This window comes from Haliotis rufescens, unplaced genomic scaffold, assembly GCF_023055435.1.
Source record: "Haliotis rufescens isolate VD_foot unplaced genomic scaffold, xgHalRufe1.0.p SCAF_16, whole genome shotgun sequence".
NCBI lineage: Eukaryota > Metazoa > Mollusca > Gastropoda > Lepetellida > Haliotidae > Haliotis > Haliotis rufescens.
Window position 1 is genome coordinate 27,594,128 of NW_025963846.1, and position 144,179 is coordinate 27,738,306.

Genomic DNA, 144,179 nt, shown 5'->3' on the forward strand with positions numbered 1-144,179 from the left:
AACCCAGGTCATCTCGTTCAACGAACTATTCCTTCTGTTTATTATCGGAAGTCGTATGTTTCCACAATCCAAAAATCGTCCTCGGTAAATGACACTTCCAAATATAATACTTACAATTCTTTGTCGTAGATCATTTACTGGACGTCAGACAAATTAACCGACGATGGGTGCGATGACTTGCCTCAGAGGGCTGTTCTGAAATAGTAGCACATCTATGTGAGCAAGACCTCCGACCTGTCAGACAGCACTCTGTTGTGTTTTAGATCATGAGGCCATGCTGACATGCAGAGGTTGTATTATGACATACTGCTTAAGGCATAATGGTTTAACAGAAACCTGGTTTGGACATACGGCACCAGTTTCCGACGCCCAGTGTGATAATAAAAGGTTAGTTCATGTCGCATCATAAATATCACGAAATAGGGGCCATATTCACAATACAAATAGGTAGTGATAGATTTATGGAAATCAGAAATGTCCAAGATGCACAAGCGTTGAGCATAAGGTTTTGCTAAGGTATGCTTGGACCCCAAAAGAGATTAGGTCGTCGGTGTCCGTACACAACGTGTAGACAATTGGCATCTACCACCCCATAGCTGTTTCTGGAGGCACGCCTGATCGTTCTGTATGGAAACCATAGATACTACATGCAATTGATTAACTCGTGATGGTTTTTCACAACGGTCTGATCGACTTCCATATGTATGTCATGTGCGACATACTTGACCTCCATCGTATTTGGTTTCTGTGATATTTTCACAAATGTGAACAGATGTTAAGTTGAATTATATCAGTAAGTGCACTTAAATTGTACCGACTGGGGGACATCGCTATCCGTGGCATTGTAGATACGAAACGACAACGCCAGTGAATAACCAGTCTCGATTATCCGACGAAACGGATTCTAAAAGGCAAAATGGTGTAAAATATGTGAAGGGATCTTAGTGATGACATCAGATGTTCGGGAAAAGGGTAAACATGTCCTGTCTTATCGGTAGCACCCGCCACTGACGCAATTATTTACAAAAAGTATGTTGTTTTGCCTCACGCGCATCAGGGCTCCTGTCATGTCACGGTGATATGTGAACAAACCAGACAATCAAGTGATGGAAATCAATTAGGATGATATGCTGACTGATAAACAATTGGCACCATACACCTGTCACGTCCATCTAAATACAGGGGGCACGGGTGGCCGGCCCAGTCGTCTAGGGCGCCGCGATTCGCTGTGCAGAGTTGCGTCCCTTTGGCACGCCAGAAACCTATGATTGTGGGTTCGTATCCCGGTTCACCCCGATTATGTTTCTAGGTTTGTCAGCACCATATCCGTGCTCGTGGGTTTCACCGAAGTGGTAAACGTCTGAGACCTGCATCACTTCGGGCTTTCCTCCCACATTAAGCTGACACGCCGTGATTAAATTGGAATACTGTTAAAAGCAACTCACTCACTCACTCACTCATCTAGGTACACGCTCATTAGAGAGTGTCCCGGGCGCTTATTACGTCGAATACGTATATAAATAAAAATGTAAGTGCATTTAATGTGTACATTTCCTGCTTGATTCAGCTGTAGTGTGTTCGGTAAACAGCCAGCAAGAAACTACCTAGTTGCCCTTTTCCTTTTATTATCAACCTAAAAGTCAAAACGGTTTATGTAGAATGACAGTATAGACACGACCATGCCGGTCAGGTAGACACGTATCCGGTACAGATCTATCAATACGACATCGGGTCGGCATTGCACACCACCACCCAAAACTTACCAGCCAGACACAGGCGTAGATTGTTGTCAGTTTGTGTGATAGTGTAACACTGACATTTGGCGTAACGAACCTTCCACAAGATCATATCAGAACAGTGATGAGACGCCACGTGTATCTGCGATCTAGGTTCAGTGATTTCATATACATGACACTATAAATTCACCACAAAATGTCAACTGTTCGCCGAAAGCACTTGTATTTCTCAAAGTTCAACGTCTAAACTTGTAGACGCACGTAAGGTCGGGCACCTTTATACCCCGCACATGGTTGAGGTTGGTGAGTGAAAGAAGAATGTCTAACACGTTTGTCGAGATTTTGGGTCAACATGAAATGATTTCAAGTTGTAGCGAGGACCAATATCCACTCAAGTCAGTCTCGACAAACTATGGCAACCGCCTTGCACAGCCCTCACATGGAACCGTCTGGGAGACTTGTTTCTGATAACATCAACACATATATGCTGATGCGTTTGGAACCTTTCGTAGACTTGTCAAAACCCTTACCATATTCATAAGAAATTTCAGCAGTGTCTATTGTAGATTCCGACTATGTCGTGAGCACAATCAAAAAGTGGTGATACCAGGTTTTCGCGAAAAAGAGAGCGTACCCCACCGTTCGCCTGGAAAAAAACGGGAACATGTGGTACTAGTCAAAAATAGGGAACTGCATGATTTTTGTCATGAAATGCGTAACATTTTGAAATGTCCTCCACGTGTGTACCATAACACTTTTTGAAAGCTTTACTGAGGCCTTGAATGTTGTAACCTTGATCAAAAAACTTCTCAGCAGTTTGATGCCGCTTTTTGAAATCCTCGTAGAAAGAGCTTGCTCGGTTGTACCTCCACAGTTTTAAATGTATAGCCAATGTCAGGCTGTATGTGTGTGTAGCTGTATGTGCTGCATATAAGTAGCATCCATAGCCCATGTCAGCCTGTTTATGTATTTAGCTGTGTGTGCTGCATATCACTACCATCCCTGGCCCATGTCAGCCTTTGTGTATGAGTAGCTGTGTGTGATGCATATCACTAGTTTCCCTTACCCATGTCAGGTTGTATGTGTGAGTAGCTTTGTGTGCTGCATATCACTAGTTTCCCTTACCCATGTCAGCCTGTATGTGTGAGTAGCTGTATGTGCTGGATATCACTAGTTTCCCTTACCCATGTCAGCCTGTATGTGTGAGTAGCTGTATGTGCTGCATATCACAAGCATCCCTAGCCCATCTAATCCCTTTTGTGTGTGTATCTGTGTGTGCTGCATATCACTAGGTTCCCTTTCCCATGTCAGCCTGTATGTCTGAGAAGCCGTGTGTACTGCATACCACTAGTTTCCCTTACCCATGTCAAGCTGTATGTGTGAGTAGCTGTGTGTGCTGCATATCACTAGTTTCCCTTACCCATGTCAGCCTGTATGTCTGAGAGGCCGTGTGTACTGCATATCACTAGTTTCCCTTACCCATGTCAAGCTGTATGTGTGAGTAGATGTGTGTGCTGCATATCACTAGTTTTCCTTCCCCATGTCAAGCTGTGTCTGTGTGTAGCTGTGTGTCTGCTGCATATCACTAGTTTCCCTTCCCCATGTCAAGCTGTATCTGTGTGTAGCTGTGTGTGTGCTGCATATCACTAGTTTCCCTTCCCCATGTCAACCTGTATCTGTGTGTGCTGCATATCACTAGTTTCCCTTCCCCATGTCAACCTGTATCTGTGTGTGCTGCATATCACTAGTTTCCCTTACCTATGTCAGCCTGTATGTGTGAGATGCTGTGTGTGTACTGCATATCACTAGTTTCCCTTCCCCATGTCAACCTGTATCTGTGTGTAGCTGTGTGTGTGCTGCATATCACTAATTTCCCTTCCCCATGTCAACCTGTATCTGTGTGTGCTGCATATCACTAGTTTCCCTTACCCATGTCAGCCTGTATGTGTGAGTAGACGTGTGTGCTGCATATCACTAGTTTCCCTTCCCCATGTCAACCTGTATGTGTGTGTAGCTGTGTGTGTGCTGCATATCACTAGTTTCCCTTCCCCATGTCAACCTTTATCTGTGTGTAGTTGTGTGTGTGCTGCATATCACTAGTTTCTCTTCCCCATGTCAACCTGTATCTGTGTGTGCTGCATATCACTAGTTTCCCTTACCTATGTCAGCCTGTATGTGTGCGATGCTGTGTGTGTACTGCATATCACTAGTTTCCCTTCCCCATGTCAACCTGTATCTGTGTGTAGCTGTGTGTGTGCTGCATATCACTAGTTTCCCTTCCCCATGTCAACCTGTATCTGTGTGTGCTGCATATCACTAGTTTCCCTTATCTATATCAGCCTGTATGTGTGAGATGCTGTGTTTGCTGCATATCACTAGTTTCCCTTACCATTGTCAGCCTGTATGTCTGAGAGGCCATGTGTACTGCATATCACTAGCTTCCCTTACCCATGTCAAGCTGTATGTGTGAGTAGATGTGTGTGCTGCATATCACTAGTTTCCCTTCCCCATGTCAGCCTGTATCTGTGTGTAGCTGTGTGTGTGCTGCATATCACTAGTTTCCCTTACCCATGTCAGCCTGTATGTGTGAGATGCTGTGTGTGCTGCATATCACTAGTTTCCCTTACCCATGTCAGCCTGTATGTGTGAGTAGCTGTATGTGCTGGATATCACTAGTTTCCCGTACCCATGTCAGCCTGTATGTGTGAGTAGCTGTATGTGCTGCATATCACAAGCATCCCTAGCCCATCTAATCCCTTTTGTGTGTGTAGCTGTGTGTGCTGCATACCACTAGTTTCCCTTACCCATGTCAAGCTGTATGTGTGAGTAGATGTGTGTGCTGCATATCACTAGTTTCCCTTACCCATGTCAGCCTGTATGTGGGAGAAGCTGTGTGTGCTGCATATCACTAGTTTCCCTTACCCATGTCAGCCTGTATGTGTGAGTAGCTGTGTGTACTGCATATCACTAGTTTCCCTTACCCATGTCAGCCTGTATGTGTGAGAAGCTGTGTTTGCTGCATATCACTAGTTTCCCTTACCCATGTCAGCCTGTATGTCTGAGAGGCCGTGTGTACTGCATATCACTAGTTTCCCTTACCCATGTCAAGCTGTATGTGTGAGTAGATGTGTGTGCTGCATATCACTAGTTTCCCTTCCCCATGTCAACCTGTATCTGTGTGTAGCTGTGTGTGTGCTGCATATCACTAGTTTCCCTTTCCCATGTCAGCCTGTATCTGTGTGTAGCTGTGTGTGTGCTGCATATCACTAGTTTCCCTTCCCCATATCAACCTGTATCTGTGTGTGCTGCATATCACTAGTTTCCCTTCCCCATGTCAACCTGTATCTGTGTGTGCTGCATATCACTAGTTTCCCTTACCTATGTCAGCCTGTATGTGTGAGTAGCTGTATGTGCTGCATATCACAAGCATCCCTAGCCCATCTAATCCCTTTTGTGTGTGTAGCTGTGTGTGCTGCATACCACTAGTTTCCCTTAACCATGTCAAGCTGTATGTGTGAGTAGATGTGTGTGCTGCATATCACTAGTTTCCCTTACCCATGTCAAGCTGTATGTGTGAGTAGATGTGTGTGCTGCATATCACTAGTTTCCCTTACCCATGTCAGCCTGTATGTGGGAGAAGCTGTGTGTGCTGCATATCACTAGTTTCCCTTACCCATGTCAGCCTGTATGTGTGAGTAGCTGTGTGTACTGCATATCACTAGTTTCCCTTACCCATGTCAGCCTGTATGTGTGAGAAGCTGTGTTTGCTGCATATCACTAGTTTCCCTTACCCATGTCAGCCTGTATGTCTGAGAGGCCGTGTGTACTGCATATCACTAGTTTCCCTTCCCCATGTCAAGCTGTATGTGTGAGTAGATGTGTGTGCTGCATATCACTAGTTTCCCTTCCCCATGTCAACCTGTATCTGTGTGTAGCTGTGTGTGTGCTGCATATCACTAGTTTCCCTTTCCCATGTCAGCCTGTATCTGTGTGTAGCTGTGTGTGTGCTGCATATCACTAGTTTCCCTTCCCCATATCAACCTGTATCTGTGTGTGCTGCATATCACTAGTTTCCCTTCCCCATGTCAACCTGTATCTGTGTGTGCTGCATATCACTAGTTTCCCTTACCTATGTCAGCCTGTATGTGTGAGATGCTGTGTGTGTACTGCATATCACTAGTTTCCCTTCCCCATGTCAACCTGTATCTGTGTGTAGCTGTGTGTCTGCTGCATATCACTAGTTTCCCTTCACCATGACAACCTGTATCTGTGTGTGCTGCATATCACTAGTTTCCCTTATCTATATCAGCCTGTATGTGAGAGATGCTGTGTTTGCTGCATATCACTAGTTTCCCTTACCAATGTCAGCCTGTATGTCTGAGAGGCCGTGTGTACTGCATATCACTAGTTTCCCTTACCCATGTCAAGCTGTATGTGTGAGTAGATGTGTGTGCTGCATATCACTAGTTTCCCTTACCCATGTCAGCCTGTATGTGTGAGTAGCTGTGTGTGCTGCATATCACTAGCTTCCCTTATCTATGTCAGCCTGTATGTTTGAGAAGCCGTGTGTGTTGCATGTCACTAGTTTCCCTTACCCATGTCAGCCTGTATGTGTGAGTAGCTGTGTGTGCTGCATATCACGAGTTTCCCTTACCCATGTCAGCCTGTATGTGTGAGTAGCTGTATGTGCTGGATATCACTAGTTTCCCGTACCCATGTCAGCCTGTATGTGTGAGTAGCTGTATGTGCTGCATATCACAAGCATCCCTAACCCATCTAATCCCTTTTGTGTGTGTAGCTGTGTGTGCTGCATATCACTAGGTTCCCTTTCCCATGTCAGCCTGTATGTCTGAGAAGCCGTGTGTACTGCATACCACTAGTTTCTCTTACCCATGTCAAGCTGTATGTGTGAGTAGCTGTTTGTGCTGCATATTACTATTTTCCCTTACCCATGTCAGCCTGTATGTCTGAGAAGCCGTGTGTACTGCATATCACTAGTTTCCCTTACCCATGTCAAGCTGTATATGTGAGTAGCTGTGTGTGCTGCATATCACTAGTTTCCCTCACTCATGTCACCCTGTATGTGTGAATAGATGTGTGTGCTGCATATCACTAGTTTCCCTTACCCATGTCAGCCTGTATGTGTGAGATGCTTTGTGTGCTGCATATCACTAGTTTCTCTTACCAATGTCAGCCTGTATATGTGTGAGATACTGCGTGTGCTGCATATGACTAGTTTCCCTTACCTATGTCAGCCTGTATATCTGAGAAGCTGTGTGTGCTGCATACCACTAGTTTCCCTTACCTATGTCAGCCTGTATGTGTGAGATGCTGTGTTTGCTGCATATCACTAGTTTCCCTCACCCATGTCAGCCTGTATGTGTGAATAGATGTGTGTGCTGCATATAAATAGTTTCCCTTACCCATGTCAGCCTGTATATATGAGATGCTGTGTGTGCTGCATATCACTAGTTTCCCTTACCCATGTCAGCCTGTATGTGTGAGATGCTGTGTTTGCTGCATATCACTAGTTTCCCTTACCCATGTCAGCCTGTATGTCTGAGAAGCCGTGTGTACTGCATACCACTAGTTTCTCTTACCCATGTCAAGCTGTATGTGTGAGTAGCTGTGTGTGCTGCATATTACTATTTTCCCTTACCCATGTCAGCCTGTATGTCTGAGAAGCCGTGTGTACTGCATATCACTAGTTTCCCTTACCCATGTCAAACTGTATATGTGAGTAGCTGTGTGTGCTGCATATCACTAGTTTCCCTCACCCATGTCAGCCTGTATGTGTGAATAGATGTGTGTGCTGCATATAAATAGTTTCCCTTACCCATGTCAGCCTGTATGTGTGAGATGCTTTGTGTGCTGCATATCACTAGTTTCTCTTACCAATGTCAGCCTGTATATGTGTGAGATGCTGCGTGTGCTGCATATCACTAGTTTCCCTTACCTATGTCAGCCTGTATATCTGAGAAGCTGTGTGTGCTGCATATCACTACTTTCCCTTACCTATGTCAGCCTGTATGTGTGAGATGCTGTGTTTGCTGCATATCACTAGTTTCCCTCACCCATGTCAGCCTGTATGTGTGAATAGATGTGTGTGCTGCATATAAATAGTTTCCCTTACCCATGTCAGCCTGTATGTATGAGATGCTGTGTGTGCTGCATATCACTAGTTTCCCTTACCCATGTCAGCCTGTATGTGTGAGATGCTGTGTTTGCTGCATATCACTAGTTTCCCTTACCCATGTCAGCCTGTATGTCTGAGAGTCCGTGTGTACCGCATATCACTAGTTTCCCTTACCCATGTCAAGCTGTATGTGTGAGTAGATGTGTGTACTGCATATCACTAGTTTCCCTTTCCCATGTCAACCTTTATCTGTGTGTAGCTGTGTGTGTGCTGCATATCACTAGTTTCCCTTACCCATGTCAGCCTGTATGTGTGAGTAGCTGTATGTGTTGGATATCACTAGTTTCCCTTACCCATGTCAGCCTGTATGTGTAAGTAGCTGTAGGTGCTGCATATCACTAGTTTCCCTCACCAATGTCACTCTGCATGTCTGAGAAGCCGTGTGTACTGCATATCACTAGTTTCCCTTACCCATGTCAGCCTCTATGTGTGAGAAGTTGTGTGTACTGCATATCACTAGTTTCCCTTACCCATGTCAGCCTGTATGTCTGAGAAGCTGTGTGTGCTGCATATCACTAGTTTCCCTTACCGATGTCAGCCTGTATGTGTGTGTAGCTCTGAGTGCTGCATATAAATAGTTTCCCTTACCAATGTCAGCCTGTATGTCTAAGAGGCCATGTGTACTGCATATCACTAGTTTCCCTTACCCATGTCAAGCTGTATGTGTGAGTAGATGTGTGTGCTGCATATCACTAGTTTCCCTTACCCATGTCAAGTTGTATGTGTGAGTAGATGTGTGTGCTGCATATCACTAGTTTCCCTTACCCATGTCAGCCTGTATGTGTGAGAAGCTGTGTGTGCTGCATATCACTAGTTTCCCTTACCCATGTCAGCCTGTATGTGTGAGTAGCTGGGTGTACTGCATATCACTAGTTTCCCTTACCAATGTCAGCCTCTATGTCTGAGAGGCGGTGTGTACTGCATATCACTAGTTTCCCTTACCCATGACAAGCTGTATGTGTGAGTAGATGTTTGTGCTGCATATCACTAGTTTCCCTTACCCATGTCAAGCTGTATGTGTGAGTAGATGTGTGTGCTGCATATCACTAGTTTCCCTTACCCATTTCAGCCTGTATGTGTGAGAAGCTGTGTGTGCTGCATATCACTAGTTTCCTTTACCCATGTCAGCCTGTATGTGTGAGTAGCTGTATGTGCTGCATATCACAAGCATCCCTAGCCCATCTAATCCCTTTTCTGTGTGTAGCTGTGTGTGCTGCATATCACTAGGTTCCCTTTCCCATGTCAACCTGTATGTCTGAGAAGCCGTGTGTACTGCATACCACTAGTTTCCCTTCCCCATGTCAAGCTGTATGTGTGAGTAGATGTGTGTGCTGCATATCACTAGTTTCCCTTACCCATGTCAGCCTGTATGTCTGAGAGGCCGTGTGTACTGCATATCACTAGTTTCCCTTACCCATGTCAAGCTGTATGTGTGAGTAGATGTGTGTGCTGCATATCACTAGTTTCCCTTACCCATGTCAGCCTGTATGTGTGAGAAGCTGTGTGTGCTGCATATCACTAGTTTCCCTTACCCATGTCAGCCTGTATGTGTGAGTAGCTGTGTGTACTGCATATCACTAGTTTCCCTTACCAATGTCAGCCTCTATGTCTGAGAGGCGGTGTGTACTGCATATCACTAGTTTCCCTTACCCATGACAAGCTGTATGTGTGAGTAGATGTGTGTGCTGCATATCACTAGTTTCCCTTACCCATGTCAAGCTGTATGTGTGAGTAGATGTGTGTGCTGCATATCACTAGTTTCCCTTACCCATTTCAGCCTGTATGTGTGAGAAGCTGTGTGTGCTGCATATCACTAGTTTCCCTTACCCATTTCAGCCTGTATGTGTGAGAAGCTGTGTGTGCTGCATATCACTAGTTTCCCTTACCCATGTCAGCCTGTATGTGTGAGTAGCTGTATGTGCTGCATATCACAAGCATCCCTAGCCCATCTAATCCCTTTTCTGTGTGTAGCTGTGTGTGCTGCATATCACTAGGTTCCCTTTCCCATGTCAACCTGTATGTCTGAGAAGCCGTGTGTACTGTATACCACTAGTTTCCCTTCCCCATGTCAAGCTGTATGTGTAAGTAGACGTGTGTGCTGCATATCACTAGTTTCCCTTACCCATGTCAGCCTGTATGTCTGAGAGGCCGTGTGTACTGCATATCACTAGTTTCCCTTACCCATGTCAAGCTGTATGTGTGAGTAGATGTGTGTGCTGCATATCACTAGTTTCCCTTACCCATGTCAGCCTGTATGTCTGAGAAGCTGTTTGTGCTGCATATCACTAGTTTCCCTTACCGATGTTAGCCTGTATGTGTGTGTAGCTGTGTGTGCTGCATATAAATAGTTTCCCTTACCCATGTCAGCCTGTATGTGTGAGATGCTGTGTGTGCTGCATATCACTAGTTTCCTTTACCCATGTCAACCTGTATGTGTGATTAGCTGTGTGTACTGCATATCACTAGTTTCCCTTACCCATGTCAAGCTGTATGTGTGAGTAGATGTGTGTGCTGCATATCACTAGTTTCCCTTACCGATGTCAAGCTGTATGTGTGAGTAGATGTGTGTACTGCATATCACTAGTTTCCCTTACCCATGTCAAGCTGTATGTGTGAGTAGATGTGTGTGCTGCATATCACTAGTTTCCCTTACCGATGTCAAGCTGTATGTGTGAGTAGATGTGTGTGCTGCATATCACTAGTTTCCCTTACCAATGTCAGCCTCTATGCCTGAGAGGCGGTGTGTACTGCATATCACTAGTTTCCCTTACCCATGACAAGCTGTATGTGTGAGTAGATGTGTGTTCTGCATATCACTAGTTTCCCTTACCCATGTCAAGCTGTATGTGTGAGTAGATGTGTGTGCTGCATATCACTAGTTTCCCTTTCCCATGTCATCATGTATGTGTGAGTAGCTGTGTGTGCTTGATATCACTAGTTTCCCTTACCCATGTCAAGCTGTATGTGTGAGTAGATGTGTGTGCTGCATATCACTAGTTTCCCTTACCCATTTCAGCCTGTATGTGTGAGAAGCTGTTTGTGCTGCATATCACTAGTTTCCTTTACCCATGTCAGCCTGTATGTGTGAGTAGCTGTATGTGCTGCATATCACAAGCATCCCTAGCCCATCTAATCCCTTTTCTGTGTGTAGCTGTGTGTGCTGCATATCACTAGGTTCCCTTTCCCATGTCAACCTGTATGTCTGAGAAGCCGTGTGTACTGCATACCACTAGTTTCCCTTCCCCATGTCAAGCTGTATGTGTAAGTAGACGTGTGTGCTGCATATCACTAGTTTCCCTTACCCATGTCAGCCTGTATGTCTGAGAGGCCGTGTGTACTGCATATCACTAGTTTCCCTTACCCATGTCAAGCTGTATGTGTGAGTAGATGTGTGTGCTGCATATCACTAGTTTCCCTTACCCATGTCAGCCTGTATGTCTGAGAAGCTGTTTGTGCTGCACATCACTAGTTTCCCTTACCGATGTTAGCCTGTATGTGTGTGTAGCTGTGTGTGCTGCATATAAATAGTTTCCCTTACCCATGTCAGCCTGTATGTGTGAGATGCTGTGTGTGCTGCATATCACTAGTTTCCCTTACCAATGTCAGCCTCTATGTCTGAGTGGCGGTGTGTACTGCATATCACTAGTTTCCCTTACCCATGACAAGCTCTATGTGTGAGTAGATGTGTGTTCTGCATATCACTAGTTTCCCTTACCCATGTCAAGCTGTACGTGTGAGTAGATGTGTGTGCTGCATATCACTAGTTTCCCTTACCCATGTCAAGCTGTATGTGTGAGTAGATGTGTGTGCTGCATATCACTAGTTTCCCTTACCCATTTCAGCCTGTATGTGTGAGAAGCTGTGTGTGCTGCATATCACTAGTTTCCCCTACCCATTTCAGCCTGTATGTGTGAGAAGCTGTGTGTGCTGCATATCACTAGTTTCCCTTACCCATGTCAGCCTGTATGTGTGAGTAGCTGTATGTGCTGCATATCACAAGCATCCCTAGCCCATCTAATCCCTTTTCTGTGTGTAGCTGTGTGTGCTGCATATCACTAGGTTCCCTTTCCCATGTCAACCTGTATGTCTGAGAAGCCGTGTGTACTGTATACCACTAGTTTCCCTTCCCCATGTCAAGCTGTATGTGTAAGTAGACGTGTGTGCTGCATATCACTAGTTTCCCTTACCCATGTCAGCCTGTATGTCTGAGAGGCCGTGTGTACTGCATATCACTAGTTTCCCTTACCCATGTCAAGCTGTATGTGTGAGTAGATGTGTGTGCTGCATATCACTAGTTTCCCTTACCCATGTCAGCCTGTATGTCTGAGAAGCTGTTTGTGCTGCATATCACTAGTTTCCCTTACCGATGTTAGCCTGTATGTGTGTGTAGCTGTGTGTGTTGCATATAAATAGTTTCCCTTACCCATGTCAGCCTGTATGTGTGAGATGCTGTGTGTGCTGCATATCACTAGTTTCCTTTACCCATGTCAACCTGTATGTGTGATTAGCTGTGTGTACTGCATATCACTAGTTTCCCTTACCCATGTCAAGCTGTATGTGTGAGTAGATGTGTGTGCTGCATATCACTAGTTTCCCTTACCGATGTCAAGCTGTATGTGTGAGTAGATGTGTGTACTGCATATCACTAGTTTCCCTTACCCATGTCAAGCTGTATGTGTGAGTAGATGTGTGTGCTGCATATCACTAGTTTCCCTTACCGATGTCAAGCTGTATGTGTGAGTAGATGTGTGTGCTGCATATCACTAGTTTCCCTTACCAATGTCAGCCTCTATGTCTGAGAGGCGGTGTGTACTGCATATCACTAGTTTCCCTTACCCATGACAAGCTGTATGTGTAAGTAGATGTGTGTTCTGCATATCACTAGTTTCCCTTACCCATGTCAAGCTGTATGTGTGAGTAGATGTGTGTGCTGCATATCACTAGTTTCCCTTTCCCATGTCATCCTGTATGTGTGAGTAGCTGTGTGTGCTTGATATCACTAGTTTCCCTTACCCATGTCAAGCTGTATGTGTGAGTAGATGTGTGTGTTGCATATCACTAGTTTCCCTTACCCATTTCAGCCTGTATGTGTGAGAAGCTGTTTGTGCTGCATATCACTAGTTTCCTTTACCCATGTCAGCCTGTATGTGTGAGTAGCTGTATGTGCTGCATATCACAAGCATCCCTAGCCCATCTAATCCCTTTTCTGTGTGTAGCTGTGTGTGCTGCATATCACTAGGTTCCCTTTCCCATGTCAACCTGTATGTCTGAGAAGCCGTGTGTACTGCATACCACTAGTTTCCCTTCCCCATGTCAAGCTGTATGTGTAAGTAGACGTGTGTGCTGCATATCACTAGTTTCCCTTACCCATGTCAGCCTGTATGTCTGAGAGGCCGTGTGTACTGCATATCACTAGTTTCCCTTACCCATGTCAAGCTGTATGTGTGAGTAGATGTGTGTGCTGCATATCACTAGTTTCCCTTACCCATGTCAGCCTGTATGTCTGAGAAGCTGTTTGTGCTGCATATCACTAGTTTCCCTTACCGATGTTAGCCTGTATGTGTGTGTAGCTGTGTGTGCTGCATATAAATAGTTTCCCTTACCCATGTCAGCCTGTATGTGTGAGATGCTGTGTGTGCTGCATATCACTAGTTTCCCTTACCAATGTCAGCCTCATTGTCTGAGTGGCGGTGTGTACTGCATATCACTAGTTTCCCTTACCCATGACAAGCTCTATGTGTGAGTAGATGTGTGTTCTGCATATCACTAGTTTCCCTTACCCATGTCAAGCTGTACGTGTGAGTAGATGTGTGTGCTGCATATCACTAGTTTCCCTTACCCATTTCAGCCTGTATGTGTGAGAAGCTGTGTGTGCTGCATATCACTAGTTTCCCTTACCCATGTCAGCCTGTATGTGTGAGTAGCTGTATGTGCTGCATATCACAAGCATCCCTAGCCCATCTAATCCCTTTTCTGTGTGTAGCTGTGTGTGCTGCATATCACTAGGTTCCCTTTCCCATGTCAACCTGTATGTCTGAGAAGCCGTGTGTACTGTATACCACTAGTTTCCCTTCCCCATGTCAAGCTGTATGTGTAAGTAGACGTGTGTGCTGCATATCACTAGTTTCCCTTACCCATGTCAGCCTGTATGTCTGAGAGGCCGTGTGTACTGCATATCACTAGTTTCCCTTACCCATGTCAAGCTGTATGTGCGAGTAGATGTGTGTGCTGCATATCACTAGTTTCCCTTACCCATGTCAGCCTGTATGTCTGAGAAGCTGTTTGTGCTGCATATCACTAGTTTCCCTTACCGATGTTAGCCTGTATGTGTGTGTAGCTGTGCGTGCTGCATATAAATAGTTTCCCTTACCCATGTCAGCCTGTATGTGTGAGATGCTGTGTGTGCTGCATATCACTAGTTTCCTTTACCCATGTCAACCTGTATGTGTGATTAGCTGTGTGTACTGCATATCACTAGTTTCCCTTACCCATGTCAAGCTGTATGTGTGAGTAGATGTGTGTGCTGCATATCACTAGTTTCCCTTACCCATGTCAAGCTGTATGTGTGAGTAGATGTGTGTGCTGCATATCACTAGTTTCCCTTACCCATGTCAGCCTGTATGTGTGAGAAGCTGTGTGTGCTGCATATCACTAGTTTCCCTTACCAATGTCAGCCTCTATGTCTCAGAGGCGGTGTGTACTGCATATCACTAGTTTCCCTTACCCATGACAAGCTGTATGTGTGAGTAGATGTGTGTTCTGCATATCACTAGTTTCCCTTACCCATGTCAAGCTGTATGAGTGAGTAGATGTGTGTGCTGCATATCACTAGTTTCCCTTTCCCATGTCATCCTGTATGTGTGAGTAGCTGTGTGTGCTTGATATCACTAGTTTCCCTTACCCATGTCAAGCTGTATGTGTGAGTAGATGTGTGTGCTGCATATCACTAGTTTCCCTTACCCATTTCAGCCTGTATGTGTGAGAAGCTGTGTGTGCTGCATATCACTAGTTTCCCTTACCCATGTCAGCCTGTATGTGTGAGTAGCTGTATGTGCTGCATATCACAAGCATCCCTAGCCCATCTAATCCCTTTTCTGTGTGTAGCTGTGTGTGCTGCATATCACTAGGTTCCCTTTCCCATGTCAACCTGTATGTCTGAGAAGCCGTGTGTACTGCATACCACTAGTTTCCCTTCCCCATGTCAAGCTGTATGTGTAAGTAGACGTGTGTGCTGCATATCACTAGTTTCCCTTACCCATGTCAGCCTGTATGTCTGAGAGGCCGTGTGTACTGCATATCACTAGTTTCCCTTACCCATGTCAAGCTGTATGTGTGAGTAGATGTGTGTGCTGCATATCACTAGTTTCCCTTACCCATGTCAGCCTGTATGTCTGAGAAGCTGTTTGTGCTGCATATCACTAGTTTCCCTTACCGATGTTAGCCTGTATGTGTGAGATGCTGTGTGTGCTGCATATCACTAGTTTCCCTTACCAATGTCAGCCTCTATGTCTGAGAGGCGGTGTGTACTGCATATCACTAGTTTCCCTTACCCATGACAAGCTGTATGTGTGAGTAGATGTGTGTTCTGCATATCACTAGTTTCCCTTACCCATGTCAAGCTGTACGTGTGAGTAGATGTGTGTGCTGCATATCACTAGTTTCCCTTACCCATTTCAGCCTGTATGTGTGAGAAGCTGTGTATGCTGCATATCACTAGTTTCCCTTACCCATGTCAGCCTGTATGTGTGAGTAGCTGTATGTGCTGCATATCACAAGCATCCCTAGCCCATCTAATCCCTTTTCTGTGTGTAGCTGTGTGTGCTGCATATCACTAGGTTCCCTTTCCCATGTCAACCTGTATGTCTGAGAAGCCGTGTGTACTGCATACCACTAGTTTCCCTTCCCCATGTCAAGCTGTATGTGTAAGTAGCTGTGTGTGCTGCATATCACTAGTTTCCCTTACCCATGTCAGCCTGTATGTCTGAGAGGCCGTGTGTACTGCATATCACTAGTTTCCCTTACCCATGTCAAGCTGTATGTGTGAGTAGATGTGTGTGCTGCATATCACTAGTTTCCCTTACCCATGTCAAGCTGTATGTGTGAGTAGATGTGTGTGCTGCATATCACTAGTTTCCCTTACCCATGTCAGCCTGTATGTGTTAGAAGCTGTGTGTGCTGCATATCACTAGTTTCCCTTACCCATGTCAGCCTGTATGTGTGAGTAACTGTGTGTACTGCATATCACTAGTTTCCCTTACCAATGTCAGCCTGTATGTGTGAGTAGATGTGTGTGCTGCATATCACTAGTTTCCCTTACCAATGTCAGCCTGTATGTGTGAGTAGATGTGTGTGCTGCATATCACTAGTTTCCCTTCCCCATGTCAACCTGTATCTGTGTGTAGCTGTGTGTGTGCTGCATATCACTAGTTCCCCTTCCCCATGTCAACCTGTATCTGTGTGTGCTGCATATCACTAGTTTCCCTTCCCCATGTCAACCTGTATCTGTGTGTAGCTGTGTGTGTGCTGCATATCACTAGTTACCCTTCCCCATGTCAACCTGTATCTGTGTGTAGCTGTGTGTGTGCTGCATATCACTAGTTCCCCTTCCCCATGTCAACCTGTATCTGTGTGTGCTGCATATCACTAGTTTCCTTTCCCCATGTCAACCTGTATCTGTGTGTGCTGCATATCACTAGTTTCCCTTACCTATGTCATCCTGTATGTGTGAGATGCTGTGTGTGTACTGCATATCACTAGTTTCCTTTCCCCATGTCAACCTGTATGTGTGTGTAGCTATGTGTGTGCTGCATATCACTAGTTTCCCTTACCCATGTCAACCTGTATCTGTGTGTGCTGCATATCACTAGTTTCCCTTATCTATATCAGCCTGTATGTGTGAGATGCTGTGTTTGCTGCATATCACTAGGTTCCCTTACCCATGTTCAGCTGTATGTGTGAGTAGATGTGTGTGCTGCATATCACTAGTTTCCCTTACCCATGTCAGCCTGTATGTGTGAGTAGCTGTATGTGCTGCATATCACAAGCATCCCTAGCCCATCTAATCCCTTTTGTGTGTGTAGCTGTGTGTGCTGCATATCACTAGGTTCCCTTTCCCATGTCAGCCTGTATGTCTGAGAAGCCATGTGTACTGCATACCACTAGTTTCTCTTACCCATGTCAAGCTGTATGTGTGAGTAGCTGTGTGTGCTGCATATTACTATTTTCCCTTACCCATGTCAGCCTGTATGTCTGAGAAGCCGTGTGTACTGCATATCACTAGTTTCCCTTACCCATGTCAAGCTGTATATGTGAGTAGCTGTGTGTGCTGCATATCACTAGTTTCCCTCACCCATGTCAGCCTGTATGTGTGAATAGATGTGTGTACTGCATATAAATAGTTTCCCTTACCCATGTCAGCCTGTATGTGTGAGATGCTTTGTGTCCTGCATATCACTAGTTTCTCTTACCAATGTCAGCCTGTATATGTGTGAGATGCTGCGTGTGCTGCATATCACTAGTTTCCCTTACCTATGTCAGCCTGTATAACTGAGAAGCTGTGTGTGCTGCATATCACTAGTTTCCCTAACCTATGTCAGCCTGTATGTGTGAGATGCTGTGTTTCCTGCATATCACTAGTTTCCCTCACCCATGTCAGCCTGTATGTGTGAATAGATGTGTGTGCTGCATATAAATAGTTTCCCTTACCCATGTCAGCCTGTATGTGTGAGATCCTGTGTGTGCTGCATATCACTAGTTTCCCTTACCCATGTCAGCCTGTATGTGTGAGATGCTGTGTTTGCTGCATATCACTAGTTTCCCTTACCTATGTCAGCCTGTATGTCTGAGAGTCCGTGTGTACCGCATATCACTAGTTTCCCTTACCCATGTCAAGCTGTATGTGTGAATAGATGTGTGTACTGCATATCACTAGTTTCCCTTTCCCATGTCAACCTTTATCTGTGTGTAGCTGTGTGTGTGCTGCATATCACTAGTTTCCCTTACCCATGTCAGCCTGTATGTGTGAGTAGCTGTATGTGCTGGATATCACTAGTTTCCCTTACCCATGTCAGCCTGTATGTGTGAGTAGCTGTAGGTCCTGCATATCACTAGTTTCCCTCACCAATGTCACTCTGTATGTGTGAGTAGCCGTGTGTACTGCATATCACTAGTTTCCCTTACCCATGTCAGCCTCTATGTGTGAGAAGTTGTGTGTACTGCATATCACCAGTTTCCCTTACCCATGTCAGCCTGTATGTCTGAGAAGCTGTGTGTGCTGCATATCACTAGTTTCCCTTACCGATGTCAGCCTCTATGTTTGAGAAGTTGTGTGTACTGCATATCACCAGTTTCCCTTACCCATGTCAGCCTGTATGTCTGAGAAGCTGTGTGTGCTGCATATCACTACTTTCCCTTACCGATGTCAGCCTGTATGTGTGTGTAGCTGTGTGTGCTGCATATAAATAGTTTCCCTTACCAATGTCAGCCTGTATGTCTAAGAGGCCATGTGTACTGCATATCACTAGTTTCCCTTACCCATGTCAAGCTGTATGTGTGAGTAGATGTGTGTGCTGCATATCACTAGTTTCCCTTACCCATGTCAGCCTGTATGTCTGAGAAGCTGTGTGTGCTGCATATCACAAGCATCCCTAGCCCATCTAATCCCTTTTCTGTGTGTAGCTGTGTGTCCTGCATATCACTAGGTTCCCTTACCCATGTTAGCCTCTATGTTTGAGAAGTTGTGTGTACTGCATATCACTAGTTTCCCTTACCCATGTCAGCCTCTATGTTTGAGAAGTTGTGTGTACTGCATATCACCAGTTTCCCTTACCCATGTCAGCCTGTATGTCTGAGAAGCTGTGTGTGCTGCATATCACTAGTTTCCCTTACCGATGTCAGCCTGTATGTGTGTGTAGCTGTGTGTGCTGCATATAAATAGTTTCCCTTACCAATGTCAGCCTGTATGTCTAAGAGGCCATGTGTACTGCATATCACTAGTTTCCCTTACCCATGTCAAGCTGTATGTGTGAGTAGATGTGTGTGCTGCATATCACTAGTTTCCCTTACCCATGTCAGCCTGTATGTCTGAGAAGCTGTGTGTGCTGCATATCACAAGCATCCCTAGCCCATCTAATCCCTTTTCTGTGTGTAGCTGTGTGTCCTGCATATCACTAGGTTCCCTTTCCAATGTCAACCTGTATATCTGAGAAGCCGTGTGTACTGCATACCACTAGTTTCCCTTCCCCATGTCAAGCTGTATGTGTGAGTAGATGTGTGTGCTGCATATCACTAGTTTCCCTTACCCATGTCAGCCTGTATGTCTGAGAGGCCGTGTTTACTGCATATCACTAGTTTCCCTTACCCATGTCAAGCTGTATGTGTGAGTAGATGTGTGTGCTGCATATCACTAGTTTCCCTTACCCATGTCAGCCTGTATATCTGAGAAGCTGTGTGTGCTGCATGTCACTAGTTTCCCTTACCGATGTTAGCCTGTATGTGTGTGTAGCTGTGTGTGCTGCATATAAATAGTTTCCCTTACCCATGTCAGCCTGTATGTGTGAGATGCTGTGTGGGCTGCATATCACTAGTTTCCTTTACCCATGTCAGCCTGTATGTGTGAGTAGCTGTGTGTGCTGCATATCACTAGTTTATCTTACCAATGTCAGCCTGTATGTCTGAGAGGCCGTGTGTAATGCATATCACTAGTTTCCCTTACCCATGTCAAGCTCTATGTGTGAGTAGATGTGTGTGCTGCATATCACTAGTTTCCCTTACCCATGTCAAGCTGTATGTGTGAGTAGATGTGTGTGCTGCATATCACTAGTTTCCCTTACCCATGTCAAGCTGTATGTGTGAGTAGATGTGTGTGCTGCATATCACTAGTTTCCCTCCCCCATGTCAACCTGTTTCTGTGCGTAGCTGTGTGTTTGCTGCATATCACTAGTTACCCTTCCCCATGTCAACCTGTATCTGTGTGTAGGTGTGTGTGTGCTGCATATCACTAGTTTCCCTTCCCCATGTCAACCTGTATCTGTGTGTGCTGCATATCACTAGTTTCCCTTCCCCATGTCAACCTGTATCTGTGTGTGCTGCATATCACTAGTTTCCTTTCCCCATGTCAACCTGTATCTGTGTGTGTTGCATGTCACTAGTTTCCCTTACCTATGTCAGCCTGTATGTGTGAGATGCTGTGTGTGTACTGCATATCACTAGTTTCCCTTCCCCATGTCAACCTGTATGTGTGTGTAGCTGTGTGTGTGCTGCATATCACTAGTTTCCCTTACCCATGTCAACCTGTATCTGTGTGTGCTGCATATCACTAGTTTCCCTTATGTATATCAGCCTGTATGTGTGAGATGCTGTGTTTGCTGCATATCACTAGTTTCCCTTACCCTTGTCAGCCTGTATGTCTGAGAGGCCGTGTGTACTGCATATCACTTGTTTCCCTTACCCATGTCAAGCTGTATGTGTGAGTAGATGTGTGTGCTGCATATCACTAGTTTCCCTTACCCATGTCAGCCTGTATGTGTGAGTAGCTGTATGTGCTGCATATCACAAGCATCCCTAGCCCATCTAATCCCTTTTGTGTGTGTAGCTGTGTGTGCTGCATATCACTAGGTTCCCTTTTCCATGTCAGCCTGTATGTCTGAGAAGCCGTGTGTACTGCATACCACTAGTTTCTCTTACCCATGTCAAGCTGTATGTGTGAGTAGCTGTGTGTGCTGCATATTACTATTTTCCCTTACCCATGTCAGCCTGTATGTCTGAGAAGCCGTGTGTACTGCATATCACTAGTTTCCCTTACCCATGTCAAGCTGTATATGTGAGTAGCTGTGTGTGCTGCATATCACTAGTTTCCCTCACCCATGTCAGCCTGTATGTGTGAATAGATGTGTGTGCTGCATATAAATAGTTTCCCTTACCCATGTCAGCCTGTATGTGTAAGATGCTTTGTGTCCTGCATATCACTAGTTTCTCTTACCAATGTCAGCCTGTATATGTGTGAGATGCTGTGTGTGCTGCATATCACTAGTTTCCCTTACTTATGTCAGCCTGTATATCTGAGAAGCTGTGTGTGCTGCATATCACTAGTTTCCCTTACCTATGTCAGCCTGTATGTGTGAGATGCTGTGTGTGCTGCATATCACTAGTTTCCCTTACTTATGTCAGCCTGTATATCTGAGAAGCTGTGTGTGCTGCATATCACTAGTTTCCCTTACCTATGTCAGCCTGTATGTGTGAGATGCTGTGTGTGCTGCATATCACTAGTTTCCCTTACCCATGTCAGCCTGTATGTCTGAGAGTCCGTGTGTACCGCATATCACTAGTTTCCCTTACCCATGTCAAGCTGTATGTGTGAGTAGATGTGTGTACTGCATATCACTAGTTTCCCTTTCCCATGTCAACCTTTATCTGTGTGAAGCTGTGTGTGTGCTGCATATCACTAGTTTCCCTTTCCCATGTCAACCTTTATCTGTGTGTAGCTGTGTGTGTGCTGCATATCACTAGTTTCCCTTACCCATGTCAGCCTGTATGTGTGAGAAGTTGTGTGTACTGCATATCACTAGTTTCCCTTACCCATGTCAGCCTCTAAGTGTGAGAAGTTGTGTGTACTGCATATCACTAGTTTCCCTTACCCATGTCAGCCTGTATGTCTGAGAAGCTGTGTGTGCTGCATATCACTAGTTTCCCATACCGATGTCAGCCTGTATGTGTGTGTAGCTGTGTGTGCTGCATATAAATAGTTTCCCTTACCCATGTCAGCCTGTATGTCTAAGAGGCCATGTGTACTGCATATCACTAGTTTCCCTTACCCATGTCAAGCTGTATGTGTGAGTAGATGTGTGTGCTGCATATCACTAGTTTCCCTTACCCATGTCAAGCTGTATGTGTGAGTAGATGTGTGTGCTGCATATCACTAGTTTCCCTTACCCATGTCAGCCTGTATGTGTGAGAAGCTGTGTGTGCTGCATATCACTAGTTTCCCTTACCCATGTCAGCCTGTATGTGTGAGTAGCTGTGTGTACTGCATATCACTAGTTTCCCTTACCAATGTCAGCCTCTATGTCTGAGAGGCGGTGTGTACTGCATATCACTAGTTTCGCTTACCCATGTCAAGCTGTATGTGTGAGTAGATGTGTGTGCTGCATATCACTAGTTTCCCTTACCCATGTCAAGCTGTATGTGTGAGTAGATGTGTGTGCTGCATATCACTAGTTTCCCTTACCCATTTCAGCCTGTATGTGTGAGTAGCTGTGTGTGCTGCATATCACTAGTTTCCCTTACCCATGTCAGCCTGTATGTGTGAGTAGCTGTATGTGCTGCATATCACAAGCATCCCTAGCCCATCTAATCCCTTTTCTGTGTGTAGCTGTGTGTGCTGCATATCACTAGGTTCCCTTTCCCATGTCAACCTGTATGTCTGAGAAGCCGTGAGTACTGCATATCACTAGTTTCCCTTACCCATGTCAAGCTGTATGTGTGAGTAGATGTGTGTGCTGCATATCACTAGTTTCCCTTACCCATGTCAACCTGTATGTCTGAGAGGCCGTGTGTACTGCATATCACTAGTTTCCCTTACCCATGTCAAGCTGTATGTGTGAGTAGATGTGTGTGCTGCATATCACTAGTTTCCCTTCCCCATGTCAACCTGTATCTGTGTGTAGCTGTGTGTGTGCTGCATATCACTAGTTTCCCTTCCCCATGTCAACCTGTATCTGTGTGTGCTGCATATCACTAGTTTCCCTTCCCCATGTCAACCTGTATCTGTGTGTGCTGCATATCACTAGTTTCCCTTACCTATGTAAGCCTGTATGTGTGAGATATTGTGTGTGTACTGCATATCACTAGTTTCCCTTCCCCATGTCAACCTGTATCTGTGTGTAGCTGTGTGTGTGCTGCATATCACTAGTTTCTCTTCCCCATGTCAACCTGTATCTGTGTGTAGCTGTGTGTGTGCTACATATCACTAGTTTCCCTTCCCAATGTCAACCTGTATCTGTGTGTGCTGCATATCACTACTTTCCCTTCCCCATGTCAACCTGTATCTGTGTGTGCTGCATATCACTAGTTTCCCTTGTCTATATCAGCCTGTATGTGTGAGATGCTGTGTTTGCTGCGTATCACTAGTTTCCCTTACCATTGTTAGCCTGTATGTCTGAGAGGCCGTGTGTACTGCATATCACTACTTTCCCTTACCCATGTCAAGCTGTATGTTTGAGTGGATGTGTGTGCTGCATATCACTAGTTTCCCTTCCCCATGTCAGCCTGTATCTGTGTGTAGCTGAGTGTGTGCTGCATATCACTAGTTTCCCTTACCCATGTCAGCCTGTATGTGTGAGTAGCTGTGTGTGCTGCATATCACTAGCTTCCCTTATCTATGTCAGCCTGTATGTGTGAGAAGCTGTGTGTGTTGCATATCACTAGTTTCCCTTACCCATGTCAGCCTGTATCTGTGAGTAGCTGTGTGTACTGCATATGACTAGTTTCCCTTACCAATGTCAGCCTCTATGTCTGAGAGGCGGTGTGTACTGCATATCACTAGTTTCCCTTACCCATGTCAAGCTGTATGTGTGAGTAGATGTGTGTGCTGCATATCACTAGTTTCCCTTACCCATGTCAAGCTGTATGTGTGAGTAGATGTGTGTGCTGCATATCACTAGTTTCCCTTACCCATTTCAGCCTGTATGTGTGATAAGCTGTGTGTGCTGCATATCACTAGTTTCCCTTACCGATGTCAGCCTGTATGTGTGAGTAGCTGTATGTGCTGCATATCACAAGCATCCCTAGCCCATCTAATCCCTTTTCTGTGTGTAGCTGTGTGTGCTGCATATCACTAGGTTCCCTTTCCCATGTCAACCTGTATGTCTGAGAAGCCGTGTGTACTGCATACCACTAGTTTCCCTTACCCATGTCAGCCTGTATCTGTGAGTAGCTGTGTGTACTGCATATGACTAGTTTCCCTTACCAATGTCAGCCTCTATGTCTGAGAGGCGGTGTGTACTGCATATCACTAGTTTCCCTTACCCATGTCAAGCTGTATGTGTGAGTAGATGTGTGTGCTGCATATCACTAGTTTCCCTTACCCATGTCAGCCTGTATGTCTGAGAGGCCGTGTTTACTGCATATCACTAGTTTCCCTTACCCATGTCAAGCTGTATGTGTGAGTAGATGTGTGTGCTGCATATCACTTGTTTCCCTTCCTCATGTCAACCTGTATCTGTGTGTACCTGTGTGTGTGCTGCATATCACTAGTTTCCCTTCCCCATGTCAACCTGTATCTGTGTGTAGCTGTGTGTGTGCTGCATATCACTAGTTTCCCTTCCCCATGTCAACCTGTATCTGTGTGTGCTGCATATCACTAGTTTCCCTTCCCCATGTCAACCTGTATCTGTGTGTATCTGTGTGTGCTGCATATCACTAGTTTCCCTTATCTATATCAGCCTGTATGTGTGAGATGCTGTGTTTGCTGCATATCACTAGTTTCCCTTACCATTGTCAGCCTGTATGTCTGAGAGGCCGTGTGTACTGCATATCACTAGTTTCCCTTACCCATGTCAAGCTGTATGTGTGAGTGGATGTGTGTGCTGCATATCACTAGTTTCCCTTCCCCATGTCAGCCTGTATCTGTGTGTAGCTGAGTGTGTGCTGCATATCACTAGTTTCCCTTACCCATGTCAGCCTGTATTTGTGAGTAGCTGTGTGTGCTGCATATCACTAGCTTCCCTTATCTATGTCAGCCTGTATGTGTGAGAAGCTGTGTGTACTGCATACCACTAGTTTCTCTTACCCATGTCAAGCTGTATGTGTGAGTAGCTGTGTGTGCTGCATATTACTATTTTCCCTTACCCATAATAGCCTGTATGTCTGAGAAGCCGTGTGTACTGCATATCACTAGTTTCCCTTACCCATATCAAGCTGTATATGTGAGTAGCTGTGTGTGCTGCATATCACTAGTTTCCCTCACCCATGTCAGCCTGTATGTGTGAACAGATGTGTGTACTGCATATAAATAGTTTCCCTTACCCATGTCAGCCTGTATGTGTGAGATGCTTTGCGTGCTGCATATCACTAGTTTCCCTTCCCCATGTCAACCTGTATCTGTGTGTGCTGCATATCACTAGTTTCCCTTACCTATGTCAGCCTGTATGTGTGAGATGCTGTGTGTGTACTGCATATCACTAGTTTCGCTTCCCCATGTCAACCTGTATCTGTGTGTAGCTGTGTGTGTGCTGCATATCACTAGTTTCCCTTCCCCATGTCAACCTGTATCTGTGTGTGCTGCATATCACTATTTTCCCTTCCCCATGTCAACCTGTTTCTGTGTGTGCTGCATATCACTAGTTTCCCTTACCTATGTCAGCCTGTATGTGTGAGATGCTGTGTGTGTACTGCATATCACTAGTTTCCCTTCCCCATGTCAACCTGTATCTGTGTGTAGCTGTGTGTGTGCTGCATATAAATAGTTTCCCTTATCTAGATCAGCCTGTATGTGTGAGATGCTGTGTTTGCTGCATATCACTAGTTTCCCTTACCCATGTCAAGCTGTATGTGGGAATAGATGTGTGTGCTGCATATCACTAGTTTCCCTTCCCCATGTCAGCCTGTATCTGTGTGTAGCTGTGTGTGTGCTGCATATCACTAGTTTCCCTTACCCATGTCAGCCTGTATGTGTGAGTAGCTGTGTGTGCTGCATATCACTAGCTTCCCTTATCTATGTCAGCCTGTATGTGTGAGAAGCTGTGTGTGTTGCATATCACTAGTTTCCCTTACCCATGTCAGCCTGTATGTGTGAGTAGCTGTGTGTGCTGCATATCACTAGTTTCCCTTACCCATGTCAGCCTGTATCTGTGTGTAGCTGTGTGTGTGCTGCATATCACTAGTTTCCCTTACCTATGTCAGCCTGTATCTGTGAGTAGCTGTATGTGCTGCATATCACAAGCATCACTAGCCCATCTAATCCCTTTTGTATGTGTAGCTGTGTGTGCTGCATATCACTAGTTTCCCTTACCCATGTCAAGCTGTATGTGTGAGTAGCTGTGTGTGCTGCATATCACTAGTTTCCCTTACACATGTCAGCCTGTATGTGTGAGTAGCTATGTGTGCTGCATATAAATAGGTTCCCTTACCCATGTCAGCCTGTGTGTGTGAGATGCTGTGTATGCTGCATATCACTAGTTTCCCTTACCCATGTCAGCCTGTATGTGTGAGTAGCTGTGTGTGCTGTATATCACTAGTTTCTCTTACCCTTGGCAGCCTGTATATGTGTGAGATGCTGTGTGTGCTGCATATCACTAGTTCCCCTTATCTATATCAGCCTGTATGTGTGAGTAGCTGTGTTTGTTGCATATCACTAGTTTCCCTTACACATGTCAGCCTGTATGTGTGAGAAGCTGTGTGTGCTGCATATCACTAGTTTCCCTTACCTATGTCAGCCTGTATGTGTGAGAAGCTGTGTGTGCTGCATATCACTAGTTTCCCTTATCTATATCAGCCTGTATGGGTGAGTAGCTGTTTGTGCTGCATATCACTAGTTTCCCTTACCCATGTCAGCATGTATGTGTGAGAAGCTGTGTTTGCTGCATATCACTAGTTTCACTTACCCATGTCAGCCTGTATGTGTGAGATGCTTTGTGTGCTGCATATCACTAGTTTCTCTTACAAATGTCAGCCTGTATATGTGTGAGATTCTTTGTGTGCTGCATATCACTAGTTTCTCTTACCCATGTCAGCCTGTATGTCTGAGAGGCCGTGTGTACTGCATATCACTAGTTTCCCTTACCCATGTCAAGCTGTATGTGTGAGTAGATGTGTGTGCTGCATATCACTAGTTTCTCTTACCCATGTCAGCCTGTATGTTTGAGAAGCTGTGTGTGCTTCATATCACTAGTTTCCCTTATCTATGTCAGGCTGTATGTGCGAGTAGCTGTGTGTGCTGCATATCACTAGCTTCCCTTATCTATGTCAGCCTGTATGTCTGAGAAGCTGTGTGTGCTGCATATCAGTTGTTTCCCTTATCAGCCTCTCTGTGTGAGATGCTGTGTGTGCTGCTTATCACTAGTTTCCCTCACTCATGTCAGCCTGTATGTGTGACAAGCTGGGTGTGCTGCATATCACTTGTTTCCCTTACACATGTCAGCCTGTATGTGTGAGATGCTGTGTGTGCTGCATATCACTAGTTTCCCTTACCCATGTCAGCCTGTATCTGTGTGTAGCTGTGTGTGTGCTGCATATCACTAGTTTCCCTTACCTATATCAGCCTGTATGTGTGAGTAGCTGTATGTGCTGCATATCACAAGCATCCCAAGCCCATCTTATCCCTTTTGTATGTGTAGCTGTGTGTGCTGCATATCATTAGTTTCCCTTACCCACTAGCAGTTGTTTCCCTTATCAGCCTCTATGTGTGAGATGCTGTGTGCTGCATATCACTAGTTTCCCTCACTCATGTCAGCCTGTATCTGTGAGAAGCTGGGTGTGCTGCATATAAATAGTTTCCCTGACCCATGTCAGCCTGTATGTGTGAGATGCTGTGTGTGCTGCATATCACTAGTTTCTCTTACCAATGTCAGCCTGTATATGTGTGAGATGCTGTGTGTGCTGCATATCACTAGTTTCCCTTATCTATATCAGCCTGTATGTGTGAGTAGCTGTGTGTGCTGCATATCACTAGTTTCCCTTACACATGTCAGCCTGTATGTGTGAGAAGCTGTGTGTGCTGCATATCACTAGTTTCCCTTATCTATATCAGCCTGTATGGGTGAGAAGCTGTTTGTGCTGCATATCACTAGTTTCCCTTACCCATGTCAGCCTGTATGTGTGAGAAGCTGTATGTGCTGCATATCACTAGTTTCCCTTATCTATGTCAGGCTGTATGTGCGAGTAGCTGTGTGTGCTGCATATCACCAGCTTCCCTTATCTATGTCAGCCTGTATGTGTGAGAAGCTGTGTGTACTGCATATCAGTTGTTTCCCTTATCAGCCTCTATGTGTGAGATGCTGTGTGTGCTGCATATCACTAGTTTCCCTCACTCATGTCAGCCTGTATGTGTGAGAAGCTGTGTGTGCTGCATATCACTAGTTTCCCTTACCCATGTCAGCCTGTATGTGTGAGAAGCTGTATGTGCTGCATATCACTTGTGTCACTTACCCATGTCAGCCTGTATGTGTGTGTAGCTGTATGTGCTGGATATCACTAACATCCCTAGCCCATGTCAGCCAAAGGCTCGGCAAATACCGATTAACTAAGACTCGGTTGATATTTCCCATATTAAAAAAACACTCGTGATGAATCCTCTATTTATTTGAATAGAACAAACTACAATCAGAACAAAATGCATAATTATTGCTATACTTTCTGAGGCTGAGTGTTAAGATTCTAGTCGACTACAAGTTTGTTTAGCCGTGATATAACTGGAATACTGTTAAAAGCGGCGTTAAACCAACCTCACTCACTCACTCACAAGTTTGTTTAATTCAATTACATGACACATTTATTTTAAAAGACCTTTCATGCCGTTAATGCCACAGTACACATTTATAACATGACCATAAAACAGAAATGATTTATCGGCGCAGTCGCACTTTAATATCTACGTGAACGATTCTTTATTCCTAGTTTAGCTTTATTTTTTAGTGTTCCCTATTCAACTATTCAGATAAAAGAAACAGCTCACTGTGGAGGTTCACAGTTTCAAATCATATATCAAGTTACTGTGTAAGGGTGTCTGGATGTGTCATCGAAAGTTATATGGACTTCTTGGCGCAAATGCCTCAAACGTAAAACCCATGATTCTTAAATTGAACTTGAAAAAATATCATCATGATATCATGGGTTCAGCGACAAACTTTCTTCTCTCAAACTCTCGACCTGTGCATGGACGAGTAGCTACTCCGTTAGCCTGATTTATCCCACCAGTTAAGTAGCTTACTGCAAAACGTTTTCATTCACCCGTTATTACTCGAGAAGATAACTTATTTCAGCGATCAAGGCTTACCTTCTGCCCTATCGGAGTCGTTTTTTTGCAACCATGATTATGCCTTTACATCTACGACTTACGACTTTGTGGGTTCTGGTATAAGCCAAAGAACATAATTATATACCCTCACCAAATTGTCGCCACACAAACAAGACATCTCACCCTGATTTGTATATCGCGAGTTTTTGTCTCGTGGTCCAAGAACAATAACATATACTCTCACCAAAATGTTTCCACACACACACACGTCATCTCACCCCGATGTTCAGCGAGCCGAACACAATAGTGATAATTCCCACCTGTGGAGGGCGCCACAACTTCTCTGTGATGTAGTCAAAAGCTATTTCAAACTTGTAGCGGGCGACAAATCTAAAAAAGTCTTGCTTCAAGTAGCCTGCTATACCATTGAGATTTTTTAATCTGTATGCAACAGAGAAAGACTGGTTACAATTTAATAGTTGCAAAGTGTTTTGTTTTCATTCCAAACTGCATGTATCTTTCTAACAAAATCGATAGTATTGCTCAGTCAACATTGTGATAAAAATGAGTGCATTTAGGTCGAAAATGTGTGAATGTTGTTAATGTTATGAGCTATACATAGTGTGTGTGTGTGTGTGTGTGTGTGAGAGTGTGTGTGAATGAGTGTGTGTGAGTGTGAGTGTGTGTCTGTGTGAGTGTTTGTGTGTGAGTGTGTGTGTGTGAGAGAGAGTTTGTGAGAGTGTGTGAGTGTGTGTGTGAGAGAGTGTTTGTGTGTGTGAGTGTATGTGTGTAAGTGTGTGTGTGAGTGTGAGTGTGTGTGAGCGTGTGAGTGAGTGTGTGTGTGAGTGTGTGTGTGAGTGGGTATGTGGGTGTGTATGTGAGTGTGTGTGAGTGTGTCTGTGAGTGTGTGTGTGTGAGTGTATATGTGTGAGTGTGTGTGAGAGTGTGAGTGTGTGTGTGTGTATGTGTGAGTGTGTGTGAGAGTGTGTGAGAGAGTGTATGTGTATGTGAGTGTGTGTATGAGTGTGAATGTCTGTGTGTGAGCGTGTGTGTGAGTGCGTGTGTGAGTTTGTGTGAGTGAGTGTGTGTGTGATTTTGTGTGAGTGTGTGTGTGTGTGTGTGTGAGAGAGAGAGAGAGTGTGTGTGTGTGAGAGAGAGTGTGTGTGTGTGTGTGTGTGTGTGTGTGTGTGTGTGTGTGTGTGTGTGTGTGTGTGTGTGTGTGTGTGTGTGTGTGTGTGTGTGTTTGGGAAGTCCTTGTATTTCTGCAACGTACTGCTCCCTGTTGGATGGCGTGTTGCAGTCGCTGTGGACAAATATATAATTGGAGCTGGGGCACCGTCTGTCCTCATCAGAGGCGGTCGGGTAGCTTTGTGGTTAAAGCGTCCGCTCGTCACGCCGAAGACCCGGGTTCGATTCCCGACATGGGTACAATGTGTGAAGCCCATTTCTGGTGTCCCCCGCCGTGATATTGCTGGAATATTGCTTAAAGCGGCGTAAAACCAAACTCACTCACTCACTCTGTCCTCACCAAGTTTTTTCTGTCTGTGGGGACTAGGGGCCACGGGTGGGCCAGTCACCTAAAGTGCCGAGATTCGCTGTGCAGAGTTGCGTCCCTTGGGCACGCCAGAAACCTATGATTGTGGGTTCGAATCCCGGTTCGCCCCGATTATGTTTCTAGGTTTGTCAGGACCATACCCGTGCTCGTTGGTTTCACCGAAGTGGTAAACATCTGAGACCTGCATCAGTTCGGCCATCCTCCCACATTAAGCTGACACGCCGTGATACAACTGTCATACAGTTAAAAGTGGCGTTAAACCAAACTCACACACTCACTCACTGTTGGCACTAACTATTCTTTACTGCTCAGTGTCTTTTTGTTTGTCAGCCAGTGGGTGGTGAGCGGGTTGTCAGCTCTAGAGTGCTCCTGAAGGAAAACACCCAATCTTTGTTCATGCGAGACGCTTCGTGGATCAATGCCCATGTATCGCCATCACTCCGTGGAAAAGTGAGACCACTTGAAAGAAAGAATGAACCTTAAAATACGTACATCTGAAAATATAAATGGATGCTTGAAAGTCCCCCTAACAAAAGGTACAATAAATGACTGTCTATGTTCTGAAAGCGACAGGCATCACCTTCTGAAGCTAGACTTCTCTCTAAAGTGCATGTCAGTGTAATCCTCTATAACCTACAAAATCATTATCGATAATGGTCTAGTGTATGACTATTGAAATCATTACGCTTCAAGTAGGTAGACAGTTTTGGATAGTTTCTTTCACATGCCTACACGCATAGTTGCATGATCGACCGTTTGTCCGACTGGTAGATCGTAGTGTGAGGGTGACACAATTTCAGTATCACACAGAGCAGATAAACTGCAATGGAAGCGTCTCTCAGTAACTATCTTATCCAAAACAATCACAAACATTTAGCGTTCATATGTTGTCATAGCTACTTACCAGGTTGACTCCCTGATGCAGGAGTAGTGTCTTGTTTCTGGACACATCTCTGTTGCGACTCACAGGAGATGACATAACCAGGATTGTTTCCTAGCGACTTGCACCAAGTCAAGACTGGCAGGATGGCGTGACTCTCATCCACCTCATAACTGACGACTTGCTCTGCACAGTGAAAGAGTGAAAAAACATAGTTCACTCCAAACGGTCCGTCGGTCCGTTTGTGGGTGGATCGGTGGGTCGATGGGTCAGTGGGCCGACCGGTTGGTCGGCCGGTCAATCAATCGGTCGGACTTTCAATATTCAAGCCTGGACCAAACAAATCATGAATTGTAAGCATGTGCCCTGATGAACGACATGTTTCGATCCGTGTTTATTCTCACAAAAATGGAAGTATCCTGAGGACCAATTCTACCTCGGAATTACCGTTGAGACCATGTACCATGTTTGTCAAAAGCCCCTACTGCATCATGTGCATTGGAGCTTATGATGTCTGAACAGATGAGTGTCATTCACTCCCCATAACATACAGAACCAGTTCTATCAACTACTCTGTGCCATCCTGATTCGACGACTGAAGACGTTGTGATATAGTTGTACTTACATAGCCCATATCAACCATAGTGGGGTCTCGGTTTGAGATGGGTTTGGTATGACAAATGCCATGTTGCCATATAAAAACATATTATATTAACATCAGCAAAACAGCGGCAACAAAACAGCGGCAGCACAACAGCGGCAGCATAACTAGTATCAAACCTATTGATCTTAACGATTGTAACCACCCTGCATAAACACTCACTAGTAAATTTAGGTCAGGTCGCCTCGGCTGTTGACAGATTGAGTCATTACGTCACACTGCAATAGGACGATCTGAGCAGTCGGTCACGACACAGGTGAGTAACAATCCCACTAAATAGATTCAGACGGAGATTCGTCTACACTATATCTCGTGGGGTTTGGACAGAACTCAAGTACCTCTGAGACTACAATGAAACGTGCGTTTCTGTGACATGGCTGAGGGGACATTTTTCCCAATCTGGTAAGATCATTGCGTATATTTGCTTTCTAGACTCGTTATTTTACAAGCCAATGTCACCTGCCCACCCATTTATTCACGTGATATGGTACGTGATTTCAGAATCTTCAGCACCGCGGAGAGGCAAAGAACAAAAACTTCTGGATAGAGTAAGCGTAAGATATTTATACCAGCCCGCTGAACTAGAAGGAGGCCTACGTCGTGCAACCGATCCGATTTGGTCTCTTAAGACATATAACATTAGTCGATTGGTTATGAAAGAAGGAGAGCCTATTCTTTATTTTCTTAAAGATGGACCGGGCAGGCCATTTGTAGGAGAAGAGTTGCTCATAGTTCCCGACGATACAGTGATACCGCCCTAAATAACCATAAGCATAGGTAGTTACACCATCATTATCAATCCATCTCTTTGTATCTAAGGGGGATAATGATGTCTTGTTCATTCTTAATCCATATGTCCTATGATTGTAACTTCTTAAAGAGTTCATCTCGTGTTTGAACGTTCTATCGTTGAATAATGATTCTTTATACTGTTCGTGTTTGACATGCTTTTTTACCACATACTTCTTAACACCCTTAGCTTTTCTTATCTCTCCATTATCGGACTTCTTTATAGAATACATCTTAGGTCTTAATCCGACATACTCCGCTATAGGAGTCCCAGCACATTCATCCTTCATCTTACCTAATACCTTTTTATTTACTACGCTGTGGAGTGGATTATCTTTTGGGTAATCGCTTGTGTCGTACCTATCTATTTTTCCTGCCATACACATCCTCGGTTTGTATGTCCATCAACAAAGAATCTGTGTCGGTATATAACACCTCGCATCTATCGCCGTATTGCTTCTTAAGTTCGTTGTAATAACAGTCATACATTAAGTGTTTTGACAAGTCTAGAATATTCATACCGATGTACACTGGTCTGTTGAATTTTATATTACTCTTCTGCATATGCAACGCGGCTAAGTCGTTATCAAATATCTTGCTTCTGTTAAAAGCCGGACTGGCTATAAGTTTCCTAAGTCTTTCTTCGTCATTAGATCTGACTAATTTAACATTAACACGCTTCCTTAGATTCTCCATAGTTTTACCAAATACTGAGTTATTCATGAACTCATATAGATTTTTTTCGAAATCGCTGGTGGCTATCTTTCTTAAATCTGTGTTCATCCTTAGTTTCATACCTAACGATAGATATAACTGGAGATTTCTGTAGTGAACTATATATTTTGTCTTATCCATCAAATTTGGTACGAGTTTTTCTACGTTAGCTAACCTTCTATTACCCATTAAGGAGTGTTGATATCACTAATATCACAAATTGATAAGGTGGAAAAGCAAAATAATTTAGCTATAAATGTTTTCGGACATTCGTCTAAAGGAATTGTTGTTCACAGGATAAGCTCCGCTCCAGAACATACTCCCAGAATCAATTCATTTCTGATCGAAAAAGGGAGCACGGGTGGCCCAGTCGTCTAAGATGCCGCGATTCGCTGTGCAGAGTTGCGTCCCTTGGGCACGCCAGAAACCTATGATTGTGAGTTCGAATCCCGGTTCGCCCCGATTATGTTTCTAGGTTTGTCAGCACCATACCCGTGCTCGTGGGTTTCTCCGAAGTGGTAAACGTCTGAGACCTGCATCACTTCGGGCTTTCCTCCCACATTAAGCTGACACGCCGCGATATAACTGGAATACTGTTAAAAGCGGCGTTAAACCCAACTCACTCACTCACTCACTCTGATCGAAAAAGATGGAAAATATCATTATACGTGGATAAAGAGTTTAAACAGGCTATTATATGATCAAACTAAATATAAGGGAAAGAAATATTTCTGTGAAAGATGCCTGCATGGGTACAGCAGACAAGATCTATTGGAAGCGCATAAAGAATACTGTAGAGGTGTTGGACAGAATGCTATCAGGACAGCACATAGTGGTAGAGGTTGTTGTCTAGGTGCCTCGGGGCACCTAGCCTAACCCTAAGGGGTAAGACCTTTCTTTTCTCCTCTTTTCTCAATCTCTCTGGACCAGAACTTATATAGCCAAGGTCCCCTGACATTTAGTAAGTAATAAATATAAATGTAAACAGTAAATCATCAGTGACAATCTTGCACATCCTGTTCAGGATGGCAGACAGTCTATGTACACAAAAATTGGGATTAACAAATAGGATTAGCATCTTATAAATAACAGCAATTAAGTGTTTCAAAGCATATAGATATCATGGCTCCAGTGTAATTAGCCTTTGCAATCAAATGTTCTTCAGACAATGGATGTCGGAAATCAGTCGCTATGACAATACGTTGCGTTTACCAACATGTTACCGTCTGTAACTGGAGTAGTCATGCTTGTTATAGCATTATATGGGGGCTAACCTCTAATTGAACTTGTTGTTGTGAAATCCGGTTCGACGTTTTCTCTTCTCAAGTCTTATAAAACAACCATACAGCCGCTATAGCAACAACTCCTACTAGTGCCCAAGTTTTAATCGGATCAATATATGAATTATTATGCATTAGTTTCGATTTCCTCGCGAGTCCGCCAATTCTTCCAGCCGCGATTTTTGGGGTTTTTTTCCGCGTCACTCTGGACTGTTTTTGTATTTCCTCATTCACTATCTGTTGTGGTGCAATCGGGCTTATTTCCTCGTTCACTTGTGGTTGTGTTTCCGCAATCTGTTGAGTCTCCATTATTATTAAGTGGGGATGTATGTTTAAATTGACACTACCTAGACGTTATTTAAGCTGTGGTGAGTGGAGCTAAGAACATTCCGTATCTATGATAAAACTCACAGCTTACTGAGCTTAAAGCGTGTTTGATGAATGGGTATTTCTCGAGAGAATCGCATAAATACATGCGATGTTCTGCCGGGATAGGGAGAAACGTACTAGCTACGACTGTGTATAGTTGTAACATAGCCGACCCTATTGTTTTAGTCATGGTAGCTCACAGTCTAAGCTCGTAACGCGCGTACAGTTTTTTTAATTTCTTCATCGGTCATGTTATCAATGTTATCAATTCGGTCAAATATCAAAATATTGGGAACATTTTCCACCGGCTACCAAAGCGGCGAGTCTTTCTCTATGTTTATCTAAAGATGTATCTACATGTTGTTCTGGCTCATCTTTGAGCATTTGTTCAATGAGTTCGTCGCATTCCATAATGTAATACCTAAGCAGATATTTAAGTCTAACATAATAAAATATGACATATCCAATACAACCCATAATAATAAACTGTTGCGAAAGAATGAGGATTTCAAGCCACATTATTACATCATAATAATCGCTAATGTTCAATTTATCGTATTTTTGCTATATTTTTCCTATAATTTTGCCACATTTTCTATAATTTTGCCACATTTTTGCTTTAATTTTGCTTAGCAGTTGCTGTATTTACTATAATTTTGCTATATTTTGTTAAGCAATTGCATAAGCAGCTGGTTGATCGGTTTTTAATACGAGTCTACAATGCTTCGTTGAAGCTAACAATTTTCTGACTTAATCTCGTTCGAGCTTGGTATAAATAACATCATTTTCACATAAACCTTTCTCGAATGAATCTCGGTCTTTACAATGAAACAGGGCTACCCATTTGAACTGCTCTCTGAGATCTTTCAGGACAGAGAATTATTTTTGAGTAAGTGCCCAAACGCTATGTTGAGTATGCCGTCCGGAGAATGCTAAATATGAAAGCATATCTTTCTTTTTGGTTAGTTCTTTACTCGCGCTGCAGTCGTCTATTACAAAAAGGGTTGATTCTCCTTTGTATTTTTCGTGACATACTCGTTAACAGTCTTGTAAACGATCGCCCGGATCAACTTTGTGTACCCCATCGTCATTCATTACCAAATCTCTCGATAGGTATGTTATATTAACGCTTATAGTCGGGCACAGAATAATAATGTGGGCGAAAACGTCCCGATAATGACTTTGTAAAATATCTAGAATAAAAGCTGTTTTTCCACAACCCGTTTCCCCGCTTATGATAACGCAGTGCGGTTCTTTAGGTAAAAGATTATTAATAGATTGCTTGCAGGAATCTTCCATTCTGTATATTAAGTTGCGCATCCATTATCACGTACAAATATATGTTTAATGTACCAGCTGATTCCTGGAGCTTCGTTATCTGTATAGTGACACCCTCGCTAACATTTTCTATTCTCCTCCCACTAACGTGTAGTTGGTCATCGTCCGTTGTTCGCATGTTGAACCATAGCGCATACTTCGTGGTGAGGTATTCACCCATTGATACACTCCCATGAGACAGATCTTTCACGACCGCGTTAACTTCTGGGTTGCGTTTTATAGCAGGAAGTTTTTTTAATCTCATCCCACTGTTGATAGGCTAGCATTCCTTGACTATATAGTTGGTTAGGGACGCCCTTGGTAGTCAATTCTACTTTTGTAATCTTGGGATTGTAGGGGGGGGGAGGGGGGGGGGGGGGGGGGGGGGGGGTTCCTCGAACAACATTAAAATAGCCTTCAACGACCTCGTGGTGACGTTTTGATTGATATTCCACGTCGTATCTTTTTTTATCCTAGTGATCTTTCGGTGTCGAAGCACGCAATCGTACAAAATGGCTAAACTTCCTGTATACTGGTTACGAATTTGTCTGGATAATTCGGGATCTGTTATCATATCATACTCCAGCAAAATATTGTCAATGGAATAGCTAGCCGTTTCATCCCCAGTGACTTAGATTGCTCTACCGTAGTCATTAAAAGTGAGTTCGTATTCTAACCTATCGCCTAGGGATGCTTGATAAAAGGGCATGTGGGAATCAAGTAATTCAAAGTCGAGCGGAATATAGACTCAGTTACCTAATGCGTTGGCAACGGCCTGATCTTTTACAACGGTACTATCACCACTAGAAGCATCTACACGCAGTCTCAATGTGTTCCGATAACAAATACCTTGGTACTGTAAGTTTTCCCGCTCTTTATCCGTTCTCCAGAGATCCATGTAACAATAGTATACATCGCTATCATCGATACTCAAAACCTCATTACCACTAATTTTAATCGCGACTTTCTTAACGATAGCACGACCTATGTTCTGAGCGGGCTCCCTGTTAACGTCAGCAGAAGTCAAAATAATCGTAAATGCTAGTCGGACAGTTCCCGGAACTAACACATCATGTGCGCTGAGATTAGAAAAGCGAACCATAAGCGTTTGAATCTGATTAATTGTACTCGGGTTATTAGTTATAGTTACAGACTGACGAATTGCTTTGACCCCTAATGGATCTCGAAGTCTATGTTGTGGGTTTAACTTGCGTTCGTATTGCGAAGACATTGTTATATTGAAATTATGTAACCTTATGTTTAATATAAAAATGGATGATTTTAATAAAGATGATTTTGATAACCCTAGTACAATCGAAAAGGGTACTGATGAAACCAGCTTTGGTGGCATGAATCTTAACGATGAACTTTTACAATCAACCGTTAATGATTATTACGATACCTTTAAAGATGTTAGTCCTATTGCTCGTGACTATTCAAAGTTTGAATTAGATAGTAAAGGAATATTGCGACTGTGTGGTAAACCTGATATTGATCTTATGAATTCTCGTACTCGTAAGCCCCTAGCCTTGCCTACGATAGCCGCTAAACACGGTGTCAAGATTGTTCGTAATGAATTAGGTTTCGTAGACTACTCACGACAAGAAAAACTTTCCGCGAAGACTACTAAGGTTCTTCGGACTGTGCGTGATGAACTAGGTACCATAGATAATTTGGAAGAAAGCTCGAAGGTGGCCTCGGACGGACTCGGAGAAATCTTCGATAACTATTACAATAATTCCACGTTACAGGTACCATCCTCGGAGTTCAGTATTAGGGAATAACGAGGTCTTGACAACGCAATGCAAACAATGCCGGGAGAACTCATCAATAATATAGCCAAGCTATCCGAACTCGACAAGCATATAGCTTATGAGAAAACAAATTTGAACAGGCGGGTGATGAATTCAGTAGACGCCGCGTTGCAGAAAGATTGCGTAACTTAGAAGACGAAAAATAGACCCGTCTCGAGGCTGCTTCCAGTAATAGAAAGGCACTTCGTTCAAAATCAGTCGAATTCGAGAAACTATCGATCAAGTCCTCAACGATGACACTACACTGGCCGATAAAATTAAAACATTGTTCAGAGAACAGGGGATAACCATTGCTAGTATTTTAACCGCATTGGGATTTATTATATCGACTTTGACTCTCACGTTAACCAGTGGTGGTACAGGAGGTGGCACACCGCTTAGTGATAAAAACGGTATAAAAGAGTGGATAATAAAGCATTTAAAAGCATTAGGTTCAGTACTGAGAAAATTCGCTTGGAAAGCCGCGTCTGAACTTCCCGGTATAATGGGGAGTATTGTTTCCTGGCTCTTGAATTTATTAGCTAAGACCACCACTGGGCTTATTCAAAACTTGTTGGCACTGATCGTAGCAATTGCAGGGCTGTTGTACGTATCCGCTAAGAACTATTTAACCAAACCATGAGTAAACCTGCCGCAACTCCACCCACTACAAGCGCTGTTTTTTCATCGATATGTTGTTCATTTTTAGCCGCAACTTGCGGTGGCACTTGTGGTTGTGCTTTCAGTAGATATCTGTTTCGGTGACTGTGGCTTGACTATTCCCGTTTCGCCTGTGTTTGTTTGCGTTATTAATTCGGTGTTAATATCTGAATTTATACGTGGTTTTTGTTGATCGGTAGCAATAACAATTTTATTATTATAACCTATCACTTGACCGATCTTAAGTTCCATATTACTAGGAGACATGTATAGTCCCGGCGCATAAACGTAGTCTACGTTGGCTTGAGCGTAATGTAATACATCTTGATAACGCTTTATAGAAGATGGCATGTCAACTGGTGAATTAATAGCATCCTCCACGTTTGCAACAAACTGCTTTTGCGCATCTAGCGCCGTCCCGTGGACGTTCGTGTTTGCGATTGTGCACCAAGAATTACCCATACATAAGTTCTTATTGATTCATTAACTCTTACAACTCCTGAGTTAGTACAATTATTTTCTGTTTTATCATATATAAATTCATTCCAAGCATTTCCAGGTGGTTGCTCAACCTTTTGGATGGTGAAAGCAACACCACCCTTTTAGTTCATACGATCGTCTCTCCACTCGTTACTCGAGAGAGCAAGGCTTGGAAGAAGCCGACCCCTTTTCAGTAAATCATCGCTGACTTCTTTAACAGAGTGTGCACCAGCGTACGGAATACCTAGGCCATGGTTAACTCCACTAAGACGCCAATCTTTACTCGTGGAAACATTAAATTCCTGACAAATACGTTCGAATGCCCACCTATTGTACGGATTATTTAATGCATCCCATGCTCGATCCTGCGGTAATGGAGCACTAATTTCTTTAAGTATACATCTAAACTGATAGTACACGTAAAATGATAAAACAGACTAATTCAGTTCAAATCCTGGAGCATAAAGAGATACACTACATCCCGTTGTGGCACACCATATGGCAAAGTTTAACTGATTCTGCCAAAATTGCATCGGATTGTGAAACCAATCGTGCACCATTTTATCGCTAGTTGCCGTGAACCTGTATTTTTCAAAAATATCAGGGAATTCAACAAAAGAATTAGCACCAGAGGCACTTACTAAAATCGACTGATTAGTAACATAAGTTGATTTCATATTTAAGTTATGATATAGTATCATTGTACATTTAATATGTATGTTACACTCCCGGGAATAACAAATGGTCAGTCTATTGAACTGCTTATGAGTAGCTGTGTGTGCTGCATATCACTAGTTTCCCTTACCCATGTCAGCCTGTATGTGTGTGTCGCTGTATGTCCTGAATATCACTAGTTTCCCTTTCCCATGTCAGCCTGTATGTGTGAGTAGCTGTGTGTGCTGCATATCACTAGTTTCTCTTACCCATTTCAGCCTGTATGTGTAAGTAGGTATGTGTGCTGCATATCATTAACATCCCTAGCCCATGTCATCCAGTATGTGTGAGTAGCTGTGTGTGCTGTATATCACTAGTTTCTCTTACCCATGTCAGCCTGTATGTGTGAGTAGCTGTGTGTGCTGTATATCACTAGTTTCCCTTACCCATGTCAGCCTGTATGTGTGAGGAGCAGTGTGTGATGCATATCACTAGTTTCCCTTACCGATGTCAGCCTGTATGTGTCAGTAGCCGTGTCTCCTGCATATCAATAGTTGCTCTTACCCATGTCAGCCTGTATGGGTGAGGAGCTGTGTGTGCTGCAAATCACAAGTTTCACTTACCCATATCTGCCTGTATGTGTGAGGAGCTGTGTGTGCTGCATTCACTTGAGTTTCCCTTACCTATGTCAACCTGTATGTGTGAGTAGTTGAGTGTGCTGCATATCACGAGTTTCCCTAGCCCATGTCAGCCAGTATGTGTGAGTAGCTGTGTGTGCTGTATATCACTATTTTCGCTTACCTATGTCAGCCTGTATGTGTGAGGAGCAGTGTCTCATGCATATCACTAGTTTCCCTAACCGATGTCAGCCTGTATGTGCTGCATATCTCTTTTTTCTCTCACGCATGTCAACCTGTGTGTGTGAGTAGCTATGTGCGCTGCATATCACTAGTTTCCCTTACCCATGTCAGCCTGTATGTGTGAGGAGCTGTGTGTGCTGCATGTTAATATTCTTTTCCTATCCTATGTCAGCCTGTATGTATGAGAAGCTGTGTGTGCTGCATATCATAAGTTTCCCTCACCCATGTCAGCCTGTATGTCTTGGCAAGCTGTGTGTGCTGCATATCACGAGATACCCTTACCTATGTCAGCCTGTATTTGTGACGAGCTGTGTGTGCTGCACATCGCTAGTTTCTCTTACCCATGTCAGCCTGTATGTATGAGTATCTGTGATCGGTGCATATTAATAGCTTCCCTCACCCATGTCAGCCTGTTTCTGTTAGAAGCTGTGTGTGCTGCATATTACGAGTTTCCCTTACCCATGTCAGCCTGTATGTGTGAGTAGCTCTGATTGGTGCATATTAATAGCTTCCCTCACCCATGTAAACCTGTATGTGTGAGTAGCTGTAAGTGCTGCATATCACTAGTTTCCCTCACCAATGTCAGCCTGTATGTGTGAGAAGCTGTGTGAAGTGCATATCAATACTTTCTCTTACCTATGTCAGCCTGTATGTGTGAGGAGCTGTGTGTGCTGCATATCAGTAGTTTCCCTTACCCATTTAAGCATGTATGTGTGAGTAGATGTGTGTGCTGCATATCACTAGTTTCCCTTACCCATGGCAGCCTGTATGTGTGAGTAGCTGTGATTGGTGCATATCACTAGTTTCTCTCACCCATGTCAGCCTGTATGTGTGAGTAGCTGTGTGTGCTGCATATCACTAGTTTCCCTTACCTATGTCATCCTGTATGTGTTAGAAGCTGTGTGTGCTGCATATCACTAGTTTCCCTTACCCATGTCAGCCTGTATGTGTGAGTAGCTGTGATTGGTGCATATCACTAGTTTCTCTCACCCATGTCAGCCTGTATGTGTGAGTAGCTGTGTGTGCTGCATATCACTAGTTTCCCTTACCCATGTCAGCCTGTATGTGTTAGTAGCTGTGATAGGTGCATATTAATAGCTTCCCTCACCCATTTCAGCCTGTATGTCTGTGTAGCTGTGTGTGCTGCATATCACTAGTTTCTCTTACCTATGTCATCCTGTATGTGTTAGAAGCTGTGTGTGCTGCATATCACTAGTTTCCCTTACCCATGTCAGCCTGTATGTGTGAGATGCTGTGTTTGGTGCATATTAATAGCTTCCCTCACCCATTTCAGCCTGTATGTCTGTGTAGCTGTGTGTGCTGCATATCACTAGTTTCTCTTACCTATGTCATCCTGTATGTGTTAGAAGCTGTGTGTGCTGCATATCACTAGTTTCCCTTACCTATGTCAACCTGGACCTGTGAGCAGTTGAGAGGGCTGCATATTCCGAGTTTTCCTAGCCCATGGCAGCCAGTATGTGTGAGTAGCTGTGTTTGCTTCATATCACTAGTTTCTCTTACCCATGTCAGCCTGTATGTGTGAGTAGCTGTGTGTGCTGCATATCACTAGTTTCCCTCACCAATGTCAGCCTGTATGTGTGCGTTGCTGTGTGTGCTGCATATCACAAGTTTCTCTTACCCATGTCAGGCTGTATGTGTGAGAAGCTGTGTGTGCTGCATACCACTAGTTTCTCTTACCCATGTCAGGCTGTATGTGTGAGTAGGTATGTGTGCTACATATCACTAACATCCCTAGCCCATGTCAGCCAGCGTGTGTGAGTAGCTGTGTGTGCTGCACATCGCTAGTTTCCCTTTTCTATGTAATCCTGTATGTGTGAGAAGCTGTGTGTGCTGCATATCACGAGTTTCCCTTACCCATGTCAGCCTGTATGTGTGAGTAGCTGTGATCGGTGCATATTAATAGCTTCCCTTTCCCATGTCAGCCTGTATGTCTGTGTAGCTGTGTGTGCTGCATATCACTAGTTTCTCTTACCCATGTCAGCCTGTATGTGTGAGTAGCTGTGTGTGCTGCATATCACTAGTTTCTCTTACCCATGTCAGCCTGTATGTCTGTGAAGCTGTGTGTGCTGCATATCACTAGTTTCCCTTACCCATGGCAGCCAGTATGTGTAAGTAGCTGTGTGTGCTGCATATCACTACTTTCTCTCACCCATGTCAGCCTGGATGTCTGTGAAGCTGTGTGTGCTGCATGTCACTAGTTTCCCTTACCCATGGTAGCCAGTATGTGTGAGTAGCTGTGTGTGCTGCATATCACTAGTTTCTCTTACCCATGTCAGCCTGTATGTGTTAGTAGCTGTGTGTGCTGCATATGACTAGTTTCCCTTACCCATGTCAGCCTGTATGTGTGAGTAGCTATGTGCGCTGCATATCACTAGTTTCTCTTACCCATGTCAGCCTGTATGTGTGAGTAGCTGTGTGTGCTGTATATCACTAGTTTCACTTACCCATGTCAGCCTGTATCTGTGAGTAGTTGTGTGTGCTGCATATCACTACTTTCTCTTACCCATGTCAGCCTGTATGTGTGAGGAGCAGTGTGTGCAGCAAATCACTAATTTCCCTAACCTATGTCAGCCTGTATTTGAGGCATATCACTAGTTTCTCTTACCCATGTCAGCCTGTATGTGTGAGTAGCTGTATGTGCTGCATATCACTAGTTTCTCTTACCCATGTCAGCCTGTATGTGTGCGTAGCTGTATGTGCTGGATATCACTAACATCCCTAGCCTATGTCAGGCTGTATGTGTGTGTGGCTGTGTGTGCTGCATATCACTACTTTCTCTCACCCATGTCAGCCTGTATGTCTGTGAAGCTGTGTGTGCTGCATATCACTAGTTTCCCTTACCCATGGCAGCCAGTATGTGTGAGTAGCTGTGTGTGCTGCATATCACTAGTTTCTCTTACCCATGTCAGCCTGTATGTGTGAGTAGCTGTGTGTGCTGCATATGACTAGTTTCCCTTACCCATGTCAGCCTGTATGTGTGAGTAGCTATGTGCGCTGCATATCACTAGTTTCTCTTACCCATGTCAGCCTGTATGTGTGAGTAGCTGTGTGTGCTGTATATCACTAGTTTCACTTACCCATGTCAGCCTGTATGTGTGAGTAGCTGTGTGTGCTGCATATCACTAGTTTCTCTTACCCATGTCAGCCTGTATGTGTGAGTAGCTGTGTGTGCTGTATATCACTAGTTTCACTGACCCATGTCAGCGTGTATCTGTGAGTAGTTGTGTGTGCTGTATATCACTAGTTTCTCTTACCCATGTCAGCCTGTATGTGTGAGGAGCAGTGTGTGCAGCAAATCACTAATTTCCCTAACCTATGTCAGCCTGTATGTGAGGCATATCACTAGTTTCTCTTACCCATGTCAGCCTGTATGTGTGAGTAGCTGTATGTGCTGCATATCACTAGTTTCTCTTACCCATGTCAGCCTGTATGTGTGCGTAGCTGTATGTGCTGGATATCACTAACATCCCTAGCCTATGTCAGGCTGTATGTGTGTGTGGCTGTGTGTGCTGCATATCACTACTTTCTCTCACCCATGTCAGCCTGTATGTCTGTGAAGCTGTGTGTGCTGCATATCACTAGTTTCCCTTACCCATGGCAGCCAGTATGTGTGAGTAGCTGTGTGTGCTGCATATCACTAGTTTCTCTTACCCATGTCAGCCTGTATGTGTGAGTAGCTGTGTGTGCTGCATATGACTAGTTTCCCTTACCCATGTCAGCCTGTATGTGTGAGTAGCTATGTGCGCTGCATATCACTAGTTTCTCTTACCCATGTCAGCCTGTATGTGTGAGTAGCTGTATGTGCTGTATATCACTAGTTTCCCTTACCCATGTCAGCCTGTATGTGTGAGTAGCTGTGTGTGCTGCATATCACTAGTTTCTCTTACCCATGTCAGCCTGTATGTGTGAGTAGCTGTGTGTGCTGTATATCACTAGTTTCACTTACCCATGTCAGCCTGTATCTGTGAGTAGTTGTGTGTGCTGTATATCACTAGTTTCTCTTACCCATGTCAGCCTGTATGTGTGAGGAGCAGTGTGTGCAGCAAATCACTAGTTTCCCTAACCTATGTCAGCCTCTATGTGAGGCATATCACTAGTTTCTCTTACCCATGTCAGCCTGTATGTGTGAGTTGCTGTATGTGCTGCATATCACTAGTTTCTCTTACCCATGTCAGCCTGTATGTGTGCGTAGCTGTATGTGCTGGATATCACTAACATCCCTAGCCTATGTCAGGCTGTATGTGTGTGTGGCTGTGTGTGCTGCATATCACGAGCATCCCTAGCCTATGTCAGCCTGTATGTGTGTGAGTCGTTTTGTGTGCTGCATATCACTAACATACCTAGCCCATGTCGGCCTGTATGTGTGTGTGGCTGTGATTGCTGCATATCACTAGTTTCCCTTACCAATGGTTGATATATACACCTGGAACTTAATTAACCGCCAACGAACTAAATATGACACAGAATAATTATGAATACCGAAAATAAGCAAACAATGATTAGTTATTAGACAATATGGCCCTTTCCCCACACCATCACACTGACAATGCCACGATCAACGCGATTGCTGTTGCATGCACTGCACGTGAAGCACAATACCCTTGAATTTTCTGAAATCAAGTATGGATTTTTACCTTTGCACACCTTGAAAGGTACACATTTCTTGACATAGACTGTCTGATCGTTGTAAAACACCATCATGCCACGTCGTTGACTGTCAGAAGCATTAATATGGCAGGTTATTGGAATGAATAATGCAGGATTGTCTTTTAGGGAAATTGGACGGCATCTTGGACGTCACCATTCCGTAATTGCAAGATTAGTGCAAAAATACCGTGCAACAAATGAAGTTAAGGATAGACCACAGCCAGGTCAGCCTTGAAAGACATCCAGGGGGGAAGATGCAGCGTTATTACGGCTGGTTAGGCGACGTCCGTTTGACAACGCTACAGTTTAAAGATCGCAGTGGCTAGTTGGCCGAGCAATTTCAACCAGAACCGTCCGAATTCGTTTGAAGGCAGCGGGGTATGGAGCCAGAAGACCAATCAAACGTCCACTGTTAACACAGGAACACAGACGTTTGGCGTGGTCAACTCAACGTCAGAACTGGAACATTCGATCATGGAGGAGAGCTCATTTTTCGGATGAAAGCCGGTTCCTTTTGCACATGGTGGACGGGCGTACACGTGTCTGGAGGCATCCAAATACAGCCATGGCCGAACGCAACATCCTTGAAACCATTCCTTTTGGTGGTGGGTCCGTAATGGTGCGGGGTTGTGTATCTTTCTCATGTAAACTGGACTTGATCAGTGTGCATGGCACTCTTAACGGACCTCGATATCAGCATGATATCTTGGAGACGGCAGTTATTCCCCATTTTGATAAACATCCATTGGCCACAAGACCGATATTCATGGATGACAATGCCCGACCTCACAGATCACGTGCTGTCCGCGAATGTTTACGTCAGAATGCGATTGAGACATTTTCTCTGCCAGCACGAAGTCCTGATCTCAATCCCATAGAGCATCTTTGGGACATTTTAGGCCGTCAAATTCGAGAAAGAGACCCACCTGTCCAAAATTTACGTGAACTCGATGCTGCTTTGCATGAGGAGTGGGCTAGAATACCTCAACGTCAAGTTCAACGTTTGATTCAGGGAATGAGGAAGCGTTTGGCTGACGTTACTCGTGCACAAGGAGGACACACCAAATATTGACATAAACTGTGTTTTGGGCTTCTTTAGACATTGTTCCAGGATTCCACTGATTCAAATTTGAGGCAACCATTTCAGTAACCGCTGTGTGAAAAAAGTAATTTTCACTTTGTTTTTGGTGCAAATTATTTATTTTTCTAAAATGTGACCATTTGATAATAAAATTCATCAGTATGCTTCAAACTCATGTTTTCTCTGTGATTAGTGTCCCTTTTAAGCATTGAATATCACTAGACACACGTATGTAAAAGGAATTTTTTGTTAGGTTGCAACAAGGTTGACTCATTAATTGATATAAATATGGGTGGCGCTTAATTAAGTTCCAGGTGTATATAATACGAACAAACCCTAATCCTCTGAAAATGACAATATTGGGGCCGAAAGCAATTTCTGCCTCAATGTCTCAAATGCTTGCTGGCACTTATCATTCCAAACAAAAGTAGCCCTTTTGCGAGTAAGCCCAATCAATGGTGAGGCTATCTCTGAAAAGTTCTCTACAAAATGCCGATAGTAACCCACTAAACCTAAGAAACTGCGAATTTCAGTTTGGTTTTCTGGTTTTGGCAAGTTTTTTATCACCTCAGTTTTTTTCCTGGTTACACTGAACTCCATCTTGAGAGACTAAATGACCCAAAAAGGTAACTTGTGTTTGGAAAAGTAAACATTTCTTTGGTTTTAGCTTCAAATTCGCCCCTCTGAGCTTGGTAAACACTAACCTAAGATTTGTTAGGGCACTTTCAAAATCAGTTCCAAACACAATGACATCATCAAGATAGCAAAGACACTTTTCCATTTCAATAACCCCAAAACTTTGTTCATAAGTCTTTCAAACGTGGCAGGCGCATTTGTTAAGCCAAAGGGCATAACATTAAAATGAAATAAGCCTAGATGCGTTGTGAAGGCAGTTTTCATTTTGTCTTTTGGGTCCATTTTTACTTGCCAGTAGCCACTAGTCAAATCAAGCGTACTTAACCATTTATTCCCGCTAAGTGTGTCAAGTGTATCATCTATTCTGGACAAAGGGTACGCATCTTTCTGCGTGACCGCATTCAATTTTCTCAAATCTATGCAAAATCTACACGAGCCATCTTTTTTTCTAACCATACAAACCGGGGCTGACCAGGGACTGTCACTTGGTTCTATGATGCCCCGTTCCAGCATCTTGCCAACCTCTTCCTCAACTACGGTCTTTCTAGCTAAGGGAACTCAGTGAGGAGGTAATTTTGTTGGAGGAGCCTCTCCAGTTTTAATATCATGTGTGACAAGATCAGTTTGACCAATTGCACCATCCTGTCCAATAAATATATCCTCAAATTGACTAACTAAATTTGACAAGGACTGTTTCTGATCAGAGGTCAACTCAGCCAAACTACCATCCACCAGGGATTGTAAGTGAGGGGCAAGTTTGTGTCCATTGTCTGTGGACGTCTTCTCCTGTGCAACCTCAATGACTTTATCTACAGGACTCAGGGTTCCCATCACTGCAGATGGACCTATGTGTACAGACTTATCATTCTAATTCAATACCGACACAATGACCTTGTCCAGACATGGTTGCACTAAACCTTTGGCTACAAACAACCCTTGACCCTGCCAATGTCTATTTGGTTCAACTGCACTCTCCTCCAAGAGCAACGGAAACCTATCAACCTTACACTCCAGAATCATTTTGGACTGTGCGGGAACTTTTGCCTTCTCTATAAGCCTTATTCTAGCACAACCAGAGGATGTTTGTTTGAATAACCTGATTTTGCCTTTAGCTGTTTTCAAAATATCCCCGTTGTATTTCTCGAAAAAGTCCATACCGAAAAGGCCAGTTAGACCGTCAAGATCAGCCACAACAAAACGGTGTCCAAAACACAGACCATCAACCTCAAAATCAAATATGGCCTGACCCTTGACTTCCAACTGCTTACCATTTGCCGTAATCAGATTTATTTCACTTTCCACCAGCAGATCATGACAAAACCCAGTCTGGCAAATTCCTGACTGGACAAAAGAGAAATGGGAGAACCTGTATCAATAAGCATAGAACTTTGACCACCATTCAATGCAATATTTGCATAAAGGCACTTTTGATCCCCCTGAACATTACGTACATAGACAATTTCCTTAGTACGGCCTGGGGACCCCTCACTGTTACCACTAGGCAACTCAAAAACATCACTACTCTCAGCTAGGCCTTCAGGTTTCTGAACCTGACAAGACTGAGCTGAAGTGTCGGCCGTCACCTCAGCCCAAATTAGCTTCCCGACACAATGGTCGTACCCTTTTCAGCATTGTCCTTGTTTTTCTCCAATTTTGAACACTCCCTAGCAAAATGACCCACTTTTTTACAGTAGAAGCAAGCGCCCCTTCTAATTTCATCATTGGGTTTCAGCTTCAGCATAGTTTGCTTGAATGTTTCAAACTTTTGATCAATCAATTCGGTTATTGCCTCTAAAGTAAGCCCTTTGTTTGCTTGATCTTGGGTTTCTGTTTCTTCCAATTTGACAGCACAAATTTTACTACAGGTACCAAATGGCTTCTTGAACCTACTGTCCTCAGCTGCTTCATACTCCATCGCATAGGATATAGCCTGTTCTAGAGTCTGGGGATGACTAAAAGTTACCCTTTTTTTCATCTCGAGAATGTTTAGACCCGAAACATATTGATCTATAATTTGAAGCTCAAGGGAAGTATATGGGATTTCAGGATAAGCAAGCAAAGCTAATCTACGAAGCTGATACCCATAGTCAGAAGCCGAATCGTCCTTGCCCTGACGCCTATTTCGGAACTCGCAGCGATATGCTACACTCCTCTATTTTGGATTGAACCGTTGTGTCAGAACATTTTTGATTGCTACATAATTGCTCGGCTGACCATAAGTAAGATTACTAAGTAAAGCATGTGGTGTACCACGCAAACCCATTAACAATTGCTGAGCTTTTTCATACTCATTCCAACCATTCCATGCTACTTGCTCAAAATGAACAATATAATCCTGCCACTCTGTTTTTTTTCCATCAAACGTATCAGGTTGTTTTTCCCGTCTCTGAACCCTAGAACAAAAACTTTGTTCCCTAACCCTACTCTGATATCTGGAAGAATTTGCTGTTCCCACTGTGCTACCCATATGTACTGTACCTATTGGTGTCATTGATGATTTACCTTGCCCACCCTGTAGTTGCAATGACTCAAACCTAACAGATCTACTACTGTTACCACCTGGATTTGACAGCTGCTGGGAATCCACACCAGAATTTGGAAAGTCACATTCCCTGTACCGGTAGGACCAGCATGTACCTGCTCCAGGTCTCCCTCCCCAAGATCTATCAATAGTGGCTGGATAACCTGTTGTGAACCATGGTAAGGTGTTGAGGTATATGGCAACCTACTGACAGATGGTACATCATAATAAGCGTCCTCCATTACTGACGGTACTAATAAATCAGAGGGGCCAGACAAATTGTAAGCAGCTTCCATTTATTCTAACTTCTTATGTACCCTACCAAAAAAATAAACACTTCACATCTACAATCCGGGTCACGGCACCAAATGTAATAGGAACGGCTGTCACAAACAATGTCTCATGCTTTGCGTTGTGTTCGTCATTCTTAACATACAACCGACCTATTTCCCAGTTCTTTTAGGATGTAGAGGAGTGATTAGAAAAATAAATAAACAAAGTCAGAGTAACAAAATATATAGTTTATTCAATAAATCAAGGAAACTCAAATTATAAACCTAGCCCCCACCCTCAAAATCCTAAAATTACCCAACATGCTGTTTTGACCACTTTTCTACCTAGCCAGTTTGCCCTACATCACTCCCAAGATAATCCTGCATCCCTGCTATGCACTACACTTCCGTAAAATGTCACCCGTCCCGCCCACTATCTTACCGGTTTCCCAAAGAGTCTTAACTCTACCAAATTCCTCTCATATTTTATTAAAGAACATTTGGACATAGATCCCCACAGATCTACTGGGAACTAACTCCGTCACGGAGTTATGAGTGGTGCGGTCACCTCACCTGTATCGATCAACCAATAACGCAAGACAGTCTACCCCAGGTGTCAAGCCCCCTTATATTTGCCGCGCCAACCGACCTCTGACCTCTTCCCGTACTTACACTAGACGCGATTGGTCAACAATCCGCCCGTCACCCAATCAGAACGCTCCTATCAAACGCACTGACCGGAACTTGAAACCAAAATGCACCCACGTGCCGACCATGCGATAGGAACCCAGCTGGGAATAAACATTTCCCCCATTCCACGACCAATAGGTAAGATATAAAGAAATATAAAGGTGGTAAATTGACTACGAGTCACCGGGAGTACACGGCATAAGTTACGGTATTCTTTTTAATAAAACAGTAGTTAATATTTTCATTTTTGAAAATACGTTTCTGTCACATATGTGATAATATCTTAGTTCTACAGATTCACTCAAATTGTATTGAATAAAACATGTCAGTGTTATTTTGTATTTCCACCTAGCATTAAACTATTTTGTTATTTCTAACATGAATACTACATCCCCTATTGTATACTGCACTAACTGTATAGTGTTCATTGCTCACACACAACAAATCTAGTCAATATAGTGTGACCTATTTTCACGGTCGTCGCTATTTTACACACTTTTCGAGACAGTGTGTTAGCGTTAGTTTAGACTATCGCGCTTTTCAAGGGAGACAACTCAGCGCATGTGTCCAATTCGCGTCTTATATTGCAAGCTAATTAAACTCAGCCAGTTCGCGTGTTTTAAGACTGCTTATGACACTATGATAAAAGGACATGCCATCAATTTTCCGCTATTAATCAGCGCATATATCGTCAGTTGAGTGGTCATGTCGTTTATGTGTTTACGTTAGGCGTGGCGGACGTCATATGTTGTATTGAGACGGTAGTCATGCGATAAGTTTGTCTGACATTTATAGACAGAACCCAGCTACCGTAATGTTTTCGATATTACCGGCCATGTTCTTTGAACACTTTTCTTCCCATATCTGCATATTTTGTTTTCCCACATTGCGAGGCATTTGTAATTTTGTTTAAGTAAAATAGGCGTCATTATTATTTTAGAAATCAAATGGTTGCTCGTTTTGCAAAGAATAGTTGATTTTATCTTGATCTGCTTCACAGTTCTGATTTTTTCCCATTTGTGTAAATTTTTCAAAGTTGTGATTTAGAAAGTTTTAATCAGACATCACATAGCATCTTGTACCGACAGTTAATAATATGAGCAATATAATGTATCTTTATACCCAGTAAACATCTCGTCATGGCCTAATGTAATTTTAAAACCTCAGAATGTTAGAAAATAAGTAGGTTTATAAGTACAAAATATTGCTTCTAATTGATTCATATTTTGAATATTACTTCAGATTAATATTATAATGTTCCACATGATAATTATATTGAGACTTTTATCCTAGGTTATGTATTATTAAACACTGGTTATAGGCCTATCTATTTTGTTTCAATTTGAAAGAGTTTCTTCAAGTGACTTATTATGGGACACTTCAAAGAAAGACTGCATTAAAACATCAAACAGAAAATAGGTTATTAGTATTGAAATAGGTTACTAGTAGTTTACAATATTCAGCTTAGGCAAACTCTTTTTTCTTAATTTCTAAATTAACAGTCAAATATGACCAATTCTATTAATATTTCTGATCAGATGTTATTGTATTCTTCATTCTTCACAAAGTATATGACACTTTAGATGTACATAACATTTGTATGGCAGCACATTATGTCTTCAATGTAATTTCATTACGACATAAATACATCATTGTCATTCTGTTAACTGTTTGAATGCCTATCAGATATGCCCCTAAAGGCCATTACTACAAACATTGCATAACTCTGGCATCATACCCAAACTCCTTTCAATATTTTATTAAGGTCTCAACATTGTTATAAAAAAGTCTATGTACCCCCATGCTTTCTGAACATCTACCATCTGTTTCACTTTGTGCCTCATCATGAAATAGGGTAATGCTAATGTTATAACCTGAAGTTACTGTTCAAATCTGGCAGAAAAAAGTCTTTATGTGAATCACTGTCAAATAGTCAAAAGAAGGGAACATGATAGACTGCCACACACAGTTTTAGAATATAGCAAAAGAAGAAAAAAATATATTTTTCACACTGTCATTAAAATATGCAAGCATCTGGATATCCACGACTTTATATCTATGCCAGGCTCAACTCAGTAAGTGACATCTCTTAAAATAAAACACTCAAGATAATAATTGGACGTACTTGTTTTGAACACCTCTGGAATGATACATCAAATCCTCAACATGGAAATATACTACTCAGTTACCATATGTTTAAAAAGACATCTTGTCCCTGAACTTTACTTGCAAAGCATTATATATGTCCATAAATCTCAGGAAATATCTCCCCAGACTATGTGTGGAAGCCTCACTCTACACGTGGAGACAGGTCGGCACAATGCAACCCCCATCCATGAGAGCTCAGAACTTGTTATTTGTGTAAAAAAAAAGAGGAAAAAGAAGTTCATTTCCTTTCTGAGTGTAATTTTTAGAAAGACCTAAGATACAGTATTAATTTATCTTGTTACAATTCTACAATGCCTAACCCACATTTTTTTATTAAACTGTTGTCTGAAAATAATCCTAAGTGCATGAAATTATTTCAAATGTATTACTTCTATAATAAGAAACATGTTTTTAAGACGACAATTATTCATGTGATACTTGCATTGTTTATTGTTCTACATCATTTTATGACGATTATATCATTGTGAATAGTTTTTTACTGTGCAAAATGTCTTCAATAAGTAGTATCTCATCAGCCAAAATATGGCACGATGTTAAACATGTTTTACTTTGCTTTGAAAATCTTTACCTTCGCATTTAACTTGTCACACTTTTATAAACTATATGTCTGTCTGTCCTATTAGTTGGCCATATGAATGATGGGATTTTAAAGTAAACTGCTTGGGATATGGTAAGATAATATTTCCAATTTCTTCAAATTATATCTATTTTCAAAATATCATGAATATACATTATGTAAACTCTCAGATACAAATCCACAATTTGTAACAAAAAGAGCAAATGTCATCACAAACTAACTTCATTTTCAACAGTTGTCTTTTAGCATGTTTAGCACATTGTAGATCTTGAAATTAATACATCTCCAAATTAATACGACTGCTGACCCCTAACCTTACATACTTACTTACTAAAATTGGGAATTTAATGTGCACTTTCCAACATATGCGTATTTCGTGCAGGGGCCTGCCAGGCCATTTAGTGATTGGTTGAAAAGGGTATGTCCGAAAAGGTGAGGTAACCTAGGGTGCTTTTTTAGGGTTGCTGACTGAATTTGGAGAACAAATTTGGAATATTGAAATATGCCATACAAAAAGGGTGGGGGTTGGGACTAAATGGAGTTTTGTGATTTTGTGTGTTTTTATAGGTTTAGAATTTTAGTATTTATGGACAGCTTGTTTGTTGTACTTTTTTAGATGCGTCAGAGTTGGCCTGTTTTGATTAGATAGATGCCAAGTGCTTTGAAAGTTTGTAAGTCATTTAGGGGGTTTAGTAGCATTGCTAGTGTCATTTGATTGTTGCAGTTTAGTATGGATTGGAGTGTTCTGTGTTGCTGGTAATGTGTGCAATATAATATAACATGTTCAGGAGTTTCTTTTTAGTTGCAGTGGGGGCATTTACCAGTTTCGGGTTTTTTAATTTGATGTAGGTGGGAGTTAACTTAGTGTGGCCTGTTTGTAGTTTAGTTATTACTCTGTCCATGTTTTTGGTTTTATGATGGATTTTTGTTTGTTTGAGTGACTTTTGTAGCAGGTGTTTTAGTTTGCAGTCAGATTTCTTATGGTTATTTTGCCACTTTTGGAAGATTTTCTCCTTTGTGATACTTTTAATTTTTGGATATTGGTAGGTTGATGCTTACTTTTAATTTTAGTGCTGATTTTGCTGCTTTGTCTGTGTGTTCATTGCCAAGATTGTTGGCCCTTTTAATCATCTGTTATATTAGTTATGGGCGTTTTTTTTTTGTTTTTATTTTTATGACCTGGAGCCCACTTAATGAGTCTGAAAGGATTAGGGTTTTTCGGTGTCTATTTATTTGATCGCTGTGCAGAGCTGTTATTATCCCCGTTAATTTGGCTGTGATAATTGATTGATTATTTGGGAGCCTATAGGATTTTATTTATTTTTTTGGTTTGTCGATATGGATGCCGAATCCTGTGCTTTTTGAGCCCGGGTCAGAGGACCGATCTGTGTAAATGTGGCACCAATTTGGCCATTTTCATGAATGTATGCTAGTGTGGTTGGGTTTGAAGGTGTTATTTGGTGCTGTGTCTAGTTTTAAATTATTTAGGTTGTGTGTATTTAGGTAATTTATTATGCGATTAGAGATAGGTGTTAATTGAGGGGTTTTGCGAGCTAGAGGTTGGAGTCTTGGGCTTATGTTGGTTTTAAGTATTTGTTGGATTTGTGGGTTTTGTTGGGTTGAAGCCCAGTAATTTATTGTTGGGTGTTCTCGGCGTAGATCCAGGGGTATTTCGCCTGTTAGTGCCTGCAGCGATATGCGTGGCATGTTATTATTTTTAGTGCTCAATATTGAATTGAGTTTAGTTTATCGCCTAATGAGGAGTTTAAGGTGTTGTGTATTTGGCATCCATAGTCTATTTTTGATCTAATTAGTGATTTGTAAAGTGATAGTAGGGTCTCCTTGGAGGCCCCCCAGTTGGAGCCTGTCAGGCAGCGTAGTGTGTTCAGGTCTTTAGTGCATCTATTTGTTAGGTTTTTAATGTGAGCACCCGAGGTGAGTTGTTCATCACAGATTAGTCCAAGAAATTTGGCTTCTTTTTGGAATTGTATGGGTTTTTTGTTTGATTGTAGTTTGGGGGTATTTGCACGCATATTTCTGTGTTTGAATGCTATCCGTGTAGTTTATTCAGCATTTAGTGAGGAGCCCCATTTATTTGCCCATATTTGAATTTTACTTAATGCATTCTGCAGTATAATTTTAGCCATATTTATGCTTCTGTTGCGGATCCAGGGGGCTCCATCATCCACGTATTTGGAATTTTGAATTTTATTGGGTATTTCCTTGAATAGGTCATTAATCATAATGTTGAAGAGTGTTTGGCTTAGAATGCTACCTTGGGGTGTCACATTTTCTAAGGGACACTGGTCGGATAGCGTTTGGTTGACACCCACGGTTATTTTGCAAGTAATTAGGAAGTCTTGGATATCGTTTATTATTTGGCCTTTGATTCCTGCTTTTTTTAGTTTTTGTATTAGCCCGTTATGCCATACCATATTGAAAGCTTTAGAGAAGTTTAGAAATATGCCTACTGTGTATTGTCGGTTTAGTTGACCCGTTTTGATGTCTCGTTCTAATCAGTCGAGGTTGTCTTAGGTTGAACGGCCTGGCGTGAATCCACTTTGATGCTGGTTTTTTATATTGTTTTGGTCTAGATACTGTTGGAGTCTTATTTTTGACAATTGCCTCCATGATTTTACATAAGTTTAAGGTTAGGGAGATTAGTCTGTAAGAGTTTGCCTCGTTTGCCGGTTTGTTCGGCTTTGGTATTGGGATGACCAATGCCTCTTTCCATGAAGTCGGAACCTGACCGTTTTGGTAGATGAGATTGTATAGTTTTAGTAGTGATTCCAGAAGGTTTTTGGGTAGCTGTTTAATTTTTGGGTATGAGGTTAGGTCTAGTCCTGGGGCTGTTCCTATTTTTCTATTATTAAGTTCCTGGAGTAGTTCCTCTAGTGTATATTGTTGGTTAATTTATAGGTTATCATCTAAGGGTAATTTGGAGAGTTTATTTTGATTTTTCAATTGTTTTTGGAATTTCCTGGGGAAGTTACTATTACTACTAATGGCTGAGAAGTGGTTTGCTAGGTTATTTGCTTCTTGTTTAGGGTTTGTTGAGTTATTTATGTTGTGTGTTTTTTGGTTCCTTTAATGCCTTGGATTGCGTGTATTTTGTGCTTGCGTCTGTGTGATGGTATATTTCTTCACAGATTTTTTTCCAGTTTTTGGCTTTTGCCATTTTGACGAGGCTTTGTACTTGATGGTTTAATTGATGGGCTCTCTTTAGATGTGTGTAGTCTCGTTTAGCTTTATTAAATGTGCTTTTCTTTTTTTTTCTAGTTTTTCTAAAAAAATTCAGTCCACCAGGGTACCGTTGTTTTGCCTGTTATTGGTGTTATCAAGGGGATAGGTTTTTTTCAATGTTGATTATGCATTCTGTTAAGTTTTGGCTGTATTGTTCGGGGTCTTTATTTTTGAGATCTGATGGGTTGATCTGTTTGCATAGTGCTTTGAATTGAGCACTGAGTGTGCCTTGTTGTAATTGAATTTTGGTTCTTGGGGTTCATTTGGGGTTTGGATATATATGTTTCCTATGGTTCTGTGCATTGGAAAGTGGCCGCTACCGAGTGGCTTCTCATGCACTTCCCACAAAGTGCTTTGGGCGAGATCAGGGGTACAGATTGTTAGGTCTGTAGCCCACATATTTGGGAACTTAACCAAATCTGTCTGTACTGCCAGTTGATACAGAGATAGGTTGTACTTATTAGTGTTGTATGTTGCATCCAGTAAAACAGCACTGCCATACGTTTCAAGCATTGTCCTTTGCCACTGTTTGACAAGTAAGAAGGTGTTACCCGAGGTGTCGCTAAAATGGCAAGATACCTTTATACACAAATATCTTTACAAATGTCAATTTAACAAAGGCTGCATGTCATTGTATCCCAATTGCCTGAATCGATGCTCAGGATGTCAGTCACTGGATTGTCTGGTCTAGACTCGATTTTTAAAGGGATGAAACAACAAATGTTTAGATAAACAAACTTCAATATACCAAACACAGTGAAGAAAGAAATATGCTTGCAGCACTGGTCTATAATAGTTACTCTACCAAAGTACTCCTTGCATTGTGGCCAGAGGTGAATCAGGTCGTTGTTCCTTGCAAGTTAGTCAGTGTATGGAATTATTGGTTGCGGTTATAGTATCAGGAAGCTAATATTATTCTCAAAAAGGTCATTATCAATATGATTTAGCTGAAAGTGAACGTAGATGCTTGGCATTACAAGTAAAAATGGATGGATGAATCATATTGTTTACTGTTAAATCTTTATCAAATGTATTAAAAAAAGGTGCATCTATCCACGTTATCATATGTGGGTCACATGTGACATGACTTTATATGTTTTGTATGTCTTCAATTTTAACATAACGAATATTGGGGGCACAAGTGGCCCAGTCGTCTAAGGCGCCGTGATTCGCAGTTCTGCGTTGCCTCCCTTGGGCACACCATAAACCTATGATTGTAGGTTCGAGTCCGGTTCGCCCCGATTATGTTTTTAGTTTTGTCAGCACCATATCCTTGCTCTGGATTTCACCGAAGTGGTAAACATCTGAGACCTCCATCACTTCGGGCTTTCCTCCCACATTAAGCTGACACACCGTGATATAACTCGAATACTGTTATACCTAAAGCAGCGTTAAACCCAATTCACTCACTCATAACGATTATTCCATTCATGGGGAATAATTCTTAGATTATAGAAATGAATAGAACCAGTTGTCCCAATAAAAGATCGGTGTACTGTTAGCTTATCTTCACTGTCATAAAGATAAAATGACTATACATCCATGGATGTATCATTCAGTACAGACGTGGAGCAGGGCTAATCAGCCCCTTGCGGCTGTTTGTTTATAGTAAGAGGCTTGTGCCATGGGGAGTGGACATCGGCATGTCTGATGACCATGAGCTCGTAACTGCTGATAAGATGCTGACAGTTTTATTACTAAACAAGGATGGGAGCACCCCTGGCGAAATGAGTAGGAGTAAGTGATCATTATTCTAGCATGAAGTGACACCCTACATTGGCATAAATCAGATGTGAGGAAGCCTCACAACCGAGGCGGGATTTTTGTGTGACAAGCCAACGCTTCAACCATTCTACCTCACCACAACTGCCCCATATGAATACACGAGTGAGTGGTGAATATTGTTTATCGCTGACATCACAAGTTCCATGTATTATAAACAGTTTTAATCCTTATTTGTTTAAAATGCAAAACAGCACATGAATTTGAATTGAAACATTTGTTGAGCGAACGTGCATGTTTGTTGAATCGTCATTCATGTAGTAGAGTAGAGGTTATGTGATCATTCATATCGTAGTATTGAAAAAATATGGTTTAATTATAAAACACTACGGTGAGATGAACAAATGGTACTCCTACAGCTGTTGGTCATGTTCTACAACTGTCTCCAATGTACTGTTAAAATTAAATATTGGTGAACAATTTCTCGTTGATATCAAACCACATTGGGTAAATCGTCAGTCAACTTCTCATATACTAATCTAGAAACCTCTGCAGTCATATTTACATTAATGTTTACGCAGCAGTTAACGACATAACCTGTTGTTTCGTTCAGCTGTGTGAATGAGGTTTAAATCCTTCTTGGTTGGACTGAACTGCCGATTCGTTGAATTTGGTTCTGACGGCATAAACTCCTTCATAAATTCCTCTACCCTTGCTCCAAGTTTTCTGGGTCGCGTTTCACCAGTTTCCACGATTTCATGTTCTTTGTTTATCACAATTTTGTCAACCCTGTTTGTGCCACCGCTCTCTTGCAAAGTATTATTGTCTATAATAAACGGTCGATCGCGAAACATCCAAAAATGAAGAGTTGTAAGGGGAGGCCCAAACTACCTGGAATCGCTTATAGGTTTCATGTGCATAAGTATGCTGTAACCTTACTTAGACGTGAATGGGACAAAACAATTCTTCATACAGAGAAATATGGAAAGCTAATGTTGAATGTGTTTACCTACATAAATACTGCGGACTGCTGAACGTTGATATAAAATAACCATGCAAAAAATGAAGGTTACTTTTAAGGACATTAAGAAACTTAAATGTACATCGATCGCACATCGCAAAAGAAATAGTTCATGTTTGATACGCATTTCTTAGAAGTTGACGGGTGAAAAAGTAGACAAAAATGTTTTATGCATGGATACAACCTCTTTATTATACTGTAAAAACGACGTTTCGGTATAGATTCTTATACCGTTGTCAAGCAACACTGACTAATGAACATGGTGCATATATGGTAGGTGAAGGATTACTAGTAACAACAATTATAATACATGAGAGCGACTAACATGAGTAGATTGACATTTACTTTTACGAGAGAAAGAGAGAAAAATATTTTATTCAGGTGTCTAGCGTTTATACATTTTAAAACAATCATAAAAACGTATCACACTCTGATACGACGTTCGGTCAGCTAGGGCCAGTTAGACACCAGTTACCGTCAAACGGTCAATACAATGTAATAATAAAACCACTTACAGTGCTAAAATAATACAAATACCCTGTGTTAAAAGAGAGAGTAAATGCAGGGAGTCCTAGCTACACAAAAAGCAATAGTGAATATTATTTATTATAGAGTCTACGTTTAAACATATTGTTAATCAGTGCGGCTACAGGGGTTGACAAATCCTCGCACTGTATTAGACATTTCATTCGGTCTGTAGGTGACTAAGATCTGAAATGTGTGTATCACATCCAAATTTTGCAAAAATGCTAGGTTATGTTCTGTCAGAGTAATATTACAAACATAGTGTGAAAAGCTCAGTGTAGACTTAAACAGTCGGTTTGTCCGTAACTTATTACCATTAATTTGCCCCCAGAGCTTTCTGAGCCATGTTTCCTTATCAATGCAGATTAAGTCTATACGTATTCAAAACAAAAAAGGGTAAAACATGATCTATACAGTCATGAAAGCGGTAACTATAAAACATTAAACATGTTTATAACTGTGCAGTCCCAAGACTTTGGGAATTAAAATGGCCACCTTTGTACTAATTTAGTGAGCCTACTTTCTTCATAAGAACAGAGGAGGGATTACGGTAATGAAAAATATTTGTTTTTTACTTTTGATCGCCATTTCTTACACCAGCTGGCAATACAGTTAAACATCAACTGGAGTGACATTTCATCCGTTACTAATAGAGCAACATCATCGGCATACAGTAAAAGACTTATCATGGTGTTAAAAGTATCTACACCACATTACCTCTTGTACCAAGTCATTAATGAAAACCGAAAATAGTGTCGTCAACAAAACGCAGCCCTGTTTCACAGCACTAAGTACAGCGAAACTGTCTGTCATTTTGCCATTTCACAAAAACCTGCGAGCGATTATTTTCATATAATGATTTAACCCCCAAAAGACCTTCCCGTTTACTCCCAATTTGAATAGCTTGTAGCAAAGAGAATCGCGATTCACTTAATTGTAAACTTTCATTGCATCGATATAACACACACGTTTGGTAATTCACGGATATTTTTTTTTAAAATAGAAAAGAGGGTGTAAATATCATCCGTTGTACTTCTCTTACGCCGAAAGCCGTTTTGTTCCTCTGCTAATAAATGATTAGATTCTAGCCATTTAGAAAAAGCGTGTATTCAAAATATCAGCGTAAATTTTGCAAGGTATTGATAACAAAGAAATTCCACGATAACCTAACGGATCATGAGGATCAGTATCTGATTCTTTTATTGTATAGATTAAACTGTATCGTGTTACAACCCTTAATGTAAATTAAATATTTTACATTAAGGGCTGTGGGTTCACTCTTGTTACAACTCTTAAATGTAAAAAGTTTTACATTAAGGGTTGAAGTGACAGATAATATTTTTTACATTAAGGGTTATCACTATGAAATAATACTTATCGAACATTCATGAAACTTCGCAGATTTAATTGATCGTTACTTTGTCTAGATGGCTTTATAAAATACGATCTGTAGAGTATTTCATGTCAGTTAGGTACCGACCATTGGATCTTCTGAGGGAGCTGACATAAGTTCACCGAGGAACTTCGTACCAAGTGAGCTGTAAATGCTATCTTTCGACATATTTAATGAATAAATCTTATTGGATTGTGAATAGATTTCACATGACGGATGACGCACTCCGTACGAAGACGGATGGCAATACGTCACATAAGCCTTTCGGACATCTTGCATGTGTGGATAAAAATTAAACTAACTAGAACTTTTCTATCTGGAATTAAAAACCGCAGATGGATGATAATGTTAACATGAGTATCCAAACGTCCCTCTGCAATCATATTGGACGACATAATCGCAACCTCCGTTTTTTAAAGATTATACGAAATAGGGTAGAGTATTTAAAGGAGCAATCAGAGACCTCAATACGGAGTCTCATAACATGTCAATATACGAAATTTGAACGAAATCGGACAATTTCTAAATTTCAACCAATCAGTTTATAAAAAAAACTGAAACAAAAAGGGACTAAGCATACACCTTTTTATTTCCCTGAGGCTAAATTGACCTTCGACCTTGACCGCAGCACCCGCTTCTGATCCACAGCTGACGCTGTTCCACTTGAGTCGCGATCTGCGACTGGAGCTGACACTTGATGCTCTTCGACTTCCAGAGTAGTAGATGGCATGTCCTAAATAACAAACCTGCCGTTCTTATAATAGCCCCTGTCGCTTATTACGAATAATTACAAGAAACCAAGCAAAAACAATGAAGTAACAATTTTAGTAGAATTTGCTAAAATGTATTGAGATGATTTTCTAGCTTTTATTCAATGTTATAATAAGCATTTTGCTGTTTACTGTATCAGCTGGAAAGTGTTACCTTTACAGTACAAATAACACCGCCGTATCCAGCTTTATTTATTTTATTTCATTTCATCCGAATCCCCTGTTGTAATTTTCTCCAAATATATATAACATTTTGACGATTCTGCCATATCATAAGTCGCTCATGATTTTATCATTCTCTAATTGATAACATATGTCTATAACTGTCATACGTTTGTGTGACGAGATACCTAAATCGAATGCTATCCAATTGTTTCTAGGTTCGGATACAAATCATTTTTCAGGACCTAGTGGAAAAATATATGCACCTGAAATATTCATGAACCGACTTTGTTATTCTTTACAATCCAACATGTGGATTGCAGTATCACCTTTTCATATGGAAAGCACAGCGTCTCTCTGACACGCAGTTTTGCGCCACAGTCCAGTTTTGGTGTCTTTGACAGTCGCTCCCTGGTTCTTTTCCTGGCATACTGGTGTTCAGCTGGTGGTTCTTCCTGGAATAATATGTTGTAACAGAAACATAGCCATCCGTTATACACTACAAATCTGTGTTTAGACCGTAAACACATACAAGCCATGTTTTGATCTAAATATGCTTAGAAACGTGTTTAAATCTTAAACGGAATAACATTTGGTCTGGGGTCTAAACACACAGAATGCGCTATCGTCTCACAAAATAAACACCACTTAAACACAACATCCCAAAAATGTAAACATGTTTCTTATTTAAGCATGTTTAACATGTAAACTTGTTTACGTCAGAGTGCATATCATTGCTTGTCGTAAAATGCGACTAATGAGATCGGGTGGTCAGGTTCGCTGACTTGGTCGATGCATATCATGGATCCCAATTGCGGGGGAAATTTCAATATACGAAATCGGACAATTTCTAAACTTCAACCAATCAGTTTATTAAAATAAACTGAAACAAAAAGGGACTAAGCATGCACTCTTTTATTTCCCTGAGGCTGAGTTTACCTTCGACCTTGACCGCAGCACCCGCTTCTGATCCACAGCTGACGCTGTTCCACTTGAGTCGCGATCTGCGACTGGAGCCGACACTTGATGCTCTTCGACTTCCAGAGTAGTAGATGGCATGTCCTAAATAACAAACCTGCCGTTCTTATAATAGCCCCTCTTGTTCTCAGATCTGAGCAAAGTCAGTTTCTCACGCTGTCGCTTATTACGAATAATTACAAGAAACCAAGCAAAACAATGAGAAATTTGAAAATAGCAAAAAGTACCCTAAATTGCAAATCAAACTTTGTTAATAAGAATCTTTTACAATTAGGGGCGATATGTACGATAATAACCCTTAATGTAAAATTATATTTATTTTTTACATTAAGGGTCGCGGGGTGTTACTCTTAATGGAAAAGTTTTTAACATTTAGAGTTAACACGTACCCCCTTAACGTAATTGTTTCTACATTAAGAGTAATTTTAACATTCAGGGTTGTAACAGTGCCGCCAAACTTCAGGACAAACATTATTATCAAAACAAAACATAAAAATGCGTAATAGTATATTTAGATTAGAAAAGACATTGCCTAACAACGATACAGTAACTTTTCGATACCTTACATTCGTATCCTGTCAGTGATACCTGGGTTTCTAATTATGGGTGGATAACACAACATAAAATGACATTTTACTATACCTTGGCAGTGGGGTGTTCTAAATGGTCTTCAGGTCTCGGAAATGAAACAATAAAGCGTCGTTCAAACTGATACTCGGTCAGCCTTCCCTCAACCAATGCTTTATTTATACCAGCTGCGTATTTCCGTCTTTTCCTTCTGTCACCTTTTTCGGCCTGTATATAATAAAGACATTAAAAAAATGATGATATATATGTTAGAAGTGGTATTCTAATACGATTCACTATTTTGACTTGTGCCTTTTGTTCCCGTGATTTTCCATGTAAACAAATGACTTGCCTTTGCATAATTATGTCTGTGACGGATGCCACAGGTAGGGCGTTGCGCTCACCTTTTCGCGAACACTTCATATCATGATTTAGTCTCTTTGATAATGATTCTTAGACATATGCTTATGATATAGTTCGAATCGTACAATTGACTCTGATGTAAGTAGATTTTTCTAAAAGGTATTGAGATGATTTTCTAGCTTTTATTCAATGTTATAATAAGCATTTTGTTGTTTACTGTATCAGCTGGAAAGTGTTACCTTTACAGTACAAACAACACCGCCGTAACCAACTGCTTTTATTTCATCCGAATCCCCTGTTGTAATTTTCTCCAAATATATATAACATTTTGACGATTCTGTCATATCATAGTCGCTCATGATTTTATCATTCTCTAATTGATAACATATGACTATAACTGTCATACGTTTGTGTGACGAGATACCTAAATCGAATGCTATCCAATCGTTTCTAGGTTCGGATACAAATCATTTTTCAGGACCTAGTGGAAAAATATATGCACCTGAAACATTCATGAACCGACTTTGTTATTCTTTACAATACAACATGTGGATTGCAGTATCACCTTTTCATATGGAAAGCACAGCGTCTCTCTGACATGCAGTTTTGCGCCACAGTCCAGTTTTGGTGTCTTGGACAGTCGCTCCCTGGTTCTTTTCCTGGCATACTGGTGTTCAGCTGGTGGTTCTTCCTGGAATAATATGTTGTAACAGAAACATAGCCATCCGTTATACACTACAAATCTGTGTTTAGACCGTAAACACATACAAGCCATGTTTTGATCTAAATATGCTTAGGAACGTGTTTAAATCTTAAACGGAATAACATTTGGTCTGGGGTCTAAACACACAGAATGCGCTATCGTCTCACAAAATAAACACCACTTGAACACAACATCCCAAAAATGTAAACATGTTTCTTATTTAAGCATGTTTAAAATGTAAACTTGTTTACGTCAAAGTGCATATCATTGCTTGTCGTAAAAGGCGACTAACGGGATCGGGTGGTCAGGCTCGCTGACTTGGTTGACGCATGTCATCGATCCCAATTGCGTGGATCGATGCTCATGATATTAATCACTGCATTGTCTGGTTCAGACTCGATTATTTACAGACCGCCGTCATATAGCTGAAATATTGCTGAGTGTGGCGTTAAACAACAAACCAACCAACCAAGCAAGCATACCATTGTGTTTTATCCTAATAATCTAAATTTGTTTAAATAAAGTACATATCATTTGGCAATAAGTCGAATATGGATAATATGCCTTGAAATTAGATGTGCAAATCAGATTCACAGGCACTTGTATAACATATATACCATTAGAATTTACAACGGACTTGGTCCAATATTACCAAAATAATGTTCAAATAAATCAAGCCAAGATAATGGTGAGATAAAGAGATAAGCTAAGATAAAAATTGACATTTGATCTCCGTAGCACATGTGGTAGCTTGACGGACTACAAGTCAAGAGGCTGCAGGTAAGGGTTCCTATATATTAAATAAAGTGTTGTGTTATGTGTTGTTGCTGTGTGACTAATTGTACACAGAAGCTAAGAACGTATGTCTTATTACAACGATAGATTCCAATCTTTTCAAAGTTACCACCCAAATTTCTGTATCCTCAATCAACGCTAAAAACCTACAGAAAGCGTCCCTTTTCAAAGATACCGAAAGTGAAACTAACGGATCTTACTGATCAAACAAAAACGTCTTTGTTGAGTATGACGTTAAAGTAACTTGAGGGGAAAATATTCAACAATACTGGTAAAATAAATAGTATTCCCGGTATTTTGTGTAAAATAATATTTTTGCCATTCAAAATGTGACACAAAGTTCAACAAGTAGTACCTATTCTCCCTATCTCATGACCGTCATGATTATTTGCACAAACATTTCTATATTTGAACATATCCCGTAGACCAAAAGGTCCCTTATACCTTGTCATATAAGTCCCTTCACAAATTTCTGTATGCTTTTGCTTACTTAACACAAATGATCAATTCATATTTATAAATGGACAAAAAAAATAAAATGATTTGTACCATACTATCAACAAGTTGATTGTACCGAACTTCCAACGATGTCAATGCTTTTATGCTACACAATGTTACAAAATATGACAGCAAAACTATGATGTCTATAGAATATGTGTTTTAGGCCACGATAAAGTATTTATTAGATAATCACCTACGTCTGTCCGACAATCAAACACCTCACCTGACTCCATTGTTTTGACCCCCGGTAACTACCGACAAAGAAGATTGTTTTCTTTCTTTAGTGAAATACACCACAATGCTAGCCCTTTTAAACATCTAGGCTTCAGCTGAATCAGGTCCACCTGTACTGTTTGTTAACATTCATTTCAGAATTTACTCTAGTGTAGAATATTTTAGATATTGTTACATATGTTACTTTTTATATTCTGTATTACAGATTTATCTAAGAGGCAAATGTGTATTGGTAATGATATTGTAATAATACGTTGTAACCCATAGTAATTTTACACCCATCTCCTAATGGAAAAGCTGTTTTATAAAATTTAAAAAAAGCGACTTTATTGAAATTTTAACTCTCAGATATATTTTATTCCTTCACAAAATCTTCTCTATAATAACTTTACACCAGTAATACATGGGCTTGTATACATCGGCATCGACTCTGCTTTCTTTAGTGTATACATTCCCATACCTTTGTATCAGTAGTCTTTGTTCTATCAGGCTGGTTGAGTATGATATTACGACAACGAAACTACATTTATTCATTTTATGTAGTTTGTATTAGTTGAAAGTATGTTAAGTCGCGCAGGTAAGCTATTACTCCCATCCGTTGCACCATTTTATGCACACCTTTGATTTACAGAGATATGGTTATTACCTTGTTCTGTTCTTTGCGCCCTTTTCCGTATTTACAATCCCATGTCTGCGATGATACAACGATATACAGGGAATCATCTTTTGGCTTCAGACTTTGATTCCTGCCATTCAGCAGAATCCGCGGTTTATCTGTCGCCGTCGGGATATCTGTATGGGCAATGAGAAAGGAATTATTTAAAACTAAAGTTATAAGATCGTATGTTCATTATACGTGTGAACATGAGACGAACATGTGCCTAGAACATGAAAAAACGCTAAATGCCTTCTTTACATATTATTCAGAGACCAACTGTGTTGTAATCGCGAAACTAACTGATACTCACATAATAAATACTTCTCTACTCACAGTTTTTGTTGAAGTGCTTCTTAGTTGTTTGTTTTCTTGAAGCTGTATCCTGTAACATTACAAAAGCTGGCTTTAGCAAGCGCGACACTTTTGTTGTTCTTAAACTCCTTGGTATATTGGAACCTGCAAAAAATATTTTTCATATTTGATTTGAATGTTTTTCATCCGTATGATCAGCGATGCAGGAACGATTATACGGTGTATATTCATCAAATTGATGTTTATCATTGCCAGCTGCATTAGAAAATGGTGTTTACTATGATCAGATAAACAGTTTAATTCGTTACATTTCATCATTGAAGTTAGAAATCTACAAAAATTCTTTGTTATATTTTATTGTATTTTTATCTATTTGTTTTGATATTCGTTATAACTTTGATTTTGATGTAAAACAATCATTCAACGTTATTATCACAGCTTAGTTATAATTTATATATCCCGCTCTCCATTTGAATTCACTTATATTTAAATGTCTATTAGTTTAACTATGGTGGAATTATATTAAATATCTTATACAACTGTATACAAATCTATCTGTCTGTCTGTCTCTCTCTGTGTGTGTGTGTGTGTGTGTGTGTGTGTGTGTGTGTGTGTGTGTGTGTGTGTGTATGTGTGTATGTGTGTGTTGTTGTATTTTCTTATTACTCGTATATAATTCCTATGCACTGTGCTTTTATTATGCACTATTATTATTCAAATATTACAATATAATGGAATGTATGTTTGAGAAGGCCTCGTAAGTGTGTCACTTGTGCCTAATCCATTTGATTTTCCGCAATAAAATATGTTTATAATAACAAAATCTAAAGTTGAATTAACTTACTCGTATTCCATCTTCAAATAATAGTGTAGTGATCAGCTAAAACGCATGTGGTCCTCGATGAAAGTGTCAGATGAAAATGACCTGCTGGGTAAACCCGTCACCTGCTGGTCACTGTCTAGATTTGTCATCCTTCATGCGATATAATAAGGGGGATAGTGTGGCCCCTGACATGAATTTGTTGAAAGGTTCTCGCAATAGCTCATTGGCCAAGTGCCCCGGCAGGCATCACATTGCATAACGGTTAGTTCAAGCTACACACGTCTGTTCATCCTGGAAAAGTGCCAACGCTTAGCCTCTGAAAATATATAATTTTATTAGAAACAAACAAGTACATTCAAATTGAAAAAGACCCCGATTGAGATTGGAGAAATAAAATATATCAATAAAGCAGACAATTGCTGTCGCATTTTCAGGTTCGAGTAATTAACTGATCATGGACTGCGTGGTCGATAGGCGGTGTTGATTCAACACGTCTTCTGTCTATGAGGTATCAGGTGTAAATAGCCCTGGACAATATGGGGTCATTTTCTCCCCAAATTGTGGCCACTTTCTCTACAGTTTAGGCCATTGCCTCCAAATTGGTTGGGGCATGGGGCCATTTTTTCCTGCAACCAGTTACAAGGACTATAATTGCTAACAACAAAGTTACGCGGTGTGTAAGCATCTATCATACGTTAATTCTCTTTCTTTGGTGCACTTCGTATTGTCATATATATATATGTATATTAACATTTAGTCCAAGAAATGAAGCTATTGTATATATAAATATACATCTGCAACAAATGAAGACGAATCCAAATAGTGACCTAAACAATGTTTCAATTCAGGAGCTGAGGCAATTGAGACTTTCCAAATCTTCCTAGACCGTATATTATCGTGATAAACAAGAATTACCTCACAAAATCTGACATAAGGATAAAAGCGTTGTTAATAAATTCAGTGACCAACCCGCCCTTTATTTTTTTCAAACGTCTCCATGGCTGTGACTGTTCATTCTCCATACCGCCGGGGCCGAGGCCACGTTTGGGTATCCAGCATGTCAAGCAAACGAATTAGTTTTTCTGTTTGTTTTTTTCAACAGCACCGAATGTTGTTATGTATTTTATTTCATAAGAAAGTAGGCCTTCGGCCCAAATTTACAGTATATATTTGGTCCAATACTGAACAATAAAAACGTTGTGTTGTGTTGTGGCATGATACATGTACATGGCATGGCTTTTAACTACCTTTACATGAGGTGAAGAGATCGATTAATTGCATTAAAACAGTGTTGAATGAATAACATGTATGTTTGGTACACATCTTTCTCGTAACGTACTGTATTTGGAACAAATCAATGCAAAATGGAATATTGATATTTCATTACAGCAAATCCTTTCATATCTTGGAATATTATCTCAGTGTCCCTTTATTATGCAGATGTAGACACGTTGAAAACAAATGCCTTCAGATGAGAATACAACCGCTTTATTTATATGCTGCCTGTGCTATACTAACCCAAACATTTTGGGCATTTTTTTCAAGAGGGCATGTGCTCGTAAACTCATATTCTCTTCGAAAAACCTTAAAATGAAAAGACCGACTTTTCATAGTCATCTAAATTATTATATTAGGTTATATTATTTTCTTCATACTAAAAACGAGTACATTAAAGGTAAACTTGATTCTGACGTACCACGTGAGAAAAGTTAAGGGCGGATTGGATAAGAATTGTATTCTCACCACACTCTATGTTTGTGAAGTGATACATTTCATTGAGATAATATACCGTGACAAGTCAACAAATTGTTAATTGCTTCCAGCTGACTATTTTCAGATGAATACCATCAACCCGGGCTCTGCGGAAAGTGTCACGACGCATGGTATGACATCTTCCGACACTGAGGGGGTATTAGCGCACAACTGTCACGTGTTGTGGCGAGAGAGCTGGCATCCTTTATCAGTTTCTCAATAAATGCAGTGTGATAAGATCGTATCAGTAGACAGTGCACATACCCACGAACATATGATATTTTCTTCTCCCTAGGATTCGCCATGGGTGTCCGTTGCCTCCTCTCAGTTTTGCTCGTCTTCCTCCTCGTGTAGAATTTGGTCAATAAACACGATGTCATCAGAACACATAATCTGACCCACGGTTTAGCAGTAGCTTGCTGCTAATTTTTCAAGGGGCCGATCTGTGGAAGGGCGCGTGTATTTGTGGCGGGGGGGGGGGGGGGGGGGGGGGTCCAGCAAGTCCAGTTTCTTCTGTGTGTTTTTTTTCTCAACAGCTCTGATTAAATATAAAGTTACAACTTTGTATGATCACAGTAAAAATGTGTTTATATCTAAATCCTAAATGGTTAGGGTTTCAACATTTGTAGGATTGTGTTTAACATGCTAAACGTGTTTCGAGTCTGAATGTGGGAAAACTCGAAGTAATCAGTTACACTTCCATTGTTTTGCAAGTACATGTGAATCTGATTGGCACATCTAATTTCAATATATATTCCACATCATATTTACATTTTACTTGATGCCCAATGATAGGCACTTCATTTAAACATGTTTAGATTATTAGGATAATACACAATGGTTTGCATTTTATCGTTAACATGTTTAAAGGTTAAACCAAATGTGTATTCCGCTTCGGATTTCAACACATTCTAATTTTCATTCTAAACTCATTTTACAGTGTAAGTACCATGATATCTAATCTGAAATTAACCATTCTCATGTGTGGTTATGAAATACGTGGACCAATAACTGTATGACATGTACAAGGCAACAACGGGAAGTTTCCTCAGAGGTCAAAAATACATTTACATGAATACATGATATAAAAAAATATTTTCACTGTAGGCATTTATTCACGTTGGCCCATAATATAGTAATTTTAGAGACCGATAGAGTAGGATGTGCACACCCTTTTCGCGAATTTTCGTGATCCACTCATATAACTTCAAGGGATTTGGAGCTGAACCTTACATTTCAAGTTATATTCCCCGCTGTGGCAGTAGAGCCCTTCCTCTGTTTCCATGCGGAGTATAAACATGTGGCGTATAGCCCCACTACACGTATAAACAGGCCTGCACTGCAATAAGCCACAGTGGCACGTCAAGAAGTAGCATGTTTTAATGGTCATGTCCCATTAGTCAACTGCCCATTTGTCATACTCCCAATAGTTATACAGCAAACGAGGGATCAGTTAAAACAACAATAGGCATATACCCTTTCGTCAAAATGGATTAGTCCACTAATTAGAAAGCTTGGGATTAGTTTATTATCTAACATAATTATCTATACTGAGTATGACACAGTCTTTTGTAATGAAAACATAAACGAATGTTATTAAAGTAATATACATTGAAGTTATTTGAACATAATACAGGACAGTCTTTGATAATCAAAACATTCAAATTAAAGTTATTTAAATAAATACCTATAATGTTTAAGTTACAAGTACAGGATTCATCTCAAACTATTTACTGTTCATTACTGAGTTAAATTGAGTTTACTCAATTTAGTGAAAAAACACAAACTAGTACATAGAAGTGTCCTGTACCGGCATAGACAACACACCATACCAGCACTCCCACTGGTAAGAGGTGATGTGGAACTTGAGGGAAAGTGGACTGAGACAGCTGACGGCCAACCATACCTGTTGTTTGCTGACGGTGATGGCGAAGAAAAGATGTTAGTCTTTTCCTCTTTGGATCAGCTGACTATTTTGCAGTCAGCAGATAACTTCTACATGGATGGTACATTTTCATCATGCCCAGCCCTGTGGAACCAACTCTTCATTATCCATGCCAGAAGAGGTTCCAAGACCTACCCCTTGGTGTTTGCTCTTCTTCCCGATCGCCAGACAACAAATCAATGTTAACTGTCATATGATACGGCTCAATTTGTAATATCTTTAAACCCTGAAATAAACTGAATTTACCTAATGGTTTAAACGTGTAATATATGAATGTTTACCGGACCATATGAATACTTGTTTTTGGAAGGACGACAACGCACAACGCGACACTGTCTCCACTAGGATTCCATAATTGTGACATTATGTAACTGCTACCATGACACTATTATCTATTATTACAGTCATACATGCGGCTGACCAGGAGGCCCTTGACTCGGATGTGCACAGTAAGTAAAATAAAATGTCGCTAGTGTATATTTCTTATGTTTATCAATAACCTGGTAAATACGATTCATGTCAAATTTAACATTCACTGATAGAACTCTTTGATCATGCGTGCTGAAGAGAATAGCTTTTATAAAAAAACATACATGATTGCTACAAAAGTTACTTTTATAATAATTTACGCTAATTTGTTTATTTCGTGAAATTTGAGCTTATAATGTATATAATGTTTAATCATAACGTGATTTGAACTCTGCCGAAACGATACAGATTTTTACTAAATTCATTAACGTATGTATATGATTTACCTCTTTCCACTAAACCTTTCAGCTATTTTGATGTTATTGATTGAAAAAAAATTGTGAAAAAAATAATGTCATGAAAACATTTTCAACAATTATTTTGTAAATTTCAGATGATTCACCAGTCAAGAAATTCAAGGTACAGACACATGAAGGAAAAGTTTCAACCTAGCGCGGGTAAACGGCGGGAGTAACCACGACTCTAGAGGTAACCTGTTTTCTCTCTTTAAAAGTCACACATAATTAGATACATATGAAAACAGTACAAATTTGAAATTACGATGTACATAACATATGCCATTTAATGTACAGGTTCATATGTCACAATGTTGACATGGTCTCTGGGATAATGAAGCCTTGATTTCTTTAGATCTGTATGCGTACAATATTGAATGTTCCCCTTTTTATTTGTAGATAGACCCAGTACATCCGTCCAAGTTATAAAACGAATCGTGATGGGCATATGTAGACCGCAAGACAAAATAGGTAATTGTGTTTTATATATCATACATACATACATACATACATACATACATACATACATACATACATACATACATATTTATGAGTATTTATTTATTTATTGTTGTGTTTATATACATATCTTCAAGTATACGATCGACCGAAGAGACACATAGTTGTTTAATAATACATATAATTACACATTTCAGTAATTCCTACAAAGAAAGACACAAGAAACATAATTTGAAGGACTCGGGTAAATATAAAAGTTACACAAAGTTCACCAAATCTACCTAAAACCATTACTAATTCCATGAGTAGATTCTTTTAGGTTCCATATATTTTCCGTTATTCCCTGTCTTATCATTTGTAATATTTGTATACTGTAAATATTGAAGTTAACGCGAGCGTGAATTAAATGCGAAAAATGCGAGTTATATATTTTTTCTGAATATCAGGTGATGGTTTTCCATCATTATACAAACCGCCACTAACCGAGTCATACTTCTCTTGGAGACGGAAGAATCACTTCTAGAAGGAGCAGTTGAACATTTGCTTCATACCACATATGCTTCCTTTTCGTAAAACCCGAGGCAAAACTATTTCCTCAAGTATTTTATGTTGCAATTATGTGTCTAAAAAGACATCCTAGTATTATTTTGATGCAACTTATTTGCAGATTTATCTGTCGGTACCATGCAGTTAAGTGACGTTTTCATAGCCTAATATCATATACATGTATTTTCCCTTAATCCACAGCGCCAACAGTCCCACCCGGTATAGACAGGGGTACAATGTGCCATGAAGGTAAGAGTAACTTGTCAAAAGTAGCATTCGAATAAGTAACGTCTTCAGTTGCATTACGAATGGAAAGCAATATATTTCACCTGGATCTCAGTATTAATTTCTGATACTTCAGTGGAAGTATTTGTTCATATTAACGTTTTATTTCCGACAACTGAACCTTGCTCTTGGAAGAAATTGTGTTGATTAACCTTTAGTGTCGGCACATTTAACTACTATGAATACAAATTGTTTGTTTAAGAAACAAATTTTCCTGTGTTTTTAGCAGTATCCTCGTGTGTTTAAATGTTAAACAAGTTCAGATACGTGTGTTCATCGCTTGATATATTGCCTTTTAATCCTCCAGTTCCAAGCCAGATACAAACACCTTCCCATTCAGGAAGAGAGGTCGGACGACAATGGAAAGAAAGGTGAGGAAACCAGTGATAATAAATGGCATGGTGTACTTTTCCAGTCATGTTATATTCAACACCAGGGTCTTGCGCTTGAATGTTAATAATGCGTTCCTTATTTTTATTAACATCCCTAGATATGTTTTTTTTTATGAGTAATCGACTTTCCGTGCTTATAAGTATTTTATATTTCAGGTCAAAGAATGGTGCTTGGGGACTCGCTATGCAGGGGGATTGCGGGCGATATACCCAACTGCTCAGTAATAAGCAAACCAGGAGCTAACCTGAAGCGAATGCAAAAAATAATAACCAATTTAAATGTAAAGACTTATCACTCTATTGTGTTACATGTAGGGACAAATGACATTTCTTCCTTTAATCCACATCGATTTCTCTCTGAATATATGACACTAATTAAATACTTAAAATCGATGAACCCTGATGCCGTTATAATGTGTTGTGACATTATTCCACGCATCAGGGATTTCAGCACAACACAGAGGGTTGTAATCCATGCGAACAATATCATAAGGCATGTGTGCACTGTTCTCAGATGTAAAAATGTGCGAACATCCAAAAGATTTTTATATTTGGGAACAAGTGGACCAAGGCACTATCTATATTGTTCGGACGGATTACACCTGAATGATAAAGGAAAGTATCAGCTGAAAAGGTCATTTGCCCAAGCCCTATCACATGCCCATCAGTAAAGATTTGCTTTTGTCCTAGTCATCCCATTTAGAACTGTTTAAAAGAATGAATATATTCACTAGTTTATAAGAAATTTGAAAAATAGTTTTCTGCTGATATTTCCATTTATTTCTTTATTTATTTTAGCTTATGTCGTAATTTATAGGATTTTTATGCTTTTCAAAATATGGTCAGAATAACACTCTTATAGTCCCTACCTACATTTATTTAATGCTTATGGTAACAATCTTGTTCGTAGTAAATTGAGCTCTGTATTCTGATGAACTTAGACACTATTTATTCTCGCAGTTATTGTAGTATGTGTCTTTGCAATTCTTAGTTACTGTTTTCTGATTAATTGTAACCAATAGTCATGCCCGGTAAAGTGAATGTTGTGATAACTAATTTCCCTTCCCTTCTCAGGACATTTTAGACCTATCCATATTATGTTGTTTTGGATTGTACTATGCATAAACCAAAAAGTATAACATTTAAAAATCGTGTAGAAATCATTGCAGACCTTACGCAGCAAATTGTTATGTGAACTGTAACGTATGTTATATTTGGGATTACACTGTCTTATTAAAGTACACATTCTGATACTTTTTAGGGTCCCCATGTCATTTGTCCCTACTTGCACTTTCGTTATGTGAAATGTCCAGTAATACTGATTTAAAAATAATAAACTTTCCTCTTATTTTAGTTAGTTTCCATATTCCAATGCTAAAAAGTATTTGATTATACATTTCTGTTTTTCTTCCAACTTTTCCGATATAAACAAACGATCTAATCTTTCATTTTGGACTAGTTTATCTCCATGAATACTAGTAACTTCTTCTTGTCATATTGGTGTATCGCCAATCACGTATCTATTAAACGATGTTGTTCATATTCCCTTTTTGTTTTATTTACTTTTTTTGTGGTTAAAGCTGATTCATCTGCAGCATTCATCTCGCCACACAAGCATAAGTAATCTGTCTCAAACCGAGAAAGATTATTGAAAAAGCATAGACTATCTGAATTTGGACCATATGGGAAAATCAAAGAGAGCGATATATGTAAACAAAAAGTAGAAACATTAAAAGCCATAACAAATCGTTAAAAATCAGTCTGCGATAGCCTCGAAAGGTAGATACTTATACAGGGCAGGGAAGTCCGTTCACACTTTAGTGTCCAGAAGTTCTATATGACTTAATACTATATATGTTAAACATTTCTTACTTTAAATGTGATGACGAACGCGAAATCCCCAATAAAGCTCACCAAAGACAATTTGTTTGGATTCTTTGAAGGCTAATTCTAGATATTGTGACGGTTTGAATACGAAAAACCGTGTTTGGAAAACAGGGACGGAAGGATGCTAAACCTTGGAATTATGTCACTTTCTATTTTCTTAGAACTATTAAGATGTCCATCTACACCTTTGTTGCAGAAAGTACCCTTCTGTCTCGCCTAAATTTATTGCTAAAAAGATTTGAAAAATCGTCTCCAAACGTCTGTTGATGTCGGCCAATTTGGTCTCGAAAAGTAGGTATGTCTCGAAAAGTAGGTTGGTAATATTTATATAGAGCGTGGGCGCTTTGGAAAACAGGTGTTTTACCGTGGTATATTGTCACTTTCTATCTTTTTTAGAACTATTAAGATGTCCATTTACACACTTATTGACGACAGTACCCTTCTGTCTCGTCTAAATTCATTGTTAAAAAGCTTTGTAAAATCGTCTTCAAACGTCTGTTGATGGCGGCAATGTTTGTCTCCAAAAGTAGGTTGGTGATATTTATATAGGGCATGGAGGGTTTGGTAAATAGGAACGGAAAGGTGCCACACCGAGGTATATTGTCACTTTCTATTTTTGTTTTAATTATTAAGATGTCCATCTTCACTTTTGTCGCAGAAAGTATCTTTCTAGCCTGTCTAAATTCATTATTAAAAATCGTTGAAAAATGGTCTCCAAAAGTCTGTTGGTGATGTTTATAGAAGGCGGCCATTATGGTCTCGAAAAGTGGGTTGGTGATATTTATATAGGGCACGGAGGGTTTGGAAAACAGGAACGGAAAGGTGCTAAACTGGGGTATATTGTCACTCTCTTTTTTTTATAGAATTATTAAGATGTCCGCCTACACTTTTGTCGCAGAAAGTATCTTTCTAGCTTGTCTAACTTAATTTTTAAAAATCGTTCAAAAATGGTCTCCAAAAGTCTGTTGTTGATATTTATAGAAGGCGGCCATTATGGTCTAGAAAAGTAGGTTGGTGATATTTATATAGGGCGTGGAGGGTTTGGAAAACAGGAACGGAAAGGTGCTAAACTGGGGTATATTGTCACTTTCTTTTTTTATAGAATTATTAAGATGTCCGTCTACACTTTTGTCGCAGAAAGTATCTTTCTAGCTTGTCTAACTTAATTTTTAAAAATCGTTGAAAAATGGTCTCCAAAAGTCTGTTGGGGATGTTTATAGAAGGCGGCCATTATGGTCTAGAAAAGTAGGTTGGTGATATTTATATAGGGCGTGGAGGGTTTGGAAAACAGGAACGGAAAGGTGCTAAACCGGGGTATCTTGTCACTTTCAAGTTTTTTATAGAGTTATTAAGATGTCCATCTACACTTTTATCGCCGAAATTACCCTTCTGTCTCGTCTAAATTCATTGTTAAAAAGCTTTGAAAAATCGTCTCCAAACATGGGGGCAGCCATGTTTGTCTCTAAATGTAGGTTGGTCTCGAAAAGCAGGTTGATGATATTTATATAGGGCGTGGGCGCTTTGGAAAACAGGTGTTTTACCGTGGTATATTGTTCCTTTCTATCTTTTTTAGAACTATTAAGATGTCCATTTACACTTTTATCGACGAAATTACCCTTCTGTCTCGTCTAAATTCATTGTTAAAAAGCTTTGAAAAATCGTCTCCAAACATGGGGGCGGCCATGTTTGTCTCGAAAAGTAGGTTGGTGATATTTATATAGAGCGTGGGCGCTTTGGAAAACAGGTGTTTTACCGTGGTATATTGTCACTTTCTATCTTTTTTAAAACTATTAAGATGTCCATCTACACTTTTATCGCCGAAATTACCCTTCTGTCTCGTCTAAATTCATTGTTAAAAAGCTTTGAAAAATCGTCTCCAAACGTGGGGGCGGCCATGTTTGTCTCGAAAAGTAGGTTGGTGATATTTATATAGAGCGTGGGCGCTTTGGAAAACAGGTGTTTTACCGTGGTATATTGTCACTTTCTATCTTTTTTAGAACTATTAAGATGTCCATCTACTCTTTTATCGCCGAAATTACCCTTCTGTCTCGTCTAAATTCATTGTTAAAAAGCTTTGAAAAATCGTCTCAAAACGTGGGGGCGGCCATGTTTGTCTCCAAACGTGGGGGCGGCCATATTTGTCTCGAAAAGTATGTATGTCTCGAAAAGTAGGTTGGTGATATTGATATAGAGCGTGGGCGCTTTGGAAAACAGGTGTTTTACCGTGGTATATTGTCACTTTCTATCTTTTTTAGAACTATTAAGATGTCCATCTACGCTTTTATCGCCGAAATTACCCTTCTGTCTCGTCTAAATTCATTGTTAAAAAGCTTTGAAAAATCGTCTCCAAACGTGGGGGCGGTCATGTTTGTCTCGAAAAGTAGGTTGGTGATATTTATATAGAGCGTGGGCGCTTTGGAAAACAGGTGTTTTACCGTGGTATATTGTCACTTTCTATCTTTTTTAGAACTATTAAGATGTCCATCTACACTTTTATCGCCGAAATTACCCTTCTGTCTCGTCTAAATTCATTGTTAAAAAGCTTTGAAAAATCGTCTCCAAACGTGGGGGCGGCCATGTTTGTCTCGAAAAGTAGGTTGTTGATATTTATATAGAGCGTGGGCGCTTTGGAAAACAGGTGTTTTACCGTGGTATATTGTCACTTTCTATCTTTTTTAGAACTATTAAGATGTCCATCTACACTTTTATCGCCGAAATTACCCTTCTGTCTCGTCTAAATTCATTGTTAAAAAGCTTTGAAAAATCGTCTCCAAACGTGGGGGCGGCCATGTTTGTCTTGAAAAGTAGGTTGGTGATATTTATATAGAGCGTGGGCGCTTTGGAAAACAGGTGTTTTACCGTGGTATATTGTCACTTTCTATCTTTTTTAGAACTATTAAGATGTCCATCTACACTTTTATCGCCGAAATTACCCTTCTGTCTCGTCTAAATTCATTGTTAAAAAGCTTTGAAAAATCGTCTCCAAACGTGGGTGCGGCCATGTTTGTCTCCAAACGTGGGGGCGGCCATGTTTGTCTCGAAAAGTAGGTATGTCTCGAAAAGTAGGTTGGTGATATTTATATAGAGCGTGGGCGCTTTGGAAAACAGGTGTTTTACCGTGGTATATTGTTACTTTCTATCTTTTTTAGAACTATTAAGATGTCCATCTACACTTTTGTCGACGACAGTACCCTTCTCTCTCGTCTAAATTCATTGCTAAAACGCTTTAAAAATCGTCTCCAAACGTCTGTTGATGGCGGCCATGTTTGTCTCGAAAAGTATGTATGTCTCGAAAAGTAGGTTAGTGATATTTATATAGGGCGTGGGTGCTTTGGAAAACAGGTGTTTAAACGTGGTATATTGTCACTTTCTATCTTTTTTAGAACTATTAAGATGTCCATTTACACTTTTATCGAGGAAAGTACCCTTCTGTCTCGTCTAAATTCATTGTTAAAAAGCTTTGAAAAATCGTCTCCGAACGTCTTTTGATGACGGCCATTTTGGTCTCGAAATGTAGGTATGTCTCGAAAAGTAGATTGGTGATATTTATATAGAGTGTGGGCGCTTTGGAAAACAGGTGTTAAACCGTGGTATATTGTCACTTTCTATCATTTTTAGAACTATTAAGATGTCGGACTACTTAAAAGGTATATGAACCTTTTGACCTGTGACCTCTTCAGCTGTGTTTCTGCGATCTGTTCCAGGATCAAAAACTGTTTTTTCAGCTCTAATCTACCATTTTTCAGCCATCTGTGACTCTTAAGGTAGTTGTCCGATTTCTCTCAATGTTCGATGCCTTTGTGGGTTATATACAGACTCAAAGGTCTGAAGATTTAAGCCTAATAGTTATAAATTAATTAATTATAACTGATTTAACGTGTTGTTGACAAATAGTCCAGGGAATGCATGATATTTTGGTGTCTTTGATTTAAGTCCTAGGTCACATGGGATGGCAGCTATGTTAGATTCATGATTGAAAGTATGTTTGGAAGTAGAATTCTCATGCAGTCTAGAGTGTCTGAATGCATAATTAACGACATTTAAAGCACGGAGTCGTGAGCCTCGGAGCTGGAGGATTGTTGGAGGGTATGGTCGGTGTGTTATTGCTAATGACCACAACGATCACGAAACGCGTTGTCGGAATTTGTTTCATCATATTTCCACAATTGGAATATTACTCTACGACATAATTTATTCTTTGATGGCCTTATTCAGCCTTATTAGATGGTTTGAAGTGGTATGAAAATGGCATCTGAAAGCCTGACTATTTAAATAGTGTCACATACAGACCCTGACAAAAGAATATACGAACATGTGGAAAATTAGCTCCTTTCTATTATGTATATATAAATAACAATTTAGTAAAATACATATTTTATATATTTTATTATAACAGCATATAATGGCCAATACGTATATGTCGTGGGCGAATGGGTGGCCACGGGTGGCCCAGTCGTCTTAGGCGCCGGGATTCGCTGTGCAGAGTAGCGCCCCTTGGGCACGCCAGAAACCTATGATTGTGGGTTCGACTCCTCGATTATGTTTCTAGTTTTGTTAGCACCATACCCGTGCTCGTGGGTTTCACCGAAGTGGTAAACGTCTGAGACCTGCATCACTTCGCGATTTCCTCCAACATTAAGCTGACATTACAAGCGGCGTTAAACCCAACTCACTCACCGTGGGTGAACTGACACTGTAAGATGACATGGTGTTCATTGAATACATTGTCACCCTTCAATGAGGACTAGTCGGAGAGAGAATGGTGGTACACATGTATGGCATATTGGGAAATGAAATTGTAGAGACGTCCACTGTGGGTAAGATAAGAGGTGTAACCACGGTAATCTTATAAGATTACAATTTGTACCAGGAAATACTTAAAAAACAATTGCCTCGACTTCTACACACAAAATAATGATTAAAGGACGTGTTGGATGTAGTGAAAATATTGCGTTGAAAGAAAGTCGGACCCTCCTATTAGATTTTTTTTTTCTATAAAGCAGGGTGAAAATGTGTACGATGAAAATAAATTTCATTTTATTGGTTGTTAATGCTTTTGGGAATTTTTTTTAACTTATCCTGCATTACTCCGTATTGCATTTACTGCTGTCTTTGACAGAGAGACGAACTGTGTGAGATCCAGCTGCTGAAGAAAGTTGTTTCCATCTGTCCAGGAAGCAGCGCCCCCTCCCACACAGTCGGCACGTGACCCGGAAGACATGACGTCATGTCAAAACTCATAACTGCTTTGTCAACCACATGGATCGGACGTGAACTGTATCCCTCAGTGGAATTATTAAAGCTTTCTTGGTCCTGACTTTCTTTCGTTTTCTACGACAAAAGTCTGCTGTATTACCTTTGCCTTCATTATATTGTTAATTGGTAACGTTTCTCGCTCGGGTTGTGACTCTCGTCACGGTTTTTCCGAGCGTATTGTTGTTTCCCGCCATTTTGGTTTACCGCCATTTTTTCCCGCCCTGTTGCGATTCACTACGTGTCCACGTACTTTCGTGTTTTGTGTCTTGAATTCGCTCTATGGTTGGAGTTTTACATTAAGTTTAATGATTGTTTTTGGCGTGTTTGAAGCGTAATTGTTTGCTCTTATTAACTTTGTAACAAGAATAAGTTATGTTGAGTTACATTATGTTTCACGTTGTGTGTTTACACATCGTTATGTTTTTTGCTTCAATTCCAGTATGTCTCGCTGCTCTCGCTGCCGCGGGAATAAATCTGGACGGGACCCCCACCCCTGCTGCCTGGACTGTACAACCCCGTGTACCCTCACAGAGCGTTGCAGTTATTGTAGTCCCCTGTCGCCAGTCTCCTTCACCGCCTACCTAAGAGTGTCTCGGAAACGATTCACCCAGCGTGTGCGTCGACTCTCCAACATGCCATCCAACGTAGAGTCTGCCTCCCATGGCACGACTTCCGACCGTACACGGTCTCCTACACCACCCTTACCGTCGTCTGCTTCGACATCATCGTCTGCAGCATCGCCCGTTTCGGGTTTCCTGTCACCTCTACCATCTACGACGACAACTCCGGCGCCTCCGATGTACCCGGCGCCTCCGGCGCCTCTTGGTCCGGCGCCTCCGATGTACCCGTAGCCTCCGATGTATCCGGCGCCTCTTGGTCCGGCGCCTCCGATGTATCCGGCGCCTCTTGGTCCGGCGCCTCTGATGTACCTGGCGCCTCTTGGTCCGGCGCCTCTGATGTATCCGACGCCTCTTGGTCCGGCGCCTCTTGGTCCGGCGCCTCCGATGTATCCGGCGCCTCTTGGTCCGGCGCCTCTGATGTCTTCGATGTATACGGCGCCTCTGACTACTTCGGCGCCTTTGACTTGTGCTGCGCCTCCTACTTATGGACATGCCCTTCCGTCATCGTTCATGGATCAATCTTGGATGCAAGCTTGGATGCAGTCATTGTTTGCGCAAGCTCAACCCACCTCAGCGGCGCCGACGGTGCCTCCTGCGACGCCGGCGACGCTGACGGCCCCGACTACTGTTACTTCGATTCCTGCGGCCCCCTCCACATCGGGTACTTCTCGGTCTCGAACATTGTACACCTCGTCGCCTCCGACTGTTTCTCGGCACTCGTCCAAGTCTGCTCGTTCCCGTCGTCGCTCTAGTAGTCCCTCTCGTAGTCGCTCACCCGTACATAGACGACGACGTCGTTCCTCCTCCTCGGAAGGATCTTTTCGCCCCAATTATGACCCTCCATCTCCCGAGATTGATACACACTTGGGCCTTTCACAGGTTGCTGATTGGTTGGCGGACCGTCTGGCCTCTGTCGCTCCCTCCCCGGGCTCCGATGTGGATAAAAAGTTGACGATCTGGTCTAATCCGACGTCTCTACCACCCGACCCAATGCTCACTGACCTGGTTACGGCGTTGGACGAGGACTTCGCTAAGTTGTCCCTCACGCCGTCGTTCAAGGCTCCACGTTTCCGGCGGGAAGATTTCCCCGTCCACTCCTTCGACGTGGCCGATGGTGCACATATCCTTGACGAGTACTTACATCGAATGACCGGGTCTTCCCAGTCCGTCACCATACGTATGCCGGACTCCCGACTCGCTTTCGTGGAAACAGAACTGCGCCGTACTTTGAAGCCACTATCTACACTTGCCTCATCTGCCAGAGCCATTGACCAGGATCTCGCTGAATCCAATCCTAACAGGATCGACCACTTGCGCACGGTTATGACATTCCAACTTCGCCAGATTGATCACATGCGCAATCACCTGAGAGCTGCACTTGCGGAGATCACCACTACTCGACGGTTGGGTTACTTGACTTCCACGGACTGGGATTCCGAATTCAAGCGTTCCTTACTACGACAACCTTGGTCGGGTCCTACCCTTTTTAATGGTGCTATCTCCGCTACCCACACCCGAGTCTCCAGCTTCGCCAGGGATGAAACTGCTCTCAGAGCCTTGAAGCATGTAACACCAATCAGCGGCCAAGTCCTCCAAAGGCAACTATAAACCACGCCGTTCCTCCCTCAAGGTCGTCTCCAAACATACCTCGCCCTTTCGTGGGACAGGGCGTGGTCGTGGTAGAGCCCGTGGCACTTACCAACCCCGAAGGGATCGTCGCCCCGGCAAGGGTGCCGATTCCACCTCAAAGCGTTGACCGGCGGGACCTCAACGACTGGGACCTCCCACCCCCAGCCGTTCCGGTCACCGACACACCTGTGGGTGGGAGACTAGGCCGGTTTTGGAGAAACTGGTCCATACTGGAGGACCCGTTCGTCACCGACGTCCTCCGTCAGGGGTACCGGCTCCCATTGTCTGCGCTGCCTCCTCTGACGTCTACTCCGTCAACAGCCGCTTATTCACCCCACCAGCTTCGGCCCCTTTACGACAGCATCGTTTCCCTACTCCAGAAGGAGGCCATAGAGATCGTACACGACCCGGCTCGACACCCAGGATTTTACTCTCCGGTGTTTCTGGTGCCCAAGAAGGGGACCACCAGCTGGCGCATGATACACAATCTCTCCACTTTCAACCGGCACTACCTGGAACGTCCTCCCTACTTCCGAATGACGACGTTGCGCCTGCTCAGGACGAGAATCTCAGCTGGCAAATCCCTGATCAGCCTCGACATCCAGGACGCCTATCTTCATGTACCCATCCACCCCAACGACCGGCGCTTCCTCAGGTTCTTTTTCAATGGTACCCATTACCAGTGGGCGGTCCTACCATTTGGAATTTCAACGGCCCCGTGGCTTTTCACACGGATCACCCGCCCGGTCGCCGCCTACCTACACCTGAGGAACATCAACTTCGATCCATACATCGACGATTGTCTCCTCAACAATCGGGACTCGGCGTTGCTACTGCGTCACAGGGATTTTACCCTGCGGCTCTTCAATCAGTTGGGTTGGATCGTCAATCAGACCAAGTCGGAGCTGACCCCATCGTTCCGTCTGCAGTTTATCGGGGGCCTGTTTCTCACGGATCAGGACCTCCTTCAAGTCCCCAGAGACAGGTGGTTGAAAATCCTCGCTCATCTCTTCCCTGCCCTTCAACAGGCTCGAACTCTCCGCCAATGGCAGGTTCTATTGGGTCTCCTCACGTCGGCTCAAGACCTGACTGCCAGAGGTCGCCTCCAACTCCGTCCAATTCAACGGTTTCTCGCACCCTTTATCCGGCAGCAGGATCCGGAGTCCCTCATCGTCCTCCCGGTCCACCTCCACCCCTTCCTCCGATGGTGGACGGTGGAATCGAACGTCTGCGGCGGCGTCTCCTTGACCGCGCTACAGCCCTCCCTTCATCGACGCATCCAAACAGGGTTGGGGGGCTCATCTGGGGACTCAAACAGTTGCAGGGCTGTGGTCCGGAGATCGACTCCACTGGCACAGCAACAACCTCGAACTCGAAGCTCTCATACTGGCCGTCTCCCACTGGCAGAGCATTCTCCGTCACGCCCAGTTGACCATCTCCACGGACAACATCACCGTGGTGTGGTGTCTGAGGAATCAGGGTACTCTCCACTCTCAGTCCCTGCTCAACCAGACCTTCCGATTCTTCGACCTGGTGGACCGCTTAGACTTGCAATTCCTTGTTAAGCACATTCCAGGTTGCAAGAATGTTCTGGCAGACGCTCTGTCCAGGCCGGACAAGGTGGCTCCCACCGAATGGCGACTCCACCCAGAGATCTTCACAGTCCTTTGTCAAACGATCGCCACTCCAAACATCAATCTGTTCGCCACGTCTCAGAACTGCCAGCTGCCGACTTACATCTCGCCGGTCCCGGATCCGGCCGCTGTAGCAGTCGACGCCTTCAGTGTTCCCTGGGAGGGATTAAGCGCGTACGCTTTTCCGCCTCCGGTTCTCCTTCCCAGGGTTCTTCAAAAGATCCAGGCCACTTGACACTTGACACTGATTTTGGTCGCGCCTTGGTGGCCGGCCAGAAGTTGGTTTGTCGACCTCCGAAACGTCGCCAGAGACAACCCTCTAGAACTGCCAGCGTGGTCCAACCTTCTGCTCCACCCACACAGTCGGTTGCCCCACCCAAGTCCCGCTCGGTTTCATCTGCACGCCTGGCACATCTGCAAAAAGCCCTAGGAGCCAAGGGCTATTCGACTAGAGCAGCCAAGGCTATTGCTTTCGCCCATCGTCCATCTACACGGGGACTATATGATGATAAATGGTCCTCGTTCCAGGCGTTCTGCTCTGACAAGCATCAGGATCCGATGACGGCATCCCCGCAGTTCCTGGCTGAGTTTCTTCTGTACTTGCGCAGCACGCGTCGATTAAAAGGCTCTACCATCTCCACGTACCTGGTCGCCATTAACTCCGTCCTTGCCATCCCGGACGACCGGAGAATGACGAAAATTCCCGAACTCCAGGCTATGCTGCGCTCGTTTCGTCTCGACGACCAGAAAGCCAAGTTCAGACCGCCTGCGTGGGATCTGAATGTGGTCTTAAAGGCTCTTCGGGAGGCTCCACACTCCACACGTCTTCCTTTTACGACTTAACGAAGAAGACGGTGTTTCTACTGGCCTTGGCTACGGCCGCCCGGGTTAGTGAGCTCCACGCCCTCGACGTCTCTCGGGTCAGGTTCGAACGCGGGACTCATGGAGCAGTTCATCTTGGGCTGTGCTGGGACTTCATCGCAAAGAATCAACTCCCCGGACAGCCTGATAGATCCTTCACCATCCCTCCACTTTCGTCGATTGTGGGTGCCGACGACGTGGAGGAGCTTTTATTATGCCCAGTTAGGGCCCTGAAGGTTTTCCTGCGACGATCTAAAGCCTGCCGTAAGTCTAGGAAACGCCTTTTCCTACCGGTCTCCCCTTCGTCGCTGTCGGAGGTCAGCCGGAATACTATCTCCCTGTGGCTCCGGGCGGTCATCCTTCAAGATTATAAAGTCGCCGGATTGGACCCCCCCAAGGCTAACAACCCCCACGAGATTCGGGCGGTCGCTCTACCATGGCTCTGCACAGTAACTGTTCCCTCAAATCTATCATGGAAGGCTGTTTTTGGCGTTCCGACACCGTTTTCGCCAACCACTACCTCCGTGATGTAGCCTTGGAAGATGTCGCTGGCGTTCATAGCTTTGGTCCCCTGGTGGTAGCTCAACAGGTCACCAACCCCCGACGCCACTGATTCTCCGTTACCCTGAGCGGGGCCCGTCGAACTCTCTGGTGTTTATCACCACAGATTAGAGGGCTCTACTGCGTTCCGCATTCGCTCTTAGGTCAGTGCTAGTTTTGGCATTCCCGCCTCATACTATTTCTGTCACCTATTTCGGGTTCCCTCTTTTGCATCGACTCTCGTTTCCTTTGACAGGAATGGTCGCTGGTGTTCCGGTCATCTCTTGTCCATGCGGTGCGATTTCATCGGACCTTTGTCGAGGGTTTTCTTCTGGCTCACATCTGAAGGTATGCCCACCGGCCGTGCCGTCTGATAAAGATGCAATACGGAGTAATGCAGGATAAGTTAAAAAATTTAGTAAAATCTAAATATTTTTTACATTTGTATACTTATCCTGCATTACGAAGTCTAAGTGCCCCCCTGCGCTCCGCTTCCTCCCCACGAAGTTTCCGATGTTATGTTAAAGCAGTTATGAGTTTTGACATGACGTCATGTCTTCCGGGTCACGTGCCGACTGTGTGGGAGGGGGCGCTGCTTCCTGGACAGATGGAAACAACTTTCTTCAGCAGCTGGATCTCACACAGTTCGTCTCTCTGTCAAAGACAGCAGTAAATGCAATACGGAGTAATGCAGGATAAGTATACAAATGTAAAAAATATTTAGATTTTACTAATATTGTACTATCTTAAATAAGAATGAAATAACAAAAACGTCCTAAATATGCAACTTGACATAAAATTGCGAAACAATAAACATACTTCTAGCCTCTAAATATACACATTAAAATTCTGACATAGATATTCCTCACCACACTAATTGGGAACAAGGAGAATTCCTAGACACGCCAAAATCGAAGACAAAATTCAGGGAACTCGTAGACAAAAGACATATGGTAGGGAAATATACTCACTTATTGATTTATTACATACAGATATTGAATTATGATGTGGCAAATGTATTTCAAAATAGTAAGTTTTAAAAGACAATAAATATTATTGCTATCATCTTGTCCCTCTCTGCTTGGATATACATGTATGTACCTATTTACAAAGGATGCTGCTAATGCTTTCAAAACAAAAGTACGGTAATCCCCTACTCACCACTTACCGGATTATTAATTTATTTACAAAGCGGCCTTACCATATCTTTTATTTAACACTTTTAAAATTAAAAAAAACAACAACATGCAAACGAAACACTCAGAAACATAAACGAGACCGGTATGCCGATAAGTGATAATAATAATATTGCTAAGATTACTTATCATCATTCGATCAAATTCACTCCCGGTTTGTCTTCGAGGTGGCGGTGTCTACGAATTCACCGCATCAATGTATTATAAAATTTCTTGTTTGCCAGGCGACAGAGCGATAACAGCGCACATGTATCAGCCGAACGCACATAGAATAACAGTCAAACTGAGTTGTACGCGAGATACGAAGAGCTATACCACTCGATAAAAGCGGTACGCTTCCGCGGTCTCGAAAAGTGTGTAAAATAGCGACGACCTATTTTCACGCGGGGATTCCCCTCCACAACTCGCTATCTCATTCGGGCGTTTCCTGGGACGTCATCGTGCACCACCGGTGAAGTGATGTGGTTCTGTCAGTTAGTATTCATCAGTTGTATATTGTTTACATGTTGTGCATAAAGCGTACCGGGACAGTGATGTCGATTTTCTCCTTTATTCCCCCAAGAGCTAATTCCCCGTCAACATGCGCGTTGACACTTCATTCATCCCTGTCCGCCCAACTGCGAATGTTTCAGAAATAATCCTACAATCGTGCAGCATACCCGTGCTCGTGAATTTCACCAAAGTGGGTTATGTCGGAGACCTGAATCACTTCTGGCCTTGTTTCCACATTAAGCTGACACGTGATATAACTGGTAAATACTATTAAAGGCGGCGTTATATCTAACTCACTCACTCAGTCAGTTATTCAAATATGACTCAAATATCGTGAACAGCCTGCTTAACAATCAAAATGGATGCTGTTGAAGCCAAAACTTTAGCATACAGATGGACCTGGAGTATGTCTTTCGGAGTCAGATGTGGTCATAGGTAGAATACACAAACTTAAAAAGAGGAAAAAGTAATTTGAATAAACTCATTAGATCACAGCCAGGCGTCCCACGTGACAGATGTGTCGTTCTTTCCATCGACAAGGCCTCCGATAACATCACCGTTATGTGCCAGCATTAATTATGTGATCAAAGAACTTGTTATGCGACCTCTTTGACCTTTGGAAAATTAACAAACTTCACGAACGTGCAGTAGCCAGAAGCTACCCGTGGAGCTATGAGGACAACGCAAGGGAAGGATGCCCCTTCCTATGGCACTATAAATGGGCGGGCACCAGGTTTAAGCGTGGCAGGGAGAGCCTTGAAGTCGATCCCATGACCAGATCACGAATACCAGAAATCCTGCTGCTAGTTCAGTCTACAAAGCATTTGCCAGTAAGTTCCCATTCCATTCTCCCAAAGAAGAAGGTATCAGCTTGTTTGGCATCTGTTATATGGCTGTGTATTTTATTGTTTCACACTGATTGTAATTGTTTTACATTGTTTCTGTTGAGATTCGTTAGACGCTCAATGCATTGTGGACAGTGATCAGTCGTCAGAACGTTACTATTTTAGATGCTCGTGTGTTAATTTCCGGTCCAGTTCACCGCAGACGTTGATCGTATGTTATAGAAACATGTTGAATGTTCCAGTGCCGCTGGTTTTTGAGGGCACTGTGTAGAAATTTCCAGAAGCTTGTTAGGTTGTGTATATATTGGGACAATAGCGTGTTTAGATCTCTCTCACGCATTTTATCACATTGGAACCAGCTTTCATGTGCGGATCACTCATCATTCCTGATTCCCCACCTAGCTCATCTCGGAAGCTTAACCACTGTCGCCGCTGGTTGCATATGGATTATTATCACTGACTTTTGCTGTATTTCTGTATATGATACTGACCACTGCTGTCATATATATTACAATTGAATATTGTACTACCTTTCCATTGTTTACTGTGATCGTTATAGCTGTGCAGCAATTTGTGTTGATTTGTAAACCTAGTTAGTTTCGCAATACAATTGTTAATTTTATACCATTTGTCGTTTGTTTGTTGGTTTCACACTAAGTTCTTTACGTACATATTTCCACGTCCGAAGTGGTAAACGTCTGAGACCTACATCACTTCTGGCTTTCCTCCCACATCAAGCTTACACGCTACGATATAACTGGATTACTGTTAAAAGCGGCGTTAAACCCAACTCACTCACTCACTCACTCACTCACTATTTCTAGGTTAATATATTGTTACAATTTTGGAATCGACACGTAACACGTGTAATCAAACACGCACCAGACACAACATTTCCCATGATAATCTAGCTCTGTTTGAAGCTGATCCAGAAAGGTATTTTGCTACGATTTGTGACTTTGTATAAAACATGGGTCACCAGTCAAAACAGTTGAAGCAACTACCCAAGGCGCCGAAGTCTGTCCCATCAGCTGGAAGTGTTATGGCCTCCGTGTTATTTGACGCTGACGGTGTCATCATAGTGGACAATCTTCAAAAAGGCCAAACAAGACACGGAACATTGGGGCGAATACGAGATAAAGTTAAAACTAATAGGAAGCGGAGGAAAGGTGTGATCTTCCATCAAGACAATTCGCCAGTGATCAACACATTTCCCTCCATGGCTACTATAGTCAACTGTGGATGTGAAGATCTTCAATATCCCCCTTATTCTCCTGCGTCTGTTTTTTTTTTTTTAGACGATTTTAGTTAAGATTAATCTTAACAAGTAACTTTCAAAGATAAATATATCTTAATTTTACCATAAGCTACATTTTCGGAACTACCACACGTAGCATATTGATTAGATCTTTGACACTTATCGTTACTCTGTCAAAGAACTGTTGTTTTGTAGATTTAAACAGAGGACTGTTTCCCAAAGACATAACTGGGATTTTCCCGCATCTCAACTTCTGGTGTTTCAGTACAATATATGAAACAGAGTTAAATTCGCCCTAATGCTGTCAACACATGTTTATGTGCCTCAGAAATACCATTCAGTGTGTCATTATACGACACTGACCGAATTTAGGCTTTGTTTATAAACAGCCGTCAACTGCAAATGCACTGCAGTAAATGTTACATGATACTTAATGGCTACTGTACTACTATACTGTGGCTACTCTTCAGGACCAGTTTAAGTTAAATATTCAGCGAAACATTTTGTTCTGCAAATCAGAGCGGCAATTCCGATGCATATAAAACATATGTACAACTTTCTTATTATGACATGTTATGTTTCGTTCTAGGTGCTGTAAACAAGACTGTAAAAAGAAGACTATGGACGAAAAGCACGGGAACACAAAGGACAAGTCAAGGCCACGAATAACTGCAAATGTAGATCATGGTATGTACCAAAGGCTGTTAGCATCTCCTAGAAATCTTTGTCCAGTTTCTATATCTGTATCAGTAAGATACAAAAATCAGGAGGACATGAAATAGTGAATCAAATAAATACTAGTATTAGCGATATTCATAAGAAATATCTGCTTTTGTGGATATGCCATCGTGGCATCGATATGACATCGTGTAATGTCCAAAATAAAAGTGTTCACTATGACGTAATTCCTTCTATGTGAGGCTCAGAACTTATCAAACAGCCCTCGTATTACATATTAACGAACAGCATGATTTACACAGCCGGGTCATGTGCATCTTTTCAAGGCAAGAAAGTTAACTGACTATAAAAGTCCATTTTCAACCCTTGCCGAATAGGCTGGTATTATGGAGTAACATTTTGGCTGGACTAACGAGTCTAGGCATAGTCCAATCAAAATCGCGCAACGAAATCAAAACCCGGTTCGTAAACTGTCGTGCAGATTTCGGTCGATTGCAGGATTTGCTAGGCATTTGCAAAATATTTTAAGGTTAATCGCTCTTGTTTTATTGAACACACTTTATAGTGACACCAGACCGCCTCCTTGGTCTTGGGGCAGAGCTTCCGCCCCGGCCAGAGGAAGGTCCAGAGTTCGATCCCCAGCCGCGCCATACCAAAAGACATTCAAAGATGGTACCTGTTGTTACCCTGTCTGGTGCTAAATAAAACAAGAACTGGTCGGTCGGCTCGGAGTCAGTATACTGTGTCTGAGTGGGATATTTATGTTAAACGCAGTATGGTATCTCAGTGGCCATGGGCTAGCGCTATAAATCGGCATCAGTCCGGACTAGTACACGCTGCCACACACACACACGTGAATGCACGTCGCTATATAAGTGCAATAATCTAGAACGCGACGTTAAACCCCATTTCACCTCACCTAATGGTTTATTCATGACATTTGCCTAATGCTTACATGTGTCAGGAGATGTTTTGGAGGGATCAATTCTATCTCCGCCCGTTGCCTTCGGTGGGTATAGCTAGGATTAAATGTAAAAATGATCCAACTGTAAGGCACAGAACACAGGATATGAACTTCTACTCGTATTCCGGCCATCAGCGAAACTGTGGGGAACAACAGTCTTAATATTTTTTGGAGAACGAATATTCACTGTTTCAAGACATTGTGCGCAAGTTTCCCTTTTTAATGGACATCAAATGAACAATGAGTTTATTAGTATTTTGCAAAAGCGTTCCATTCCAAGCATGTATACCGAGAAAAATATAGGCTGCTTACAGAATGGTTCAGCTCCACAAACGAGTGTTTTACTTTGCTCAGCGCTGTCTACACTTCTCTGGTCAACATCAACATTGGCCGAACTGATGGCCTTTTGTTGACAAGGATGATTCACGTATGCTGGCGGCGTTGTATTACATGAAATATGTCGTCAAGCCGTTTTCCTTTTGTTATACAAGTTGAAACAGTAAATGTACTAACGTTATAAAAGTATCGATGCTCACGATGTCAAACACTGGATTGTCTGGTCCAAACTCGATTATTTACAGATCATTTGCAAGTGATGGAATCGGATTGGTCCATAGGTGAGGCTTAGAAGGGACATAACGCACAATAACCACTGGTGGCGCTACGATCGAGCCCAGGAATACCGGCCTAGTGTGGCAAGGATGGAAACTGGACTTTTTATAGTCAGTTAACTCTCTTGCCTCGGGAAGATGGATCATGTGCAACCCATATATTCCTTCATATATTTTTCTTGTTTTGTTAACGATCAGCATCTTGATGTGATTTCAAACTAAATATGTTAAGGCTTAATCACTCTTGTTTTATTGAACACACGTTTTGTTGACCGCCTCCGTGATGTAGTGGTAGCGCGTCCGCTCAGAAAGCGGAAGGTCCGGGGTTTGATCCCCGGCCACGTCATACAAAAAGCCGTTAAAAGATGGTACTTGTTGCCCTGTCTGGTGCTCTGAATTAAGGGGCTGGTCGGCTCGGAGTCAGTGTACTGTGTCTGAGAGGGGTATTCATGTTAAACTGTGGTATGGTATCTCAGTGAGCTAGCACTTAAAATCGGCATCAGTCCGGACTAGTACAAGAACACACACACACACACACACACACACACACACACATACACACACACAAACACACACACACACACACATGCACGTCGCTATATAAGTGCAAAAATCTTGAATGCGACTTAAATCCCATATTGACACTGAAATGGCCATGTGTTTATTCATGACATTTGCCTAATGCAATTCATCTTACTCTTGCAGGAAGGATACCATCTCCGTTCATTGCCACAGGTGGGTATAGATAGGATTAAATGTAAATATGTCCAATTGTAAGGCACAGAACACAGAATAGGAACTTCTACTCGTGTTCCGGCCATCAGCGAAACTGTGAGGAACGACAGTCTTAATATTTTTTGGAGAACAAATATTCACTGTTTCAAGACATTGTGCGCAAGTTTCCCTTTTTAATGGACATCAAATGAACAATGAGTTTATTAGTATTTTGCAAAAGCGTTCCATTCCAAGCATGTATACCGAGAAAAATATAGGCTGCTTACAGAATGGTTCAGCTCCACAAACGAGTGTTTTACTTTGCTCAGCGCTGTCTACACTTCTCTGGTCAACATCAACATTGGCCGAACTGATGGCCTTTTGTTGACAAGGATGATTCACGTATGCTGACGGCGTTGTATTACATGAAATATGTCGTCAAACCGTTTTCCTTTTGTTATACAAGTTGAAACAGTAAATGTACTAACGTTATAAAAGTATCGATGCTCACGATGTCAAACACTGGATTGTCTGGTCCAGACTCGATTATTTACAGATCATTTGCAAGTGATTGAATCGGATTGGTCCATAGGAGAGGCTTAGAAGGGACATAACGCACAATAACCACTGGTGGCGCTACGATCGAGCCCAGGAATACCGGCCTAGTGTGGCAAGGATGGAAACTGGACTTTTTATAGTCAGTTAACTCTCTTGCCTCGGGAAGATGGATCATGTGCAACCCATATATTCCTTCATATATTTTTCTTGTTTTGTTAACGATCAGCATCTTGATGTGATTTCAAACTAAATATGTTAAGGCTTAATCACTCTTGTTTTATTGAACACACGTTTTGTTGACCGCCTCCGTGATGTAGTGGTAGCGCGTCCGCTCAGAAAGCGGAAGGTCCGGGGTTTGATCCCCGGCCACGTCATACCAAAAGACGTTAAAAAATGGTACTTCTTATTGCCCTGTCTGGTGCTCGGCATTAAGGGTCTGGTCGGCACCGAGTCAGTGTACTGTGTCTGAGTGGGGTATTCATGTTAAACTGTGGCATGGTATCTCAGTGAGCTAGCACTTAAAATCGGCATCAGTCCGGACTAGTACAAGAACACACACACACACACACACACACACACACACACACACACACACACACACACACACACACACACACACACATACACATGCACGTCGCTATATAAGTGCAAAAATCTTGAATGCTACGTTAAATCCCATATTGACACTGAAATGGCCATGTGTTTATTCATGACATTTGCCTAATGCAATTCATCTTACTCTTGCAGGATCGAAAGGATCTCAGCCCCTTGCCTTAGGTGGGTATAGATAGGATTAAATGTACATATCTCCAATTGTAAGGCACAGAACACAGGATATGAACTTCTACTCGTGTTCCGGCCATCAGCGTAACTGTGAAGAACGACCGTCTTCATATTTTTTGGAGAACGAATATTTCACTGTTTCAAGACATTGTGAGCAAGTTTCCCTTTTTAATGGACATCAAATGAACAATGAGTTTATTAGTATTTTGCAAACGCGTTCCATTCCAAGCATGTATACCGAGAAAAATATAGGCTGCTTACAGAATGGTTCTGTTCCACAAAAGAGTGTTTTACTTTGCTCAGCGCTGTCTACATTTCTCTGGTCCACATCAACATTGGCCGAACTGATGGCCTTTTGTTGACAAGGATGATTCACGTATGCTGACGGCGTTGTATTACATGAAATATGTCGTCAAACCGTTTTCCTTTTGTTATACAAGTTGAAACAGTAAATGTACTAACGTTATACAAGTATCGATGCTCACGATGTCAATCTCTAGATTGTCTGGTCCAGACTCGATTATTTACAGACCGTCATCATATAATTGGAATATTGCTGAGTGTGCCGTTACACAACAAACAAACAAACAAACAAACAACACGTAATACAAGTGTCTGTGAATCGAGAACAACCCAAATTTCGCCAAGAATACTCAAGCAAGCGTCGGTCCCGTCTCCACTTTGCCAGAAAACCACGGCCTTTCAATACTGATTCTACAGTAAGGTCACTATTGCACAAAAGTTGTATACGTGTTGTTGCGTTGTCCAGTGTTAGTATGTGAGCTACATGGATGTCGCGTTGAAACCCTAGACGAACTGTACAGAGGACAAGGTGTTGGATCAGATTTTAGAATTCTAAATGATCCTTGTCACCTTTAAAACCAATGTTGTACCCCCATCACACCAAAGTAGTTCTCAATACGTTCGTGAAAATGTTGTCGAACGGGCCCCACCTGTGTATGAACATAGTGGACGTAGTAGAAACTATTGATAGTATTTTTACGAACTTTATGGACAGGCTCGGACGGGGAGGGTGCTAAAGATTTTATCCCGTCCATCCCGTCCTGCAATTAGTCGGGTTGACAACGTACTTAAAACGAGAAAGACGTATTACCAACGGAATTGCCGTACTTCGAACCTAGTAGGGACGTGTGACGACGTGGTGCAGTGGGACATGAATTTCAGTACGTCTGCACACCGACCGGGGCCGTTTGTTACTCGTTCATCCCATTCGGTGACAGACCCAATTTGACCGAATTACGTTCTTAGTCAATCCTTATTCCGTGCAAATATTTTTCAAACCAAATATAAAATTCTGACGGCAAGGGTTGAAACTGGACTTTTATAGTCAGTTAACTGTCTTGCCTCGGGAAGATGGGCCATATGCAACCCACACATTCCTCCATATATTTTTCTTGTTTTGTTTACGATCAGTATCTTGATGTGATTTCAAACTAAATATGTTAAGGCTTAATCGCTCTTGTTCTATTGAACACACGTTTTATTGACCGCCTCCACGATCTAGTGGTAGCTCGTCCGCTCAGAAAGGGGAAGGTCCAGGGTTGGATCCCGGCCGCGTCATACCAAAAGACGTTAAAAGATGATACTTGTTGTTGCCCTGTCTGGTGCTCGGCATTGAGGGGCTGCTCGGCTCGGAGTCAGTATACTGTGTCTGAGTGGGGTAATCATGTTAAACTGCGGCATGGTATCTCAGTGGGTTAGCACTATAAATCAGCATCAGTCCGGAGTAGTACAAGCAGACACACACACACACACACACACACACACACACACACACACATGCACGTCGCTATATAAGTGCACAAATCTGGAATGCGACTTTAAATCCAATTTCACCTCACCTTATATTGACACCGAAATGACCACATGTTTATTCATGACATTTGAATAATGGAAATCATCTTACTCTTGCAGGACATGTTCAGCAGGGATTTATACCACCTCCGCCCCCTGCTTTAGGTGGGTATAGATAGGATTAAATGTAAATATGTCCAACTGTAAGGCACAAAACACAGAATAGGAACTTCTACTCGTGTTCCGGCCATCAGCAAAACTGTGGGGAACGACCGTCTTAATTTTTTTGGAAAAAGAATATTCACTGTTTCTAGACATTGTGCGCATGTTTCCCTTTTCATTGGACATCAAATGAACAATGAGTGTATTAGTATTTTGCAAACGCGTTCCATTCCAAGCATGTATACCGAAAAATATAGGCTGCTTACAGAATGGTTCTGTTCCACAAAAGAGTGTTTTACTTTGCTCAGCGCTGTCTACACTTCTCTGGTCAACATCAATATTGGCCGAACTGATGGCCTTTTGTTGACAAGGATGATTCACGTATGCTGACGGCGTTGTATTACATAAAATATGTCGTCAAACCGTTTTCCTTTTGTTATACAAGTTGAAACAGTAAATGTACTAACGTTATACAAGTATCGATGCTCACGATGTTAATCTCTGGATTGTCTGGTCCAGACTCGATTATTTACAGACCGTCGTCATATAGCTGGAATATTGCTTAGTGTGGCGTTACACAACAAACAAACAAACAACATGTAATTCAAGTTTCTATGAATCGAGAACAACCAAAATTTCACCAAGAATACTCAAGCAAGCGACGGTCCCGTCTCCACTTTGCCAGAAAACCACGGCCTTTCAGTACTGATTCTACAGTAAGGTCACTATTGCACAAAAGTTGTATACGTGTTGTTGCGTTGTCCAGTGTTAGTATGTGAGCGACATGGATGTCGCGTTGAAACCCTAGACGAACTGTACAGAGGACAAGTTGTTGGCTCAGATTTTAGAATTCTTAATGATCCTTGTCACCTTTAAAACCAATGTTATACCCCCATCACACCAAAGTAGTTCTCAATACGTTCGTGAAAATGTTGTCGAACGGGCCCCACCTGTGTATGAACAAAGTGGACGTAGTAGAAACTATTGATAGTCTTTTTACGAACTTTATGGACAGGCTCGGACGGGGAGGGTGCTAAAGATTTTATCCCGTCCATCCCGTCCTGCAATTAGTCGGATTGACAACGTACTTAAAACGAGAAAGACGTATTACCAACGGAATTGCCGTACTTCGAACCTACTAGGGACGTGTGACGACGTGGTGCAGTAGGACATAAATTTCAGTACGTCTGCACACCGACTGGGGCCGTTTGTTACTCGTTCATCCCATTCGGTGACAGACCCAATTTGACCGAATTGCGTTCTTAGTCAATCCTTATTCCGTGCAAATATTTTTCAAACCAAATATAAAATTCTGACGGCAAGGGTTGAAACTGGACTTTTATAGTCAGTTAACTGTCTTGCCTCGGGAAGATGGGCCATATGCAACCCACACATTCCTCCATATATTTTTCTTGTTTTGTTTACGATCAGTATCTTGATGTGATTTCAAACTAAATATGATAAGGCTTAATCGCTCTTGTTCTATTGAACACACGTTTTATTGACCGCCTCCACGATCTAGTGGTAGCTCGTCCGCTCAGAAAGGGGAAGGTCCGGGGTTGGATCCCCGGCCGCGTCATACCAAAAGACGTTAAAAGATGATACTTGTTGTTGCCCTGTCTGGTGCTCGGCATTGAGGGGCTGGTCGGCTCAGAGTCAGTATACTGTGTCTGAGTGGGGTAATCATGTTAAACTGCGGCATGGTATCTCAGTGGGTTAGCACTATAAATCAGCATCAGTCCGGAGTAGTACGAGCAGACAAGCAGACACACACACACACACACACACACACACACACACACACGCACGCGCACGCACGCGCACACACACACACACACACACACACACACACACACACACACATGCACGTCGCTATATAAGTGCACAAATCTGGAATGCGACTTTAAATCCAATTTCACCTCACCTTATATTGACACCGAAATGACCACATGTTTATTCATGACATTTGAATAATGGAAATCATCTTACTCTTGCAGGACATGTTCAGCAGGGATTTATACCACCTCCGCCCCCTGCTTTAGGTGGGTATAGATAGGATTAAATGTAAATATGTCCAACTGTAAGGCACAAAACACAGAATAGGAACTTTTACTCGTGTTCCGGCCATCAGCGAAACTGTGGGGAACGACCGTCTTAATATTTTTGGAAAAAGAATATTCACTGTTTCTAGACATTGTGCGCATGTTTCCCTTTTATTGGACATCAAATGAACAATGAGTGTATTAGTATTTTGCAAACGCGTTCCATTCCAAGCATGTTTTCCTAGAAAAATATAGGCTGCTTACAGAATGGTTCAGCTCCACAAAAGAGTGTTTTACTTTGCTCAGCGCTGTCTACACTTCTCTGGTCAACATCAACATTGGCCGAACTGATGGCCTTTTGTTGACAAGGATGATTCACGTATGCTGACGGCGTTGTATTACATGAAATATGTCGTCAAACCGTTTTCCTTTTGTTATACAAGTTGAAACAGTAAATGTACTAACGTTATAAAAGTATCGATGCTCACGATGTCAAACACTGGATTGTCTGGTCCAGACTCGATTATTTACAGACCGTCGTCATATAGCTGGAATATTGCTGAGTGTGGCGTTACACAACAAACAAACAACACGTAATACAAGTGTCTGTGAATCGAGAACAACCCAAATTTCACCAAGAATACTCAAGCAAGCGTCGGCCCCGTCTCCACTTTGCCAGAAAACCACGGCCTTTCAATACTGGTTCTACAGTAAGGTCACTATTGCATAAAACTTGTATACGTGTTGTTGCGTTGTCCAGTGTAAGTATGTGAGCTACATGGATGTCGCGTTGAAACCCTAGACGAACTGTACAGAGGACAAGTTGTTGGCTCAGATTTTAGAATTCTAAATGATCCTTGTCACCTTTAAAACCAATGTTATACCCCCATAACACCAAACTAGTTTTCAAAACGTTCGTGAAAATGTCTTCGAACGGGCTCCAACTGTGTATGAACGTAGTGGACGTAGTAGAAACTATTGATAGTCTTTTTACGAACTTTATGGACGGGCTCGGACGGGGAGGGTGCTCTAGAACTTTGAGTCTGCCCAAGATTTTATCCCGTCCATTCCGTCTTGCAATTAGTCGGATTGAAAACGTACTTAAAACGAGAAAGACGTATTACCAACAGAATTGGCGTACTTCGAACCTACTAGGGACTTGTTGCGACGTGGTGCAGTAGGACATAAATTTCAGTACGTGTGCACACCGACCGGGTCCGTTTGTTACTCGTTCATCCCGTTCGGTGACAGACGCAATTCACTACATTACGTTATTAGTCAATCCTTATTGCGTGCAAATACTTTTCTAACCAAATATAAAATTCTGAAGCTGCTTGCAACACGTTTCTACATGGTTCTAAACTTTCTTAGTAGGTTCTCATAAAATTCTCCTAGTTTTGAGTATGTTTATGCAGTTTTCACGCAGTTCTTTCTACAACCACCCCGTCTGAAGTACGATAGGACAAGCTAGGTTACACATACAGCTAGGGTTTCAGGTTCATCAGATGAGCTTGCGATTTCGGGCAGTGCGCATCGTTTCCTGACCGTGAAGATTTTCAAGATTTGTGCCCAGAAACATGGATAACTTTGCATACATTAAACATTGAATGTTGGTTTTATCCAATTTATCCTGAAAGCAGAGGAAGAGTACAAGGAGATGGTAGAGGAAGAAAGAAGGAGACAAGTAAGAAACTGTTGGGTGAGGAAGTGGCTGAAACCTGAGAGGAGAAAAGGTGTGGGACATTATCATCAGCTGATGGAGGAGCTCCCTCTGGATGATCAAGGGTCCTTCTACAACTTCTTGAGAATTACCCCACCCATGTTTGACGAACTTCTTGAACGAATCACCCCCTTCATTAAAATAAACAAGACACCAACTACAGAAAGGCTCTGGAACCCGGTATGAAGCTTGCCATCACACTGCGTCATCTGGCAATAGGAGATTCCTATGCCACCTTGCAATATGAATTGAAGGAAGCCCAAAAACGCAATATGCTTGTTGGTGAAACATGTCTGTGAAGCCTTGGTGATGGTGTTTAAGAATGAAGTCATCACATGCCCTGTTGACAGAGGAACTTGGGAAGAAGTTGCTGAGGATTTCCGCATGCGCTGGAATCTCCCACATGCCTGTGGTGCCCTCGATGGGAAACATGTTGCCATCAGAAAGCCTCCCAGACTGGAACCATGTACCACAACTACAAAGGCTTCTTTTCAGTCGTAATAATGGCCCTGATAGATGCTGATAACAAATTTATGTGGATAGATGTTGGTCTTTTGGAAGCCAGTCTGTTTAGCAAATGACTCCATTCATCTTCCCGAGGCAAGAGAGTTAACTGATTATAAAAGTCCAGTTTCCACCCTTGCCGAACTAGACTGATATTATGGAGTTACATTTTGGCTGGACGAAAAAGTCTAAGCATAGTCCAATCAAAATCGCGCACCGAAATCGAAATCTGGTTCGTAAGTTTTGTAATCAACGTGCTCATATGATTTGAAGCACTTCGCGATGTAAGGCCCGTTTTATCGCAATATAGATTTTGATTGTCGATCAGATCGTTTTGTCTGGGCGCCGTCATTTTGTTTGAAGCAAATGCAAGTGATACGAGAGGTGGAATCTTATTGGTCGATGGGAGAGTTATAGAGAGACATAACTCATAACAGCCACTGGTGGCGCTACGAGCCCAGGAATTCCAGCCTTGTTCGGCAAGGGTGGAAACTGGACTTTTAAAGTCAGTTAACTCTTGCCTCGGGAAGATGGACTACGTTGGACTCCCTCTGAACCTTCACCTTGGCCATATTCAGGCCGTCACCTGACTACAGAACAAATGATTGCATTTCTGGAGCCAGACGTGTGGTTGAAAATGCACTCTGACCCAGAGATGGAGAGTCCTCTTGTAAACAATGCAGCTGTTGCCAGGGACTGTACAGACCATTTTTTAAGCTTATGTGTGCCGTACCCGAACCCAAGCCATTCAAAACATCCAAGGGGATGCTGAAGATGCTGCACACATCCTCATCCCTGGTGCCTGGAGACAAGGTGCCAACCTGCCAGACTGCCACTTCCCACAGGGAGGAAACAGGAACACTGTTTTAGCCAAGAGACAAAGGGACTATTTAAGAGCAAATTTCAACAGCCCAGCAGGATGGGTGCCATGGCAGGACAGGATGATTGAACTATGAGAGCCATGATTGTCACACTGTTTGATGTTGAATTTTAGCTTATGGCTTTTTAACATTCTAATGTCTATTGGTAAAAAAATGTTCTGTTACCATCATTTCAAAATGTACATGAGATGTCAAGCTGTGGTGTAATGAAAGTTTTCTATATGAAACGTTGTTGTCTTAGTTGATTTAATCGCGTTTTCTACAATATACATGGCATTGTATCTAGACACATGCACAAAAGTTAAGCGCTACCCACCATATTTGTGAGCTGTAACTTTTGGCACTTAATGATGACTATTATAACGAGATGTACCATTGTCATAAGCCGTATATGTAAACCTCATGTGATGCAAAAGTTGTCCCAAAGCAAGTTTATCTTGTGTTCCAAAAGAATATGAGCAGAAAGGAATTTTACCGAAGACCAGAAATTGAAGGATTAGAAAACATTGAAAAGCTTTTTTTGTCATGTAACTGTCATGATATCAGCGGAACATTTCAGGTGTCACATAGACACCCTAGGGAGTGCAGAGTCTATTGCCAGGAAGTCAGGAACGTCAGTAACGTGTGTATGATCCACGGACATTGACCACAGCTTCAACCCTACGCCTTATACTCATTACAAGTCGTTGAATGCTTCTCTGAGGCAAACGGATCCATTCTTCATGAAGTGCGGCTTCAAGTCCAGCGAGATTTTGAACTCGGGGATCACGATGTCTGATTTTCCGGCCAAGAATGTCCGAGAGATGCTCAATTGGATTAATATCCGGACTACAGGCCGGCCAAGGAAGAGTGGCAATAGCTTCTTGACGCAAATAAGCCAAAACTGCCCAAGATCTGTGTGGTCTAGCATTGTCGTCCATGTAAACAGGTGTTGTCTGAAAGGGATGGTTGTCAAAATGAGGGACTACCACTGCACGAAGAACGGCATCTTGGTATTGTTGACCATTCAGGTTTCCACGAATTGTCACCAGTTGAAGTTTGCAGCCGAAGGAAACACAACCCATATCATGACAGACCCCCCGCCACTTGCTAAGGTCTTCTGGATGTTCCTTGGTGTAAAAACGAGTGTTACGTTGCCTCCAAACACGTATGACCATATGTAGCAGCATTTGACACTCGTCAGACCTATGGATCCTTCTCCAATTGGCCAAGTTCCATCGACTACGGGCACGACACCATATCAGACGATTCCGCATGTGCCTCTCAGTCAGTTGAGGACGTTTTACTGGTCTTCTGGGTTTATAACCAGCCGCTCTGAGGCGACGCCTTACGGTCATCGTCGAGAGTCTCTGATTGGTAATCCACTGCAGTCTTAAATCTGTTGAAGTGGCAAATGGATTTCGTCTGACTATCCTGAAAAGACGTCTATCCCCTCTGTTAGAGGTATTTCTTGGCCTACCTGACCTATGCCTGTCATTGACATCGTTGGTTTGACCATGTTTGACAATCAAACGAGTGATAACACTGTGATGACGACCCATTCGTCTTGCAATGGCCCTGCATGACATGCCAGCATTTTTCATGCCTATCACTTGCCATCTTTCAGCGTTCGTTAACTTTCTCCTCACCGTGCTGATTTTCAACCTCTATTGGAAGGGGTATCTCACACAGGAGCAAAATACAACCACGTGTCTGAAACTTCAATTTCACTATTTATAGGGTAGGGGAACTGCAGCAACACGTAAAGCACGCTTCCTTGTGGTATCTGGACAAATTTGGGTTCAAGAAACTATGGAAGCCTAATTCACCCTAATCATCATCATATTTCGTATTTCTGATTCCCACACGTGAAATCAAGAGACTATGAATATGGTGGCGCTTAACTTTTGTGCATGTGTATTTCTATGCACTGTCTTTCTGAATCGACTTCTCTTTGAAGGCATGATGTGTACAGCTCGGAGCCCTGAACTTGAACGAAGACTGGCTCTAACGCGCTCGGTATCCATAGGAGTCGGGCCAGGACGGGCCACCACGCGAATACACACGCACTAGGCACGTTTGAGATGAGGACGTGGTGCGAACGAGTTGGTCAGGTTAAGAATTAGTTTGAACTGGCTTGGACGCATTGTGAACGAGGTAGAACAAGGTTGAACTGGTTAAGAACGAGTTGAGAACGGCTACGGATGTGCTCGAACTGCTTCGAAACGTTGTCGCATGCGGTGCACTTTTACACGATCTGAACTGGATACATACGGACTGCAGACTGGCCATGAACGAGATAGACGTATTGAGGACTGCTTTTGAACGAACGCGCATCGTATTTTACGCCAAACTACGCGTTCTACAGTGATCACAGCCCGTTCTAGTATTTTGTTTAGAACGGGGTAGAACAACTTTGGTGTGATGGTAGCATAACCATCAAGTGTTTGGTCTTGTTAGGATTTTAGCTCGCTGTCACTCGTCTGCATATTGTTTCATGTATTATTTCATAATCACTCAATGTACGCCTTTTCCGTAGTCACAGTCGCTTGTCAGTGTTCATTTTATTCTGAATTGCTTACTGCCGCTAAATTGTGGTTTGTGTTAACAGATGTGTCTTGCAATAATATACAAATAGTTCTCTCGCGGGCAATACATTGTTTTATGTATCTTAACCTCGCAGCCATAAACCGTTTAAAACGTGTTTAAACGAACTTTGAGTTCAACTTATCGTTACTTGGTAAGAAATATATCACTTGTATGAACAGCATGTAAGTATGTTCTGCGTCCATTGTAGGTATCCCGAGACCGAGACCGGAAGCGCCGGACGCTCCAAGACCGAGACCGGAAGAGCCGGACGCTCCAAGACCGAAATCTCCGAAAAATGTGAAAGCATGAGATGAGATACACCTTACTTTCTGCTTCACGCCTCGGATCGCCACCTCATCGGAACTGAAGGGCTTTGTGGCAACTGTATAACTGTTAGATTTACAAATGTAATACCCCCTGTGGATTTAGATCAAGGCAGTTGTATGTTAGTACTGATTAGTTTACTGCCAGCTTTGCTAACTTGTGACTATTCGCCCGTTGGACGTGTCTCACGCTGTGTGAGTTCAATTTGTATCTGCTTACTCAAAGCCTTCATGCTTTATGAATTCTTAAACAGACAGACATATATTTTATTTAGTAATTTTGGCACCAAGGCCCAAAGTACAATGCAGTTTGCATATCAACATTTGTCATGATGTACATTAATAGATTTTAAAGTTACACTTTTTTTATTATAAAGGCTTGTTTTCAAACTACATCAACAGCATGGATGATATCATGACTTCCTCATATTTACCGTTAACTGACGGTCTTTAAAAATACCCTGCTACAAGGGGGGAAATGTACGAGTATATTTTTCACATATAAGTAAAACATGGTTTTCATCCTCTTCGCCTCCTTGTAAACAATTTGTACAAAAAGAATACAATATCACCGTCTGTGAACCTGCGTCATATACTCAACTCCAAAAGAAACGAGATGTTCGATGGGTGATATCATTAAACAGAAATTATGTAAAATTATAAAATAACTACACTTTTAAAAAGACGACGTTACCTTTTATTTTACATGGTAACATTTCCCAACACGCGACTTGTGATAATTGCACGCACGTCTCTGGACAACAGATAAAACGTGTAACACTCCTTATTACCAGAAGGTTTGAGAAGATTGAAATTGATTCATCGGACACCTTGTTATCTGGTCTCAAACATTAGCTGTTGGTTTTGTAGTTTGATTTTAAGTTTGACATAAAAACACCCTGTCCCATCTAACTCTGGACAACTGGAAGTTGTTTGATCAAGGTTACAACATTCCAGGCCTCAGTAAAGCTTTCAACAAGTTTTATGGTAGACATGTTGAGGACATTTCCAAATTTAACGCATCAGTGACAAAATGATGTCAGATGCAGTTACCTCTTTGACATGTACCATATGTTTTTTTAAGGTGAACAATTGACTTGCCTTTGGATGTGTGTGTTACGGGTGGCACCGGTGGGGAAGGATACACTCACGCTTTCGCAAACACCGGGTATCATCACTTTTGAAAGTGATTCATATAGTCGAAAGGGTTTTGTCGCTTTATTTACTGAAGCTGGATGGAACATGCCACGAGTTGGCAGACACATTGATGTCCATCATTCAACAACTTACATGACCAACAGTGCAGATTATCGTCCACTAAGTGACCGACAGCGTGTGACGCTCGATAGAGAAGATCAGTTGATGGTGACGTCACATCTACGCGATAGAATCCCACGTGCAACCACAGCTCCTCAAATGACTTCTGAGACTCAACAGACCAATCAGCCAAACCCGTTTCTGAATGTGATTCATTTAGACTATGTTTTCAAATGTTGCCAATTTTGACTTGTTTCTGTTAAAAAAATCATTTTTATAGCATGTAACTTTCACCGCTTCAAATTCGCGTTTCTGTTGAAGTTGAGTGTACATTTACATTAACATTGTGTAAGGAAATTCCCAATTTACAATAAGCTCTGATTTAACTTTTATCTTTAAACTAATTAAAATATATTTCAGTTCATAAGAATCGTTTTACTTGGCAGTCATTGCTGAGATGAAGTGATAGAGAAATCAAGGGCAGGTATTTCTAGTTCGCGAGAACCACAAGGCTAGGCCCAGGGGTTGGTGTAGCTTCACCGAAATGCGTGCCCTGGAGATACAGAGGATGGCAACTGTCCGGATTTAGAGCTCAATTTGTGGGTTCTTTCCATGCTCTCTGATTCATTGCGTCAGAATTAAAATGAAGTGTACATAAAATCTCTTACACACCTTTCACTGTCAGCCCTCGTTTCGCCGCGCCTACCGTGAAGACCATGGAAATTAAGATTAAACCGCCGAATCTGGGCCTCCATGTTATTTTAGATTGAAGAGTTTCACTTCCTCCTCTAATTCTGTTAACCTGCGATTGTAGTCAAACGTAAACGTCTCGAGCTTGTCATTGAGCGATGTGATCTGAGCCTGAATCGATTTTAGCGTTATAGAGATCAGAGAGGGTGATGGGTGGACTGTCCGAGTTATCTGTCACAACACACTGGCCAGATACATTTTGAGGGATGTTCAGGTCTGAATACTATCTCCCGATATTGTAGCTGATGTAGGTGGTCCAGGATTAGGACTCTATATTGCCCGCGTTTAGCATCAAAGTTAATGACTGTAAAACTAAGCAGGGACTTGGACCGCGAACCGCCAGGGAGATGTACACCGCCACACACTGAACGGGGTCGCCTGCTACGAACGGAGAAACACCCAAGTTTTTTTCCCTCCACGGATATATATCAATATACATACGAAAGTCTGGATTCTTAGCAGCAGGTTATCGGTGAAATTTCTGTCACAATCCTCTACTATTAGCCTCACACAGCAAATTCAGCAGAGAGCAAAAAAACAGCCGCCATAAGGTAATCAGGTGACTCACTTAAATCCTAAAACTTCAGTTGGTGTATCTTTGTCAATGCGCCTTAATGCAATCGGAGTGTCTATAATTTATATAATCATTTTTCGACTTCTCACGTGTGTTTACCCCAGCATGTTCGCTATTCATGCCTTTTGGGCAACTACGAATCGCTTTCTCGCGTTACTGTACAAGGCCGAAGTGTGTGTGTGTATGTGTGGAGGGGGGGGGGGGGGGGTTGCAAATATTCGTACAAGTGTCACTTGTCCCCAACTTGTATTTTCATGATTCAAATAAAACTGCTTTTCAAAAACAAAAAAAAACCAGGCCCCTCGGCTGGCTATGGCACTGCTGTAGCGTTGGCAACGTTATCGTAATGACAGCCATTATGGAATTCGATATGAACATGCACATACAGATAGAAAGTTGCCCGCTCGGAGACCCTGCTGTGACCTTGAACCTGTGATTAATCCGATAAATTGTGTGTTTATGATCCCTGTAATAGTATCATTGAAAAGGTATCACGTCCGATTTGAAACATGGCCGCTTTGGCATCCATCTTGATGTCAACCATTTTGTATTGGAATATATACAGTAACTAAAGTGTTTGTTAAGAAATGCAGCTTTTTCTTCATCTCACACGTCGGTGGAATAGCTTTAATTGATAACTACATACAGTTTGTGATAGATCCTTGATATTGTGTCTCTAGGAATTGCTTCCATAACTCCTATCCAGTTTTTCATTGTCAGTGTGTTACGTACTTAGGTTCTAGTACTTTTAAACTTTGTGTGTTGCCTAAGACTGAAAGAAATACAAAATACGAATGTACATGTAGCGTTTCCTGAAACGAACTGAATAAATACTGTTATTCAGTTTTAAATGGTTGATACAAAAACTCAAGTTTGACAAATATAGTACACGAACCACTGCAATTAAGGTAATCACAGTGATAATCTAAAAAAACGTGTGTTTTTTATTTTTTTATCGCGTTATACAAGGCTTTCAGTTCAGGAATAATCCACGTCATCTGGAATGAAGGGGTTATGTTCACCTTGGTCTTGCTGTGCCACCTGAGACTGATGTGACTAATCGTGACGTCAGCATTAAGGGTTGTAATTCTAAATACTCAAACAACAAAACCCTTTCCATAATCATAAGACATATCTGTTAAAAGCATTTGCTTCCGTCACAAACACATGCAAAGGCAGGTTTATTGTTCACCTGAAAAAGCACGGGAACGTATGGTACAAATCAAAACATGAAGCTGCATTGGACATCTTTTTTTGTCACTGATGTGTGGAATTTCGAAATGTTCACATGTCTAGCATGAAACCTTTTGAAAGCTATACTCTTGAGCAAGAGTTGTATGACGCTCTTTGAAATATTCGTGCAAAAGGCATGCTAGATTTTACCTCAAACTTTGTGACTTGTAGATACCAAAGGCTGGAGCTGGGGCTGCTCGACTTCAAGGGACAGTTGACTTGTTTGTTTGTTTGTTGTTTAACGTCACACTCAGCAATATTCCAGCTATATGACGGCGGTCTGAAAAATAATCGAATCTGGATCAGACAATCCAGTGATTGACATCATAAGCAACAATCCACGCAATTGGAATACGATGACATGCATCAATCAAGTCAGTGAGCTTGACCACCCGATCCCCTTAGTCGCCTCTTACAAGCATAGTCGCCTTTTACGGCAAGCATTGGTTGCTGAAGACCTCTTCTAACCCAGATCTTCACGGGTCAGGACAATTGACTATTGGAACGTCAACACCGTTTTTCATTCAGTCCTGAAGATATATTTCCTTCACTCTGAATCTTTAAGCAAAGACCTCAATATTAAACAGATAAGGCCATTTAACTGGTCTCTTTTTATTTGTAGCATAGGTTGGCAAATCAGTGGAAGGGAATTGGCTATTGGACCATTTTTGAAATGATAAAACATGTTACCTGCGATGACACACACAAAAAAATTGTTTGAACACCACATATGATACATGGCACTAGGGATTGTGTGTTTTGAAACTTAAAACTGAGAAGATCAGAGTCTTTAATTCATCCACACATTTGGAGATATAAAACGGTCTGGCGGACATTGCAGGCTTGAAATTCGAGGTAACTTGACCACATGCATCATGTGACATTGAGTGTTATTTTGACATGTCCACTGAAACAATTATCTTCCATGTATGGGTCACACACTGAAATATGTCATGCATGTAATTACCACCAACGGAGAAGGAAGTTCGCTCAGCCAGGAGAGGAGATTGTGATATCAGATGGAACTGGATAATTATACATATCTCAAATACAATGATCGGATATTGGTGATCAGTAGCTAGGACAAACGGACGCATCATGCTGAGTGCAGTGTTAGCACTCTTTAAACCAATTGACGCACGGGTCATCCCAACTATTATCGTTCGTAGATTATGGTATATAAGGTAGGTGGAATGAATTAAGAGTATTACTGCTGACGTTTGTAAAGGAACAAACACGAGAATGTACAACGCAACACTTGTCCTCAGCATTGTTTTCTGTTGGAATGTCATTGGTAAGTATATTTCATTTTGCTATGGTCGTACGAGAGGTGAGGTGAAATTGGGATTAACGTCGCGTCCAATATTATTGCACCTGTATAGCGACGTGTGTTTGTGTGTGTGGCTGCTTGTACTAGTCCGGACTGATGCCGATTTATGGTACTAGCTCACTGAGATACCATGCCGCAGTTTAACATGAATATCCCACTCAGACACAGTATACTGACTCCGAGCCGACAAGTCCTTGATTTAGCCCCTTAATGCCGAGCGCCAAACAGGGTAACAACAAGTACCATCTTTTAACGTCTTTTGGTATGACGTGGCCAGGGATCGAACCCCGGACCTTCCGCTCTCCGGGCGGACGCTCTACCTCTAGACCACGGGGGCGGTCCTGGTCCGACGTAGAGGCATATAGTTAATATAGAAAACTGCTGTGCACAAGCTCCTTATTCGAGAACCTTGTACGTAATACTGATGGACAAAAGTAATGCAACAACGCAATATGTTGGAACATTATAGTATAGATACTTCACACTGACAAAATATCACACAGCGAAATCAATGTATGTCCGTTACTGGCATTTGCCAGTACGTACGGGATGCGATGTACAACTATGCTTCACCGTTTATAGTCTTAAATTATGTGATGGCCTAGTCATCCCAGGCGCCGCAATTCGCTGTGCAGAGTTGCGTCCCGTCGGGACGCCAGAAACCTATGATTGTGGGTTCGAATCCCGGTTCTCCCCAGTTATGTTCCTAGGTTTTCGTGGGTTTAACCAAAATGGTTAACGTCGGAGACCTGTATCACTTCGGGCTATCCTCTCACATTAAGCTCACACGCCGTGATATAACCGGAATACTGTTCAAAGCGGATTAAACCCTCACGTACCCACGTATTTTATGTCAATATATTTTCCCTAGGTGTAATTAACATGGCGTTTCAAATTATGTTTGAGGAAATCAGAAAATAATGATTTATCGAAATGTAGACATTATCGTCATATCACCCTTTAAACGTCATCAAACTTCCATGCTACAGGGCGGTCGGGTAGCCTATTGGTTAAAGCGTTCGCCCGTCACGCTGAAGACTCGGGTTCGATTCCCGACATGGATACAATGTGTGAAGCCCATTTCTGGTGTCCCCCGCCTTGATATGGCTGGAATATTGCTAAAAGCGGCGTAAAACCATACTCACTCACTCACTCACTCACTCCATGCTACAATTGGCGGTACCTGTTCACGACTATTTCTCACACACAGTATTCGGAGCCACAGTGCCTCACCTACCCGGTGACATGTCGGGAGCCAACGGACAAAGCATATTCGACTTTGACAAGAACGAAGACGGCGTTGTTAACGGCATGGAGCTGTACAGCGTGTTGACCTACCTCGACGGTAGACTCGGTTACACACCGAAAGAGGCCAGAGTCATTCTCCAATTGGCCGATACTGATGGGGATAACCAACTGGACATTTCAGGTCGGGGCAATCCTCCACTTGTTTTTATGCAAAGGAATTTTAATATAGTGCATACCCGTCAACAATTTCGTGTTATATCAAAATAATAGTTTTATCTTTTCTTATAACAGTGATTTTTCATAATATCATGAATATGTTAATTCATTAATAACACAGTTCATGTGTATTAAAAATGATAAATAAAAGCGACAAAACATTTTCAATAATCATCAGAAATTTCTGTATGATTTCGACTATATGATAAACATGAATTTATGAATCAAATAGTGAAAATGTGACCCACCCTTGGCATAACAAACACATGCCAAGGCAAGTCAATTATTCACCTGAAAAACACAGGGACATATGGTAAATAAATATGAACGGATGATACATTTAAAAGATGGTACTTGTTGTTACAATGCCTGATGCTCAGCAATGAGGGAATAAAGCATGGGTGGTTGAAAGTCTATTTAATAAATGCGAGTGGGGTATCCATGTTAAACATGGTGTCTCACTGGGCAAAGCACTTCAAAAATCTGGACTAGTGCAAACAGCCATACGCATACCTGTATACACATCGCTTTAAGAGTGCAATAATCTTGAACGCGACATTAAACCCCAATTCCCCTCAAGTCTCCTCTAAAAATATGAAGTCGATATTTCACTTGAGTTAATATCACGTCATGCCGCATAAGCCTTTGAACATGTGCCTATTCCTGTTTATCAAATTTCATGACAAGTCATTGGACAAGACATGAAAAGGATCATCATGTAATCCATATAGCTCACTGGAGTATATCAATCTGCCGATGTGACGAATATTGTACAGTAATAAATCTATTCAATAGCGCGTTTCGGGGCGGTGGGGTAGCCTAGTAACTAAAGCGTTCGCTCGTCACGCCGAAGATACGGGTTCGATTCCTCACATTGGTAAAATGTGTGAAGCCTATTTCTGAAGTGATATGGCTGGAACAGTGCTAAAAGCAACATAAATGCATACTCACTCACTCACTCACTCACTCACTCACTCACTCAATAGCGCGTTTCGGTGTGCAATATTTCTTGGTAGATGAAAACGTTAGTAGTATAAGGGAAGATATTAATAACTACATTTTCTTTTCAGATCTTCTGCAGTTGTCCATGCTTGTTGAGACAGAATCACTTCAGCACAAATGACAAGTTAAAAACATATATCGTATGTAACTATATTTCACATGTATTTGTATAGTTAAGAAAATATACTTTAAAAATAAAATAGTATTTTGCCCCAGTACTGTCTCTAGTTTTATTTGAGTCAAAACACAATCAACGCGGGTGGAACACACCTAGGCGGTTTGGGTTGCCAGACGCGGTGCTGTAGCTGGAATATTGCGCACGTGTTAATGCTTGCTTTACTGAGCCAGTGAACATGTTCCGGTCGGAGGAGAAACTTGAACTACAGTATAGATAGAGGTCATCACGAGAGTCTCGTTTGGAATGGTAAATATCCTGTAATAGGAATAAACCTGACTGTATTTTGCGACATAATTTCATCCTCAAGTTCATCACAAACGTATTTACATCTCTCACAAATGGTACTTAAACATTGCAGGTTTTCATGGAAAGTGCAAGATCGGGTTCAGTGACCTATGCTTGCCGTAAAAGGCGACTTTGCTTGTCGTAAAAGGCGACTATCGGGATCGGGTGGTCAGGCTCGCTGACTTGGTTGATGCATGTCATCGATCCCAATGTCGGGGATCGAGGCTCATGATATTAATCACTGGACTGTATGGTCCAGACTCGATTAATGATAAACCGCCGTCATATAGTTGGATTATCGCTGAGTGCGGCGTTAAACAACAAACCAACCAACCAACACATTAATATATCCCGTGCAACAGGAATGACATGGAGAAATGCTGAGTATGGACGTGGCGAACAGACAATCCAGGAAGAAAAGCTCGTGATTTCATTAAAATGAACAGACTGTTTCCAGCATGATATTTCATTGGCGGCCTACGCGAGGTCACAGTTTGTTTAACATTGATAAAACGATGTCTTTTCCGCAAGACGAACCACAGGTAGTCACCATAAATAAAGTCCAACCAAATCAACAGTCCCTCCCTTATAGAAGCCGTAACGCAACTTCGTCACAGGGGGACCTGCATCAATTCCACGAACCCAGGTCATCTCGTTCAACGAACTATTCCTTCCGTTTATTATCGGAAGTCGTATGTTTCCACAATCCAAAAATCGTCCTCGGTAAATGACACTTCCAAATATAATACTTACAATTCTTTGTCGTAGATCATTTACTGGACGTCAGACAAATTAAGCAACGATGGGTGCGATGACTTGCCTCAGAGGGCTGTTCTGAAATAGTAGCACATCTAAGTGAGCAAGACCTCCGACCTGTCAGACAGCACTCTGTTGTGTTTTAGATCATGTGAGGCCATGCTGACATGCAAAAGGTTGTATTATGACATACTGCTTAAGGCATAATGGTTTAACAGAAACCTGGTTTGGACATACGGCACCAGTTTACGACGCCCAGTGTGATAATAAAAGCTTAGTTCATGTCGCATCATAAATATCACGAAATAAGGGCCATATTCACAATACAAATAGGTAGTGATAGATTTATGGAAATCAGAAATGTCCAAGATGCACAAGCGTTGAGCATAAGGTTTTGCTAAGGTATGCTTGGACCCCTAAGGAGATTAGGTCGTCGGTGTCCGTACACAACGTGTAGACAATTGGCATCTACCACCCCATAGCTGTTTCTGGAGGCACGCCTGATCGTTCTGTATGGAAACCATAGATACTACTTGCAATTGATTAACTCGTGATGGTCTGACCGACTTCCATATGTATGTCATGTGCGATATACTTGAGCTCCATCGTATTTGGTTTCTGGGATATTTTCACAAATGCCTACAAAAATGAGAACAGATGTTAAGTTGAATTGCATCAGTAAGTGCACTTAATTGTACCGGCTGGGGGACATCGTGATCCGTGGCATTGTAGATAGGAAACGACAATGCCAGAGAATAACCAGTCTCGATTATCCGACGAAACGGATTCTAAAAGGCAAAATGGTGAAAACTATGTGTAGGGATCTTAGGGATGACATCAGATGTTCGCGATTAGGGTTAACATGTCCTGCCTTTCGGTAGCACCCGCCACTGACGCAATTTTTTACAAAAAAGTATGTTCTTTGCCTCTAGCACATCAGGGCTCCTGTCATGTCACGGTGATATGTGAACAAACCAGACAATCAAGTGATGGAAATCAATTAGGATGATATGCTGACTGATAAACAATTGGCACCATACAGCTGTCACGTCCATCTAAGTACAGGGGGCACGGGTGGCCGGCCCAGTCGTCTAGGGCGCCGCGATTCGCTGTGCAGAGTTGCGTACCTTTGGCACGCCAGAAACCTATGAATGTGGGTTCGTATCCCGGTTCGCCCCGGTTATGTTTCTAGGTTTGTCAGCACCATACCCGTGCTCGTGGGTCTCACCGAAGTGGTAAACGTCTGAGACCTGCATCACTTCGGACTTTCCTCCCACATTAAGCTGACACGCCGTGATATAATTGGAATACTGTTAAAAGCAACTCACTCACTCACTCACTCATCTAGGTACACGCTCATTAGTTCATTATTTTATTTTAAGTACATTTAGATTTATTCATACTGTTTACTGTTTAACGGGTTTTGGATTGCACCAAAACAAGTTTACGTTAGAGATACATTTTCAAATTTATAACATGAGTGACAAAAGAATGATGTCCAATGCAATTTTATATTTTGACTTGTGTTATTTTTTCATACCCATGTACGTGGTTTTGAAAGCAAACGGGATGATACGATCACCCTTTCGCGAACACTGTTTGATAGTGGGTAATAAACACATGCTTATTATATATATTGTAGTCAGAATTGTACCCTGTACTTTTGCCGCTTTTATTTTGTAAAACGGCAAATATATAGGATAAGTAGATACCAACCAAACAACCAACCAAACAACCAGCCAACCAACTAACTTACCAACTAACTAACTATATATAAAAGATATGCCCCCGATGAGACTCGTACGCGGTAAAAGTTAAAAGCGCCAGGTAATTAAAACTGTGCTCAATTGTATTCCACTTATGCAATTTTCTATATATTGTGCCTATGAGTAAGACATTTACTGTGCTCTCTCTCCCGCTCTCTCACTGTGCTCTCTCTCGCTCTCTCGCTCTCTCGCTCTCTCTCTCTCTCTCTCTCTCTTTCTCTCTCTCTTTCTCTTAAGATAGGTAGGTAGATATACTGACATGTACGTAAGTAACGAATAACTACCGTATTCGACGTAATAAGCGCCCACGGCAATATTTGCTAATTTATCGGCTAGTGAACAATCCCAATTAGCACCCCTTCCGATTGATCAATGTACACAAGACTTATTTATTTCCGTATAATACGCACTCGTGTGTTATATGTACCCTTAATGATGGGCAATAAAATTCTGAAAAATATATCTGTCGTACACAAACATTTTAGACTGTCAGCATAAACCACGAAATTTATCTTTCAACTCTGGTTTTTTCATCAAAATAATATTCTAATAAGAGACCCCTATTTCTAATTTTGAGAGTGTCCGGGGCGCTTATTACGTCGAATACGTATATAAATATAAGTGTATTTTATGTGTACATTACTTGCTTGATTCAGCTGTAGTGTGTTCGGTACACAGCCAGCAAGAAACTACAGAGTTGCCCTTTTATTATCAACCTGAAAGTCAAAACGGTTTATGTAGAATGACAGTACAGACACGACACGCCGGTCAGGTAGACACTCATCCGGTACAGATCTATCAATACGACATCGGGTCGGCTTTGCACACCGCCACCCAAAACTTACCAGCCAGACAGAGGCGTAGATTGTTGTCAGTTTGTGTGATAGTGTACACTGACATTTGGCATAACGAACCTTCCACAAGATCATATCAGAACAGTGATGAGATGCCACGTGTATCTCCGATCTAGATTCAGTGATTTCATATACATGACACAATAAATTCACCACCAAATGTCAACTGTTCGCCGAAAGCATTTGTATTTCTCAAAGTTCAACGTCTAAGCTCGTAGACGCACGTAAGGTCAGGCACCTTTATACTCCGCACATGGTTGAGATTGGTGAGTGAAAGAATAATGTCTAACACGTTTGTCGAGATTTTGGGTTAATATGAAATGATTTCAAGTTGTAGCGAGGACCAATATCCACTCCAATCAGTCTCGACAAACTATGCCAAACGCCTCGCACAGCCCTCACATGGAACCGTCTGGGAGACTTGTTTCTGATAACATCAACACATGCTGATGCGTCTGGAACCTTTCGTAGACTTGTCAAAACCCTTACCATATTCATAAGAGATTTCAGCAGTGTCTATTGTAGATTTCGACTATGTCGTGAGCACTATCAAAAAGTGGTGATACCAGGTTTTCGCGAAAAGGAGAGCGTACCCCACCGTTCACATGGAAAAACACGGGAACATGTGGTACTAGTCAAAAATAGGGAACTGCATGATTTCTGTCATGAAATGCGTAAAATTTGGAAATGTCCTCCACGTGTGTACCATAACACTTTTTGAAAGGTTTACTGAGGCCTTGAATGTTGTAACCTTGATCAAACAACTTCTCAGCAGTTTGATGCCGCTTTTTGAAATCCTCGTAGAAAGAGCTTGCTCGGTTGTACCTCTACAGTTTTAAATGTAAACACAAAAGGCTGGAGCTGCTGGAATATTGCTCGACATGAAGTGTAAGTTGACTATTAGAAAGTTGAAGTCATCCCTCTTGTAATACCGCCTTGTTGAGATTACTTTGTGACACTTTATGCATACATCTGAACATGAAACAGATGGGGCGGTCCCACTGGTCTTCTTTATTTCAAGTTCAGGTGGGTTAATCAGTGGAAGGGAATTAGTCACTTGATGGTTATTAAACGATATCATGATCATCCATATACTTGAAGCTTAAACCTCTTGGCCAAATTACCTTGTTTTGACTTTGCCATTCCGAGCAGAAATTCCGATTCATATGCATAAAGGTGAGGTGAAATTGGGTTTAACGTCGCGTCCAAGATTATTGCACTTATATAGCGACGTGCATGCACGTGTATGTGTGTGTGTGGCTGCTTGTACTAGTCCGGACTGATGCCGATTTATAGTGCTAGCTCACTGAGATACCATGCCGCAGTTTAACATGAATATCCCACTCAGACACAGTATACTGACTCCGAGCCGACCAGTCCTTGTTTTAGCCCCTTAATGCCGAGCGCCAGACAGGGTAACAACAAGTACAATCTTTTAACGTCTTTTTGTATGACGCGGCCCGGGATCGAACCCCGGACCTTCCGCTCTCCGGGCGGACGCTCTACCACAAGACCACGGAGACGGTCCATATGCATAAAGTAACAGATCAACAAGAAGGGGAGCACAATACCTACTTCTTGCCACAATGTCTTTCCCCAAAACTTTACATAGGTGTTATCAGTTTGGAAATCCAGTATTTCATGTGTATATTTTCTCACACCTATAAAATACGCATACCGATTGCTATGTAGAGAACTGTTGAGGCAAATCAATGGTACGAAATACTTTGGAATTGTATGGAAATGCATTATTTATCAATACCTAAATTCAGCATTATATGTACCCTGTTCACCAATGTGTATATGGTTGAGATGCTTGCGTCGACTTCCTATCATGTCTTTGTTACTTGGGGGCACGGGTGGCCCAGTCGTCTAAGGCGCCGCGATTCGCTGTGCAGAGTTGCGTCCTTTGGGCACGCCAGAAATCTATGATTGTGGGTTCGAATCCCGGTTCGCCCCGATTATGTTTCTAGGTTTGTCAGCACCATACCCGTGCTCGTGGGTTTCACCGAAATGTTAAACGTCTAAGAGTTGCATTACTTCGGGCTTTCCTCCCATATTAAGCTCATACGCCGTGGTATAACTAGAATACTGTTAAAAGCTGCGTTAAACCAAACTCACTCACTCTTCGTTACTTACACCTGGTATGATCACTGACGACATTTACACCAAACGCATGACGGGAAATGAGATAATCATTCATTTTTTGCCGATTTGAACGTTGTACAGAAGCCCATTTTTATAATGTCCTTGTATGCGACTTTTTATTATGACATTTCGAGTACCATTTGTTTCCTACGATGACAGGACATATGCCGTCATATACACTGTGGTAAAGTTTAGTTGAATCAAAGAGCAAAGATCACAACAGCAACTTTCGCCCCCCATCAAGTAAATATACCGCACATGATTCTGATCACTTTGTCAGATTACGGTAAACTACGGTTATAACGAACACGCTTATAACGAACTAACGGATAAAACGAACTAACTTTTTTAGTCCCGGCTATCTGCTGTAGTTATGCTGTATATATGCTTATAACGAATTACGGTTATAACGAACTAAAGTTAGTAGTCCCTTTGAGTTCGTCATAACCGTAGTTTACTGTATTCTCATTCATATGTTTGAGTGTTCATTGGGCGTGCACGTTAGTTATGGTTCCGACTCACATCTCTCACATAAACACTCACATCAACACTCACATCAACACTCACATCAACACTCACATCAACATTTATTAAGCCATACGATGAAAAACATAATTATCAAAATGATGGTGTAGTTTCAAAGGATTTACAATTTTAAATATTTTTTTATATATCTGAACCTCCAGGCTTTTTAAATTAACCATAATGGTTTGAAAATTGAAAACGGTTATGTCGTACAATACTTACCTGTACACGTGTACAAGAACAAGTCGGGAAGAGTCTAGTTCCATGGCGTCAGACATGTGGTTTTCGGCAGAGTATGTGTGTCTTTGTGCTTATATAGAACATGTTCTTCACAGAAAATGTTCAAAGCATCAAACAACACGACCGTTGCCCCTGAGAATGCATAGTTACGTTACATAAGGTCGACGCTATGCACGTGAACGTTCAATCAAACCAAAATTGTTCAGAAACACTTATTGGAGCAACGCAAGCAAAGTTTACAAACACTACAACATGTCGACCTCATATGTATCGGAGCACTGAAGCTTGATTGTCTTCTGTTTGAGACTACAGCATGAGTCACGGGCCACAAACAGGTCAGAGAGCAAAGACCACTTAACAATGTGAACACGGCGTGAAATGCCAATTTCGGTGTGTGAGCATATGATGGCGTTTGTTGAGAGCAAAACATTCTATCTGTAAAACAAATGTATACATGGTCTGTTTAGTTATTCAAAGACATGACCTTTAGTAACAGGAACGCACCTGTTTCTTGCTTTGTTGTTTCAGGGTTAGATTGAGGTCGTTAAAGACAGCCATGTGTCCGACTTGGCTTATATACAGTTATATACCCTCCTTCGCCGAGCGCTGACTTCTCCTCTTGCATAAGACCAACAGAAAACGAACTGTCAGCATTGTTTACGCCTGAAGTAATCACAGTGATGTGGCTTTGGGTGTTTGGAAGAATGTGCATTGTCCTGGATGCTAGTCTGACGAGGTGAAGGTTAATCAGATTAAAACAAGCAGCATCAGATTTGATTGTGCACACAATGCTCACTTATAAAAATGACATGCTAACTATGTGACATCTTCACACATTCACACACTCATCGCTATCACACTACCCGTGAATAGGTCTTAGGCAACCCATGCTTGCCGTAAAAGGTGACTATGCTTGTCGTAAGAGGCGACTAACGGGATCGGGTGGTCAGGCATGCTGACTTGGTTGATGCATGTCATCGTAATCCAACTGCGTGAATCGATGTCATGATGTCAATCACTGGATAGTTTGGTCCAGACTCGATTGTTTACAGACCGCTATCATATAGCGGGAATATTGCTGAGTGCAGCGTTAAACAACAAGAAACAAACAAATCATTGATAGTTTTAGAACCTGGTCATATTCGGTACATAACACTGTGACACTGCTGTTCTCTGGCGACAGAAAACGGCAATTAATTCAATTGCAATTCCATTCAATACATTATTGACACTGTGTGATGTGAGGGCTGTGTAGAAGCCGTTGTTAAACAACGAGTATCACAACTGAGGATCCTGCCTAGAGACAACAAAAGGCAACGCTATATGGTGAATGAGTCGGAGTAACGCTATAGCATTACAGTTATATTAGGAGGTTTGACCATTTGCTATTCCTCTTGAGGAGGTCTGATCTCATATCGAAAAATATTGTCCTCGGAAATTCTTGCCAATATAGTTATGCTTCAGACTGTTTCAAAAAAGAAATTTCCTGCCTAAAAAATGAGATTGTTGGAAGGTGCTTTTCTTAAAACAAACAGACTCATAGTTTTAAATAAAAAAATACCTTAAGCTTGTTTTGAAGCTGTAGCTGAAATATATCTAATCTTGATACAAAAAAAACATAGAAGACAACTTATTGTTTAAGTCCAGGATAGTCACCCTCTATTCATTCAGCCACAAAACTTATGTCAAAAGTGGAATCGTTGCTTCATTTTTTATTCAACCCCAATTAAACGACGAAATATCTTCATTATGATTGCTTAGGTGTGTCACTCTAGATGTGCTGCAGAAACACCACCTGTTTTGTACATACGTGCTTCTAGTTCCATCACTGCTAAACGTGTACTATGGCATGTCAGTGTAACAGCTTAGGTCAGTGCGGTATGACACATAATGGCTACATGACTACCCACATCCTTACTATTCCTGGTATTTAAAACAAATATTCTTTGTTTATTTAAACCTATTTTAACGTATACTCCACGTAGCACGTGGTCTTTCGTAAGAACGGGGTATGTTTTCAAGACTTTATGTTCGCCTTAACTAATACGACCACAGAAAAAACTGAACGTGTTGATAACACATTGCTTGCCTACCACAAGGAGATTAACGTTTACTTGGTTCAAATGCATCCTTGACATTCTAGCAGAATCCACGAGCAGAATCATATATACAGTTCCGACACGGACAAGTCTATGTCCAAAAGATACGTGATTTTGCCGCTCAGTAAACATATACCACGACATCACTTTAACGTCACATCTAAATAGATATCGAATCCCGGTTCGCCCCGATTATGTTTCTAGGTTTGTCAGCATTATACCCGTACTCGTGGGTTTCACCGAAGTGGTAAACGTCTGAGACCTGCATCACTTCGGGCTTTTCTCCCACATTAGGCTCACACGCCGTGTTATAACTGGAATACTGTTAAAAGCGGCGTTAAACCCAACTCACTCACTCACTCACTCACTCACTCACTCACTCTAACTACATAAAAAAACACGTTCCCCAAATGAATATTACTTCTGGACCTAATGCATGAACGTATTCAACATGTAGCCTTTCAACATTAGGGGACACGGGTGGCCCTGTCGTCTAAGGCGCGGTTCGCCCCGATTATGTTTCTAGGTTTGTCAGCACCATACCCGTGCTCGTGGGTTCCACCGAAGTGGTAAACGTCTGAGACCTGCATCACTTCGGGCTTTCCTCCCACATTAAGCTGACACGCCGTGATATAACTGGAATACTGTTAACAGCGGAGTTAAGCCTAATTCACTCACTCACTCTAACTTTAACTCAACTCGCCCATGCATGTTTGTTTGGGAAATGCGAAAAGGTGGTATAGGTGTTTATATCATCATGAACATTTAATTACAAATGATGCATTGACAGTAATTCTTATGTGGATAGTGTGTGTGTCATGTGGATTGTCAGTTCATTTAGATTGGGTAAACTCTAGACCTGAACACGCTCTAATATATACATCTTCAATGTCGATACTGGACGAATCGATCTTGTTGGTGTTGCTGCCTTTGGCGGGTACCGGCTCCCTGGCTTAGTGGGTAGAGCGCTGCCCGCAGAGCGGAAAGTCGGCAGTTCGATCCCCGGTGCGTCATATCCAAAGACATTAAAATATTGTACTTGTCGTTTCCCAGCTGCGCCCGGCATTGAGGAGATAAAAAAGGACTAGTCGGCTCAGAGTCAGTATACTCTGTCTGAGTGGGACATTCATGCTAAACTGCGGAATGGTATCTCAGTGGGCTAGTACGATAGTATACTGTTAGTCCGGAATAGCATAAGCAGACTCACACTCGCACGCGCGCATGCGCGCACGCACGCACGCATACACGTATATGGCGTATCGCTGCGAGTGCAATAATCTTGAACGCGACCTTACAAATCATTTCCCCTCCCCTCCCCTCCCCTCCCCTCCCCTCCCCTCCCCTCCCCTCCCCTCCCCTCACCCCACCTCACCTCACCAACCTCACCTCACCTCATCCCATCCCACGTGCACCTCACCTCACCTCACCTTTGGGGTGTTCATAAATCATCATATGTAAGGTAGAGCCTCAAATGCCCTGTATAACACAATGTTGTGGCTAACTTTGCTGTATATTCTAAATGGGTCTTCAGCAACCCATGCTTGTCGTAAGATGCAACTAACAGAACCGGATGGTCATACTCGCTGACTTGGTTGATGCATGTCATCGTATCCATCGGATCGATGTTCATCATGTCAATCACTGGCGTTAAACAACAGACAAACAAACAGTAACGGCTGTCATACAAATACGTCGGACGAACGTGTAAAGTCAGGGAAGCGTTCGTAAAAGTATGAAACACCATTCTACATTTCCGCAATACAGGCCCACATGGACATGGTTTGTTTGTTGTTTTACGCCGCACTAAGCAATATTCCAGCTATATGACGACGGTCTGTAAATCATCGAGTCTGGACCAGACAATCCAGTGATTGATATCATGAGCATCGATCCACGCAGATGGGATCGATGACATGCATCAACCAAATCAGCGAGCCTGACCACACGATCCCGTTAGTCGCCTCTTACGACACGCATTGTCACTTTTTACGGCAAGCAGGGGCTGCTGAAGACCTATTCTACACCGGACCTTCCTTGCAGCCAACAATGTCAACGTGTTGCCGTGGCCTGTACGCTCCCCAGACATGTTCCCCATGACATGTCTGTATGCCGGAGAGCTTTTGCCGGTCTTGTAGCAGGGGGTGGTCAACACGCTAATAATGTGACATGTCATTGAACTTGAGCGATTTTAGATGTGTGTGCCCTTTCCTGCCTTACCTAAATTCTGGCAACTGTCATGCCAATATCAGAAGCCGTATGACTGTCAGTTTATTCGGCCGTTGATTTCGTTCAGATTTTAATCTTTTCAATATGTTTTTCTTCATGCTTCTATCTTTGTGTTTTTAAACTGGAGTGATTTAAAACAATGATCAAATTTCTTTTGGCCTTCAGTTTATTACAAAAATGGTTCATTTAACACGATTGTAATCACTTATAAAGATTCTTTATCATTAAACACGCACACAATTTGTCTATTTCGGGTGATTATCATCAACGAATTTGTCTTTAACTGTTATAATAAAAGATTTTAGGGTTAACCTCTGCGGTTCAATCAGTTCTTAAAAATGTATGTAACGGAGTATCTCCCTGGTTCTGTAAGTCGAATCTGCCATTCGTAGACAATAAAGCATATAACAATAAACACAATATCTAGCGAAACCACATAAAGGGCGATGGTTTGTTTCCAAAACGTAACGACAACGTGTGTCGAGAACAAGATAGCTCAGGCAACACGCCCCAGCTGTCTACACGTGAGCTCTAACTGTAGTTTCCAGCGCCCGAGTGTTCGTTCATTCATGAGCAGCTGACGTAACAGTACCCTCCCGACTCACACTAGGAAATGTGGCGGCCAATAAAGACTCTCCTGGAGTTGCAGGGAGACAGGAGGTGGTGCCTGGAGGCTCAGGAGGTGGAGGCTTAAGAACAGAGGCTTACACGAACGGGGCTTTGGCTGTGGAAACATCAAGCAATGAGAGCACACTCGAGTACTGGAGAGAGCTTCAGATTCACTCAACTCCAGTGGTCCGGTGTCCAGACAATCACAGTCAGCAAGTCACGTCTCAGTTTATGTGTGGTCTACATACTTAACAACAAGAACATTAAGCTGTAGAACTTGTGAAACAGTTTAATCTACATGTATTCTGTAATTCACTTATTAAAGGATAAATTAAAAGCTTATGGTTCACATTCCAAACAGGCGACTACATTCCTGTGTCCTGTATTAACTCCAGAAGCCAAAAAGCACAGCTAATTCCAAACTAGTTATCACTAAATCATGAATTTCTTACTTCTTCCTTTCCTGATAACGTAGGGAGTACCAGCATAGGACCTACATGTGACGCTTTTATCAACTGATCCACGCTAGATATTATCTATGACTCCTGACCTACTTGCTCTCCCTCAAGACATTAATGTCTACTGACCCACTAAGCTGGATATTATCAATGTCTTCTGACCCACAAGGCTAGATCTTACCAATGTTTACTGACCCGAAAAGCTGGATATTATGAATGTCGTCTGACCCACTAAGCAAGATATAATCAATGTCCACTGACCCATTCTCTCGCTAGATATTATCAATGTCTACTGACCCACTAAGCTAGATATTATCAATGTCTACTGACCCACAAAGCTAGATTTTACCAATGTCTATTGACCCGTGCTCTCGCATGACATTAATGTCTACAGACACACTAAGCTAGATATTATCAATGTCAACTGACCCACATAGCTAGATCTTATCAATGTCTACAGACCCACAAAGCTAAATCTTACCAATATCTACAGACCCACTAAGCTAGATATTATCAACGTCTACTGACCAACTAAGCTAGATATTATCAATGTCTACAGACCCACTAAGCTAGATATTATTAATGTCTACAGACCCACTAAGCTAGATATTATCAATGTCTCCTGACCCACTAGGCTAGATATTATCAATGTCTACAGACCCACAAAGCTAGATCTTACCAATGTCTATTGACCCGTTCTCTCGTAAGACATCAATGTCTACAGACTCACTAACCTAGACCCACTAAGCTAGATAATATCAATGTCTACTGACCCACAAAGCTAGATATTATCAATGTCTACCGAACCACAAAGCTAGATATTATCCATATCTACTGACATACCAAGCTAGATCTTACCAATGTCTACTGACCCACAAAGCTAGATCTTACCAATGTCTATTGACCCGTTCTCTCGCAAGACATCAATGTCTGCTGACCCACTAAGCTAGATATTATCAATGTCTACTGACCCACAAAGCTAGATCTTACCAATGTCTATTGACCCGTTCTCTCGCAAGACATCAATGTCTGCAGACCCACAAAGCTAGATATTATCAATGTCTACTGACCCACAAAGCTAGATCTTATCAATGTCTACAGACCAACAAAGCTAAATCTTACCAATGTCTACAGACCCACTAAGCTAGATATTATCAACGTCTACTGACCCACTAAGCAAGATATTATCAATGTCTACAGACCCACTAAGCTAGATATTATTAATGTCTAGTGACCAAATAAGCTAGATATTATCAATGTCCACTCACCCACAACGCTAGATATGATCAATGTCTACAGACCCACTAAGCTAGATATTATCATCGTCTGCTGACCCACTAAGCTAGTATTAGCAAATTCTATTGACCCATTCTCTCGCTAGATATTATCAATGTCTAATGACTCACTAATCATCCATGGCTTTTTTCATTTATTAATTTAAATCAAACAATGTTTGTGTCATGCAATATCAACAGAAGGGCGTTTACGGCATATCGATGTGCACAAATTAATTTATAGGAATATTTGTAGGCTACTGGATAAACGCTTTATCATTCGACAAATATACATACGATGAACGGATCATACTGATTTTAGAAATAAACATGGAATGTTAAGGAATAACATGTCCCCCTATGTATCACAACAGTGTGCACTTAACCGTATCCTAGCACCTACTAGCATCACTATGTTTCAGTGATTCATAAACACAGTTTGCACTTAACAATATTCATCTATATGACGGATGTCTGTTAATAATCGAGTCTGGACCACTACTTCCTGCTCTGCTAATTATCTCATCAAAAACTGAATTCAAATATCACCAGTTATTTTCACCAAAATCAAGGTGACACAAACGTTCCAGACGCCCCCTCAGTCCATTGTTTGGTAATGTGATTCAATTTATTTCAAGGAAGAGAATATATGGATGTCAACGCCTTTATTATGAGGAACACAACGTTTCGGAAATTTCACCTGATGAAGGAGTAAGCATTCACTCCGAAACGTGTTCCTCATAATAAGGAAGTTGACATCCATATATTTTCTTCCTTATGTATATCACTTCTAAATGCCTTTCAAAGACCCGATTAATTTTATTTTATTAATTATTTCCCTTCCCTAAAGTAAACCTCTGAGTGTTCAAGTCTTCATATGTGATAGGCAGATTCGGGTGAATATATTTAACATATCCTTTACAACACTGAAATTAAACGAGAATATGAAAACGTTCCTCAGGGTTATGTACACATAAATAGAAACTGCCAAAGCTCTAGTTTATGTACAACCAAACATTGTTTTAATTTGATAGCATACAGGTACAACATATAATTAGTTCGTATGAGGGGGCGGTCAGGTAGCCTAGTGGTTAAAGCGTTCGCTCGTTACTCCGAGGACTCCGGTTCGATTCCCGACACGGGTACAATGTGTGAAGCCCATTTCTGGTGTCCCCCGCCGTGATATTCCTGGAATATTGTTAAAAGCGGCGTAAAACCATACTCACTCACTAGAATGCATGTTTGGAATTAATAACATATTGCTACAGTATGGTTTATTTAGGACTAGAACAATCCATTTACAGGCCAGCAAAAGCCAGGGTCACTCTATTATACTGGGGATCACGGGAACATACATTCTTGATCAGGTGTGCATTAAAATTGGAATATTTATGCAGGCAATAAAATAATAACGGAGGAGATAATTGATTTCACTACTGTAGGTGAACCTTTCGAGTCAGTAAACGAAACCCTGCACATTAGGATGAGATATTCATTCTACACATAATGTTTATATTTCAGAAAACTGGTTTTCATTTCCCGTGAAAGCTATTTACAAAATTGATCAATTTCCCTGTTTATGTCAAAGGGAATGCACATAATGACTTCGCAAGAACGTGACATTGTGGCTTTCGGCGCTATAAGATTGGTTCATTTCAATGTCTTGCATAGATCTAAATGTTGCCAGGTCACAGATTGAATGTGAACATATGCCATGCTCATTCATTAGGCAATATCACATTTCTTCACAATTCTTTTGTGCAAAATAGACCATGTTGGTATAAAATAGGATATTAGGATAGGATAATATAATCACACGAATGTACGTTCGCCCATTTGATAATGCTACAAACAATACGACTGCTAGGGTTATTTTTTTTCAAAACATGTTGTGGTCATGCGGTTTCTCTTGACTGAGCATGTAGACTTAGAAATATAGTTCCATATGATTAATATACTAACGGTAAAACGCAACTGTGCCTCATATAAAGTTAAATAAAAATAAATTTATTCTGAAAGTAAATAATGCATCTTTCAATACATATTCATGAGGACAATTCCGCGACTATCAGGTCGTTGTTCACGATTTGCACGTGCATGTTAATTCACCGCTCACAATTTGGATGTGTGTGCGTTTGTTGGGAGAATGATACCCTTGCATAGAGCGCACAGGTCACAAATCAGGTGAAGTTAAACATCGTCGGTCTCGGAGAGTAGGTGCATGGGTGACCGCGTTAAGCTGCTTGACTCCTGAGAGTTCTTGTGCTTCGGTCCTACCCCACACTGAAGCACATGTACCACATGTAGTGTCTCCTAAGGCAAGTGACTTTGTTCGGAATGTGCATCTGTTCACCCAGCAGTGAGTGGGTACCCGGTAGGATGAGATGGTAATGTGGCTGTTCTAGCGCCTCACAGGCAGCTGGGGTTGTATACTCCCCAGGGAGCTGAGAATGAAAATCAAGTGCTCACTGATCCATTAACCGGGGTAATAATGTAGCATGAACTGGAGGCCAGCGCATTATAAGTGCACATTGTTATTTAATAATTTTGTTTAACCGACAATAACGCTTATGCAATGCCACGACTTGCTGGAAATCAACGTCTACGAATCGTTTGTGTGCTGCAAACAGAGAGACTATGTTATCTTTTTGGAGAAGTTACTTACCACGGGCCGGTCGTGCGTGTGTTACGTCAACAAGAGAACCATATTCGGTTGGTGCATCTACGGAATCCTTCCAAACTGCCACAATAACAGCCTCGACGTCCAGGGAAACGCACAATATTGTTTTTATTAGTTGTAACAAAATCAGTAAATGCACTATTGTGTAACTGGACTTTCTGGTTCATCGATCACTTGATTGTCTGGTTTGTTTCCGGGCCGCCGTTGCATGGCAGGAGTAATGCTGTGCAGCGTCAGGCAATAAATATTTACAGATGTTGTACCACACTTTTTTCAGTCAGCATAACATTGTTGTACTGCCTTGACAAAGTAGGCACAATTTATGGATAACAGCTTTTTCATTCTAGTGTAATGGCGACATTTCGGTATAGATCATTACACCGTTGTCAAGCAAGGCTGAATAATTTACTTGGTACAGAGATTGCTCCATTACGTTAAATTTCAAATATACTCCTACTATCAATACAGAATTCTGCTTAATAAAAGGAAGGCGAATTTAAACATCTACCGTTAAAAACCGGCTATGTGCAGCCCGCCTGAAAGCAAGGCGCCCAGTGAAGGATGTGGCCCTAACAGCTTACCATAGGCGGCAGAGACTGGGCTGGGCTAGGCACGCCGGGGATGGGTTGTGCGCCAATGGCGTTACACCACGTTTACACACCAAGTTTCGTCTCCGATTCACAGATGGCAGAAAACATTGTTCCCGACGTAGCGTCGAGCGGTATGCCAGAGCAACAATTCTTGACCATGATCGGTGTGGGGGCGGTAGTGTCATGGTGAAGGGTGGTATCACACATGAGAGGCGGACTGATTCAGTTATTGTGATTGCACATTTTATTGACCAGCGATATGTTGTTCCATTCGCTGGAATCAGAGGCAGAAATCTTGAATTGCAATTATCGTCGACGAGAAGGCATACGGACATTAAACTGGCTCGGAGTCAGTACAATTTGTTGAGTGGGGTATTCATGTTAAACTGCGGTATGGTATATCTGTGAGTTAGCTCTATAAAATCGGCATTACTCCGAAATATTATTAGCAACCACGTACATGCACGTCGCTATATAAGTCCAAAAATCTTGAACGCGACGTAAAACCCGATTTCACCTCTGCTTATTTTTGTCAGTGGTATATATTGCTACACTTCTTTCGTGGCTCCAGTGTTGGGCGTACGGAATACGTTCAGCTTAGTTTTGTTGACAGGATCTTGTGTTTGTAACAATGCACTTTCGCTTTTTCCTGATTGATGTTTGCAATGGGAATACATGATCCACACCACCCGTGAGGATCCGGGATAGAATAGGTTTTCAGCAACCCATACTTGCTGTAAAAGGCGACTAACGTGATCGGGTGGTCAGGCTCGCTGACTTGGTTGATGCATGTCATCGTATCCCAATTGTGAGGATCGATGCTCATGATGTCAATCACTTGGTTGTCTGATCCAGACTCGATTATTTACAGACCGCCGTCATATAGCTGGAATACTGCTAAGTGCGGCGTTAAACAACAAACAAACTCAGAAATATCCACACGCTGGTTAGCATGACGTGGAAGAGTGAATAAGGAAGTCCAGGGGCCATGAACCATGACCGATCGCTGACCATCATTTACATGGAATGTATTGTGTGGTATATGTCAGATACCTACATATTCTTTCTTAATCTTATCCGCCACTCGTTTGTTATAAATAATTTTACTTACATTTATTTACACGCTGCCATGGCTGTCCTAATATGACCTTGTGAAATGTTAGCAAATATCAGTGTTACACCATCACACAAACTGACAACAATCTACGTCTGTATCTGGCGGGTAAGTTTCGGGTGTTGATGTGCAATGCCGACCCGATGGCATATTGATAGATCTGTACCGGACACGTGTCTACCTGACGGCGTGTCTATACTGTCATTCTACAGAAACCGTTTTGATTTTCAGTTTGATAATGAAAGGGAAAAGGGCGGGTGGGTCCGATGATTGCTGGCATACCAGTATATGTCAATGTAGTTAGGCATTTTCACTGATATGGTTATGTGTTTGGACTGATATGGTTTTGTGTTTGGACTGGTATGGTTACGTGTCTACACAATCAGTTATGTGTTTCGACAATATAATTATGTGTTTGGACTGATATGATTTTGTGTCTATTCAATATAGGTATGTGTTTGGACTGATATGATTTTGTGTCTGCACAATATAGTTATGTGTTTGGACTGATATGGTTTTGTGTCTACACAATATAGTTATGTGTTTGGCCTGATAGGATTTTTTGTCTGCACAATATAGTTATGTGTTTGGACTGATATGGTTTTGTGTCTACACAAAATAGTTATGTGTTTGGCCTGATATGGTTTTGTGTCTGTACAATATAGTTATGTGTTTGGACTGATATGGTTTTGTGTCTACACAATATAGTTAAGTGTTTGGCCTGATAGGATTTTTTGTCTGCAAAATATAGTTATGTGTTTGAACTGATATGGTTTTGTGTCTACACAATATAGTTATGTGTTTGGACTGATATGGTTTTGTGTCTACACAATATAATTATGTGTTTGGCCTGATATGGTTTTGTGTCTGTACAATATAGTTATGTGTTTGGACTGATATGGTTTTTGTCTGTACAATATAGTTATGTGTTTGGACTGATATGGTTTTGTGTCTACACAATATAGTTATGTGTTTGGCCTGATAGGATTTTTTGTCTGCACAATATAGTTATGTGTTTGGACTGATATGGTTTTGTGACTACACAATATAGTTATGTGTTTGGCCTGATATGGTTTTGTGTCTGTACAATATAGTTATGTGTTTGGACTGATATGGTTTTGTGTCTACACAATATAATTATGTGTTTGGACTGAAATGATTTTGTGTCTACACAATATAGTTATGTGTTTGGCCTGATATGGTTTTGTGTCTACACAATATAATTATGTGTTTGGCCTGATATGGTTTTGTGTCTGTACAATATAGTTATGTGTTTGGACTGATATGGTTTTGTGTCTACACAATATAGTTATGTGTTTGGACTGATATGGTTTTGTGTCTGTACAATATAGTTATGTGTTTGGACTGATATGGTCTGTGTCTACACATACCATATCAGTGCATACTCATAACTTAAGCCATGTCAGTAATGAAATATTACTTTTTGTTTGTTATTGTTGTTTTGTTTTTTGTTTAACATCGCACTCAGCAATAACTGGAATATGTGGGGGGTTTAACAGGCATTTTAATGCGGAAAGGGCAGCTAAAAACGCATATGCTGGCACACCTAAACTTGCCTTGTTTGTCATACCCTTTGTTTTTTTATTTTTCATGGAATTTCTCACAAGAATATAAGTGAGGAACAATTCAAGCACTGTGCAGAAAGATTAGGACGTGCATGTATGTGTTTTATTATACTAGAGTCTCACCCAGACAGAACAGCCGTTATCTCTGTCACATTACTGGCTGCACGGGCCACGTGGTTCATGTCATCGCCCCATTATCACTTCCGTTTATACAAGTTGTTTATTGATGGTGCAGCATGCAGCGCAAAGATAACATAACAGAGCAGTTATTCCCTGCACATTCCGGTGTGGGGTGATGACAAACTCCAACACTTCGCTCTTACGGAATGACTAAATGTAAGGAATGGAAACGAAATCTTGAAAATGCGCAGATTGTATGAAATTGTTAACAAATCACTGACATGATTCACACTTCATGAAGACTAATGAGGTTATGTTACAGTTATGTAACCGTTTATCGGAATGTTGTTTGGTTTAAGGCTGTAAACAAACCGACGGGGATGATTCCATTGTTTAATGTGCTTTTCGCAAATGCCTGGCATATAATAAATAACAAACTTATTTCTCATGGCTTTTAAGATAGTGGACACACAATTACAAAAATCTGAAAATTTTACTTCAGTCTTATTTCATGTTAACCATTTTGTACGCTGATGCCCCCGAATAGGATTTCTCATTTTCAGACAAACAAGGAAACCCGCACGTGGATAGGGACACGTATTACATATGGAGGGAAATCAACATTAAATGGAAAAGTTGAGACTATATTCAACGTATTTGATAATCTTGATAACTTAAATAATAAATAGATAAAAAAGATGAATTGTAGGTATACCTACATGTATAATTAGCAGGAATGCTACGTTTACATCAACTGTGTGGAAGCTAGGGAATATAGGTAACTTGGGAACATACACTCTTTAAAAAAAGAAACGCACAGGTAGTATGTCGCGATCGTTCATTGAACCTGACTACACAAAAACTCTGGTATATAAATCGGACATATGTTATTGGAAAATGTTGGTGGCCTGTTATTCGACAAACGGTACGTCAAAAAGCAGCCATTTGCAATGTCTTAAACGGCATTGTTTTCACACTTGTTCAAAAATGTCATGGTGGAAAGCAGTAAAGCAAAATGCACGTGCAAGTTACAGCATTCGTAACTCGTGGTATTGGCTATAAAAAGGCAAGCATAAGCCAATAATTTGTCATTCAATTTGTCATTCAATTGTCAACATTTTTCAAGTTCGAAAATGCCGAGACTCAGCGCTGCCGATCGAAACATCGCCTTAGGACTTATCCAAAGAGGGGAATCGCAGTCTTCTGTTGCACGCCACTTCAACGTCCACCACAGCACCATTTGCCGCCTTTGTGAACGATACACACATTTCAATTCCACTGCAGTCCGTCCGAGAACCGGCCGACCAAGAGTTACCACCCCTGCACAGGATCGCTACATTCGTCTGTTCCACCTACGCCATCGCAATGCCACAGCTACGGAGACTGCAGGGGGCATCCTTGGTTTGAGGAGAATATCGGACCAGACTGCCAGGAACCATCTTCGCGAGGCTGGAATCCGACCCAGAAAACCAGTTATCGTCCCTGTTTTGCAACAGATCCATCGACAGCGACGCTAGCGTTGGTGCCATACCTTACAGCCTTGGAATTTGAGAAACTGGAGATGAGTGTGGTTTAGTGATGATTCACGATTTCTTCTTCACCGGCGAGATGGAAGACAACGTGTTTATCGTCGTCGAAATGAGCGTTTTGCCCCACATTGTGTGCTTGAATTCGTGAATTTGACAGCATATCGCTACATGAATCAATTTCTTCAACCTCACCTTCTTCCAATCATTGACAACCAGAGGGAGCTGTTTGAACAGGATAACGCTCCACCGAACACAGCTAGTGTCACGGTAGACTACCTTCATAATGCCAGCATAATGCCAAAATCAACGTCTTGCCTGGCCGTCGAGGTCTACAGATTTCAACCAAATCGAACACCTCAACGTCAGAACACGCCTCAGACACCTCCACAACTGGCACAACAAGTAGAATGATACAGAATTCCGCAGCACAGAATTCGTAAACTTATCCAGTCAGTGCCGAGGAGATGCAGAGCCTGGGCGGTCACGTGAGATACTGAGTTCAACGCAACCTTGTGGCCTTACGTGACATGACAATGAACAGTTTTCAATGCCATTGTACGACAACATGTGACTATCGAGCTTCAAAAATACATATTTGTATCTGTGATAGTAAATTAAATATTTCGACTTTATTAGGTACAATGCATTTACTAACAATCTACCTATGCGTTTCATTTTTTGGAGAGAGCTGGTGACGGCGTTACACTAATACTGAAACATTATATTAGCGTTAGACAAAGGACGGCATGAAACGTGATTATAGCGCTGAATTTCAGCACTGACTGAACACATCGTCACATCACCTCACTAACCACAGTTCGAGGTGACTATACGATACACAGAAGTTGCAACAGAATCCGAGGGTCATTCATGTAATTCTGTCGTTCCCTTCATATAAAAACAAGAACTGTGAAAACCATTATCATAGGATATCCTAAGAAATCTTTCCCCAATTATACCGGAAGTCATTCGGAAGGCGCGTATAGTTTTTGTTTAAAGAATGTACTCGGCAATAAAACATCCACATTTTCCGACATTGAAAGACCATTATCAAGGTGACAGAAACTGTCTGATACTGTTTTCGTTTCATGATATGAATGTGACGTGGCAGTGATGTGATGTTATGTGAATGTGGCGGTGATGTAAATGGGATGTGATGTTGTGTGAATGTGATGTGAATGTGTTGTGACGGTGATGTGAATGTGATGTGACGGTGATGTGAATGTGATTTGAATGTGATGTGAATGTGATGTGAATGTGATGTGACGGTAATCTGAATGTGATGTTGTGTGAATGTGATGTGAATGTGATGTTGCGGGGATGTGGCGGAGATGTGAATGTGATGTGACGGTGATGTGAATGTTCTGTGAATGTTCTTTGGCGGTGATGTGAATGTGACGTGAATGTGATGTGACGGTGATGTGAATGTTCTTTCGCGGTAATGTGAATGTGACGTGAATGGGATGTGACGGTGATGTGAATGTCCTTTGGCGGTAATGTGAATGTGACGTGAATGTGATGTGACGGTGATGTGAATGTGATGTGGCGGTGATTTGAATATGATGTGTTTGTATTTTTTTAAATCATCTCTTTTAATCTACACTTAAAATGTCATGACTAGAGCAGATGTAAGTTGAAAAACACAATTGGCACTATGAGCCTGGATATCCTGAAATGGGTATTGATTGATCCGTTCGTGCCTGAGGTAATGCTGTTTGAGAATTCAAATCGCAGCGCCACAAGCACTCACCGCGTCATGCCTTGAACTCACGCACAATGAGGGTAGAATTGATTTCACCTGTGTAAAAATAGATATGCCACACCACAATTCCGATGTTTAAACGATTGTTAGAAGAAAAGTTACAGGGAGAAAGGTTACAGAAAAAAGGACTGAAGTAAGGTTACAGAAAAATATAATTGTATCAATAAACGGATACGTATAAACAACCTTATTGGCCACCACTACCCTAACGTCAGACTAACATTTAGTCTCTGAAATCTTATATTACACGATATCCTTCTTGACTCTAAAAATTTTAAAAAAATCCCTATGCTGATTTCAGAATAGAATTAGCTTGAGCTGGCTGGACTTGCATTTCTAGATGATTTTTTTTCATAAAATAAATATATTCCACGGTCATGGTGCAGGCCTACCCTACCGTGTGAAGAACCATCAAATGGTCCCAGAAAGAAAATGCAACCTTGGCCAATGTCCTAACACAAACAAAATGCCACAGCTGCCATAAATATTTTTAGTTTGTAAGACTGGGTATATGTTTTATTATTGTGTTGGGTAATATAAGTAGGTTGATGCTAGCTTTCGCCCTTGTTGAGTTTCCTACTCGACACACGAGCGTAAAGTACTATGTTTTGTAGTTGATGCTTTTAGGTATGTTTGCAAAGAACAATGCATATTGTTCGTAATGACAACACGGCACATGTACATCACGATAAACATTCTTGTTATTTTAAGCTTCTACAATGTGGAGGTTTTTAAGGCATTTTTCATAGCAGGTTGTGCTTCAAGACTCACAAGCATGTGCACAACAGAAAAGAATGCGGTCGTGAGACGTTATGCTGGGACCCAAACATGTGGAAGGATGTTGAACTGTGGGTGTTCTGGAACCATTTCGTGAGGAGCGTGCCACTGTACAGGCTTACACACAAGAATAAATCACAGCACATTTATTGTTTATGATGTAATTGAAAGTTATACATATTTGTCTATTGTATATGTACAACCTTTAACCTTCAATGAAATGAAGACAATGTGCTTTTGGGAAAAAATCAGATATATGTGAAGGTTATGGAATGCATGTGGCTGCTATTGGTGTAATAACTTCGCTGCTAATATTTCTCTGCGGTACGTTTTCAGATATTTCTGAATTATAGCTTCCTGAAGAATTATACAAGAAATAATTGGTTATCTCAATGTATGTCTAGTTGTGTCGCGGCACATAGATGACCTATCAAATTCATGGTTTTGTTTACGTTTGGTGAATAAAACAGAAATATCTTTTTACAAGACCACATGTTTGAACAATCGAATTACGTTCTTCATATACAGTATACAAATTTGTTTGTGTTTTAAATGTAAGTTTTCAGCATTATTGCAACCGAGAGAACACGTAGAACGTTATATCCATTCACGAACCATGCAAGATTTGTGTACTGACTTTGCACTCAATAAATTCCTTGTAAGTTTGGGGCTTTGGAAGGTGTACTTGATCCATACCAAATGCTAACTCTATGCGTAAATGTATATACGTTTTGTTCATGTTGTTAATGCATTCAGGCTCTTTACTGCAGAGTTGTGTCCCTTCCTCGCACCAGGCTCCGCTGATCGATAGAACTCATTCAAGATTAACCCTGATTACGATCCTGAAAGATATTTTACAGTCTTCCATATAGTTTGAATGTTGCTGGCTGAGGCTTTCACAGTCATTCACTCTTTTACTGTACTTTTAATGTCTCGTTTTTCCTTAAAGCAAACTAATTATGAACAGATTCCATTTTGCAGAAAGAGTAAAATAGCTGTGAAAATTCTATGAATAGACCACTGAAAATCGGTGATGACACTAGGTGTTCGCTAAAGGGGTAAGCATGTCCTGCCCAACCGGTAGAATTCCAAGATGCACTAGCACTAAGAATTACGTGACTGGAGGCATCCATTAGCATGGATATAACGCATTATCACCAGAAAGGGTGGTATATATTTGTGCGATTAAAAGCAGACATGTAAATGCTTTACAACTCCTTCATGTTATCAGCTCTGTTATTCCTACACGAGTTGCTGCATCGCCACCACCCTGCACAAACAACGCCTTGTCGTACATGTGTTGATGTATTCTGTCAACAAGTAGTATTTATCACATTCTAAAAAAGTAAAATATACAGTAAAATGTCATTTAATCTAATGGGAATAAGTGTTGATATTAAACAATGTGGCTTATATAAATTCACAAAATAAACGATATGCATTTGAGGTACAACGTTTTCTCTGTCTGATATTCAGATTGAGATTTAGTGACACGGATTTGTCCAGTAACTTGACAGGCTTATGATATCATTGTAATAATGAGATTCCCCATTGTATCATTAGACTCATCGACGTGTCGAATAGAGGGCCTTTATGGTCTTAGTGGCATGTCGCATCTAACAAAGAAAAGACTTGAGTTATCTCAGTCTGAGCTATTTATAATGGTCACATAGCCAATTCCTTTTCACGTTGATTCCACTTTGACTAGAAATAAAGGTGACTGCCTCGCCTAGGTCATATTTAGATATATGCATAAAGATTCAGAGTGACAAAACGTCTCCACAAACCTATATGATCAGATAGATTATTTCAACTTTTCACTAATCAACATTCCCTTTACGTCGAGTAAATATACCGCCTGCTCAATCCGTTGCTGTCTCCATTTCACGTTTGAGGTACAATCAAGCTTTTTCGAAGACTTCAAAGAGTGTAATACGACTCTTGCTCCGTTGTTTGATCAAAGTTACAACATTTACGATCTCAGTAATCCTTTCAAAAGGTTTTATGTGGGTATGTGAAGGACATTTCCAAATTTGACGCATATAGTGACAAAAATAATGTCAGATGTAATTCCTTATTTTGACTTACCATATTCCCGTGTTTATCCAGGTAAACAATTGACTTGCCTTTGGGTGTGTTTGTGACGGTTGCAACCGGTGGGGCAGGATACGCGAAACCTTTCTCGAACGCCTGTTTTCATCAATATGTATTAATATTGACTCAATAACACATGCTTTATGATATAGTCGGAATCGTACAATTTCTTTTTCTTAAGGGTGCCAGGCTTTAAGCTACATGTCAGTACGTATTGGACCATTTCACATCGTTTCATCCTTGTGTGAATAATCAGATGATTCAGAAATTCTAAACATTACAGACTAGTCTAAAAGACATTTCATGATACACGGGACACAGTAAAATCTCGGTCTTTGCTTCGTCGAGTGATTAAAGCATTCGTGTGTCAAACCCTGGTTTGATCCACACGTGTGTACAATGTATCCCCTTGGTGTCCGCCTTCATGATAAGAGTTGGACTTTGCTCATAGCGCCAAAAACACGTAGAGTTGTGACATGTGACATCCCTTGAATGTCAACACATTTGTTGGCAGAATGTCAATAAACGGAAAATGTATTTATATGCACTTTAATTGGTTAAATTGGAATGATTTCAAGATTGTATAAACCGTATAGTGTGATTCGTTGTTTTGCAATGCTATGCAGCTACATTGTACATTTGCTGATTATATAGTCTCCTGCGTGTTTAGCAATTGTGTGAAACTCCGTTTACTGCAAATATAGTCTGCTGCTTGTTTTGTGTGCAACTACGTTTACTGGTTATACAGTGTACTTCCTTTTTTGCAAATGTATGCAACTACGTTACTGATTATACAGTCTGCTCCTCTTTTGCAATTGTGTGCAACTACGTTTACTGGTTATACAGTCTGCTCCTTTTTTGCAATTGTGTGTAGCTACATTTACTGGTTATATAGTCTGCTCCTTGTTTTGCAATTGTGTGCAACTACGTTTACTGGTTATATAGTCTGCTCCTTTTTTGCAATTGTGTGCAACTACGTTTACTGGTAATACAGTCTGCTCCTTTTTTGCAATTGTGTGTAGCTACATTTACTGGTTATACAGTCTGCTGCTTGTTTTGCATATGTATGCAACTACGTTTACTGGTTATACAGTCTGCTCCTTTTTTGCAAATGTATGCAACTACGTTTACTGATTATACAGTCTGCTCCTTGTTTTGCAATGGTGTGTAGCTACATTTACTGGTTATATAGTCTGCTGCTTGTTTTGCAATTGTTTGCAAGTAAATCTACTTCAAATATAGTCTGCTCCTTGTTTTGCAATTGTATGCAACTACGTTTACTGGTTATATATTCTGCTGTTTATTTGCCTTTTGTTGTGATTTGGGACCCTAACTATACCCTGGGGGAATGAAGCAGGACTGCATTCAATAATCCAGAACACCTTTGTTCCAAAATAGACTTAGCAATAACAAATGTGGTCCTATGAAAATAGCCAGGAGAAAAAGAAAATCAACACGTGATTTCCCACACCTGGATGACGCCAGGTTCAAGAGGATACAAGCACCAGGATGGTAGGTTAAGTAGGCACCAATATTACCTCAAGGAGCGCACCTGATAATGCATAGAGTAACCTACATGAAACGTCTTACTTTTAGAGGAGGTGTTTACTGTGAGTAACTGTCAACTATGAGCAATTGTACCTGTTGTCTTGGAATGTTCCATCACTGAACACCAAATTTGGGTTTCTTCGTATTAATTAAACCGGCCATCCTCATTGGCAGGCAGTAGCCTTTCTCACAACAATAGCTGTACAGCAGCATCAGTGAAGCGGTGGCTCCTGTGGCTCATGTTTCGCAGACACTACCTCGAAAAAATTCCTATTTTGATTTGTACCATAGTGTGTGTTTTTTCGGGTGAACAATTGACTTGCCTTTGCATGTGTTTGTGATGGGTGTTACTGATGGGGTAGGATACGCCCACCTTTTCCCGAACATCTGGTATCATTACCATTTGATAGTGTTTCATAAACACATGCCCAGGATATAGTCGGAATCATACAATCGAGTCTGATTTATGCAGAAATTTCTATTGGATATGGAAAGGGTTTTGTCGCTTTATTTACCTAAAAATATCTGATGGAAAATGACTATAAAACCTTGCTCGAGTATCAAAATGTTCAATGTTCGAACTTCAAAACATAACGGACTCAGTGTACGCAGAATATCTCGATATAAGTCAGCAAGTGAGTGTGTCGGTTTTAACGCCGTTTTTAACAGTAGTCCATTTATATCACGGCTTTGGTGTATGACATCGACATAAAATTACTTTTCGGCATATAACGATCCTGTAATTGGTAACTTTGACAAGATTGGGAGGTATATTCTGACAGTCTCTCTCTCAGTAATGTGTAGACTAATCATATTTTTAAGCGTGTTCACCCTCCCGGTGAGACGGGCAATGTAATTTGGCGCCACCTGGTCTTTTCATGCTATCACTGACACATGAATGTAATTATATATATCAATAAATGTAACATATAATTCTACAAATTGATATTACCCTTGTCAGTATCTTTTCACAGCATGTAATTAGTTACCGTGTGTCCAGATATAATACAGGAAACGATTACCCCATGCTTGGTTAGTTTGTAATTAGTCAAATATATTGCAACAGATTATTTTAATACGCTATGTTGCATTGAGGGCTGTGGGGTTATCAAACTGGAAGCAGTTTGATATACAGGTCGTAGACATCGTTGCCTCTTTGATTGTATGAACGAGCCAGTTTTGCAACGCTCTTGTTTGTAGCAGGTTCTTGTAGGATCGCGACGGGAACACGCAGAATGGACTTCACCTATCGTACCATTGTAATGAACGGAACTCTTTTTGTGTTGAACGAGCGCCTATTTTGCTGCGTGAACCGTCCTATGCATACACAGAAACATCAAGCCCTTTCCAAATGCTCTTGAATATGCAATAAAGTTTGTTAACAGTGATGTGTTATACTGTTATAATGACACTTAGTAATTGTTATAAACACGAGCAAAACATTCGAGTAAATCATCGAATCGTTTACTTAAACGTGTCTTGGTTCTGTCGAAATAATATTATTAATTACTTATATGCATGGGGAGGTTCTTGCACCCGGCAGAGCATTTGATGCCCAAAGACATATGGAAATATTGTGGATCAGGCATATGGAAATATTGTGGATCAGGCATGCGGAAATAATGTGGATCAGGCATTCGGAAATAATTGTGGATCAGGCATGTGGAAATATTGTGGATCAGACATGTGGAAATATTGTGGATCAGGCATGTGGAAATATTGTGGAACAGGCATGTGGAAATATTGTGAATCAGGCATATGGAAATATTGTGGATCAGGCATGTGGAAATAATGTGGATCAGACATATGGAAATATTGTGGATCAGGCATGTGGAAATATTGTTGATCAGACATATGGAAATATTGTGGATCAGGCATGTGGAAATATTGTGGATCAGGCATGTGGAAATATTGTTGATCAGACATGGAAATATTGTGGGTCTGACATATGGAACAATTGCCCTGTATATGGACCAAACCTTTCCTGCCATGATGAGAGATACCCGTCCACATCATAACGCTACGCCCAACAAACCTGTCCACTTCCTGTACGCAGTTTCCGGCGTAACGTTCTCCACGACGTCTGTAGACCCGTGCTCTTCCATCCCTTCGACGGAGGAGAAATCTTGAATCGTCGCTGAACCAGACATCTCTCCATTGCAGTTTAGGCCATACCCTGTGTTGACGATACCAATGCAGTCGTTGTTGACGATGTTGTCGACTCAACATGACGCGACGGACAGGATGTCTGGCTTAAGACCTGCTGCTCTTGAACGGTTTCGTACGATCGGATCGGAGTTTCTGCGCAGTCCGGGTATTTGGTATGCCTTTGAGGTGGCTGTTGTCGTCCTTTCACGTAGGTGGCGTGGTCGGATGTAGCGATCTTGGGCGGGGCTGTTTACTGTTAGTCGTCCCGACCTTGGTCGATCACGTCTTGACCCATGCTGTTGAAATCGATCTCATAGCCTTGTGATGGTGCTGGGCGCTACATTGAAAACCCTGGCTACAGCTGGTCGGGATTTCCCTGGGTGCAAGCGGCCTATGACGTTGTTTCTTTGCACTTCTGTTAATCTTGGCATGTTGTTGGACTGTCACTGTTCGATTGACGCAGAGGCCAGGCAGTCAAAAAATCCTGCAGCTCCATGGTCCTTTTGTTAATGCACTGGGTGCGTTTTTCCCCGAATCGTTCTTGTTCCCCGACTAATGGTTTGCATGTCCTTGTTGTGATCATTTTGATCCGGGAAATTTGTCACTGACACTATAACACATTAAACCTCTTCATTTTGCACCTCTTGGTCCGCTAATTTTGCTTTTAATGCCAAAAATATCCGTATTGCGTTTCTTTTCTTTTTTAAGAGTATATGTTAATATTTAATGAACATCTAATCGATGAGATGCTGCTGTATAATATAATAGTGTCAACATTTTGTCACAATTAGTTGTACAAATCGTAAAAAAAATATGAGAATGACATGAAAGTGATAGAATATCCCCATGATCAACCCTCACAGATGAAAAAATAATTTCACAAAGTCATGTATAAGTGTATTAGCCTCACAAAGCCACAAACAAGCTGAAGGGGAGAGTGTAAGTTGCCTCGCACTCTTTAACCTGTGTGGAAAAGGATAAACTATCAACAAAATCCTTTGAAGTTCAAATACTTATTAAATCATTACTAATGGTTCAAATCTAGGAGAAGTACGCTTCTTCAAGGCATTTAGATTCATTAAATGTAAGGGTTTACGTTTCCGATGGCGTAAAGATTGTGAGACTGATCGTTATCAGAGCTGTAGACATGGGTGTGAAGATAAGAAATATAGCAACTCCCTGGCGCCATGATGGCCCGGACGGTTTAACCCAAATGCTGAAAGCTTTTCATATCACCAACCTTTGTTCATTGTTTGTTTTAAGATGCTACGGTGTATAAATCAAGTAAATAGCAGGCAGACTTGCGGCTGCAAGTTGCAGACGTGCATAAACTTGCATAAACGTCCATTTTTGTGGAAGCCTCGGTGGCTGAGCGGGTAAGATCGCTGACTCTGTCTGCTGGCGATACGTTGCCTGACTCTGGCAGTGTGGGTTCGAATCCCGAACGGGACTCAACCCAAAAAGGTTCGAGAATCTGTACTTTACTAAGAAAGTGTTATTCCAAATATAACATTTCGTTACATTTGACAACTTCCTAAATGGCAGTGTGTGGTCATAGTTTTCGGCCATGGGAACCGTGCAAATTTACACTTGTCAGAGGGGTACTCAAAGTACGTGATCTAGACTACCAGTTGTCCGACTTCCATTTTTGTGGAAGTCTCGGTGGCTGTGTGGGTTAGATCGCTGACTTTGTGTGCTAGCGATTTGGTGCCTGACTCTGGCAAGTGTGGGTTCGAATCCCGGACGGGACTCAAAATAGTCCGAGAAGAAAGTGTTATCCCAAATATAACATTTTGTTACATTTGAACACTTTCTAAATGGCATTGTGTGTACATATACTGCTGCGCATTGATTGTATACGATATACAAGTGACCCGTGAAGATCCGGGGTAGAATAGGTCTTCAGCAACCCATGTTTGCCGTAAAAGGCGTCTGTGCTTGTCGTAAGAGGCCACTAACGGGATCGGGTGGTCAGGCTCGCTGACTTGGTTGATGCATGTCATCGTATCCCAACTGCGTGGATCGATGCTCATGATGTCAATCACTAGATTGTCTGGTCCAGACTCGATTATTTACAGACCGCCGTCGTATAGCTGGAATATTGCTGAGTGCGGCGTTAAACAAACAAACAAACGATATACACGTGACCACACGGACGTGCAAACAGGTTCCTAAATGCGTTGTAGCCCTGCTCGGAAGCAATGATCGTGGGTTCGAATCCCAGATTCGCCCTAATTATGT

The 144,179-nt window shown here is 41.7% G+C and overlaps 3 protein-coding genes across 4 annotated transcripts; 2 read left to right on the forward strand and 1 right to left on the reverse strand.

Annotated features, from left to right (window-relative positions):
• The first annotated feature begins 50,805 nt into the window (after nt 1–50,805).
• On the forward strand, nt 50,806–99,200 carry LOC124113945 (proline-rich antigen homolog). 2 transcript variants are annotated; one of them, XM_048397078.1, is made up of 6 exons: nt 50,806–50,900; nt 91,229–91,326; nt 93,598–93,627; nt 94,912–94,941; nt 96,883–96,927; nt 98,922–99,200. In XM_048397078.1, the coding sequence occupies exons 2-6, from the start codon at nt 91,260–91,262 to the stop codon at nt 98,978–98,980; spliced, it is 231 nt and encodes a 76-aa protein (XP_048253035.1). In that variant the 5' UTR covers nt 50,806–50,900; nt 91,229–91,259; the 3' UTR covers nt 98,981–99,200. The 2 variants fall into 2 exon arrangements, with proteins under 2 accessions (XP_048253035.1, XP_048253036.1); XM_048397079.1 differs by lacking the exon at nt 50,806–50,900 and adding an exon at nt 86,258–87,196.
• Nucleotides 61,999–63,584, reverse strand: LOC124152660. Its single transcript, XM_046525694.2, has 3 exons — nt 63,284–63,584; nt 62,674–62,799; nt 61,999–62,145 (listed from the first exon to the last, which is right to left on the reverse strand). The coding sequence occupies exons 1-3, from the start codon at nt 63,401–63,403 to the stop codon at nt 61,999–62,001; spliced, it is 393 nt and encodes a 130-aa protein (XP_046381650.2). The 5' UTR covers nt 63,404–63,584.
• Nucleotides 99,201–109,200: 10,000 nt separating the features above from the next.
• On the forward strand, nt 109,201–112,779 carry LOC124113943. The gene is made up of 3 exons (XM_048396691.1): nt 109,201–110,070; nt 111,317–111,535; nt 112,641–112,779. The coding sequence occupies exons 1-3, from the start codon at nt 110,019–110,021 to the stop codon at nt 112,691–112,693; spliced, it is 324 nt and encodes a 107-aa protein (XP_048252648.1). The 5' UTR covers nt 109,201–110,018; the 3' UTR covers nt 112,694–112,779.
• The last annotated feature ends 31,400 nt before the right edge of the window (nt 112,780–144,179 follow it).

Coding starts and splice junctions, on each gene's coding strand:
- LOC124152660 (XM_046525694.2), bottom strand. CDS start 63,403: ATGCCATCTACTACTCTGGAAGTCGAAGAGCATCAAGTGTCGGCTCCA. Junction 62,800..63,283: donor TGCTGCGGTCAAGGTCGAAG/GTAAACTCAGCC, acceptor ATATTATTCCAG/GAAGAACCACCAGCTGAACA. Junction 62,146..62,673: donor TGTGCTTTCCATATGAAAAG/GTGATACTGCAA, acceptor TTTGTTATTTAG/GACATGCCATCTACTACTCT.
- LOC124113945 (XM_048397078.1), top strand. CDS start 91,260: ATGGACGAAAAGCACGGGAACACAAAGGACAAGTCAAGGCCACGAATA. Junction 94,942..96,882: donor ATCTCAGCCCCTTGCCTTAG/GTGGGTATAGAT, acceptor TTACTCTTGCAG/GACATGTTCAGCAGGGATTT. Junction 96,928..98,921: donor ACCTCCGCCCCCTGCTTTAG/GTGGGTATAGAT, acceptor TTACTCTTGCAG/GACATGTTCAGCAGGGATTT.
- LOC124113943 (XM_048396691.1), top strand. CDS start 110,019: ATGTACAACGCAACACTTGTCCTCAGCATTGTTTTCTGTTGGAATGTC. Junction 110,071..111,316: donor TTTCTGTTGGAATGTCATTG/GTAAGTATATTT, acceptor TCTCACACACAG/TATTCGGAGCCACAGTGCCT. Junction 111,536..112,640: donor TAACCAACTGGACATTTCAG/GTCGGGGCAATC, acceptor TTTTCTTTTCAG/ATCTTCTGCAGTTGTCCATG.